The sequence below is a fragment of the Salvia splendens genome, chromosome 19, assembly GCF_004379255.2.
Source record: "Salvia splendens isolate huo1 chromosome 19, SspV2, whole genome shotgun sequence".
In the NCBI taxonomy this organism is placed as follows: Eukaryota; Viridiplantae; Streptophyta; class Magnoliopsida; order Lamiales; family Lamiaceae; genus Salvia; species Salvia splendens.
The window spans coordinates 12,836,725-12,969,642 of NC_056050.1; the positions used below are offsets into that span (position 1 = coordinate 12,836,725).

General features: G+C 38.5%; 3 protein-coding genes and 3 long non-coding RNA genes across 8 annotated transcripts; 5 read left to right on the plus strand and 1 right to left on the minus strand.

Moving 5' to 3' along the window:
* Positions 1-10,062: 10,062 nt before the first annotated feature.
* LOC121779335 lies at positions 10,063-12,203 on the minus strand. The gene is made up of 3 exons (XR_006045785.1): positions 11,926-12,203; positions 10,668-10,732; positions 10,063-10,127 (listed from the first exon to the last, which is right to left on the minus strand). It is a non-coding gene; the product is annotated as an uncharacterized LOC121779335 (long non-coding RNA).
* Positions 12,204-38,737: 26,534 nt separating this feature from the next.
* On the plus strand, positions 38,738-42,842 carry LOC121778184 (derlin-1-like). 2 transcript variants are annotated; one of them, XM_042175484.1, is made up of 7 exons: positions 38,738-38,853; positions 38,984-39,119; positions 40,991-41,064; positions 41,166-41,259; positions 41,895-42,023; positions 42,102-42,265; positions 42,540-42,842. In XM_042175484.1, exons 1-7 carry the CDS (start codon positions 38,837-38,839, stop codon positions 42,664-42,666), a joined length of 741 nt encoding a protein of 246 aa, XP_042031418.1. In that variant the 5' UTR covers positions 38,738-38,836; the 3' UTR covers positions 42,667-42,842. The 2 variants fall into 2 exon arrangements, with proteins under 2 accessions (XP_042031418.1, XP_042031419.1); XM_042175485.1 differs by lacking the exon at positions 42,540-42,842 and having other exon boundaries at positions 42,136-42,265.
* An 812-nt stretch (positions 42,843-43,654) lies between these two features.
* LOC121778185 (protein BUD31 homolog 2-like) lies at positions 43,655-50,992 on the plus strand. Of its 2 annotated transcripts, none has more exons than XM_042175486.1 (5): positions 43,655-43,844; positions 46,328-46,441; positions 47,189-47,292; positions 47,361-47,548; positions 50,728-50,992. In XM_042175486.1, exons 1-5 carry the CDS (start codon positions 43,813-43,815, stop codon positions 50,770-50,772), a joined length of 483 nt encoding a protein of 160 aa, XP_042031420.1. In that variant the 5' UTR covers positions 43,655-43,812; the 3' UTR covers positions 50,773-50,992. The 2 variants fall into 2 exon arrangements, with proteins under 2 accessions (XP_042031420.1, XP_042031421.1); XM_042175487.1 differs by lacking the exon at positions 50,728-50,992 and adding an exon at positions 47,742-47,923 and having other exon boundaries at positions 43,671-43,844.
* Positions 50,993-67,087: 16,095 nt separating this feature from the next.
* Positions 67,088-71,476, plus strand: LOC121779589. The gene is made up of 2 exons (XR_006045855.1): positions 67,088-67,318; positions 71,218-71,476. It is a non-coding gene; the product is annotated as an uncharacterized LOC121779589 (long non-coding RNA).
* Positions 71,477-72,049: 573 nt separating this feature from the next.
* Positions 72,050-73,552, plus strand: LOC121779551. Its single transcript, XR_006045845.1, has 2 exons — positions 72,050-72,100; positions 73,271-73,552. It is a non-coding gene; the product is annotated as an uncharacterized LOC121779551 (long non-coding RNA).
* A 4,966-nt stretch (positions 73,553-78,518) lies between these two features.
* Positions 78,519-79,039, plus strand: LOC121779029. The gene is made up of 2 exons (XM_042176382.1): positions 78,519-78,641; positions 78,749-79,039. Exons 1-2 carry the CDS (start codon positions 78,519-78,521, stop codon positions 79,037-79,039), a joined length of 414 nt encoding a protein of 137 aa, XP_042032316.1.
* The last annotated feature ends 53,879 nt before the right edge of the window (positions 79,040-132,918 follow it).

The following is a 132,918-nucleotide window of genomic DNA, read 5'->3' on the forward strand; positions in this document are numbered from 1 at the left end:
GTTGGATCCTTGCTTTCTTTACCGCTTTTGAGACGATGTAGTTGGATCTCGAGTTTCATCGGAGGAATTGACGACTCCGCCTTTGGATCTCGACCTATTTCTGGTTTTATGAAACTTTGGTGTTTATTTTCATGTTGATGATGCTATTTATTCATGTTTCTTGGATGCTTTTCGCAATTGGTGGCTTAGATGTTTAGATCCATGATGTTTACATGATTTCCATTAGTTTAGAGGTTGAGATCTAGTTATTCACATGCTCGATTTCTGAGATCTGTTAGTTTAGGTGATGCATGCAAGGTTAATTTGTGTTTATTCCGCTTTCTGCTTGATCTAGGAGAGTAGATCTAGCAGTTCTAGATTGAATTTCGTGTTCACATTTCGTTTTTGATGTTGGATTGTGGTGGATCTGAATCTGTGTTGGTGGATCTGAAGTTCTCTGTTTCTATTCTGCATGATTATGGCTGTTTACTGTTCGATCTTGCATCTGCTAGACCCAGAAGCGTAGATCTGTTAGTTTAGGCTTTAATTTCATGTTTAAATTTAGATCTGAGATTGCTCTGTTTTCATGGTGTTTAATGCTCTATTTTGTTTTATATTTCCCGTTGGATTCATGAAGAAGATGAAGTTTGTTGGTAGTTAGAATCAAATCTGCTTTAGTTTGTTAGTTGCAGCTTTCTTGTCAGTAGCTATTTAGGGAAATCTGCTCAGTTTCTTTTCTTACGCTCTGCTGTCTGGCTGTTTTAGGAAACTTATTTGCTTGACCCAGGAAATTTGGTGAATGATCTAAAGTTAATTTTCAGTTTCAAATCATGATTGCAATTACATTTGAAGCACCTTCAGTTCTCTGGATCCAGTAGATAGAATAGATTAGGTTTAAATTCCCAGGTCTAGTAGTTAAAACTCAACCCTTAATGAATGCGTGGCAGCAGCCGACCCCATTTTCGATTGTGTCATAGAAACAATCTCGAGTAGGTCCGTAGTCTCTGTGGTTCGACCCCGCTCTTGCCGTTTATACTTCATAATATTTGTTGCATTAGTGGGAAAATTATAAATCTTGTTGAAAGGGGGAACACGTGCATACGACACATGTGCAAAAATCCTCTCTTCAAATGGCGCCGTTGTCGGGGACTATGACGTTATCTACTTGATTTTATTTCTATGACACTGTAAATAGCTTTCGGCTTTCTTTAATTCTATGTTTTTGATCGTTTTCTTTTGTCCAGGCATGACTTCTTATCCAAGGTGTTTTCCAATGTTGAAAAAAAATCAAGGCTGAAATGGAGAAGGAAAGCTCTCTGATTACATGTGGCTGAAAGAATGTCTATGGGGCCAGGGAGTTTTGTTGTTCTTTCAATTTTATGATTAATGGTTTCATATATGATCCTTGGATACTTTAGAAGATCATTTTGTAAATACTTTTAGTCGACTTTTATTTCTTGTAAATAGTTTTCTAAGAAAAATCCAAAAACATTAAAACAAAATTTAAAAAAAAATTATTAAAAAAATTTAGAAAATAGCAAAAAGATTTTTAGTTTTTTTTTAAATCCCTTTTTCTAATTAAGTTTGTTTAAAGAAAAAAAAATTCAAAAAAAAATTATGGTTAGTTCGGAGTCACGCGAAATGGAAGAAACTCCACTACGCATGCACCTTTTTATTGCCTAGCGGGTCGGTTTGCTAAGTACTCTTCGGAAATCTGCTGGGTCAGGTAGATAGGAAGGAATTTGAAAATTTTTGGACTGAACCAGTATACTCCCAAGAATACTTTAGCAAAAGTTGTACATAGTGTGAATATGTTTTTTCTGAAATTTCTTATTAAAATCAAAACAAAGAAAAAAATTTAATTCCAAAAATATTTTCGTAATTCTAAGTAAATTTGGGAAAGAAGTTTATAAATGAAAAAAAAATCATTTGGATCTTACATCCACTTGACCAGTTTGCTTAAGAATTTTAAGTTTTAGTTTCGTAGGTCAGGAAGAGAGTACAAGGGACCTCCAACGAATTCCAAGGATGAAGCTCCCAATTCAGGAAATAAGGAAGACGACTACCTGACCCAGCAGAATGGCCAGTCAGAAACAGGGGAAACAGAGGATTCTGCCCAGCAGGGGGTGGCCAAATCTGCTCTACAAACTCCAAAACTGTCGATGTTGATGTACCAACAAGAGAGCAAGGAATCCCCAAAGAAGATGCAACCCCCATGACCAACAAGAGGACCAAGAAGGCAAGCACCACCAGCACCCCCAGGAAGGCTGACTCCAAAAGGAGCCAGAAGCAAAATTGAACCACCCCAAATGACCAAGTAATTTTTATTTTTCAGTTTTTTTAAGATGTCTGCTATGCATGTTGTGTTTCTGTTATCGTGCATGCTTCGTTGTGTCTGTATATATGTATGTTTTGTGTCCCTTCTCCCACTTAGCCCAATTCTTGGTCTAAGTGTGAGAAGTTTTTGTTAATATAGCATGTGTTTGTTATTTGTGTTTTCTATGTATATCTTCTCCCACTTAGCCCATTGCTTGGCCTAAGTGTGAGAAGCTTGTTGTGTATATACGTTCTGTTAGTTGATGTTTGTGTCTTCTCCCACTTAGCCCAATTCTTGGTCTAAGTGTGAGAAATTTGTGTTTTCTTTGTGTCTGTGATCTTTGTTTTTTGTCGCCACTAACTACCCTGTTTTCCAGCTAATTGGGATTGCTTGGGGACAAACATGAATGAAGTGGGGGGGGGGAGAGCAGTTAGTGCAGTTAGTGTCAAGCATGTAAATAATCTGTTAGGTCCAAGAGTCTGTAGTTTTTTTTAGGTTCTGTGTTTGTGTATGCATAACTGGTATAATAAATAGCAAAAGCCCCTTAGGGAGAGTAATTGAAGAGAGAATACTTGCCAATTTGTGAATCCTTTTCTCTTAATAAATCAAAGTCTGTTGGATGAAGTAAGAACGATAGAAAAGCCTTAATTTAAACTAACTGTGAAGCCCCACTATAAGAGTGAGTTATAAGCCTAAACACTTTGAGCTAACATGTAAAAAGGGGGGCTGCCACTGAATGCTTAGGGAAAAGAGTCTGAAGGAGAAAAAAGAGGGTTTCTGGAGGTATAAGCTGGACGAAGTCCAGAAAAGGAGGTATAAGCAGGACGAAGTCCAGGAAAATGAGGTATAAGCTGGACGAAGTCCAGAGGAAAAATAAAATAAAATTCGGAGGTATAAGCTGGACGAAGTCTAGGGGAAAAATAAAATAAAATTCGGAGGTATAAGCTGGACGAAGTCCAGGGGATATGAAAAAAATATTAAAAAAAAAGAGGGGAAGAGAAGGAAAAGAAATCCAAGGGCAGGAAGCAATAGTAACCTGACCCAGGAATAAAGAAAAGGGAACTTAGGTAGAAAAAACTCTCATAACCCGAAGCATCAGTGGTATGGTAAAATAAAGAGTGAATGATCCTAACATCCGTGGTGAGGAATGAGTGATCGAGCAAATTCAACAGATGGTAAGAATTAAGGCTATCCTGACGAACTGACAACTTGACTAGATAAAAGAAGGGAGGGGGAAGAATGTGAGGCTGTAAATACTTGGATTGACCTTAAACTTGTGGGGATGACTGCTAGGAAAAATACCAGTTTATGCGTTAATGTGTTTTTCTTTGTCTTGTCGTTTTCTGTATGTGTGTTCGTGTTGCGTCTAGGTCTAGAGTTTTTTTGTTTCCCGTTTTAGAGTCGGTCAGTTGATAACCATGCATTGAAACTTGCCTTATTTCTTTTTCTTGTCTTTCATGCTTGAGGACAAGCATGGTTTAAGTGTGAGCAGTTTGATAAGGCTCGTTTCATGCATTGGTTTTTGGTGATATTACATGCTTTTTTGGGGAGATAATGCACAAATTTGAGATTAAGTGTGCAGATATTTGCTGGGTCAAGTAGATGCTGCAAATTGACCGAGCAGATGCAAAATGAGCAGAAAATGAGTAAAAAGTGTCAAAATTCCGCTAGGTCAAGGAGAATTATCAGGAGTGCAGGTGTGTGAAAAATCTGCCAGACCCAGGAACGCACACAAATTACCCGGGGCGGGGAAAATGGAGCAAAAAAAAATGAAGAAAGGAGCAGATTTAAAAGAACCTATTTTAAGGGTACAAACGTCAAATCATGAAGAGCATACCCTAGAGATTCGAGCTTGAAGCCTCCCTATATAAAGGGACCAACATGAATGAACAAGGGAGCGCTTAACGCTATGGTAGTTAGGTAGGAAGTTCTCGGGAGCGCTTAACGCTATGGTAGTTAGGTAGGAAGTTCTCAGGAGCGCTTAACGCTATGGTAGTTAGGTAGGAAGTTCTCGGTAGCGTTTAACGCTACCATTCTCGTAGTTTAGGTAGGAAACTCTCATAGGCGCTTAACGCCACCATTTTCTTAGCTTAGTTTAGTTTAGTTGCTGATTTCTTAGCTTAGTTCAATGGTTTCGACGATGGAATTGACGACTCCGGCGTTGGATCCTTGCTTTCTTTACCGCTTTTGAGACGATGTAGTTGGATCTCGAGTTTCATCGGAGGAATTGACGACTCCACCTTTGGATCTCGACCTATTTCTGGTTTTATGAAACTTTGGTGTTTATTTTCATGTTGATGATGCTATTTACTCATGTTTCTTGGATGTTTTTCGCAATTGGTGGCTTAGATGTTTAGATCCATGATGTTTACATGATTTCCAGCAGTTTAGAGGTTGAGATCTAGTTATTCACGTGCTCGATTTCTGAGATCTAGTTATTCACGTGCTCGATTTCTGAGATCTGTTAGTTTAGGTGATGCATGCAAGGTTAATTTGTGTTTATTCCATTTTCTGCTTGACCCAGGAGAGTAGATCTGGCAGTTTTAGCTTGAATTTCGTGCTTACGTTTCGTTTTCGATGTTGGATTGTTGTGGATCGGAATATGTGTTGGTGGATCTGAAGTTCTCTGTTTCTATTCTGCATGATTATGGCTATTTACTGTTCGATCTCGCATCTGCTAGACCCAGTAGCATAGATCTGTTAGTTTAGGCTTTAATTTCATGTTTAAAATTTAGATCTGAGATTGCTCTGTTTTCATGGTGTTTAATGCTCTGTTTTGTTTTATATTTCCCGTTGGATTCATGAAGAAGATGAAGTTTGTTGGTAGTTAGAATCAGATCTGCTTTAGTTTGTTAGGTGCAGCTTTATTGTCAGTAGTTATTTAGGGAAATCTGCTCTGTTTCTTTTCTTACGCTCTGTTGTCTGGCTGTTTTAGGAAACTTATTTGCTTGACCCAGGAAATTTGGTGAATGATCTAAAGTTAATTTTCAGTTTCAAATCATGATTGCAATTAGTGGAAAAATTATAAATCTTGGTGAATGATCTATTTCCCGTTGGATTGCAATTAGTTCCCAGGTCTAGTAGTTAAAACTCAGCCCTTAATGAATGCGTGGCAGCAGCCGACCCCTTTTTCGATTGTGTCGTAGAAACAATCTCGAGTAGGTCCCTAATCTCTGTGGTTCGACCCCGCTCTTGCCGCTTATACTTCGTAATATTTATTGCATTAGTGGGAAAATTATAAATCTTGTTGAAAGGGGGAACACGTGCATACGACACACGTGCAAAAATCCTCTCTTCACCGGGCCACTTTGCAAAGGATTGCCGCAGCAAGAAGAAGAGGTCGGCTGCCCACGTCGTTGAGAAGGAGTTCAGGGACTGGGATGAAAACGACCTCATAACTGTGGTCACTGAAGAAGTTAACCTTGTTGACAACAAGGGTGGCTGGTACATCGACACCGGTGCTACTGCTCATGTCTGCTCAGATAGGAGAAAGTTTGCCTCCTACACTGCTGTTGAAGGGAGGAAGATCAACATGGGGAATCAAGCATCGTCCGAAGTCCTCGGCGTTGGCAACGTGATTCTCATGATGACGTCTGGCGTCACTATCACTTTGAAGGATGTGCTGCATGTCCCGGACATCCGCAAGAACCTAGTGTCATGATCAATACTAGTTAATAAGGGGTTTAAACTTGTATTTAAGTCTGATAGGTTTGCATTGTACAAGTTTGAAAAATCCCTCGGAAAAGGTTATGTAACCGATGGGCTTTTCAAGCTTAGTGTAGCAACTCGCAGTGTTGCAAAGCCGTTGGCTAATAATAATAAAGCATCTATTTCCTCTTACTTGACTGAGTGTTCAGATTTGTGGCATTGTAGATTGGGACATGTAAATTCAAAAACCATTAAAAGATTAGTGAATTTAGATTTACTAAAGGCTAATGAAGTAGATACCCAAGATAAATGTGTAACTTGTCTTGAAGCAAAAATGACTATGTTGTCGTTTCACTCGGTTGAACGAAGCACAAAACCCCTTGAATTAATTCACACGAACGTATGTGATTTAAAGATGGTGCAAACTAGAGGTGGTAGAAAGTACTTTATCACTTTCATAGATGATTGCACAAAATATTGCTACATTTATCTTTTAAGAAGTAAGGATGAAGCAATAGAAGCGTTCAAAAATTATAAGAACGAAGTTGAGAATCAACTTGGTTGTAAAATCAAAATAACCAAAGGGTTAAACCGTGATCAAATGAATAAGTTGCTAGAGGGAATGGGTTTGAAACCAACAAATTAAAGAATTTTCATAGTGGTAACCCAACCATGATGACTGGAGATCCTAAGAACTTGGTTCAATGGGAAAACTAAGCTATGAGAGTTCATGAGAAACACTCAACTATATTTATTCCCTAAAGAGCAATAGAGTGTTGGAGAACTTGCCTAGCGGTAAAGGATAAGTCTATGACTTTTAATGGTTCTTAAGGATCTCAAAGAGATGGAGTTCTCAAAGAGACCAAGTATGGCAAGGTACTTGACTAAGAATTACCTATGTAAGTGCGAAGTGTGGTCGCTTCATAAAACGCACTTATGAATCCAAAGTGGTGTCCAAGACCGCAATGGACACAAAACGTGAGAACGGATGAGGTTGAGGTGTTTAAGCGTTAACACCATTGTCTCGGTGCACGCCGTGGGGGATTAGTTCAAAGCATCGCGCTACTAAGCCACATGTGTATCCGATGGTGTCGACTATGGAGGGTTCAAAGCCAAGAACTACCTATCCTTATGCTTATATACCTCTCGAGGGTTGAGCTTGTGTCTGCATGCATATGTATTTGGCTATATCCACTCATGTGGGGGATTGTAGAAATCATGGAATAAATATGTCCGGTCAATGGATTTTGACCAAATAATAAATGTGATGAGACATCTAATTTTGTGAAATTAAATGATATAGCGTCGATCTACATTTTACGTAGATAAATGTAGTATATTCACTTTCCCAACACCGATTTCCGGTGAGTGAGAAATAGTAAATTAAAGTTGGACATAATTAGCTTTTAATTAAAGCTTGGAGTTGGAGCTTAGGGAATAATTAACTAGTATTAATTATCCCACATTAGAGAAGTGACACATCTTTTAATGTGTTAAATTAAGTGACTTTATGTTACTTAATAATTATAGTGGATCAAGATGGGTGAAAGAGCCCACACGCGTGCGCCGCCGCCGCCGCCACCCGCCCGCCTGAGCCCGAGCCCGAGCCCGTGCTCGCGCTCGCGGGCCGCGAGCCTCGGGCCCGGTCCCGGTCCCGATCCCGATCTTGGCAATTGGTCTTTGGGTGGTCCTTGGGCTTAGGTCTGGACCCGTAGTAATCTTTTTAGACCACCACTGAGTCAGCAATCCAAGTGGCTTGACACGTCGTCAAGCGTGGCACAGTCAAAACCTACAAGGCTGCCACGTGAGAAATCCACACGCGAAAGGCACACTCCTGCCACACGTTTGTAACCGCCGACGGTTACGAATCTGCCATGATGAGTCTTCATGGCTTGGTTGACCCTGCATGGTGGCTTGGCCAATAAATAGGCTAGTCATTCCACTGCACTAGACACAATATTCACAAGCATTTGCATCGTAAGCTCTCTCCCTCTCTCTGCATTGTTTTTCTTGTCGAAAGCTCTGCCCTCTCCTCCATCCAGATCGCCGGAGCTCTGTTGATTGCGGTGCTGCTTCACCGGAGACGTAGTCATTTTATCTTTGGGGACGAAACGCCAATTCGAAGAGCACTACCGGGGCATATCTCGTCTTGCAGAAAGAGGACTCCCCGAATCGGCTAACAAATTTCACGGTTTATTTGTTTCGATTTTTAGTTGTAAATTCAGTTCAGTTTTCATTTGTATTCCTTCTTTTTGGGTTATATTACGCCTAGTTGTATCTCTTATAATCCCAGAAACCAACAATTTGGTGGGCCCGGATTTTAATAAATGTAAAGAATAGTGGGTTGAAAAAGTTAGGGAAATATGAAGTATATTTTTTTATATTGGATTGAGGTGACGTTTAACCAATCTGTATTGCTAGGTTACATTGTAGAAATTTGTGAGATCAAATTTTACAAGAATACATATTTATTAAATATTTTCTCTGTTTCAATAAATATAAAATATTTAGTTTTCGGTATGAGATTTTATATAGTGCTATTTGGTGAGTTAAGAGAGAGTAAGATAAAATAAAAGAAAAAAGTAAAGATGGTGTTATTTACATTTTAGGAAAAGTTTTTTTAATGGGACAATCCAAAAAGAAAAACATTTCATTTTTAATAAGACGGATAGAGTTTATTAAATCAATTTAAGATATACCACAACATAGGGATATGATCTGTTTAAATTGATAATTGACAACTATGTCAACACGAAAATATTTGTATATGAATTAAATGTAGTTAACTTACGTATGTCTTCCATTGACATATAAATATACATAGTACCAAAGTTTAATTGTGGACTATTAAACTATGCATTATTGCAGTGGTTCTCGCATTCCACTAACTCGCATCACTCACATTTTATTATAAAACAAATATAAAAAAGTAGGACTTATATTCAACAATCTTTTTCACTTATATTCAACAATCTTTTTCCACCTACATTTTTTACATATTTCTTTAAACCCGTGTCGAGTTAACTTGTGACATTTATTCACGGACGGAAGAAGTATTATAAACATTGAAATACGATAACTTTAACAAATATCGAATTCAATAGAAATTTTAGTTGCATAAAATTCCCCCATTTATTCACCAATGTATCTAAAAATGTATATTGCCATAATTTGGTATCCGGAACCGTCTAATCTCAATCTATCGTGGTTTCCATGTGTGGCAACGCTGAAAGACCATATAAGCAGGGGCGGACGTAGAAATAAATATCGATAGGGGCTGAAATTTCTAAATTTTATGTTGATGTATATTTTTAAGTAATTTAAATAATTTGTAGGGGCTTTTACATTAGATTTTACACTAAATTTAACTGAATTTAAAAAAAATCAATAGAAAAAAGTAGAAAAAATATTCCATTGAGGGCTTAAGCCCCTCCCCCTTCTCTTTGGGTCTGCCATGCATATAAGTGATCATGCTAAGAAGTTGCAATGAATTTTCATTCTTCATCGATCGATAATGAATTTCTTATTCAAAAATTGTTTTGATGTGGTTCTTGCATTTTTTATTTGGTGCAGTCAACACCTCAGGCAGTGGTGAAACCAGAATTTTAAAGTTGGGGGCTCAACTTATTCTTCTTGGTTGTGAGATATTTTTTTCTTTCGTCATCGTCAAAAACTGAGTAACCTAAGTGGGGACTTCGAGAAAGATAGATATTACGTGCGAAATAACTTTAAAATTGAAGTTACTAATAATATTTATAAGATACATTTATGGATCTCTTAGAATTCTATGGAGCAAAAACTAAGGATAAAACTAAATAAAAGGAACTAGTTCACAACCTGCTGCCTGGTGCACTTGTGGTACTTGTAGATGCAATAGTGCCACGCTGTCACGACCGCATTTTCTAAGGATAGAAAACACGGTTGATCGCGACTAGGGGAGGATTTAAAGAAGCGGGAAAGAAAGGGGAAAAGCAACACAACTCGACCATAGCTCCAAACAAATGGGAAAAGCTCGAAATAAAATCAGAGTTTTGAACAAAATAGACTTGAGTCTTTTAAGATGCACAACGGAAGCAAATGAACGCGGTTCCATGTATGAAGACATGAACCTCCGAGAGTCAAAATCTGACTGAATTAAATGTCTTGTCTCAATAGCACTTCCTGCACCACTTCGCTGCTCAACCTGCACATTTAGAAATATATGCAGGGCTAAGTACAAAAGTACTCAGTGAACACATTGCCGAAAATTACACATATACATTTGAAAATATTGTCAAGCCATCATCACAGTAACACTCGGGGGTGTTATTGAAAAGGCCCCCGAGCTTACTAAAAATACTCACATTGGACTGCAGTCCCTTTTTCTTGTACTTAGACATATCTGATCACATTGTGCCGTCGAGATGGTGTTCTCGCACGGTCACCTTCTCTGCCCATCATGTCAGAGGTATTCTTGTGCCGGGAAGGTGGCCACCTTCCACGGTCACCTGCTCTGCCCAACATGTCAGAGGTAGCTTGTGTACACTAGTCCGAGCGGGGACACCACCCTCACTGGGACCCGAATTCGACTTATATATCATCATTCATAATTCACTTGGCCGTAGCCAACAGATAGGCATCATACACAAAATATTTATGGCAAGACAACATCTTTTAAGCATCACGAACATGTGTTCGTGATTTCATAAAATACGATTTGTATTTTTAGTATAAGAAAGCTCACCTCAAGATCTTAATTCGAAATTATTTTCTTTCCCATGATGTCACATCTCGCTTGCAAGGAATCACCTTTAGCGTTTAAATAACACATAAATCAACACCACAAAACAAGCCAATAAATAAAATGCATGCATCCTAAGGCATCGATTATTCTATCGATACGATTATGAATTCTTTTTTCTCGTTTCTCGGTTTTCGCATATTTTTTATTATTCGGCGGCCGCCCAAGGCGTCGCTTGAGACGCCGGTCGGCCGCTTACGCCCATAATTCCTCCGTTGGCTCCTCGTATTTTCCTCCACGATATCGAAATAAAATCCTCAAAATAATTTAAAAGTGCATAATTAAATTATCGCAACCATTTCCCCTCGAACTATATTTATTTCGGACTTAGGATAAAATTATTTATCCTTCGAAATATTCCGGGATTAATTAAATAATTTTGTCACGATTAATTATCGGCCCAAAGATTTATTTAAAAGCCCAAGACTTAATTATTTCCCCACCTTATTATATCTCCAATTTAATTAAGAAGCCCCAACAAAATAAAAAGAGCCCAAACAAAACATTTAATTAATGAGGCCCAAATCAATTAAATGGTGCCCAAACCAAATAAATCATCCTATTTGCTTTATAAGGCCCGATTTTTTTTTTACAAACAAAGGCCCAATTCAAAAAAAAAAGTAAGTGAGCCCAAATTATACTCCACCCTTCCACCACACGTATCATCTACTCTCTCTCTCACCTAATCCCTATTCACTTTCTCCCTCAATTGCACACCAAATTTCCCCAAAATAGAACTTCTGTCGCCTCACCCAACTTCACACCTCACGACGTCGACCAGCCATACCTCTGGCGCCACCATCGCATCGCAATCGGCATGTTTTCCTCCACGTCGTCCCTCTCTTCACCGCGCTGCCGCCGCTGCCACGAATCCGCCGTCGCGGATCCGCCGCCGTCCGGGTCGCCGCGGCTGCCCTCGTGGCCTCGCCGTCGCCGGTGGTCTCGAGGCAGCCCCTCGGCCTTAAAGCTAAGTTCTTTTACTCCCTTTCATTATTTAGTATTTTGTTGAGAATTTGGGCAGTAGCTATGTAGAGTTGGAGGGCTTGAAAATTACTACTGTGTTACTGGAATGTGTTCATTATATTGGGAATTTCAACTCCTACTTGTTCTAAGAGTTGCTACAGCCATGATTCTATCTTCAAAAAAATATATGCATATGCTTGTACGTAAATTTAAAGGAAAAGAAGGGTTTGGGATTCACCTTTTTGATGTGGAATAAAGGGTTGTTCGATTGTAGTGTTTGACTCTACGATTGTGTGAAATTCTCCTTCCTCGACTCCTCTATCCTCTATCCACGTTGGGTGTGTAGAGAGAATTTAGATGGTGATGGGGTGAGTGAAAGAAGGTGATATGCCTAAATGATTAGGCATACTTAAGGATTAAGGATGGCAAGTGGCGTGGGCAGCAAGTTGCTAACATTCCTATCTCTAATTAAATGTAGCATTAAATGCGCTGTTGAAAAAAATGATCCACTGGATCTGCTCTCTCTCCTTTTTTTTATATTTTATTTGTTTATTAAAGTAATTGTTATATTATTTGTTCACTTCTTCATTTAATTTGGTGTAGGTATAATCGATTCAAGTTTGTGGCTGTCCGCGTTGAAGTTTCCGATTTTTCTTAGAACGCAGGATGTATAGATTAACTTTTGTTTGACTTTTGTTGGATGTATCGGACATTAAAATTTAGATTTTGAGATCTTATTTATTATTTATTTAAATTTTATTATATTCATATAGGTGTAATATATTTATGTATCATATTCACTTGCCTAACGCCAAAACAAACAACGACAATCTATCGTAGCTCTGATTAATCGCATAAAAGTCACTTATATAGGTAATCAAGCTAATAATATTGTTTCTAATAATATAGATTTAGAGGGTCGTTACACACGCGATGGCACACACATCAGGAAGATGAATGCACAATCAAATTCTTAATCGGTTTGAATTCATCTTATTCTCAGATTAGATCTACTATTCTATCAACAATGCCTTTACCTTCTTTGTCTAAGGCTTTTTCTTTCATTATTCAAGAAGAGAGACAACGAACTATTGATGGTAATATGATGAATTCATCTCCAGTTTCCTCCAGTGAACAACCTTTTAGTGTTAATGCAGCATCCTCTTTTGGCCGTGGAAGATTACTATGTTCTCAGTGTGGCCGCACTAATCACACCGTTGATAGATGCTTCTCTCTACATGGTTTTCCTCAAGATTTTGGGAAGGGAAGAGGCAAGCCAGGTTACAAAAATTTCTCCAACTCTAAAGTGGTGAACTATGTTGAAGAATCTGCAAATGAGAACTGTGACAAAGTAGCCACCAGTTCACTGCCTCTACCACCTAATTCTCCATCTTCTGATCAACTCCAGCAGCTAATTTCTCTATTGCAACCTCAGTTTGCTGCCACATCTACATCAAATTCATCACACTCTCCATCTTCTCCTCACATTTCTGCCACTCAATCAAGTCCTTCCTTCACTCCAACTGTCACGAACGCACTTGCTAAGGATAGCATAGTCGGGGAACCGTGACTAGGGGCGGGGTATAAGAAGTGGGAAAAGAATTTAGGGAAAATAAAATTAAACATTGGTTGCGAGACATGACTAATCAAGTGTTGATACATAGAAGAAAAGATACTCGATCTTTAAAACTCGAGTAATTATTTGTAAAATTTCAAAATATCAGAGTTTTGAACAAAATAGACTTGAGTCTTTTAATATGCACACGGAAGTAAATGAACGCGGTTCCATGTATGAAGGCATGAACCTCCGAGAGTCAAATCTAACTGAATTAAATGTCTTGTCTCAATAGCACTTCCCCCACCACTTCGCTGCTCAACCTGCACATTTAGAAATACATGCAAGGCTGAATACAAAAGTACTCAGTGAACACATTGCCGAAAAATATAAATATACATTTGAAAATATTATCAAGCCATCATCACAGTAACACTCAGGGGGTTATTGAAAAGGCCTGAGCTTACTAAAAATATTCACATTGGGTTGTAGCCCCCTTTTCCTGTACTTTAGCCATATCTGATCACATTGTGTCGTCGAGATGGTGTTCTCACATGGTCACCTTCTCTTCCCATCATGTTAGAGGTATCCTTATGCCGGGAAGGTGGCCACCTTCCACAGTCACCTCTCTGCCGTTCACGGTCAGAGGTATCCCGTGTACACTAGTCCGAGCGGGGACACCACCCTCACTGGGACCCGAATTCGACTTATATATCATCATTCATAATTCACTTGGCCTTAGCCAAACAGATAGACATCATACAAAAACATTTATGTCAAGAAAACATCTTTAAAAATCACGAACAATGTGTTCGTGTTTTCATAAAATATAATTTGTATTTTAAGTATAGGAAAGCTCATCTTGATCGTTTAGTTCCTTTGACTTGAAATTCTCGCTCCAACTTTAACATGCAAAGATACCCTTTTGGAACATAAAAAAAGTATAATATAATATACTAATTAGACTTCAAGAAACTCTTAAACTTTAATAGGAATGTAATATGAATGTATGCCTCCTAATTAAGCCCTTTTCATTTTCACTGTTCTTTAAGAAATTCCTAAAAACTCATATATTATTTGATGTTCCTTCTTCTATAATTAATTTGGAGCGTGCTAGATTACAGGAATTTGATTTCTTCCCAAAAGATATTATTTTCTAAACTGGTCTAGGACTCCTTAATATTTTCGGCCCAAAAGATAAGTGAATTTCGAAATCTGGCCTTCGTTCAATTATTTACTGCAGCCCCAATTATTAGAAGAGTTGGGCTCAAATTATATACTCCACTCCTTAGTCCAAACAAACTAAAATGCTAGCCCAAACCATTAAATTCTTTAGCCCAAGTAAAAAAAATGCTAGCCCAACAATTAAGTCCAAAAATCCACACCACTTCATCTCCCTCACATTCACACCCAAATCCTAATTTGATGTGAGAGAAGCTCCTCCCACTCTCTACCTGCGCCGCCGATTCAGTCCAGAGCCACCGTCCACCGCCGCCTCCGGCGGTGTCTCTTTCTCCCCTCCTCCGCCTGTCCCTTCTCCTATCCCCCTCTTCCTCTTCTCCCTCTCGCTCCTCTCTCCCTTGTCTCCAGCTCCCGCCGCCGCCCTCTCTTTCTCTCCCGATCTGCCGCAGCCGCGGATCCGCCTCCGTCGCCTCCTTCCTCTTCCCCTCCTTTTTTCTCTCCCACGGCTCCCTCTTTCTCTCCCGGATCTGCCGCCGCCGCCGTCGTCGCCACTGTGCATGCACAGGCAGCGGCTTTGGCCTCCTCCACGCCTCGTGCTGCCGGAGCAGTTTCCCGGCGCCACTCCAGCCCCGGCCGCCTCCTCCTCGCCGAACTCCCGGAAGGTAAATATTTAAATTTCTTCCTCTTCTTTTTTTTCTTCTATAAAGATTTAATCTTTCATTTATGTGTTTTATGTTTTAACTTTGTAGAATTGTCAAGATTTTATTGAAGACAAAGGGGTGTGGGGCTGCCCTCGTCGTCTCCGGGCGGCCGAGCTCGCTCTCGGAATCCGGCAGATTCGTACTCATGAGATAAGTTTTTCAATCGACTAGTCTTTAAAGTGTATGCTTTCCTCCATTTTACTTCATGAATTTGGTGACTTGGGGCATTTGTCTTACTGTTATGGATGGCTTGGTGGTGGGAGACGATGTTAAACTTGTTGTGTATTGGTTAATGTTACTTGGACAGATTCTACTTTCAAATTATATATGCATATGCTTGAATATGAAAGAAAAGGGAGGCTTGGTGCTTACCTTTTGACATGGGCACGGAATGTTGTTGGATTGGGGACTTGATCCTATAATTATCTGCAACTCTCCTTCCTCTATTCTATGTGGAATTTTTGGAAAGTTTGATTGTGATGTGGGTGGGCGAAAATGATTGTTTATATCTATACATATGCATAAAGAATGGCAAGTGAAAGTGACGGTGTAGCAAGTTGCCTGACGTATTCCTATCTCAAATTATATTCTCCTTCGTCAGGGAGGGATATGATTTACCTACTCTAATTAAATGCAGCATTTAATGTTGTGTTTGATAAAAAAAATCGATCCTCTGAATCTGCCCTCTCTATCCTTTTTTTTTATATTTTATTTGTTTATTAAAGTAATTATTTGAGTATTTGTTCACTTGTTCATTTAATTTGGTGTAGATATGATCGGTTCAAGTTCGTGGTTGTCCGCGTTGAAGTACCCGATTCTTCTTAGAACGCAGGATGTATAGATTAAATTTTTGTTGGACTTTTGTTGGATGTATCGGACATTAAAATTTTGATTTTGGGATCTTATTTATTTATTTATTTAAATTTATTATATTCATATAGGTGTAATATATTTACCTGTTCTATTCACTTGCCTAACGTCAAAACAAACAACAATGACAATCTATCGTAGCTCAGATTTAATCGCATAAAAGTCACTTATATAGATAATCAGGCTAATAATTTTGTTTCTAATAATATCGTCTTAGCGGGTCGTTACACCAACTCTGTCAACTCCTTTCACTGGTGCTACTCTTTTTTCACCTTTTGTTATTGTTTCTTCTTTACCATCATCTCTGTGGCGGGTTGATATTGGTGCCACACACCATGTTTGTTGTGATATTACTTTTTTTTCTCACTCATCTCCAGTATATGATGCTTTTGTGAACCTACCAACTGGTGCTAGAGCAGGTATTACTCACATGGGAACCATACATTTAACACCTACAATAACTCTACAATCCGTGCTTTGTGTTCCCTCTTTTCTTTCAATCTTATCTCTATCAGTTCTCTCACATCATCTATACCTTGTTTTGTATCTTTTACTCATGATTCCATCCTCATTCAGGGAGCTTCTCCGGGGACTGTGATTGGGAGGGGTAGCAGACTTGGTAATCTATATTCCCTTGATATATCCACTGCCATTCCCTCCAGTTCCTCAGATTCCAGCTCTTGTGTAAACTTTGTTGTTGCTATTGATCTCTGGCACAAGAGACTTGGCCATTTGTCTTTCAATAAACTCAAATCCATGAATGATGTTATTTCTTTTTCCAAAACAACTCATTCCATTTGTGAGGTTTGTCCCTTAGCTAAACAACATCATCTTTCTTTTCATGGATCTGATTCTGTAGTATCTGATATTTTTAATCTAATACACTGTGACATTTGGGGTCCCTTTTCCCCTTGTACCACACAAGGTTATGCCTATTTTTTGACAATTGTTGATGATAAATACAGGTTTGTGTGGACTTTTCTCATACAGCATAAATCTGATGTCAGAACCATATTAACTCAGTTTTTTCATACTATCTCCACCCAATTTTCTAAAAAGATCAAGACCATAAGATCTGATAATGGCCCTGAGTTCAATCTACCCTCTTTATACACATCTTTTGGTACCTTGACTCAACATTCTTGTGTTGAAACTGACGCGAAATGCTAGAGTGGAGAGAAAGCACCAGCATTTGCTCAATGTAGCCAGGAGCCTCTTGTTCCAATCTCATTTACCCATTACTTTCTGGGGACATAGTATACTTGCTGCTTCATACATCATAAACAGGATTCCATCTTCTATCCTGCCAAATAATATTACTCCTTTCCATATCCTATTCAACAAACTGCCTGTGTTTTGCTTCTACTCTTCATAGAGATAGAAATAAATTTTCCCCAAGGGCTTCCAGATGTGTTTTCCTGGGATATCCCTCTGGATACAATGTTTATAGAGTCCTAAATCTTGACTCTATGCAAGAGATCATAACCAGAAATATTGTCTTCCATAAAGATTCTTTTCCCTTCTCTCACTTAAATCCCTCTTCTTTCCCTTCTACCTCACTAAATAATCCAATCATACATGTACATCCTCCTGCCTCACTAAATAATTCAGCTGCATCAGATAACACTTCTGCCTCACTAAATAATTCATCCACTCCTGATCCTTCTGCCTCACTAAATGACTCTGCCTCAGCATCACCAAATCCTTCTGCCTCACAAAATATCTCCACTCCAGACACTTCTCCCATTACTCAAGGCAATCAGATTACAAGAACTGGCAGACTTACCAATCTTCCTCCACACTTGACTAATTATGTCTGCAACTTTGTATCATCATCCACTCCTTATCCCATATCTTCCTTCTTTTCTCTATCTAAATTATCTCCTCAACATCTCAAATACATAGTCCTCATGACTGTTGTGTTTGAACCTAAATCATACTCCCAAGCATCCACTTCCCCTGATTGGCAGCAAGCTATGCAAGAGGAATTATCTGCACTGGAGAAGACAAATACTTGGAGAATTATGCCTCTACCTCTAGGAAAAATTCCCATTGACTGCAAATGGGTGTATAAAGTGAAATTTAAGGCTGATGCATCAGTAGAAAGATTCAAGGCCCGTCTGGTTGCAAAAGGTTTCACACAGCTTGAGAGTGTTGATTTCCTTGATACATTTTCTCCAGTTGCTAAATTAACAATGTAAAATTCCTGCTAGCCATTGTTGCTGCTAAAGGCTTGGTCTCTTTCTCATTTAGACATCAATAATGCCTTCCTTTATGGTGATTTGGAAGAAGAAATCTACATGAATCTACCTCCTGGGCTTATTGTTGAGGGGGCAGTTCCAATGGCCAAAAACTTGTGTGTAAGTTGAATAAATCTCTATACGGCTTGAAGCAAGCCTCTAGACAATGATACCTCAAACTCTCTGAACTTTTGGCCAAATTTGGACTTCAACAATCAGCATCAGGCCACTCTTTCTTCTTCAAGAAGGATCAATCAACATTCTTTGGTGTTGTTATGTATGTTGATGACATGATGATTGCTACTAACAGACCAGACATGATAGAAGACTTCAAGATCTTTCTTTCTCAGTTTTTCAAATTCAAAGACTTGGGAGTTCCAAAATATTTTCTTGGACTCGAGATAGCAAGAAGCAAATGAGGAATCTTAATATCTTAGAGAAAATATGGCATGGACTTGATCAAGATGCAGGTTTATTAGGATGCAAGCCATCCTCAGTACCTATGGATCCAGTAAATCATCTCAAGCAAGACACTGGACATCCTATGAAAGATCCATCTAAATACAGAAGACAAATAGGAAGATTGCTCTATCTGTGTATAACCAGGCCTGACATAACGTTTGCAGTCCACAAACTTAGTCAATATGTTTCAAAGCCATGCGATGAACATTGGGAGGCTACTGAAAAGATACTCAAATACTTGAAAGGAACTCCAGGACATGGTCTATTCTACTCGAGTGACAGTAATTCTACATTTAGCATTTTTTTCAGATGCAGACTGGGCTGCATGCCCTGATACAAGGAGATCTATGACAGGCTATTGCCTTTTTCTTGGCTCCTCCTTGGTCTCTTGGAAAACTAAGAAACAGCACACTGTCTCAAGATCATCAGCAGAGGCCGAGTATAGGGCTATGGCACATGCCACTTGTGAAGTAGTATGGGCAAGAGCTTTGTTGGAAGACTTTGGCATTAAATTTGAGAAAGCAGTTCCTTTGTTCTGTGCCAATCAAGCGGCTGTCCATATTAGTTCTAACCCAGTGTTTCATGAGCGCACGAAACATATTGAGATTGATTGTCATACTGTGAGAGAGAGATATTTGGAAGGGATAATCAAGCCCATGCCTATACGAAATGATCAGCAATTAGCTGACATTTTCACTAAGCCTTTAGGAGCTTTAGCTTTTGGAAACATTCTCAGCAAGATGAACTTTCATAGCTTATATTGTCCATCTTGAGAGGGGGTGTTGAAGCTGTGGATTTTGGTTGAGAAGCTGAGAAATGAAGAAGACTGTTGGAAGAGAGCTGTTGGTGACCGTTAGAGTTAGTTACATAGCTGGAAAGTTAGTTAGGAAGTTAGCTTTCAATTGAGATATTTTTCTTAGCAAATTAGAAGCGTAGCTCATAAAGCACAAATAGAATGGAGCAAACACTTTGTAAGCTTCAAGTTTTTCAGATTGAATCAATAAAATTTCTCTCAGTTTTTCCTCTGTTTTTCAGTTTTTCCTCTGTTTTTCTTCCTCCGTTTTTCTTCCTCTTTCAGTTTGTTTGATATCTTCAAAGTGAGTATTCTTTGTGTGATGTTTCGAATCATCATTACAACAGGGTGTTGTGTTGTCTACATCAAATTCAAAATGTAAGAAGCAAATGACATGAAATAATTTTTGAATAAGAAATTCATTACCGATGGAAGAATGAGAATCCATTGCAATTTCTTAGCAACTCTGTTGTAATGTTTTATTATTGGTATGGTTACTATCTAAAGCAACAATTTAATTCTAAAGGACATGGATGGACCTTTTTTTGAAGGTTGTAGGAACTTGGCGTCAAGGATACATACCCCTTTGTTTGATAACAGGATGTTATTTTTTCGTGGAAGGATGGATACATAAAGAAGAATTTAGCCGATTAAAAAGAAACGGTAGTGTGGATGCACAAGATAGACCGGCATACTTGTACAGACCGGCCCTCTACTCGAATCCGGACACACCGAGAGCCCTTTCCCGTCCGGCAGCGACCCTCCAGTCTAATCCGGAATCTCCTTGTTTGTTTACTAATATTGCTAATGTGTGTAATGTATTACCCGTGCCCCCGGAACCTCCTACTTTGTTTACTAATATTTGCCGTTCTGTGAATATCCATTTTTGGTGACGTTTATCTTATTTGTATTGCTAACTTACACACAAATTTGTGGGATCAAATTTTACAAGAAAACATACTTATTGAATATGAGTCTATTCAAATGAGATTTATCTTGCATAAGATTTCAAATTAAGATATACCACATCATATGTGTATATATAAATATTGTATGTAGAAAATGTCAAACTAAATTACATCATCAATATATTTATACAAATAAATACTATTCATACACCACAATCTACTATTAATATATTTTGGTCCTTATACTATCATTATTTATTGACTAAAACTTATAAGTGGACTTGAAATCGTAATCTTTGGTCCGGTCATTAATAGATCTAATGTTCGGTCAACACACGCACACGGCACATACATAACTATTTTTATTGTTTTACTAGATGAAAATAAATAGATGTCAACGGAATATTCATTATAAGTACATGAATTCTAATTATGTACTCCATGTTACTAATGTGTAATTGTGGACTACTACTAAACTATGTATAATTGTTAACACTATATTTCAATTATAAAATATAAAGAGAATAATTAAAAAACCTGGTTGATTAAATAATAAAATATGGTTTACGAACATCAACATACACAGTTTTTGTCAATATATGATGATACTAAACTATATTGCATACTAATGAAACAAAATAGTATGAGACTTTGCCATCTGTAAAAATAATCTAGTTTGATTTAAAGCATAGGCCTAATGTAATCAATAATAATGGCAAATGTACGTGGAAATCACTACTAGTATTAGTATTACACCTTCGTAAGTCGAATATCCTTTACGAGAAAAAGGAAATCATTAAACGTAATTAAATATATTGGGGAGACATAATTCTCTTGGTACAGTGGTCCTCAAAATTAAGTATTGCAAAGCGGCAATTAGGGCTAGCATAAATATATTTGGGAGACAAATAATTCTCTTGGTACAGTGGTCCCCAAAATTAAGGATAGCAAAGCGGCAATTGGGGTTGGCAATTTTCGCCCATGTGCAACCACTTGGCCTGACTTTTAGAAAATGTAAAGAAAAGTGAATGAAAATTTGCGTTCAACATTTATAAGTTAGTTCTATAATAAAATGTGAGTGTAATGACTTTGCCATTTTTGTTCGTTTCCCATTAAATTTTCACTTTCATTTTTATAATACACTACAAAAAAATCTCTAATTACTAGCGAAAAATTTGTTGCTAATTATCATAATTTCGCTGGTAAAATTGGTTAGCAACAGAGTAACAACAGATCCACACCACTGCTAAATTGTTTGCCGCTAAATTTCAGCAACGACAGAATTGTCCTACTAATATTTTAGTAACGAATTAGTAACATAACGAGTCCGTTGATAATTGTTGGCATAAAAAATCGACCATAAACTTTATCAACAAACTTAGTTCGTTACTAACTATTAGCAGCGGATTAGCAACGCACTTAATCCGCCCCTAAATTATTGGCATTAAAAAGGGATCATAAACTTTAACAGCATACCTAGTCTGATACTAATTGTTAATAGCGGATTAGCAATGCACCAAATCCGCTCCTAAATCGTTGGCATAAAAAGGGATCGGAAATTTTATCAATAAACTTAGTCCGTTACAAATTGTTAGCAACGGATTAGCAGCACACTTGTTCCGTCCTAAAATTAGGAACGAATTAGTAACAAGTTCCAGTTCGCCCCCAATGTAATATTTTTTTAAAAAAATCACCGAATTGTATTTCGCTACTAAGTTCAAGTTACACATTATTGTTTCAATTAATTGTTTGTTTAACCAGTTGCAACAGACTGCTTACAACAAACCAACAAATTAACAAATAAATAACATCAATTTGTAGACAAAAATAATATAGTAATTGATAAACTAATAATGTATTTTTCTAAAAAAAACATGAATTCTGGTACGGTTATGAGTTTAAATTATAATAGTCTATAAATAAAAAACTGATGTCAATCTTCTAATTCTGTAGAATCATCACGACCAGACTAAGCAGTAGAGTGGCTCGAGCGCTGGGACTCCTGGGGCATGTACTGGTGGTAGCTATCTTTTATAGTCTTCACTTCTTGTATTGTGCCATGAACGATTCATACACATAGTCATTAATTTGAACACCTTTTTTTCGCCGCCTATTTATCAAAATATAACAAGACTAACATTACTACAAATAATAAATCTACTATAAGAATTTTTTATATATCACACTTACCAACTTCTGAGCTTTTACCGCGACAGATGATGAGCCGCCATAATTGTATCTAGTGTAGGGTTCATCAGGCTCGGTATATCTGGCCTTCCTCGCGATATTGGATTTTGCAGTAAGCTCAGGTTTCTTCCAATAGTCAATCAATCCATCCCACATCTCTTCCAGCACGTAATTTGACCTTCCTCGCTTCTTATAATTCATCTTCTTTAAGTAGGTAATGAATGAAGAGAATTGAATTCCGGCTCTATAATTCATCTTCCTCGCACATCATGCTCCTAAGAATCTAGCCAAAAACATGTTTTATGTAGAAAATCAGAAATCGGTTTTTACTTTTTGTGTTCAAAATTTTAAAATTTTATGTTGGAAGGACTTGAACTCATGACTTCCACACTAATTAACAAGAGCTTAACCACTCCACCACAAGCCCCGCAAGAAAAAATAAGAACATCAAATATTCTTATACATAGAATATTAATATTTTTATTTAAACAAACTAATAATTCATTCATTTTATATTTTTTATGTAATTATTTATTATGATACATATAATTATCATTCTTTTGAATTTTATCCATACTTTACTAGTTACTTATATATTATTACTATCGTTATATTATAAGGTTCAATTTTTTTGATATATTTATTTATTAAAGTTTATTATTTATTAAATATGTATTTTTATAGTACTCCTATATATTTAATTTATGTAGCCTAACTATTGATATTAAAGTATATTTTTGTTTAAACTAACTAATAATTTGTATTCGTTATAATATTATTCAACCACTTCATTTTTTGAATTAATATAAACTTTATTTATTTTTATATGTAAAATATTAAATTTTTATCCACACTAACTAACAATTTATATATTTTGTTATATTCACTAAATTTTAATGGTTTGTATATATATATACTACTTATTTATAAGATTGAATGTTTTTGTGATACATTATTGATCATATTTTATCATTTATTAAATTGGACATTATATTTTGTATTATATATTGAATTACATATATTTGTAACAGTAAAACGGTTCGACCGGTGATTAAACATGTCCGATCGGTTGAACCATGAACCAGTAGCTTCATCGGTTTGCTTACGAGTACAGTTTTTAAAATATTGTTTTTATATGATTAATACAAGACTTACTCGGAATTCCTCAAAGTAAGCATCTTTGGTCTCCTTAGGAGTAAGAGCCCAGTTAAATCCAACTGGGAATGCGCTTAAATGTCATTTGATATCTCTTAACATAGAAGAGTGAATAACTAATTTTCTATAATATTTGAATATTATTAATTAAGTATAAAATCAAACTTCATTAATAGTCAATAACTAGTAGAACAAACTCAGTATATTAGAAATGAGTCACTCACCCCTTAAAAGGTCTCATAAGGGGAGGTTATCCACACTTATATAGGTGAGTTAGGATCGTTACCAAGTCGATGTGGGACAAGAATTATGAATTTTAACACGCCCCCTCACGTGTGGGCCGGAATGACACATCGGATTTCCATCACGTGGGTAGGCAAGAGAAGAGATAAAGAGATATAATCTATCATCGACTTGGACACGCTCAGATACCATGTGAAAAATGGAGAAGAGGATGATGGATAAATCTCCATTGATGGAGAATGAAGGAAAAAAGCAGATGAAATGCGACGAAGAAGAAAGAGAACAAAGGAGAGTATTTTTCATTAATGGACTACATTCTCTTAAATCTTGTCCCACATCGACTTATTAGAAATGAGTAACTCGCCCCTTAAAATGCCTCATAAGGGGGAGGGTTATCCACACTTATATAGGTGAGCTAGGATCGTTACCAAGTCGATGTGGGACAAGAATTATGAATTTTAACACAGTATGTGTATCCCTTTGAAATTGCTTTCTTCCATTAGGAAGTATGTGCCGATCATCACCAATGAGATTGACATCCGCAAATGCTGCATTCATATCTTGTTCAAATAATAAAATATTAATGAAAAGTTTTACATTAAAAATGTACTTAATAAGCATGATATGAAGCATCCATTAATAATTAATATATAAAAAAATAAATAAGGAAACAACTAGTAAAAACAAAAATAGAAAAATGATAGTAATTAACTAACAGTACCAAGTAATATGATGAATTAAGAGCAATTAATATATTCAATAAATATATTGAAGAACTAACTTGGGAGAATTATTGATGCCCGACAATTTAAACAAAGTACTATTAGAATTTATTGATCACAAACACATAGGTATGAAATTCATATAAAGCAATCAAAATTCACAAAAACATTTGTATATATAATGCTATAGTAAAATCAGAAGCAACATTGGAGAGAGAACCGTGAGAGGAAGGTTCAGGATGGCGGAAACCGGGAGGGAGGCGACGGTAGCAACGGCAGCTGAGAGGAAATGGCGGCGGCAGGATTGATTAGAATTTATGTATAATGAAGATGTTGGTTTAAAATACTCTACAAAGATACACTAACCGGGCGTAATACAACCTAATGAAAAATAGAGAAATTAAACAGAAATAAACTAAATTGAAAATACAATTATAAAAAACTATAAACCGTAGATGTAATTTGTAAGCAGAGTTGAGGAGTCATCTTTCCACAAGACGAGATATGCCCCGATAGTGCTCTTAGATTGACGTGTCGTCCCCAAAGATAAAAAGGCTTCGTCTTGTTCGTTGCAGCACCGCAAACAGAATAAGCTCCGGCGAAGTGGATGATGCGAGGGCAAAGCTTTAGGGTTTAGGGCAGAGCTTCGACGGAAGACAATACAGAAAGAGGGAGAGAGCTATGCAAATGATATGCAATATGGTTGTCTTTGGAATGCAAGGGATGCATGCCTATTTATAGGTCATGTCCACTCATTGGGCATTGATGGAGTCAACGGCCATTATGTGTGCCATGATGGCTTGACTGTAACCGCCGGGGGTTACAAGCCGTTACGGGAGCTGGAGAGATATGATGCTTCTGGACATGCTATACGACGGGATTCATCGTGGACCTTTTGGCACACGATGCTTTGGGGTCCATCGGGGACCTTTTGTCACCCGATATGCGTCGGGGTCCACCTTGGACCGTTTGGGACCCACTATGCGTCGGGGTCCGTCATGGACCTTTTGGCACATGGAACCCGACAGACGAGACGTGGGGCAAGAGTCACAAGACACGATGCACGGAGCGCGGCTCGCGGCTCGTGACGAGGCAGCATGCACGCGTGGGCTATATTGTCCATCTTAGTCCACTATAATTATTACACGTAATACTTCAACTTATTAAATATATGTTTAATAAGGTTCTCTCCACCAATGTGGGATAATTAACTCTTTTAATTAATCCCTTGGTTTTATCTCATAGCTCCTTTATAGCTCACAATTGTGACAAACTTTAATTCATAATTTCTCACTCACCGGGAATCGGTTTAGAGAAAATTAATATACCATGGTCATCTACTCCGGAAGTAGATCGTCGCTATTGTATTTAATTTTACAAAATTAAATGTCTCGTTACATTTATTATTGGTCAAAGTCCATTGACCAAACACGATTCCAATAATCCCCCACATGAGTGAAAATTGCCGAATGCATATGTATGCAGACACAAGCTCAACCCTCGAGAGGTATGTAAGCATAAGGATAGGTAGTTTTTGGCTTTGAACCATCCATAGTCAACACCATCAGATACACAGGCGGACTAGTAGCGCGATGCTTGGAACTATTCCTCCACGGCATGCACGGAGACAATAATGTTAACACTTAAACACCTCAACCTCATCCGTTCTCACGTTTTCTGTCCATTGCGGCCTTGGACACTGCTTTGGATTCATAAGTGTGTTATATGAACCGGCCACACTTCACACTTATATAGGTGATTCCTAGTCGTGTATCTTGCCATACTTGATCTCCTTTGAGAACTCAATCTTCTCGGGATCCTTTAGGAATCATTAAAAGTCATAGACTTAACCTCACCACTAGGCAAGTTTTTCAACACTCTATTGCTCTCTAGGGAATAGATGTAGATGAGTGTTTCACACGAACTCGCATAGCTTAGTTTTCCCATTGAACCAAGTTCTTGGGATCTCCAGTCATCATGGTTGGGTTAACACTATGATAATTCTTTAGTTTGTGGGTTTCAAACTCATTCCCTCTAGCAGTTTATTCATTTGATCACGGTTTAACCATTTGGTTAGCGGATCCGCTAGATTATCTATTGACTTCTCATAGTCAAATCTAATCACTTCTGTTGTGATCAAATGTCTCACGGTATTATGTTGTCGATGAATCTGTCGAGACTTAACATTGTACAAGCCATTGTTTGCCCATCCTATAGCAGCTTGGCTATCACAGTGAATCAACACTGGAGGCACTAGCTTGTACCAACATGGAATATCTTCAAAGAAGTTCTTAAGCCACTCGGCTTCTTCACCAGCTTTATCTAAAGCTATGAATCATGATTCAATGGTTGAAGGGGCTATACATGTCAGTTTCATGAATTTTCACGAGACAGCACCACCTTCAATAGTAAAGACATTTCTACTTGTTTAAAGTGAGTCTTTTTTATCAGATATTCAATTCGTATCACAGTACCCTTCAAGTACCGGGGGTATCTCAAAAATTGTAGCCCATGATTTTGAGTATACTTCAAGCACCTCAAAACTTTTACAAGAGCTTTCCAATACTCCTTGCTTGGATTGCTTGTGTAACGATTCAACTTGTTCACGATGCAAGCAGGTCTAGACTAGTGCAATTAGTCAAATACATAATGCACCCAACGACCCGTGCATAATCTTCTTGTGCAGCGGGCTCGCCCTTGTTCTTGCTCAAGTGAACATTGAGCTCTACAGGCGTCTTAGCCGACACGCCATCATAGGCGTTGAATCTCTTTAGTACCTTCTCAGCATAATGAGATTGTTTCAAGATGATTCATTCGAATTTTCTTGGATTTACATTCCAAAAATCACATCGGCTAGACCCATGTCCTTCAAGTCAAAGTTTCTCTTTAACATGGTTTTCGTATCATTAATCACATGAGTGTAACTGCCCATGATTAACATACCATCAAGGTAGAGACACACTATAATGTATCCATTATTAGTGTTCTTAATGTAAACACATTTGTTGCATTCGTTGATTTTAAACCCATTTGATAACATCACATAATCAAATTTCAAGTGTCATTGCAGCGACGCTTGTTTCAATCCATAGAGGGACTTAACCAGTTTGCATACCTTTCTCTCTTGTCTAGGTACTACAATACCTTCAGGTTGTTCCAAATAGATTTATCTTCAAGGTCACCATTTATAAACGGAGTTTGAACATCCATTTGATGAATCTCAAGATTGTGCACAACAGCAATCGCGAGTAACATTCGACTTGATGCATTCCTTATTACAGGTGAAAAGGTATCAAAGCAATTGTACCCTTCCTTTAGCTTAAAGCCTTTGACTACCAGTCGGCTTTATATTTATCAACTGTTCTATCGACCTTAAACTTCCTTTCAAGGACCCATTTGCATCCTAAATGTTTAGCACTTTAAGGTAGATAAACCAACACCCAAGTGTGGTTTAACAAAATTGAATCAATTTCGCTTTGAACAGTTTCTCTCCAATGCAACCCGTCTAGGCCAGCAAAGGCTACTTTTATCAATTGGATCGGGCCTTGTTCGCTTGCGCGATTCTGGCTCTTCATCCATTGATTTAGAACTAGTGTTTCATCCTCAATTCTCGTCTCAGAATTGTATGCAATATTTTTCTTGTCTTTTCGAGGAAATATATTTTCAAGAAATATAACATTCCCTAACTCGATTGTTGTTTCTACGGTCATAGTCGGTATTTCAGACTTGTAGACAACAAATCGATATGCACCACTATTAAGTGCATACCTAATAAAGATGCAATCAGCCGTTTTAGGACCGATTGTAACTTCTTTTGGCCGGAGGAACCATCACATTTCAAATAACCCCCACACTTTGAGGTATTTGTAGGGATGACTTTCTTCCCTTGCACAACTCATAAGGAGTGACATCCTTACTTTTGAGTGACATTTTATTTAGGATGTAGTTAGCTGTCAAAACAGCTTCCCCCACATGTTTTGGGGGCATCCTTGAACCGATCAGCAACACATTTATCTTCTCTTTCAGAGTTCTGTAATGCCAATAGATTATGGTGAATATGGAGCAGTCGTTTGATGAATTATAACACTTGCGTTGCATAATTTCTCAAACGGGGCTACGTATTCGCCTTCTCTATCACTTCGAATCATTTTGATTTTCAATCCAAGTTGATTCTCGACTTCGTTCTTATAATTTTTGAACGCTTCAATTGCTTCGTCTTTACTTCTTAAAAGATAGACATAGCAATATCTTGTGCAATCATCTATGAAGGTGATAAAGTACTTTTTACCACTTCTAGTTTAAATGAATTTTAAATCACATACAATCGTGAATTAATTCAAGGGATTTCGTGTTCCGTTCAACAGAGTGAAATGGTAACTTAGTCATTTTTGCCTCAAGAAAAGTCTCACATTTGTTTTAGGTATTGACTTCATTTGTCTTTAGTAAATCCAAGTTTACTAACCGTTTTATTGCATTAGGACTCACATATCATAATCTATAATGCCACAAAGTTGAACACTCAGTCAAATATAAGGAAGTAGTAGCATTTTTATTATTAGCCAATGACTTTTCAACACGGCGAATAGCCGATTCACATAGTTTAAAAAGACCATAATATTTTCCGACGGGTTTTCCAAACTTATACATAGAACTTATCAGACTCAAATACAAGTTTAAAACCCTTATTTACAAGTATTGATCCAAAAACTAGGTTCTTGTGTATGTCCGGGACATGTAGCACTTCCTTTAGAGTGATTGTCACGTCAGACGTCATTTTGAGGGTCATATCTTCAAAGTCGACACATTTAGACGAGGCATGGTTCCCCATGTTGAGCTTCCTCCCCTCAACATTCTTGTAAGTTTAGAACTTACATCTATCGGCACACACGTGGGTAGTAACGCCCGTGTCGATATACCAACCACATTTGTTCTCGACGTGGTTAACTTCCTTAGTTACCATGACAACTATGTTGCTTTTGACATGTTTGATGAAGTTGGCTCCACCAAGCATCTTGGTTGGTGGCTTCATTCTTAGTCATCTGTCTCCCGACATTTGGACGGGTGCCCAATGTCTCCCGCATCTCCTAAGAGTCGGACGGGTGCAAATTTCTCCCGACATCTCCCGTGGGATGGGCGGGTGCAAAATGTCTCCCGATATTTTTCAAGACACTGACGGGTGTCAAACGTCTCCTGATATTCTCTAAGGGACCGACGTGTGCTAAATGTCTCCCAACATTCGCTAAGGCACAAACCGGAACCAAATGTCTCACCATGTCTCCCGACGAACGGGAGACCGACATGTGCCAAATGTCTCTCGACATTTGTTAAGGCACGAAAGGGAGTCAAATGTCTCCCGACGAACGGGAGACTAACGTGTGCAAAATTTGCTCCTGGCATTTCTCATGGCACAGATGTGTGTCATACGTCTCCCGGCATTTCCTAACAACATAAGGGTGTCTAACGTCTCCCGACATTTCTAAGGAACTAGCGTGTGCCAAATGTCTCCCGACATATTCTAAGGTACAGACGGGAGCCAGATGTCTCCCGACGAACGGGAGACGTCCCTTGGGACAAATGGGACACACCCAAGGACCCTGACCATGGGTACGACGGGAGACGTCCCGTAGAACTTCCTGATCATTGACCCTCACGAGGTCTTTCCCCCACATTGGAGTAAGTTGTGCTGATTCCAAGTGTATCAACTCTCGTGTTGGACTCGACGGTCCCAACACTCAATCCATTAGAGGATTCCATTGAGCCACCAGACGTGGAACCACTAGTTCTCGTGTTGGCCCCTAAGGCCCCAACACACGTGTTGACCGCGAAGGCCTCAACACTTGATCCATTGGAGGATCTCACGGAACCACTAATAGTGGAACCATCTATTTGCGTGTTAGCCCCGAAGGCCACAACGCTTGTGTTGATCCCTAAGGACTCAACACACGATCCAGTTAAGGATTTCATAGAACCACTTAATGTGGAACCATCGGTGCCACCTAAGGTGGATGCACCAGCGACCCAAATGGGTTAGTAAACGCCCATGGCGCTTTGGTAATCAAGGGTAATGATGTGGACTCAACGGGAGTCGCAGTCACGGCGGGAACCCGATGGGGAATATTGGACGCAGCGGGGACCCGACGGGGGGTTTGTGAACACGATGGGAGCCCAGCGGGGGAAAATTGGGCACGTCAGTGTTGGAGTCGGGGAAAGCGGCGACGGGGAACACATCGACGGGATCCATCTCCATGCTAAGGTATTAGTTTCGAAAGCTTTAGATTTAGTTTAAAGTCCATCTTCTTCTTCAACGGCAAGTATATCTCGTCTTGCGATTGTTGGTATAAAATACTGTGATACAAAGATACACTAATCGGGCGTAATACAACCCAATGAAAAATGGAGAAAATAAACAGAAATAAACTGAATTGAAAATACAATTATCAAAAACTATAAATCGTAGATGTAATTTGTAAGCCGAGTCGATGAGTCATCTTTCCGCAAGACGAGATACGCCCCGATAGTGCTCTCAGATTGGCGTGTCGTCCCCAAAGATAAAATGGCTTCGTCTTGTTCGTTGCAGCACCGCAAACAGAACAAGCTCCGGCGAACTGGATGATGGCGAGGGCAGAGCTTCGATGGAAGACTATGCAGAAAGAGGGAGAGAGCTATGCAAATGATATGCAATATGGTTGTCTTTGGAATGCAAGGGATGCATGCCTATTTATAGGCCATGTCCACTCATTGGGCATTGATGGAGTCAACGGCCATTATGTGTGTCATGTTGGCTTGACTGTAACCGCCGGGGGTTACAAGCCGTTACGGGAGCTGGAGAGACATGATGCATCTGGACACGCTACACGATGTGATTCATCATGGACCTTTTCGCACACGATGCGTCGGGGTCCAAAGGGGATCTTTTGTCACCCGCTATTCGTCGGGGTCCATCGTGGATCGTTTGGGACTCGCTATGCGTCGGGTCCGTCATGGACCTTTTTGCACATGGCACCCGATAGATGGGGCGCGGGGCACGAGTCGCAAGACACGATGCACGGAGCGCGGCTCGCGGCTCGTGACGAGGCAGTATGCACGCGTGGGCTCTATTGTCCATCTTAGTCCACTATAATTATTACACGTAATAATTCATCTTATTAAATATATATTTAATAAGGTTCTCTCCACCAATGTAGGATAATTAACTCATTTAATTAATCCTTTGGTTTTATCTCATAGCTCCTTTATAGCTCACAATTGTTACAGAGTTTAATTCATAATTTCTCACTCACCGGGAATCGGTTTAGAGCAAATGAATATATCACGGTCATCTACTTCGGAAGTAGATCGTCGCTATTGCATTTTATTTTATAAAATTAAATGTCTCGTCACATTTATTATTTGTCAAAGTCCATTGACCAAACACGATTCCAACAGAAGAATTGTGTGCTATTTGACTTAACCTATTGTGGGATGTAGACCTTATTAAATAAGATTTTAGTTTTAATGTCTAAGGGTCCAAGTGATGGGGCATTGCAGCGGAAGCACAAATAAATCAGAGAATTAGATCTATTTAGCAGATTATTCAGACAAATTCTACTCGTGCAATTATCACATGTATCATGCTCATAACTTGAATTAAACATGTTTTTGATTAATTGAAACCTAAAACATGCTTTTCTGCGGTTTAGAAGTTAAACCTTCTTGATTCTCCAAAGAATCGAAGATGTCTAGCAACTTCTCCACGTGATGATCTTCAATACTCAACCATGAATCTTCTACCTGGTTCCCGAACTGTATTCCGAAATCAGTGTGGGTTGATCTTATCAGAACACTAGGACTTAAATAAAGAAGACAGAACTCCCACTTAGTGTAAGAAGAGGAAAAATAGCCCACTCCTTAGGGGGGAGGGGGCAAAAAGTTTGTGTAAAAATAATATTGTATTCTGTCTCTCCTTTATTCTCATATTTATATTAAGTTCATATTTGGGCCCAGTCAGGGAACTATGGAGGTTTGGATATGACCCCACCCAATTAGCTATACTAATTAAATTGAACCCACAATTTAATATAGCTTATATTGAAATATTATTATGAGCCACTATAGTAATAATATTGCACTGTCCATCCAAATCCGAAATTACAAGTAATCCGGATTTCCATTTTTTTAAACGTTTATTTCCCGCACTTTAGATATAAATGTCCATTAATTAATTATTTTCTGCTATGTATGTAGTTAATTAACTTCTTATTAAATCCAAGAGTGGACTTAGCAAGAAACACTTATTTATTATTCATAGAATAATTAAATTCCAACTAGCTAGGTTACTAATAATAAAACCTTGTTTCGAGCTCCTCTTGAGGACATTATCAAACGAGACTCACCTTGCACGCGTCCCAACATAATAGCAATCCTAGCACCGCTAGACATTAATCACCACTACCCAAGATATCATGATTATTGGGTTGCGAAAACCCGCACCATTTGATAAGTCAAAGTAGTGTATAACCAATACTGTATGCTCAATGCTATCATATGTTGTTTAAGAAATAGTTACTTCTCAAGACCTCGTCTTTCAGTAGATAGCATAAAGACATGTCTTGCAGTTAGTGTTGGAACATATATACTAAAAAGCATTTTTCGAGTTTATTATAAATTTGATAAATTGCTTGTATATTGTAAACTCTCCTTATTTAATGAGAATAATAAATGTTTTCTTCATGCTATGTATTTTACTTTAATGGGTATTGACCGTCTTTAATTATATTTTTAATTATATAATTAAAACGCCGGAAAGTAAAATCAGTCTAAGTCTTCTACATTGAAGGCTGGGTCGTGGAACAGGTCATCACAGTAGGTGACTCAGCCGAAACCTTGTAGAAGTAAAACTTTTTCACAACTTAGATAGGTTTTGGCTACCAATTGAAAGGTTGCAGTGTCCATCCGAAAGTCGTCTTTACCTTGAGAATGACTACTGACACTGGTGTGGTATAGCATTGAAAGAATCTAAAGTATAGACACGTCTTTATTGCTATCTAATGAAAGACGATGTCTTGGAGATTTAATATTTCTTAATCTTTGTAATAATATAGGACACACGTTATTTAATCATACGCTGCTTTGACTTATCAATAGGTGTGGGTTTTTCGCAACCCAATATTCCTGATATCTTGGGTAGTAGTAATTAATAACTAGTATGGTGTCATTTTTATTATTACATTGAATCGTGTGCTTTCGCGGTTTGACTATATCCCCAAGAGGTGTTCGAGAGAAGTTCTATTATTCGGAAACCCGACCGGTTTGGATTTAATCCAAGAATAATTAGAAAAGCAATGTATATTATTTAATATACATATCGTACTAGACAAACTCTTGGAAATTAAAATATATTAATTAATTTAAAGTCCATAGCAGACTATAAATTAATTAATGGATATAGAATGTCTTAAACACGGGAAATAATATATTAAAGAGGTTAACCCGGATTGCTTGTAATCACGGATTGGATGGGCAGTCAGTATTTCTTCTACAGTGGCACAAGAAATATTCATTTGGCCTTATATTAAATTATGGGTTATAATTTAATTAGTAAAGAAGGTCCAATAGGGGAGGCCCAATCCAAGCCACATAGATCCCTAACCTAGGCCATCACAAACTCTATAAATGAGGATGAAGGAGGTGTGACAAATATACAATATACACGACATAAGAAGTGAAACCCTAGCCTCCACACTTGGAAGTTTCGGCCCTCTTTCTCTAATAGAAGAATTGGAAATTCCTCTTTGTGTGTTCTTGGCGTTCTTGTCCTCCCCTTCAAGATCCTTATTATTTATAAGAGATTCCTCCCACAAGGAATTTAGATCTAGAGTTGGGTCATAGGTTAGAAGATCGTTGGTCTTGCAATCACAATCAAACTTCAAGATCTACACGTGGAGAAGTAGCAAGCCACTTCGATTCTTTGGATAATCATAATTGTAAGTATTCAACATCATAATTTAATTCTAAATTATGCGATTAATTGCCCAATAATATGTCTCTACATGTTCAAGCATGAAATTGAATCGATCCACATAATCTCCTAAATAGATTCTTTTGTGGATTTATTTAATTTGCAATTTCTGTTGTGCAAACCCCAACAGTTAGATCCGTTCAGTGTTATATCACACCAATGTCATCTTATTTCAGTAAGGCTTAGAAATATGCGGACTGACATTGCAACCTTTCACGATAGGTAGTCAAGGCCTATCTAGGTTGTGAACATCTGCTTTTTCTTTGTTCAGAACTGACCGTGTTACCTTAAAGTGGACGTCGCCCACAACCGGTCTACTAAAACAAAGACTTTGACTTGTTACGTTTCTTATAACATTTAAATATGTAACACAGGTGTGTGATCAAATACTAACTAAGTTACAGTAATAACTAATAACTAATATCAGTTTTGTATGTGAAAAATATCAACACAAAGAAATAAATTTATCAATCTTCTTGTGTTGATACTTAAATTTACATGTTGTATTAATGTAATTATGTCTTTGTGTTCATAATTTTAATATACAGAATTGAAAGTTATTAGTTATTACTGTAAATTAGTTAGCACACTAACGCAACAATCATTAAATATAAAACATAACATCATTATGACAAAAATAGTATATTTTATTTCTTAAAAAATAAAACAAGAGTCATTACAATATTCAATCACCATTACAATATTCAATCACCGAAAGGTTCTGGTATACAAAACTCTAACACCAAACAACCAAACTATATATTGGGCTTGTTTCGTAAGTTTCAATCAATTGCCCTATTGACAAAATTAATTATGTCATTATGTTATATTTATTTTTATTTACTCGATGGCTTTATGATATAGTTTGAAGGGTTGTTATATATTTAATGATTTAAATATTACAGTATATCCTAAACAATAATTAATGTAATTTAATTTATATTTATGTAGATAATTAAACTGTAGTAAGACTTTTACAATTAGCAAAATAATTACTGTATACATTGGTCACTATGAATTAAGATAATATATGTACAAAATTCTCTTACTAGGTTTATTCAAGAAACTTCAATAATAAGAAAGAATGAGAAAATATAACTCATAAGTAAATAATGGAGCAATAGATTTCGTAATATAAATTCATTAGCGACAGTAGCAATGTCTTGGGACTAAATTTATGAGTGAATAAATAATGGAGCAATAGATTTCGTAATATAAATTCATTAGCGACAGTAGCAATGTCTTGGGACTAAATTTGTGTTTCACTCATATTCAATTGTTTATGAGTTTATCAAACTTTTTAGAAATAGCAAAATAGTACTCCCTTCGTCCCTATGTAGTATAGACATTTCTTTTCGGTACGAGATTTAAGAAAAAATGTTTTAAATGAGTTAAGTAAAAGGAAAATAAAGTAAAAAGGGGGAAATGTAGAGAGATGAAGAGAAAGTAAAGTACGTTTTTACCAAAAAATGAAATGATTCAGCTACAGTGGGACAACCCAAAAAAGAATACGACTCAGCTATAGAGGGACGGAGGCAATAGTAGTATATTTTTTTAGGACGGAGAGAGTATAATATTTTTGCTAAAAATGAAAATTAATCATTTGCAATGGGACAAAACTTAAAATGGAAATCAATCACTTGTATAAAGGGAGTATGATCGAAAATATTTTCTTATTATTAATATTTTGTAATTTATATTAAAATTAACGCACATAATAGTAATTAAGGTCAGAGTTATTATTAATAAATATTTTGCAACTATTTGTAGAAATAATTATCAACATCCGGCTCCAAATTTGATATTGGATTTATGAGTATTTATTTATTTCTTCATTAAAGAGAAAAATATCACAAACGAAGTTTCTCCGCTGCTGATTTCTCACAGTCCATTCTCCGCTAGTACTTTAGGCAACCAAAATTTACTACAATTCCGTTGGTAATATATTAACATCGACATTTGTCTATTGATAATTACTTGCGGACCATTTTCAGTTGCTAATTCGTTGGTATTTTATTGCCAGCGGCATTTGTCCGTTGATAATTACTCACGGACCATTTTTCGTTACTAATTTGTTGGTAATTAATTTATTACTAGCGGCGTTTTTTTCGTTGTTAATTGGTCGCAGACCATTCGTCGTTGCTAATTTATTGGTAATTTAATACCAACGACATTTGTTCTTTGCTACTCACCAATGAACATTAGTCCGCTATAGTTCTGTTGGTAATTTATTACTGACGACATTTCTCTGTAGCTACTTACTAGTGAATATCAATCCACCACAATATTGTTGGTAATATTTTTACCAACGACATTTGTTTGTTGCAACTTACCAATGACCGTCAATTCGTTTCTATATACACTGCTAATTATGGCGTGTGATTGAGGCATCAAAATCCATCATAAATTTGCTACTAATTCCTCTTGTAAAATTACTAGTGGACATTCCGCCATCAATCCGCTAGTAATAGCAACATACTATATCTGCTACTAATTTTCGCTGGTAAACCATGAGTTTTTTGTAGTGAAAGGGTAAGTAGGTTTCACAATCTGCTAACTCATTTCACTTATATATTATTATAAAATAAATATGTAAAGATGAGACTCATATTTTACTAATTTTTTTAACTCACTTTCTTTAATGTTCTCTGTCCCACTTTAAATGGAGCATATCTAATTTGACACGAGATTTTATATAGGAGTATTGTTTTAGGAGTATTGTTATTTAGAGGATGACATATCAAAAACAAAAATATGTACATTAGAATGAGACAGAGAATATTTTCAAAATCCTTTGTTAAGTGGACACTTAGCTGTGGATAAAAAGAACTTAAAAATGTGGAGCAAGAAATGATTTCAGAGAAGGAAAAACTAATTTTAGTGGATGGACGGCAAAACCAATTTTAGTGAGTGATAAGTCAAACGGGTTAGGCCCACGAGACTTGGAACAGTTCCAACTGGCTGACCAATTCCAAGCAGAAAAATGCATTAGAGCATCTCCAATGGCGGCGAGCGGACAGGCTAGCCGATTCCCGGCGCTGGCCGGTCCGCTCGCCGGACCATTGGAACCGGCGAGCGCCATTTCGGCGAAAAAATTGGCGTTCCGACGCCGATTTTCAGGCGCTGACCACCATTGCAGGCTCCCGATCGGCGAGCGATCGGCCAGCTCAATTTTATTTATTTATTTTTTAATTTTTCGAAACACTATATATACGCGATTTGCACGTCATTTTCATTCGCACCACTTGTTTTAACGAGTTTTCTCTCCATCTTAATTTCTGTACAAGAGCAACAACGTGAAATGAGTAACGCGGGTGGTAGTGGTGGTGATGCTGAGGAGTACAAACGGCAAATGAACGAAGAGTTGGAGGCCTATACGTCCCGCGAGATAAACCGGTTGATACAAAGGGCTTTGCAGCCGGCGGTACCTCAACCTCCACCCGTTGTCCACCGACGAGCAGTGATTGATCGGGCGTAGCTGCACATCAGCGGCTATATGAAGACTACTTTGCGGAGGAGCCGCAGTTTGGATGCTCATCAGGGGTACCTCACGTAGCTGCACATCAGGGGCACCGCACGATGAAGTCGGCCGCCTCAAGGCACATGCCGACATGCGCCAAGTGGATGCTCATATTCGACTCCAAAAGGATTTAATTGAAGAGTTGTGGGCGCGGAGGACTGTACGTCGTTAGATTTTTTTAATTAATGTAATTTTTTTTAATTAATGTACTTTTTTAATTTAAATATTATTATTGAATTTTCACGTATCTGTGTCGTAAATTTAATTCCGTATTTTGTGTGATTGTTAATTATTTGTTTTTTTATAATTTTGTTTATTGTGGCTAGCCTATTGCTTGTCCAGTTGCTTGTCCTGATGATGTGGTATGAGGACTGAAGATGTGGCAGGAGCAGTTTGTATGGCTGGCCTATTACCATTGGAGATGCTCTTAATTATGAGAGGAACAAAATTCCAATGCATTATTAATTACTAGCAATTGACTTGGTGGATGAGGATGACTTGACTCCAAGTCTTCTATTCGGAATTCACACGACAAGACCCAACTCATATCATAATTTATTTAAGAGACACAAGCAACACAAGAAGGTAACCATCTCTCTCTCTCATCAGAAGCCATGTCTACGCCGATGGAGTAAGTTATATGTACAATCTTTCCAGCTTGGCATCAGTTCTTGTTAATCTACACATATGATAGTGAAGTAATTAATAATTGTAGCATCGAATACAGTTTTGTAATTAGGTGCGTTCATTTTGATTGGTAGATATTACAGGAGTATACCTCCAGTGACGAAGACATATGCAGTCGTATGTTTGTTGACAACTGCTGCTTACCACTTGGACCTTTACGATCCACGGAGCATTGCTCTCTTTTATTCCGATATTTTTAAAAAATTTCAGGTACTCTTTCCCTTCCACTATAAGTGTCTCGTCTCTCCACTGACGTATACACATTGAAACAACCCAAACATTTGTGGATTAATACTATATGTAGTCCAACTTTCACAAAATTTGTCTATAACCCGGTGGTAAGTTGCCTCTCTCTCCAAGCTAGAGACCTGAGTTTGATACTTACTGAGCACATTTCCAACTCTTACCTTTTAATTAGACTCTCTCTTCTCCAAATTAACTTTGTATTAATCTATATCATATCTAATTCAATTTTATTTTTTTCTCAATTCATATTTAAGTCTTATTAATTATTTTGTTTTTAACAAATACGTTTATTAGTTTAACCACTAACTTCGTGCCGAAATTTTTTGCCTCAACTATGAGGGAACGGAGGGAGTATTAATTTTATACTCCCTCCATCCCACAATAAGTATCATGTTTTGTCATTTCGGTTCGTCCACAATAAGAATCATATTTCACTTTTACCATAAATGAGAAGTAGGTCTCACATTCCATCAACTTATTCTACTCACATTTTATTATAAAACTAATATATATATATATATATATATATATATATATATATATAAAAGTGAGATTCATATTCCACTAACTTATTTAATTCACTTTTTTTTACATTCCTTAAAATATTTTTCATAACTAAATAGGACTCCAATTGCATGACGGAGGAAGTAAAAGATTGTGAGTGTAAAAGGTTAATATAATTGTCCGATCCATGCTCTAATAAATCTTAATTGGAGATGGATGCACTCGATACATGCAAATTTTTTTCCTTTGTATGAATAAGATCATGAACAACTTATAAGCTCCATCCCTCACCCAACAAAAAATCATCGATCTTTGTCATATATTTTTTCATGATCTTATAAAATAATACTCCTTCCATCCTCTATTATGTTTCTCAGTTTTTCATTTTGGTTCGTCCTATCAATTGTCTCACTTCACTTGTAATACTTTTAGTAATGAACCTCACATTCCACTAACTTTTTTTTACTCGCATTATATTATAAAACTATTATAAAAAAGTAGACTCATACACCACTAACTTTTTTAACTCACTACCATTTATATTTCTTAAAACTCGTGTTGAGTCAAAGTGGGACACATATTAGGGGACATATGGTGTATTTTCTCAGTCCCTTAAAACTAAAAACCATTCCTATTTTACTTCGTTCCTTGAAATTATACATTTTCTATTTAAGAATATTATTTTCTTTTTAATACGGTGGAACTCGTACTCTACTATTAATACTTCAATCACTATTATCTATGTCACTATACTAATTGTGCAATAATTATGGCTCTTTAAAAATTTGCATTGTTAATGGATAGAGGAAGTATATCATTTATAATAATGATTATTCAGCTTTTATTCACAATTCTCTTTTTTCAATCAAGAGAGAGAAATATTTGTTTTAAATAAGCTCTCACCCTTTCTTATAAACGTAGTAACTCATGTAATATTTGTTTTACAATTTATTAAGTCATAAATTATTTTATACTCCCTCCGTCCACGAATAAGAGTACCGTTTTTCTATTTTAGTTCATCCATGAATATAAATCTCGGTTCTTTATTACTACAAATGTTAAAGAGGCCTCACATTTCACCCACAATCATTTAAAACTAGTAATGTATACAAGTGAGACTCATATTCCACTAATTTTGTTCCACCCACTTTTTTTAATATTTCTTAAAACTCATAGTGGAATGAATTAGGACTTCTATTCACGGACGAAGGAAGTAAAATGTTTGAACTTATAAAAAAACATCTAAAGTAAAATTAGCCAGTTACATTTACTTGAAGGATATATCTATATATATGTCCTTATAATATACTTTGTGTTTCATTTTGAGGCAGGTTTGGAGATTCATCACACCTTTCTTCTTTCTAGGACCATTTTCTCTACCATTTGCGTTACGTCTCTTAACTATGTAATGATAAAACTATCCAAACTTATCCAATTTCTTTTATAATAAAAGCTTTTGGCAATTATTATTAGAATTAAACAAATTTGGATAATTAAATATTGCAGATTAGTTTACGGAGTTCAGTTAGAGAGGGGACCTTATGACAAGAGGACAGCAGATTTAGCATGGATGTATATTTTTGGAGCAATGACTCTCCTGGTAATTCTAATTTATTATTGTTAATAAGTTACTACAGAAATAAACTTGTTGGGCGTAATACTATTACTATCCCAAGAAAAATAGAAACAAAAGGAATTGCATGGACATAATAGAGGAATTACATTAAAATTTAAAATAAAATCGTAACGTGTTCTAAAATGGAGTGATTAATCTATTTATAAGTGTAGTCCACTGCAATGGGGTTCTACATCAGTCAAACAAAAGTTAAATCTTCCACTACGATTGTCGAGAAATAGAAACGTTACAAGCGTCTTGTCTTTCACGGACATGTGTTAGACGTGTATCTAGCCATGCTGCATCTGGACACGGCCCATCACGTGTGCCCATAATTATTACAGCTAATAGTTTAGTCTCTTAAATACAAGATTTATGGAGGTTCTTTCTTCAATTCGTTATTGCTCACCGGGAATCAGGTTAGATGAATCAGAACATACCACAATCATCTGCTTGGAACATAGCATAAATCGATTAATTTAAGGAAATTAGAACTTTTGTCAGTCGTGCGATCAGTCAATCAGCGTTGACCGGGCTAGATTCCAACCACTATCGATACTCCAAAAATATATTTGTAGATTTACATTAGATACTTCTTGTTGGTTTTATGTAAAATATAGGTGATCGCAGCAATTCCATATTTGTGGCATCCATTCACGGGGCCATGCGTAGTTTACGTGCTGGTTTACAACTGGGCTCGAGAATTCCCAAATGCTCGTGTCAATGTCCACGGTCTCTTTGAGTTAAAGGTATGTTGAATGATCAAGTATTTAATTGAATTTACATCATATAATTAGATGCGCTTTGTTGGTTGTAACTTGTAACAGGGGTTTTATATGCCTTGGTATATGTTGGTAGTAGATTTGCTAGTTGGAAATCGTATTAAACAAGGCTTGATCGGCATTGGCGCTGGCCATCTTTATTACTTCTTGTCAGTGCTCTATCCTATTTCTTCAGGCAGGAGGACTCTCATCAAGACTCCTCTATGGGTGTATCCTTCTAATTATTATTTTTACTTTCACCATATCTTTTTAATTAAGCTACTCCTCCCTCCCTACCTTCCACAATAGTAGAGTCATTTCATTTTGGAAATATAAGCTACTCCTCCCTCCCGACCTTCCACAAGACTTCTCTCTTGCTTTACTATCTCTCCATTTTAACTATTTATTATTATCATTTTTCTAAAATGACTGCAGAAAAAGAAAATGACTCTACTAATATGGAGTATTGGATATGAGTTTGAGTTTATCCTTGATTTCTAGTAGTCATAAATTGATTGATTTTTGGGGCGAGGGATACCAAATGAACTCACCATTAAGAAACTCGCATCAAGCCGATTCGGATGGTGGTGTCGCATTTCGTGGTAGAAGCTACCGCCTAGGCGGCCGCTAATCTAGACTATATAATTATAAACACAACATGCTGTCACTCCTTTTCATATTTCTACACTACACAAGCATTCCAAGTTGTGTATATGCTATGCCCAAGACTAGATTACCCTTATTATGGTTGCTATATTGATCTATAGAATTGATATTTGAGCTCATTGTGAGGAAACTCTGACCTTACAACTTGCTAGCGAGCAATTCTAAACGGGATAATGTTAAAATCTCTTAAATCTTGATCAATATCTATTTGGCAATAATCATGCTCATCTATTTCAAGTCTAATCTTGGTGTATTTTTTTAGTCAACTATGTATGCATCACATAATCAAAATGAAAATATTACTTCCTTTGTTCGACTATAAGCGATTCATATTCCTTTTTGAGACGTCCCACTTAAAATGAGTTATTCCTTATTAGTAAAAAAAAACACATTTCACTCTTTCTTACTTTATTGACTCACCTATTTACTTTAGTCTCTCTCTTCTCAACTCTTTAAATACCATTTTCTTAAATCTCATACTCAAAAGAAATGTCTCGCTTATGTGAGATGGAGGGAGTACATAAAATCTATCTTTAATGGAGTTGAGGAAAATTTCTTCCAAAAAATTACTCTATCCGTTCCAAGGTAAACGGCACACTTTCCTTTTTAGTTTATCTCACAAAAGATGTCATATTTTGATTTTGGAAAAAGTTCTCTTTCACATTAACATATAAAAGACTAAAGTCCAAATTCAGTTCCCTACATTTGTCCTAAAAAACTTTTTGGTCTTGTACATGAAGTTTGTAACCTTTTGGTATCAAACAATATGTTTTGCTCCAAACTTAACTTTTTCCATTAAAACTTACGGTCAAACATGTTTGACCAAATTAATTAAGTTAATTAGGTTAAAATTAAGTCATTAATTTGGTCAAACACGTTTGACCTTTAGTTTGAACAGAAAAAAGTTAAGTTTGGTCCAAAACATATTGTTTGAGATCAAAAGGTCACAAACTTCATGTATATGACCAAAAAGTTTTTTAGGACAAGTATAAGGGACTAAAAATAGAATTTAGTCTATATAAAAATATTTTTTCTCTTTTCACTTAATATATACTACAAAACACCTTCTTAAATCTCGTGCCATAAATCCGAGTGTGGTATCTATCTTGGAATGGAGCTTGGAATGGAGGAAGTAGAAAGAAGGTAAGTGAACAAAATCCTTATATATAATTATACCATTAGGTGAGGAAATTTTTTTTTCAAGGATAGTATGAGTGTAGACACAATAGTTAATTGATAACTATAATTAAATAATAGCCATTAGATATTCAAATCAAAAGCCTAGATCATCAGATTCGGAATGTCAATATGATAAACAAAAAAAGTCAATAAGGGTATTAAGGTCAATTTACAACAAATGAGTTATAACTAACTTTTGAAAAATATCTCACGACTTTAAAACGCATATAACTTTCTCGATTTAAATTATATTTTCGCACAACATATATCAAATTAAAGATAATTTCATAAGGATTCTAACGAAATCTCACTTACATATGTTCCGATGTCAAAATTTGGAAATTTTTTTGAAAATTTTCAATTTTTTCGTACAACAACAAATGTCAATATAGTATATAAAATATGTAAATATAATACATGTAGAATGTCAATATAAGCAATGTGTTAACATTCTCAAAGTATTGTGTTGACATTCTCAAAGCATTAAGTTGATATTTTCGAAACACCATATTGACATTTTCATCCAAAACCTAATTTGATAGTTTTTTTTTTATCTTTTTCGATTTAATTAATAAAAATAAAAATTACACGTGGAAAATTTTAGACCACAAGATTTCTAAAATCATATGGTCTTAAATTAGTTATAGTTATCAATTAAATGATGAGTTAGCAATTGATCACTCCCCTTGTGAATTATTTATAGAGTTCATTCTATACAATAAAAGCGATAAAAATGGTCTCTAAATAATATAGGATGCATATTTGCGATTTTTTGTGAAATTAATTGCACCTGATATATCCTGATAAAATTTTAATTTATTTGAGGTATTTTCCACCTTTTCTTTCCAATTTTTCCATTTTTATCCTTGAGAGCACTATTGAAATTTTTTTGGCAAGAAGATGCATAATTTCCATCTTTTGCAGATGCAGTTATTTTATTGGAAGAGCTACTGTCAGAATTTTACTTTAGCAAAAATTTGACTAACGCCATTATGTTTTAAATGATGTCATATTTTTACATAAGTTTAGAAGAGACATTTTAATTATTTTTCTCTCAAGTTTTTTTCTCTTTGTTCTCGTGTTGAGGAATATCGATAGTTTCGACAAATTCTTTATGCGGAGGAGAAAGTGGATGTAGGTGGTTATGATTTCAGTATTGCAGCAATTGGTGCTGTGAAAGGGATATGTTAAAAATCATGGTAAATTCTAGAAGGAAATCATACGACATATTGTATTTTGTGGTGGGGGTGTAGGAAGCGACCTCTCTTCATCATGTTTTGAATTCATTACACTCCTCTTCATCATGTTTTGAATTCATTACACTCTCAATTTGTTGTGTATACCCACTTAACCTGCCCAAGGTTTACCGAACCGGCGGTTAAAACCAAAACTGTAATCGCCGGTTACGGTTCCGAACCGAAATCGTGAGAATTTACCCAAACTGAAACCGTCGATTTTTGAACCGTGAATCGGTTCAGGTTAAAAAATTTTCAAACCGAAACCGTGTAAGAACCGCCGGTTCCGAGCGGTTCCAAACCGGAATCGCGAAAAACCGCCGAAAAACCGTGAAACTAAGCCGGAACGCAAAAAATCGGTGGTTCGGAACCGTGAAAAACCGCCGGTTAAGAACCAAAACCGAAACCGGCGGTTCCTGAACCGTGGGCACCTCTAATACCCACAAAAGAATGAAGATCCAAATTTTAGGAAATGTGTAAGATTAAAATTATAAAATAAAATAAGAGAGGGAGATGAATTTTACGTCAATAAAGAAGTTTGAAAAGTTAAAACATTCAATTACCAAATACTCCCCTCGTCCCAAAGAAGGTGATCTCTTCCTTGAGCGACACGAGATTTTATGCAAGTTTATTTTGTGTGTTTGATGAAAAGAATAAAGTATTAGAAATGAAATAAAATAGAGATAAAATGATTTCTATTTTAGTAATAGGTCATCTTGACATAACAAATTTTAAAAAAAGTGGATCATTTTCGATGGAACAGAGGAAATACTTTCTTTACCTCTGGAATCATTAATTAGACGTGTTGTATAAAATAAGATATGCAAAAAACAAAAAAAAATGTAATCGCATTAAATGAGCTACCGACGAACAAAAGGAAAATGCCATAGTGCCCTTGAGGCTAAAAATGACAAAAATTATAAAGATGAAAAATTACCTCAAATAACTTAAAAATTTTTGTCCAAATATTTCACGAAGAACCTTTAATATGCATCCTGCATCATTCAAATTCTATTTTCATAGTTCATTCAAAATAAAAATTACACACTCAATTTATATATAATGTATACGTACATTCGGTTCTTGCTAATAGAGATAAATAAATTTGAAAATTAAAATTTATTACGTGAAATATTTTAATAAAATTTAAATTTAAAATTTATCGAATTCTTTTCAATTTTAAATATGAAGATCCAATGTCCAACCTTGTAGGTTCCATCCCTATCTCAGAATATCTAGTTGCCGCCTCACCGTGCTTGTCCAGTTAGCCTTCCCGCTGAAACCTCTCACGTCTCAACCTCGCCGCGATTTGCCGTGCCTTCATCGGTAGCTAAATCTTCATTTTATTTTTATTTTAATTCTCAATTTTTCAGCCAGGAATTTAGATTAGTATTAAATGTTGTGAGAAATTCTGGTTCTGAGAATTGTGTTTGTATATTTAACTAGCTCTGCCACTTAACTTTGATGAAACAACCACGCCACTACTTTCATTTCCATTCTGACTTTGTTGTGATAGATTATCAAGACAGTGAGAAATATAATCTAGATATGAATTCCTGAGAAGTTGTAGCCTCAATTTTAGTCTTTGCATTTCACTCTTTGTTGTCTCGGATTGAGCTCTTGAAAAATATTCCAGAATTCTGATATACCGATTTTTCAGTTTAATAATTACTCCCTCCGTCCCTCTGTGGTAGGAGTATTTCTTTTCGGCACGAGATTTAGGAAAAGTTGTGGTAAGTGAGTTAAGTAAATGGATACTATAAAGTAGGAAAGAAAAAAGATAGAGAGGTAAAGAGTGAATACAATATGAAAGAGTAGAGTAAGAAAGACGAAAGGTAGCTGCTTTTTGCCAAAAAAGAATACGACTCAGCTACATAGGGACGGAGGGAGTATAATCTTATGCTTACCGAAATAAAGAAATGGCTGTTGTATTGTTTGCTTGATTAGTTGCCACAAAGTTAATATCCATGTGAGTAAATGGGATTATGAGACTGACTGAAAAGTTGTTGTTGTTGGGTAAATTGGCAATATAGTTCTGCATTTTCTAGATTCTTAGAATAATTCTTGCTGCAGGATAGGAACCATGCCAAAGTTGAAGACGACCCGAGTAAAGATACCAGAGGGGTGGGAGATGATTGAACCTACTCTAAGTGAACTACAAGCAAAGATGAGAGAAGGTTCTTTGATTCTTACTAACAATATTCTATTTTTGTTTTCTCTTAATCATGTTATATGTTTGTGGCAGCTGAGAATGACCCAAATGATGGTAAAAGGAAATGTGAGGCCTTGTGGCCTATTTTCAAAATTGCCCATCAGAAGAGTAGATACATATTTGATCTCTATCACAGGAGGAAGGAAATCTCCAAGGAATTATACGACTTCTGCTTGGATCAGGGATATGCAGATCGTAACTCAATTGCGAAATGGAAAAAGGTATGCCCTTTGTCACAGGAAGTAACATACAATACAGTATAGCTAATTGAAGATCTTGAACATTTTCAGCATTTATGTATATATGTCTTTGTTGTTATTGTCTATTGCTGGACCAAATAAAATGTTAAAAACCAAGATGGCTATTATTCCAATTACCTACGATTGATTCACATGAAAATTGTTTTGATGGCAGCCTGGTTATGAGAGGCTTTGTTGCCTGAGGTGCATGTAGCCTCGTGACCATAACTTTCAAACGACTTGTGTCTGCCGAGTTCCAAAGCATTTGCGTGAGGAGAAGGTTATTGAATGTGTGCATTGTGGTTGTAATGGCTGTGCTAGTGGGGATTAAGGACTAGGGTTCAGAAATGTTATGCCTGAAAATAACATTTCTGAACCCTAGTCCATAGTTTAAGTTGGAAACATGTGACTTTCTCTGATTTCATTTGATATTATAGTGATGAAATAAAATTAGTTATACTATGTGATTAGTGTCAACTATGTCTGCTCATCTTATCTATTAAAATTTTAAAAATCAAAATCACATTTTGTAACGCCCCACTTTCGGAACCCTAATTTGCGAAACATAAAATTTTTGCATTTAATGCTTTTAATGCCGTGAAGTATGTGAATTAAATGATGAGTGAATTAATTGCATGTTTTCTGCGTGACCTAATTGCGTTTTGGAATTTAGATTTGATTTGATTAGTCAAACCCGTTGAGCATATGACGTGGCTGTTGAATAGTCAAAGATGTGGAACATATGACGTGGCCATTGAAAGGTCAAAATGTTGAGAATATGTGGTGGAAGTGAAAATGGTTGAAATTGTGACGTGGCTGTGTGAATAATCTATGCGGGGTGAAATATATTGTGACGAATTATTTCTTAAGGGATGAGTGAGATTAAATAGGAGCTTCAGTATTCATTTGACATTTTCGACCCCTGTTATTATTGGAGAAGAAATCATATTTTTCCTTGGATTTAATTAATTGCTTGGGATATTTATCCAAATTAAATCCAAAACCCGATTATTCCTTATTTTTTTCCATGAGAATTCGACCCCTATGCTTGTTCCAATGGAGATTTCAAAAATCTCCTATTTATGGGAGAAGGAAATTATTTTATTATATTATTTGATCCCTTATTTATTCCCTTCCATGAATAAATACAAATATCCTAGCAATCTTACCATATCTAAGGAGATCTTGCCATATCCTATTTAAATTATGATTTGAATTTAATTCCTTGTGAGAGAGGAATAAAAATCGCCTACTTCCCTATTTTAATGGTGAAAATTATTATTTTATTCTGCTCCGTATTATTTTATTCTACTCCGTGAAATACCAAATTAAATCATAGGCTAATTAAATAACCTTGATTTTGAATTCCTCCTTATTCTTCTCCCATAATTCACGCAATTCTCCCTCTCTCTAACTCCACATTATTCATTTAATTAATTATAGAGAATCAAATCTTGGAAATTATCTCTATAAATAAGGGACGAAAACCCTAACCCTAGCCACTAACTACACGCCACTCTCCACTCTCCCACTCTCTCTCAATTTTTCTTCTATCTTTTCTCCAAGAATTCTTCATCTTTTTTAGAAGAATTTAAGTTGAAGCCTCAAGAATTGTTGAAGAATCAAGATTTTACTTTGTTTCTACCGATCGTTTCGATCAAGAAAGGTATAATTGAATTTCTTTTCCTCATCCTCTCCATTGAAACCTTGATTTTGATTCCTTCATGCATATAATGAGTGTAGAGATCGTAGATCTAAGATTTAATCGGGTGGGATTGATGGTTGCATGAGAAAAAGATATGTATATGCGTTCATGGTTGTTTATGAATGAACTTATGGATGATTTGTGGTGAATGCTATGTGAATATATGAGAACATGATGGTGAGATCTTTTTGAAGCATGCTTATGTGTTTGGATGAATATTTGATAAACCCTAATTCGAAATTTGGAAGCATGATAACTGTGGTGTTCGGACAGTAGATTCTGACGTGTTTTTGACTGACCAAACGATCTTATTTTGGTGCGAAATTTTAACTGAGTAAACTTCAAGGTGTCTTCTGTGTTGTGTGTAAATTTCAGCCCTTTTGAACGAAAGATGAACTTTTAATGAATTTTTGAAGTTGACTGCGGAGTTCTGCCAGAATTTGTATTCTCGTCCAATGAGTTTCATTTTTTATTTGACCGACCTAAAGATGTGATTTTGATGTGAAATTTTACTTGGATGATCTTTGATGTGTCTACTGTATTTTGGTAAAATTTCAGCCCTAACAGAGGTCGGATGAATTTTTAATGATTTTTTCAAAATGACTGCGCTATTCTGCCAGTTTCTATCATACAAAAATAATCTATGTTGTTAAGTTTTGAATGATATACATGATGCATATGTGTTAAGGAACCCATTCTATGATGAAGTGATGTGTTGTTCATTGATGTAAGCTATGGTGTGTTTCCTTGTGTTGATGAACGTTTGGGATGGGTTCGTTGATGTAAGCTATGGTGTGTTTCCTTGTGTTGATGAACGTTTGGGATGGGTAAATTAAAGAGACGATGGAAGGAACGTTAGGGCATGCATGACAATTTTTGTGATGAAAGGCTGATTGTATTGTGGTGTTGACAAGGGTTGTCGTGCGTACGTGAGCACAAGGAACAAGGGTTGCTTTGAGTTGTGTATTGTGTTATCTAAACAAGCGAGATGGACTTTCTTTTAAATAAGGACGATGTCCTAAATGTTTTATCGATGGGAATGAAATTGTGTTTATCATGCCTTGTTTGATTTTAACATGCCTATCTGATATGGCTTTATGCCATTATTATTTAAATCGAATTCGGGTCCTCGTAGGGCCGCAAACCCTACTTGGACTAGTGTACACCTATGGTAGATCGTGTGCTAGCGTACGGGCTGGCCGGTCTAGTGACTTGGTCTGTGGCCACATTCCAAGTCATGTATTGACAGATATGGTAAACGTCTATGGGAAAATGACTGATCAGTCGACTTTTGAACGATGAAATATTTTGGTACCTCGGGGCCTTTCTAAAAATAAAAACCCCGATGGATACTTGAAAAAGGCATGATAAATAATATTTTGATAAACTGTTTTCGGCATGAGTCCACTGAGTATTTTATAGTACTCAGCCCTGCATATGTCTTCCCTGTGTGCAGGTTGAGCGGCGACGAGAGTATGGTGGTGTTGCGCAAGTTAATTGAAGAATGAATTGTTTATCTTTGATCTGTGAGTGTCGTTGTGTCTTCATACATAACTTCACTCTTCTCTTGGATGCTTCCGGTGAAACCTGTTTTACTTATTGTTTGATCTTGACACTATTATGAGTTCCGTTTAGAATCTAAAGACATGTTATGTTTTGGAGTACGCTGAACCCTTGTTATCTTGAATATCAATGATGATAATTATTTTCTCTTTGGTCTATCTGTCAAAGCGTCACCCTGACCTTCTCTCTTTGATTTTTGTTCATTAATTACCTTGGTCAAACCCCTTTTATAAAACACTTGTCTTTTTCCTTATTGCATTTAAGTCATGTTAGGTCACGATCGCCACATTTATTATACCCTAGAAGGGCGGTCGTGACACATTTGTCTCATTCCTTCTATTAACAGGCTGATCTCTCTCCCAACTCTGACCCTTTGCTCTCTCTCACGTTGCACGCTTGCGTGCGTAAAAACTCTATGTTGTCTCCTTTTTTGAATTATTGTGATTGCTTCCGTGTGCTCTTTCGATATTCCTCATATTCGTGCTGGGTGGATGAGGTGGAACTTGTTCTTTGCCCATTATCTAACAAGTCAATCTCATAATCCTAGGATCAAGGCCAAGATGAAAGATAACCATCTTCCTCTCTGCCATATTTCTGATGCTTACTCATGTCTTATGGTGTTCTCTGCTTGCATCACTATGTTTCTTCTTCTTCCTCTTCTTTACAAAAGAACTAGAAGGTTCTTCTAGCCCTGGCATAATCTCTACTGGCTCTCCCAAATCCATCTCCCAGTAGGGCTGGGAATTCGGTCTTGGTTAACCGATGACCGAACCGAAAACAACAGTTTTTGGTTAATCGATAACCGACAATTTCGGTTATTGGTTCGGGTTCGGTTTCGGTTCCATATGCAAGGCGACGATCGGTTATCGGTTAGGGCATCAGCAGTGGGGCGCCCTAAGGCGCGCTGAAGGTGGTTACTCTGTAAGCAGTGATAGTAAGTAAGTCAAGTGTGCACAGAGAAAACTAAAGCAAGTGCTCGGTCAAGACACCACGCTCCTTAAATCCACCGGATCACCAGGTCCAGGAACTCAAGAGAACAACAGTGTTTTTGTCGTTGGACACACTCGATTCCCCTTCAAAAATAAATCCCTCAACCCGAATACTATAAATTAGTATAGAGAAGCGGGGTCGATCCCACGAAGATGGATTCGTGAAGTAGTGCTTAGAGACTCTGGAAACAAGCGGCTGCTGCCACGCAAAAGGATTGAGAATTTTAACTACCTCTAGACCTAGACACGAAATGTAAATGATAGACCTAGGTCACGGAAAGGAAAATAGAATCAGACTTCAATAATGAGAGACACATTTTACTTCCTAGATTGAGTAAACGCCTAACTAATTCAGACTAGACAGACAGAATAAAACGGCGGGGACCATGACTCCAAATATAGTAAGTACGGCCAAAGCTGCAAATAACAAACTTATGCTCCAACTAACAACGACATGAAATTTCCTAACCGATTCAAGCACGCAAATGGAGAAAGAGGAGCATATATCTGGATTCGAACAGAATATAAAGATTTGGATGCTGGAAACTTACCATGAACCGGAAATACATCAGATCTGCGTAAACTAGGCAAAATGAAATGAAAACACGTAAACTAGGCATGAAATTTAATTAATCTTGCTCAGATTAACGTCGGATGCTTAATCCACTCCGGATCCAAGCGATCCGAACCCAACAACAGACAAAATCGACTCTATAACTCTGGTTTTCACAGATCTGTCCCGATCAACTCCGAATTCAAACAATCACAAACATCTCCACAACACCAGCGAACTCAACTCTCCGATTCATCAACAAACAGACTCCGATCACCCAGATCCAACCACAACCTGCATAAATTCAGAACACAATTGCGAAACGCATCCAAAACAAGTAAACTAACTCAAATTCCAGAAGATCATAGCAGCAAAACCAGAAATCAACATCATCGACATAACTGAAAATAAAACTCGCATAAAATACGGAATAAATGGTAAAAACAACCAGAGGTCCGAGCTTCGAACAGCGAAGCTCGGTGAAATCAGCAAAGTACGAAAGCGGAAATTAAATTGTTTCTTCGCCCCACAGAAGGACGGTGTTACAACCCAATCGAAAACGTGAAAAAGCTAGATGTGTACCCAAAGTGCGTCACCCTGAATCTCCCCACGAAAAGAACCCAAGTGTGTGAAAAGTGAACTAAGCTACAGGCTGTTAGCGAGGCCTCCAACCGAGAAGATCCCTCCAGCGTGCATGCTTCTCCCTTTTATAGATGCGGACATAACCTTCTAGAGTGTTCGTAGAAATCTCTATTCTACCCTTCAACTCCGAGGTTTCCTCCGTCAAGCAATTTTTCGCACATTGTTCACTTATCCGCCAGTTTCCTCGGGCGTGTGATTACCGCCTTCCCTTCCTGGACCTGGCGGATTCCTTCTACACACCTGGCTTAAAACAAGTGTTAGACCCTGTAAATTCACGAATTTTTCCCCTAGACCTATGCATGAAATTAGCCTTATCAAACTGCTCACACTTAAACCATGCTTGTCCTCAAGTATGAAAGACAAGAAAAAAGAAATAAGGCGAATTTCAATGCACGGTTCCCAAGAACGACTCTATAAACAAGACACTAACACAAAAACAGACTCCTAGACAACTACAGATTCAGAAAAGAAAAAATAACACACAAAGAACACAAAACACAACAAATAAGCATGCACTAGTTTCAACTTTTAGGCAACGGTCCCCACAAGCTTAAGTTCTCTCTGATTGTCTACGGTCTTCAAATCCTTCCTCTTCCTTCGTCGACCTAAACGGTCCGTCAGTTTGTCAAGAAGCCTATGGATTTCCTAGCGGTTAGGTTCGCTCGATCGCTCATTCCTCATCAGGGATGTTAGGACCAAAACGCTCCAACGTTAAAGTTACACCACTGATGCGTTGGGTTACGAGAGTTTCTCCTTTCTATCATCTTTTTTTTTCTAGGTCAGGTAATTTTTATTCTTTTTCCCCCCTTTTTTTTTCTCTGGACTTCGTCCAGCTTATACCTCCCCTTTTTTTCAATTTTCTCCTCCCCTGGACTTCGTCCAGCTTATAACTCCTTTTCCTGGACTTCGTCCAGCTTATACCTCATTTTCCTGGACTTCGTCCAGCTTATACCTCCAGAAACCCTTTTTTTTTCCGTCAGACTCTTCTCCCTAAGCATCAAGTGGCTGCCCATTTTTTACATGTTAGCTCAAAGTGTTTAGGCTTATAACTCACTTTTATAGTAGGGCTGCACAGCTAGGTTATCTAAAGCATCCTCTATCGTCCTCACTTCATCCAAACCGCTTTTGGTTTATTAAGGAAAAGGGCATCAAAGTTGACGTGTATCCTTTCTTCAATTGCTCTTACTAAGGGAATTTTTGCCTTATTGTATCCACTAGCTCATGCAACACGCAAAAATAAAATAAAAAAAACTGAAGACTCTAAGACTCTTATTTACATACTGCACCTATTCCCTCCCCCTCCCACTTCACTCAAGCTTGTCCCCAAGCTATCCTAGTGAAGGGGGGAAACAGGGAAGTATGAACAACACAAAACAGACCACAAAACGAACAAACAACATGCTAAAAACAAAACAAACTTCTCACACTTAGACCGTACACCGGGCTAAGTGGGAGAAAGTTCAACAACTAAAACTAAACATGCAAAAACGGCACAACCCCTTCTCACACTTAGACCAAAGAATGGGCTAAGTGTGGGAAATTGCAACACATAAGTACAGAAATATGAAAAGTAAAAGTTACTTGGGTTGGGGGGAATTAATTCGGGGTCTGGCCCCCTTGGGAGCCAGACTTGGGCGGCACGGCCTGTTGGATCACTTTAGCCTTCTTTCTTGCCGGCGATTCCGGCTTCTCTGTCCTCTCTTCAGTCTGTCTGGGTACGGTCTTCTTTAAAGTCACGGGTCTAGCAGAAGACAGGATGGTCAGAGGCTTGGTGGCTTGTGGCGGCTTCTGGATAGATAAACTTCCTGGACTTGGCGCCGTGGTTCCGCCACTGGATCCAGGAAGTGACTTTGGTGCGTCCGAAAATTTCTCGCGCAACCACTTAATCATTGTCATTATTAATGCGACACCTTCCGTCTTCCTCTCAGTACATATGGATGATGTCTCAACCAGATCAGAAATGCGCCCCTTGAGGGCCACCATTTCCTCCCTAACCTTCCTGACTTCCGTTTTCATTTCGTCGATCTTCGTTCTTACTCCGACAACTTCTTTTCGGACTCCCTCAGCCCCAACACTGTCCTTCCCTTTACCCCGTAGGGCCACGATCTCTTCCCTCACCTTTTGAATTTCGGATCTCATCCATTCCACTTCCTTCCTCATCACTTCCACTTCCACGACTGACTCTCTGGCTGCATCCACATCAGCAATTTCTGTCACCCCCGCCACCTCTTGCTCCTGTTTGATTTGGGCTTCTGACTTACCAACTTCATAAAAACAGACATCCCTCCCGTGCGTGATTAGCAGCCCCTTGTTGAAGAAGTAATCCATGTTGAAAACCTCTGGGGGTAGACACATCTTCACTTCTCGGCATGACTTGTGGATCTTCATGATCACATTTCGCTGTAGATAAGCCCCGAGAAGATGGCATGTGTATAGATGCCGGGAAGGGTTGGCAGTTACTTGGTGGCAGGCTTGGGCTAACTAGTAGCCTAAGTGGACACGTACACCCGTGTCCATGCACCAGGTAAAGTATAAGTCGGGAGTCGTCAATGTGTTGTTAGCTGTGCCCATCAGATTATAGCTAATGAAGGTTTGGGCAAACCTCGGGATCCTGTTCTCGATATGGTGGGCCTTCGAAAAACTAGTTTTAAATTGACCCACCCTCGGGTGGGTCAAGAACTCCCATGCGCTCTGCGCTTTGAAACCTGGCGTGAACTTTGGTGGGCCGACCATTCTCTCGTTCCATAATCCTTCGTCATCTTCTGTACGCGTCAGTAGACCCATCCGTAAGGTCCACTCACGGATGCTCATCACATGTTCTTCAGTGAAGAGCCGGAAGTTAATGGAATCGGCATCCAAGTCGGTGGTAGATTTAAACCGAAAAGTCGAGAAAAATTCCCGGGCCAAGTCTATCGGAACCTCAAGGGTGCTATGCTTTAGCAACCAGTCAAAGCCGATTGCCTCTATATATCCCCGAAATTCATCGTTGCTCGAGATCTCCTTTAGTTCCGCCGAGTCATACATCTTCCCGGACTTAGCAACCTTTCCTAAACCACTCTTCTCCGTGTATATTGTTGTGCGTTTTGGGTCCGCGAACTTCCTCATCTCGTTCAGCAGCTCTTTAGTAATCCAGATTTCTTTCGGCTCAAAGTTGAGCTCCACCTCTTGTTCTTCTTCGGAGTCACTGGACCCATCAGGGCTTCCGGACTCAGCAGCGTACGGTACCTTAGCAGGTGGAGGGAGAGAGGGTTCAACGGACTTCCCTTTTGCTTTCTTGGTCGAGGAAGGAGCAATCTGTTTTCCTTTCCTCTTCCTCTCGACCGCATGTCGGCACTCCTCCTTGTCGCTCTCCCCATCAGTAGGTCTAGGAGAGTTTACCTGGCCAGGAGTTGCAGGCTCTAGATCTAGTGACCCTGCTTCTGTCCGCGGGACGTGTTCCTCTATTTCATCACGTAAACCTCGACGAGCTTGCCTCCTTGCTTCCCGTGCGTTAACTGGTGAATCGGTCACAACGGGGACATTAGTCAGATCTACCATCAAAGTCATCCCGTCGCCGCCAGGTTCTTGTTCAGCATCAACAACGAGGGCTTCTCCCTTGTCAGACATAAAAGGGGTCGCCCCCTTGAGATAAACAGGGGACTCTACCACAACCAACTCTTGTTCAACGTGGGCTTCAATACCCACGGACTTCTCAGGGGTTTCCCCCTCTTTGACATCTTCCTCAACAGTTAGGGCTTCGGCGCCCTCAACCACTTCTGGGGTTTCCCCCGCTAATTTTCTATCAGAATTTAGGGCTTCGTCGCCCTCTGGAACATCACTACCAACAACTGGGGTTTCCCCCCCTCCAAACTTTTCCAAAACAGGGGATTCCCCCTCTATAGTACAACTATCAGCAACAATAGAAAGATCCACACCCACAGATTCTGTTAGGGTTTCTTTCTCCACAAAATCCACGGCGGCAAACACAAGGTTCACCCCCTCAGGAACTCCAACTACTTCATCATTTAAAACAGGGGATTCCCTCTCAACGACAGAATCTAACCTGGGTTCACTTACAGCCAATAATCCCAGCCCTGCCGCCAGATCTGCTTCTTCTTCGTGCTTTTCTGCGGCGGCTGTCTCTGGGACGGCAGTGTCAGGTTCTGCAACGGCTTCCGGTTGGGATGTTGAAACCCCTGATGTTTCCGGTGGTGGTGGTACGACAGATGTTGAAACGGCCGGTACAGATTTCCCCATCACAGCCGCGAACATAGCAAATGCCTCCATCGCCTTTTCTGGCCCCCCAAATTTTTGTAGGAGGTCAGCCATGAATGCCACCGTATTAGAATCGGCGGGTCCTGAAATACTTCCGGCACCCTATTTGTAGTCCATGAAGAATGCTGCAAAATTTTCACAGAAACTCGGACGGAATTTTCTCGATTAGGGTTAGAGAAAAAAACCTAAAGAGAAATTTTGGGGATTTCCGAATGTAGAGAGAGAGTGAGTAATGAAAAATAAAAAGCAGCACACGGTTATTAGCTGATGGGTATGGACGAGGATGGTTTTACAGGCATGACGCTAGCGACCGTACATCTCCTTATAAAGGTGCCCCATTAGTTTTTTGAAATCTGAACCAGTGCCAATTCCCTCCAATGTTTTGCTCCTCAACTCCCTGCCCCAGTAGATACTCTCTGCAGAACTACACATAAAAAAAGAATCAAACTAAAAAAATGAAACGCCAGACCCCCTAGGTCTAGGATATGACAATATCAAAAACATTCCCAAGGAGTCTGGTATTTCGAAAATATTTTCGGAAGATTATTTTTTTTCTGATTTGTTTGGGTTTTCTTGATTTAAGGAAAACAATTAAATATTTACAAATTGTGTTCAAGTGTTCTCACGATTCCTAGGTCAGGTCATGGTAAAACTTCTTGGATACTGGACCTAGGAAATCCTTAAGAACACTCACTTCCTAGACCGATTAGGCGATATCAGGGAGTGCGCGTAGTGGCATTTCGTCCACTACACACAGCTCCGAGTTATCCCTAAATACCTTCATACGATGACCGTTGACAAGAAAAGGAGTTGAGTTTGACGGACTTCCCTGGATCTCTACTGCTCCATTTGCACGAAGACTCACAATAGTGTATGGTCCAGTCCATTTGGACTTCAGCTTACCAGGCATTAACTTGAGCCGGGATTGGAACAGGAGAACTTTCTGCCCAACTTGCAGTTCCTTGGTCCGGAGATTCTTATCATGCCAAAGCTTGGTCTTTTTTTTGTACCACATCGCTGATTCGTAAGACTCAAGCCTCAATTCTTCCAACTCCTGGAGCTACAGTTTCCTCTCTCCTCACAGGCTTGAGGATTCATATTAATCTCCTTGACTGCCCAGTACGCCCTATGCTCAATTCCCACCGGCAAGTGACACATCTTGCCGAATACTAACCTGTAAGGAGACATTCCAATGGGCGTTTTATATGCTGTTCTGTATGCCCATAGTGCGTCATCAAGTCTCTTACACCAGTCCTTCCTTGACGGATTAACCGTCTTTTCCAGAATCGCTTTGATTTCCCTGTTTGATATTTCAGCTTGCCCATTTGATTGAGGATGATATGGTGTGGAAAGGCGATGGTGAACCCCGTACTTTCTCATTAGAGCTTCAATAGTCCGGTTAAGGAAATGCGTCCCATTATCAGATATTATAGCTCTGGGCACTCCGTACCTATTAAAGATGTTAGCTCTAAGAAATTTCGCTACCTCTTTAGCATCACACGATGTGGTCGCCTTGGCCTCTATCCACTTTGAAACATAATCAACTGCCACAAGTATGTATGCGTTCCCGTATGAAGACGGAAATGGACCCACGAAATCCATTCCCCAGACATCGAAGATCTCACACACAATCACTGGAACTTGTGGCATTTCGTCCCTCCTAGAGATTCCCCCTGTCTGTTGACACCTCTCACAGTTCTGACAAAACTCGAAAGCATCATTATGCAATGTAGGCCAGTAAAAACCATTATCTAACACCTTCCTTGCAATCTTCCTAGGTCCAAAGTGACCTCCACAAGCTAGGGCATGGCAATGGTTCAGCACATCCTTTTGTTCCCATTCTGGTATGCATCTTCTAATCACTTGGTCAGCTCCCATTTTCCACAAATACGGGTCGTCCCAGAAATAATACTTGGCCTCGCTTTTGAGCTTCATCCTATGGGCCCGGGAAATTTCCTGCGAACTGGGCACCTCTCCAGTGACCAAGTAGTTTGCCAAGTCTGCGAACCATGGCTCATCGTTTAGACGACATTTTCCTCTCTCAGAATCTCCTGGATCTGTTAACGCCATGATCTTTTCCCAATTGACGGGTCTAGGAAGTTCTCCTAAATAGTACAGATGTTCCTCGGGGAATGCATCTGGAATTGCTTCCTCTGTCTCCCCTTGAAAAATACAACTCAAGTGGTCAGCCACCTTGTTCTCAGTTCCTTTCTTATCCTTGACCTCCCAATCAAATTCTTGTAAAGTAACACCCAACGGATTAATCTTGGTTTGGACTCCTTCTTCGCCAGCAGGTACTTAATAGCCGCATGGTCTGTGAAAACGATCACCTTCGACCCCAGCAAGTACGGACGAAACTTCTCGAATGAGTACACAACAGCCAGCATCTCCTTTTCAGTGGTGTCATAATTCTTCTGAGCTTGATTTAGTGTCTTGGATGCATAAAAAATCACGTAGCTTTTCCCATCAACTCTTTGACCTAGCACCGCTCCCACGGCGTAGTCGCTTGCGTCGCACATGATCTCAAAGGGTAGATTCCAGTCGGGCGCTCTAATAATGGGAGCAGAAACTAACCTATCCTTCAACAACTGAAAAGCTTTTTTGCACTCCTCATCGAAAACAAACTCCACATCGTTATGCAATAAGTGAGTGAGTGGTTGAGCAATTCTCGCAAAATCCTTTATAAACCTCCTATAAAATCCTGCATGCCCTAGGAATCCTCTCACCTCTTTCTGATTCGTCGAGTAAGGCAGTTTTGAGATAACATCGATTTTTACTTGATCTACCTGTATGCCTCTTTCCGATACCACATGCCCTAGGACAATTCCCTCGGGGACCATAAAGTGGCATTTCTCAAAATTCAAAACCAAGTGCTTCTCCTGACACCTCCTCAGCACTACATCCAAACTTGCCAAACACGAGTCAAATGAATTCCCGTACACAGTGAAGTCATCCATAAAAATCTCGATGCAATCCTCCAGGAGATCCGAGAAGATACTCATCATACACCGCTGAAAGGTGCCTGGCGCATTGCACAGACCAAACGGCATCCGTCTATAAGCATACGTTCCAAAGGGACACGTGAAAGTTGTCTTCTCCTGGTCCTCGGGATCCACATAGATTTGAAAATACCCACTCTATCCATCCAGGAAGCAGAAATATTGCTTGCCCGCCAACCTCTCCAACATCTGGTCAATGAAAGGTAACGGGAAGTGATCCTTCTTAGTAGCCTCGTTCAGCTTCCGGTAGTCAATACACATCCTCCACCCAGTAACAAGTCGAGTGGGGACCAACTCATTTTTATCATTCTTAACCACCTGTATTCCTGACTTCTTTTGTACCATATGTACTGGACTAACCCATTCACTGTCTGGTATGGAATATATGATTCCTAGGGATAGCAGCTTCAATACTTCCTTCAGCACTTCTTCCCTCATGTTCGGATTCAACTTGCGTTGCGGGTCCCTGCAGGCTTTTGCTCCTTCTTCTAGACGAATGTGATGCATGCACATATCTGGACTGATTCCAACCAAGTCAGAGAGTGTCCACCCAATAGCCTTCTTGTGTCTCCGGATCACATTCAGCAATTTCTCTTCTTGTCCCTCGGTCAAGTTGCTGTTAATAATTACCGGGAAATTTTCATTCTCCTCCAGATACGCATACTTGAGCCCAGGTGGAAGCGTTTTCAATTCTTTCTCGGGGACATCTTTTTCCTGGGGCAAGGGATTTTTCTCTGTCGACTCTGTTGCGATTCCCTTCTTAGACTCAGTAGAACTGTCCATGCTTGCCACATAAGGTGCCTTCCTTGATCTAGCTAGCTTCGGGTTCGCACAGAATTCCAGAATCGCTTCAGCTAGCTCATCATCTGATAACTCACTCGTGTTCATTGCTTGACACCAACTAGCTACTTCTCTATCAATGGGATGACTCATCTCGGAATTCTCGATCTGTTCCCGCATTAATTCTGTCTCAAGGTATTCCTGGACCAAGGGGTTAATAACATCTATAGCATGCAAATTTTCGACGTCAAGAGGTTTTTTCATTGTCTCATTTATGCTGAATGTATATTTCTCCCCATTAAAATCAAGGCAGATGGTACCATAAAAAACATCAATGATAGTCTTGGCGGTACGCAGGAAGGGTCTCCCTAAAAGTACTCCGCCACACTCTGCAGATTCATTATCACTCATTCTAATCGCATGGAAATCAGCTGGGTACAAGAAGTCATGTACCTTTACTATTACATTCTCAAGCACTTCTTCAGACAAATGCATGACCTGTCTGCCAATTGGATCACAACTTTCGTATCCACCATGCCTACCCCTACTAACTTCTTGTATATAGCCAGTGGTAACACATTTATGGATGCACCTAAATCGCACATAGCATGCTCGATTTTTACATCACCAATAGAGATGGGTAAGGTAAACATACCTGGATCATTGCATTTCGAAGGCATCCTCCGCTTTTGAATCACTGCAGAGACGTTCTCGCCTATCAAAATTTTCCCACTGGGTCTAGCCTTCCCAGCTATAAATTCCTTGATGAACTTGCTAAACACAGGCAATTTCAAGGCCAGTAAAAATGGTAGATTAATCTCCAATTTCACGAAAATATCCATGAAGTCCACCGGTTCTTCCTTCTTCTTCTTGGCTTCCCCCCGGCTTGGGAAAGGCTTCAGTCGCTTCCCTGCTCCTGTAGAGCTTTCAGCTAAGAATTCTCCAGTTTCCTCCCTTACTGCCTCGTTCTCCAACTACGACTCTGGATCGAGGAAAAAAGGCTCAGCTGACCTTGGCAAGGATTTCTCCAAATCCCCTGTCTTAAGGTCATCCTTGACCCAGGAAGTTCCTCCCTCCAAGTTCCTAGGCCTAGGAATTGTATCCTCGTCCTTACCTTCCTTGGGGCTTGTCGCTTCTTTCGTTCTTACCTCTGGCCCATCATATCCTTTCCCGGATCTCAAGGTAATCTGACTTATATTCGCTCTATCCGGTGGCCTTACGGAGGCAGGAATCTTCCCTTCATTTCCCCTCATATCACTTAAAGAAGTGGCTATCTGGGATAACTGCTAGGCTAGCATATCCATTGCTGCCTTTTGCTCCTGTTGAGCATCTTGAAGCTTGTGCACTACGTCATTGTTCGATTGCATGTTGTTTTGCATATGCTGCTGAGAACTGACGAGATCGTGCACCATATCATCGATACTCTTTGGTGATTTCGATGGCTGACTGGGCCCTGGCCCTATGCTCAGAGTCGGTCCACTCACTTGACCCTGACGAGCGTTTCCTTGACCTCCTGAAGAGTTGTTGTATTGATTTCCTTGACCCTGGTAATTGTTCTGAAAATTCCTTTGGTGCGGTGGTACATAAGAGTTCCCTTGACTGTTCTGATTTCTGTTTCCCCAGCTCGAGTGGTCTCCTTGGTTCCGATTGATCCAGCTGCCCTGCCCCTCTTGATTCCTTCCTGACCAATTACCTTGTCTTTCGGGCTGAGGTGCAAATTGCTGACTTTGTTGTGGTGCCGGCTGATTCTGCTCATTGTTAGTCCATCTGAAATTTGGATGGTTTCTCCAGGGCGCATCTCTCTGTCTCCCTGGATTCCAGCTCCCATCGGGATTCCAACTTCCCATTGCATTGACCTGGGCCTGATAATCTCCTTCCTGGGTCCCGTAATATTGCTGAATTTGATTATCTCCTGGACCAAGAGATTTCTCCTCCCCTTGTGAAGCCAGTGGAATCGTCTTTTCAATCGCATTCAAAAGAGCTTTCTCGAGCCTATCAATTCTTGCTTCTACTTTGTCATCTTCTTGCTCTCTTACAGCATGCACCGATCCTCTCCTCACTGCATTCCTAGGGTTATCGTATGCTTTTTTAGCGTCGATCAACTTCCCTAGGATTTCTCTTGCCTCACTTCCTTTTTTCTTGTGAAATTCCCTCCACTCGAGAAATTCATTAAGTCCTTTGACTCAGGAGTTGCCCCTTCGTAAAACAGAGAGTAGGTCTCTGCCTCTATCATTCTGTGGTTCCGGCATGCATCCAACAACCCCTTGAATCTCGACCAATACTGACTCAGCGATTCATCGTAATCCTGCTAACACTCTAGTATTTCTTTTTTCAGTGCATTCGTCTTGTTGGATGGAAAGAAATAATCTAAGAATTCCAACTTGAAGTCCCTCCATGTGCGGATAGAATCTGGGGGCAACCTCAATAACCACGTATTAGCTTCCCCCTTCAAGGTAAATGGAATTGCACGTAGGCGATAATCTTCCTCTGTTGCATCATTCGGCCTCTTATGAAACCACACAACTTACTGAATTCATTTAGGAACTCATACGGACACTCATTCCTACGCCCAGAGAACGTTGGCAAGATGCCGAGTACGTTTGTCTTGATCTCAATAGTCCTCTGGCGTGGATTCATCACTATTGCTTGAGCTGGTTCTCCATCTAAATGGGCAGTGAGTGAACCGATCTCTGGATCTGGATCTACTACTTGCGCCATGACTACTTCCTCTGCTTCCCCTGTTTCTGACTCTGTTTCTGATTCAGGTGGTGACTCTAGATCTTCGCGTCCTGACGACGTCCAAGATTCGTCGCTAGTAAATTCACTCGGAAACGGATCTCCCGTGGTGAACCCTGATCTGGTGGTCACAGTAGAAACTGTATCCTTAACCCGCCAGTTAAACTGGTCATGCTTCCACCCAGATGAGTTGCTCCAGTAGGTAGATCTTGAGCCTCTGCTCATAAACAACAAATAAAAGAGAGAGAAAATAAATCAAAACTATTTACACCACAGGCTCTGAACACTAACACATAGCACGCCATCCATCCCCGGCAACAGCGCCATTTGAAGGTGGTTACTCTGTAAGCAGTGATAGTAAGTAAGTCAAGTGTGCATAGAGAAAACTAAAGCAAGTGCTCGGTCAAGATACCACGCTCCTTAAATCCACCGGATCACCAGGTCCAGGAACTCAAGAGAACAACAGTGTTTTGTCGTTGGACAGACTTGACTCCCCTTCAAAAATAAATCCCTCAACCCGAATACTATAAATTAGTATAGAGAAGCGGGGTCGATCCCACGAAGATGGATTCGTGAAGTAGTGCTTAGAAACTCTGGAAACAAGCGGCTGCTGCCACGCAAAAGGGTTGAGAATTTTAACTACCTCTAGACCTAGGCACGAAATGTAAATGCTAGACCTAGGACACGGAAAGGAAATAGAATCAGACTTCAATACTGAGAGACACATTTTACTTCCTAGATTGAGTAAACGCCTAACTAATTAAGACTAGACAGAGAGAATAAAACGGCGGGGACCATGACTCCAAATATAGTAAGTACGGCCAAAGCTGCAAATAACAAACTTATGCTCCAACTAACAACGACATGAAATTTCCTAACCGATTCAAGCACGCAAATGGAGAAAGAAGAGCATATATCTGGATTCGAACAGAATATAAAGATTTGGATGCTGGAAACTTACCATGAACCGGAAATACATCAGATATGCGTAAACTAGGCAAAATGAAATGAAAACACGTAAACTAGGCATGAAATTTAATCAATCTTGCTCAAATTCACGTCGGATGCTTAATCCACTCCGGATCTAAGCGATCCGAACCCAACAACAGACAAAATCGACTCTATAACTCCGGTTTTCACAGATCTGTCCCGATCAACTCCGAATTCAAACAATCACAAACATCTCCACAACACCAGCGCACTCAACTCTCTGATTCATCAACAAACAAACTCCGATCACCCAGATCCAACCACAACCTGCATAAATTCAGAAAACAATTGCGAAACGCATCCAAAACAAGTAAACTAACTCAAATTCCAGAAGATCATAGCAGCAAAACCAGAAATCAACATCATCGACATAACTGAAAATAAAACTCGCATAAAATACGGAATAAATGGTAAAAACAACCAGAGGTCCGAGCTTCGAACAGCGAAGCTCGGTGAAATCAGCAAAGTACGAAAGTGGAAATTAAATTGTTTCTTCGCCCCACAGAAGGACGGTGTTACAACTCAATCGAAAACGTGAAAAAGCTAGATGTGAACCCAAAGTGCGTCACCCTGAATCTCCCCACGAAAAGAACTCAAGTGTGTGAAAAGTGAACTAAGCTACAGGCTGTTAGCGAGGCCTCCAACCGAGAAGATCCCTCCAGCGTGCATGCTTTTTCCTTTTATAGATGCGGACATAACCTTCTAGAGTCTTCGTAGAAATCTCTATTCTACCCTTCAACTCCGAGGTTTCCTCCGTCAAGCAATTTTTCGCACATTGTTCACTTATCCGCCAGTTTCCTCGAGCGTGTGATTACCGCCTTCCCTTCCTGGACTTGGCGGATTCCTTCTACACACCTGGCTTAAAACAAGTGTTAGACCCTGTAAATTCACGAATTTTTCCCTCCGTCGGTACAATTCTTGAGGGCCTTGTGCGTCTGCAATAACGTCCTCGCCATCGACGCTGTTGCCAACGACTCAAACGTGGTGGCCGTCTGGGTCGGGAGCGTTTCCGGGAATGGAGATGGGTTTGCAGCGGTCGAGGATGAGGTCGCGGCCGCCTTCCCCTTGGCATTCGCAGCCTTGACGCCGGGAGAACACCGGTGTGCCGGAACTCCCTTCATCCGCGTACGTCCGGTTGAGGTCAACCAGGTGATTGCCGCTGCCGCTGCTCGTGTAATCACCAGCTTCGGTGGTCTTCGTCATTTTCGGCGCACCAGTGTGCAGAATTCCACCTTGGAACTTCTGCTTGTCCCTCAAGAGCGCCCAGATGGCCTCGTGCTTGAAGTCGCCGTACATCGACCGGTACGACAACAATGCTTTAGCGCGCACGTCGCTCAAACTCTCGCCGCTCCCCTGTGCCCGCGTGGACTTCTCGAACTCCGCCGCGTACAAGTTCACATGCTTCTTCACTTGATCCCAGTACTTGCGGAGTTGCTCACGTTTGCGCTTGTACGCGGTCGGCGGCTTGGCTTCATTGTAGAGGCCGGCGATGCGCTCCCAGTACGCGCCCTGCCTCTGGTTGTTCGCGAAAATTGAGTCTTCCGATATATCTACCCAACATCGGGCCAAAATGAGGGTTTCGTCGTCGGTGTAGTTCGTACGGCCGGGGGCGTACTCATCGCAATTTTCGGGAGGCGGCAACTTCTGCGCCCGGTGCCGGTTCCGCTTCTTTTTGGCTGGGGCGTAAGCGGTCGCGGCGGGTTTGGGATCGGAAGACGGCTCCATGTCAGACAACCCGTACGATTCCGTACTGAAATCGGGATCGTACTGGGTGTCGGCGTCGAACGAACGATATTCGCCGGGTTCTGTACCCGGCCAACGCGCCTCTCCGCTAAACATAGGACTATTGGGACTTGAATCCATTTCGTAGTAATTATGTAAATGTAATAATAAGTTTCGAAAGTGAAATCATGAAATGAAATTACAAATGAACTCTATTTATAAAAAAACGAAACCACGTGCTATCGTCCGCGTCGATCGTCCGCGTAGCCCGCAGTGGGCCGGACGATGGCCTATCGTCCGCGGCCATCGTCCGCGTATGCCGCAATGGGGCGGACGATGGCGCGGACGATGGGCATCGTCCGCCCTATACTCCGCGCCCTTAGTATAGGGCGCGACGATCGTTCGCGGCCTATGTCACGCACCCGCAATGGGGCGGACGATGGCGGGCGCGGACGATGCGCGCCATCGGGAGTGCCATCGTCCGCCCCATTGTGTATGGCCTTAGAACCGATTAGAACCGCCCATATTCGATAATCCTAATTAATCTTTTTCTTTTATTTATTAAATTCAAAACTTGAGAGTAAGAGAGCCATAATTTCCTTTCCTATTCTCTCACGCAGACTCGCAACCTCTTCACACCACGCAGCCCTAAGCGCTTCCCTTCCCACTGGCCGCTACTCCGTCACAGACCCGCGCCTCCGGATAGAAGGGAGAAGCAGAGCCGCCAGCTCGCCTGCGTTGCTTTCACCTTCGGCTTTCGCAATCTCCGCGCCTCCAGCCCGCCTACGTTGCTGTCCTCCTCCATTCCCTATAGCTCAGGTGAGATTCAATTTGTAGTTAGGGCTGTTTGTGGGGTCGCTTCTTGTGGAAGGGTTGCAAGAGGCTGATTAATTGGGATAGTTTTTAATTTTTTTTAATGTATATATATAAGTATAGCTTTTTTTTTTACGTATTTGCTTTGCTTGACGTTTAATTATATCATCATTATTACCTTTATGGATTGTTTGTTTGGTTGATTATTTATAATTGATAATAGGTTTAAGTTTGTTGATAACTGTATTAGGAAATGAGCACTAACTTTGACATTGTGCTGCAATTTAATTATGTTACTACTACTATTATTGACCTATTTAAAAAAAAATAATACTATGAATTTTGAAATTTTGATGAGATGGGCTATCTCAAATAAATGTTTGCTCCATTAGTAGACTGCAAGTCGCCCAATTTCTTATTAGTAATGGTTGATCATAAACTAGTTTAGTGTAGTTTAATTACTAAGTAAGGTTAGATAACTAAATAACTCTTACAGGCATGCTAGTTTATTCAATGCATCTGTAGCTGATAATGTGTAATAACAATTATCTTTGTGCAAACTTGTAGTTGAAGATGCTAAATTCAGAGTCTGTCACCCATGACATAGGGAGCTATCATCTAAACCTCGATATGCTTGAAATATCGAAATTGAAGAACAAGGGCTCGGGGGAGAGGGAGAGAGAGAGGGAATGGGGCCGAAGGCATAAAAAAAGCGTAAACGTGTAGTGAGTGGAAAGAATTTGATAGAGTGATTGAAGATTCAATTCAAAAAGAAAAGTGTAAAAGGTGCAAGCGTTGATAGCAGTTGATCCGAAGAACAATGACACATCCATGATGTGGAAGCATTATGCTTCTTGTTTGAAGACACATGAAACTAGAAAGAATCAAACACTGTTTAGCCAAGATGAATTGCGGCAAGACACTTAAGAAAGTGGCACATACACTTTATGCAAGATGATTATTCTTGATGAACAACCATTTTGATGCGTGGAACGAGAGAGATTATGTTTTTCTGAAGTGCAATGATACCAAATTTTAAGATCACAAGTAGATATACGATAAGATTATATTGTGTGAAGATGTTGCTACAGGAGAGGGAATAATTGAAAGTGGTTTTCTCAAGAATAGACATGGGGAGAGTATCAATTACGACTGACTGTTGGATTAGAGTCAATAACACAAGTTTTATTTGTGTTAACGCTTTTCACCGACCGGAGATGGAGGTTGCACAATAAAATAATTAGCCGCTTTTAAATTTTCTAGTCATAGGGGGGTGATATTGCTAAGGCGTTGATAAAGACTCTTACGAACTGGGGCAAACAAAGGTTTTTTTGTTGTACCTTGGCCAACGCTAGAAACAATGATGTAGTAATCAAGGACATGGAGTCTATCTTCAATGTGAGAAACATGCTTGTTGCCAATGGACAATATTTTCATCAGATGTGTGTTGCACACATAATTAACTTGGTTGTGGAAGACGCCATGAAATAAATAGGCATTGATGTGGTATGAGTTAGTGAAGCCGTGAAATGGATAAAAGGTTCATCAGCTAGGTCTAAGTCCTTCAAGGATAAAGGAGTAACAAGGATGCGTGTATTTTTTATATCCTTGTTATTCCTATATCCTTGAAGGACTTAGACCTAGTTGATGAATCTTTAATCCATTTCACGGCTTCTCTAACTTGTACCACATCGATGCCTATTTATTTCATGCCGTCTTCCACAACCAAGTTAATTATGTGTGCAACACACCTCTAATGAAAATATTGCCAATTGACAACAAGCATGTTTCTTGCATTGAAGATGGACTTCATGTCCTTGATTGCTGCATCATTGTTTCAAGCGTTGTCCAAGGTACAACAAAAAATTAGTTCATAAGAGCCTTTATCAACACCTTACCAATATCATCCTCCTTATAGCTAGGAATGTCATAGAAGTTGATTATTTTCTTTTGTAGCTTCCATTCTTTGTCGATGAAATGTGCTGCAATACAAATAAAGTTTGTGTTATTGACTTCAGTCCAACAGTCGGTGGTAATTGATTCTCTCCTCATGCCTATTCTGGAGAAAACCACTATCAATTGTTCCCTCTCCTCTAGAAACATCTTCACATAATCAGATCTTATAGTATATCTGCTCGGGATCTTAAAATTTTGTATCATTTCACTGCAGAAAAAACGGAATCATTCTCGTTCCACGCATCTGAATGGTTGTTCAAGAATAATCATCTAGCATATTGAGTATCTGCCCCTTTCTTGGATGTCTAGTCGTGATTCATCTTGGTTAAGCAGTGTTTGATTCTTTCACGCTTCATAAGCTTCATGTGTCTTCAAACATGAAGCATAATGCTTCCACATTGCAGATGTGCCATTGTTATTCGGATCAACTGCTATCAATACTTTATTCCTTTTATACTTTCCTTATTGAATTGAATCTTCAATCACTTTTCAAATTCTTTCCACACATCCGATCTCACTACATGTTTACGCCTTTTTGATGCCTTCGGCGCCATTCCCTCTCTTTCCCCGAGCCCTTGTTCTTCAATTTTGATATCTTCAAGCATATCGAGATTTGGATTATGGTTCCCTACGTCATGCGTGAGAGACTATGGATTTGGCATGTTCAACTATAAGTCTGCACAAAGATAATTGTTACTACACATTATCAGCTATAGATGCAGTGAATAAACTGGCATGTCTATAAGAGTTATCGAGTTATCTAGCCTTACTGGGTAATTAAACTACACTATACTAGTTCATAATCAATTATCACTGATCAGAAATTGGGCGACTTGCAGTCTACAGATGGAGCAAACATTTATTTGAGAGGACCCATCTCATGAGAATTTCAAAAATTCATACTCCCTCCATACCAGCTAAGATAACACATTTGTTAGCCGACACAAAATTTTAGGAGTTGTTGGTTAACGTGTTTAGTTGGAGAGAAATAGAAGGTGTAAGTATTAAATACAGAAAGAAAGAGTTAGAATATTTAATTGAAAAGAGAAAATAATAGTGGAGTGTATTAATTGGAGGAAAAAAGTTATCAAAAATAAAAATATGTCATCTTAATTGAGACAATGTATAAAGGAAAGTGTATCATCTTAATTGGGACGCAATTTTTTCCAAAATAGGTAAATAATAGTAGGTTGTAACATAATTAAATTGCAGCACCATGTCAAAGTTAGTGGTCATTTCCTCGTACAGTAATCAATAAACTAAAACCTATTATCACTTATAAATAATCAACCAAACAAACAATCCAGACCACCAGATTCTCTATCATAAGCTGCTGATTAGATTGGAGTAAATGTATTTCCACAATGAGACAATAATTCGGTAACTGTAATACAACTCCAACAAAATAACAGCTGACCAGTTAATTCGTGACGAAGAGAGTGTTTCTGCGTTCTATGTCATTCCTTCCCTCATAGTTGAGTCATTTTTTCATTTTGAAAAGTTCGCTCATAGTTTAGTCATTTCCTTATATAGTAGTAGTAATTTTTTTTCTTTCTTACTTTACTCTCTCTTACTTTATTCTCTCTACTTTATTCACTAACTACTTTACTCTCTCTATTTTTATCTCTCTCTTACTTTTTTATGTATTTATTTAACACACTCAACATTTTTTTCTTGAACTCCGTGCCAAAATGTTTTGCCTCAACTATAAGAGAACGGATGGAGTAGTATATTTCTACATTAATAGAGTCGGTATTCCTTTTTGATACATTCCAATATAATAGAGTTATTTATATACTCCCTCCGTCCACCATTAGGAGTCTCATTTCTTGTCGGCATGAGTTTTAAGATATATTAATAAAAGTGGATGGAAAAAAGTTAGTGGAATAAGAGTCTCACTTGTATATATTGGTTTTAAATGAAATGTGAGTGGAATGTGTTACTGGTAGGTGAGACCCTATTACCATTTATGGTAAAAGTGAACTGACACTTCTGTTCGCGGACAAATAAAATGGAAAAACGGGACTCCTATTCGCGGACGGAGGGAGAGCTCGGCGGAAAGCTCAACAAAGAGAGGAGGAGCGCCGATGTTTCAATTCTTAGTTAGGAAAGTGTAATACCCATTTTTATTTCTATCATTTTAAGTTAAGATTTTTGTTTTGAGAACGAGCGAGTGATACACCTTGAATAAAATAACGTGTTTGTCTCGATTGGTTGTGAATGGAAATAGTGAATGCTTGAGTTATTGTTGATTAATTGTGTGGTGTAAGTTGTCGACGAGATTGACGTGAGAGTCGTCGATGGGAAAATTTAGGCGTTCGTTTACAATGTGCTTGGAATAACACCAAAGTACTAATATAATAAAACACCACAATTTAATCAATGTATTAAAATTATATATATATGGGTCTATCATTTATCTCTATTGTTATAGCCTTTATTTCTTTTTAGTTGACCAATTTTTGAGAAGTTAAAATAATAAATAATTATTCTACTCCTCCTGCAGTCAAATTTTAGTCAAATAAATTTCTCCCAATCCCACTTCTATTCGGTTTTCTCCATATCTCCTTCTCTCCTTAAAAATCTCCAACCAAATACTCTCTATTAACTCCATTTATACATCTCCTCCCACAATCTCAACAAACCGTCGTTCCTGCAGCTTTTCTTCCCTTCATTGAAGGTAATTTCTTCTTCTCCCATTGAGTTCAAAAATCTGCATATTATTAGATTCCATAATCAAAATTTTTGAAATCAGAGTGTGGAGGAGAAACCCAGAGAGTTGTGATAATTTTGAATACCTTCTCTTCTGCAAGTTCTGCTTCTTCCGTGAAGGTATATCCACTATTTTTTTCTGAATCCTCTGCATTCCATCCCATGTCTTAGTTTCACATATTTACAGTAGCTCACACGATTAAAACTCCTGAAAAAATTATTGGTTCATTGTTCTTGTTAAAGACTTGACCTTTAATGCTATTAGAAATTGCCCTTTTGGTTTTATCTCTTCAACCTTAATTATGGAAGATACTTTTGGCCACTAATATTTGATATTTGAATAATTAAAGAATTTAATAAAAGGTTTAGGATGGGGAAAAGGGGAGGGAACTTACCTGTTGTGCGAGCGGTGCTGCTCGGCGACGAAGAAGCGGTGACGGCTACAAATAGCAGCAGCTATGGACGGCGGCTGCGGGTACAGCAACGAGCGAGAAGGAGAGAATCTGTTTTAGGGGTTTTTTTGTGTCTACTTGGATATAGAGACAAGAACTTGAGCTTGGTATTGAGGGAATGGTTGTGGTGAATTTGGGGAAGAATGGAGGTGGGAAAGAGAGGTGAGATAGAGAGAGATGGGAGTTTTAATAAAATTGAATGAAGAAGGAGGCTGAGAGACGTGTGGTGGCAGAGAGTATTCTGGGCTGCCATTGCTTTTTCTTTAGTTTAAGTGTTGGTATATTTTTTTTATACTCTTATTGGGTCATTCTTGCCTTGGACTAAGTGGGTATTGATTGAGAAAAAGGAATTAGTTTGGGTAGGGAGTATATATATACGTTGCTGCTGACTTTGTTTGTTTTTCTAATTTTGATTGTTAAGCACTACTAATTATATTATTTTATAGGGTCAATTAGTTTTAGTATATAATAGTTTTAAAGTGGGAAATTGATATGCCATATATGTTTAATCGAATTCGGGTCCCAGTAGGGCTGCAAACCCTGCTCGGACTAGTGTACACCCCGTAGATCGTGTGTTATCTCTTTGGAGTTGGCCGGTCTAGTGACTTGGTTCGTGGCCACGTTCCTTATCATGTATGTTCAGATATGGTGATGGTGAATGTGGATGGAAAATGGTCGGCCGACCGAACTTGTGAAATATATATTTTGGTGTACTTGGGTTTCTTTTAATTAAAACCCCCAAGGTCACTTGATTATGGCTTGACAAACTATGTTTTGGCATGTGTCCACTGAGTGCATCAAGTACTCAGCCCTGCATATTGTTTTTCTTAATGTGCAGATTGAGCGGCGATGGACGTGGAGGATGTTGAGCAGAGTTCATGGATTGTTTTGTCATGATTAATAATTATTGGATTTGTCGGGTCTTCATACTCGGCATTTTCCGTGTCTTGAACGCTTTCGCTAAGAGTCCTTTTCGTTAGAATTGTTTATTCGTGCAGAGTCTAACTCGTTTGAAAATTGTTTACTATCCACTCTTTATTTCCTTAGATTTGGTATTATTGTTAGGAAAAAATATTATGACGTTTTCAAGGTTAATTCAGTTATTAAGGTTTTGGTAAAATGTGTATGTTTTCCCCCTTTCTTCCCCGCTTCTTTAATCCTCCCCTAGTCACGATCAACCGTGTTTTCTATCCTTAGAAAATGCGGGCGTGACAGAGTGGTATCAGAGCAATTTTTCTTTCCGCTCTGGACCCAAGTGTGTTCTTTCTTTCTTGATCTAGATTAGTATCCCTAGATCAAAATAATTTAAAAAAAAATTAATTTAAAAGTGTCAAGGGCTCAACATCCGACCATCGCGCTCAACCTGAAAAGAGGTAACCAAATTATTTTGTAAGAGATTTTGAGGTAAATATTTTGGGAATGGAAATGATTAGTTGTACATGGTGGAATTAGATTGGCGGAAATTTTTATGTTGTGGAAACATGAGAAAATTTTGTTTTGGAAATAGTTGAACTTTAAGTTAAAGCATGCTAGTTCTTTTTTTGTTCGATTGAGATTTTGAGGAACATGATGTTGTTATGTGTTGAGACGTCTAGTGATAATTGTTTGTGTATGCTCGATTATGTGGCCTTTACGTGATGATTTGAGTCATGACTCGTAGATACTGAAGTATGATATTATGAATTCCTTGTGTGATTGCGGACTGTTTTGGATGAACGTTAGACTTTACATCATCGATTTTAATTGTATGTAGCAACTCAATTATTGCTTCTCCGAGCAAATTAAATGAACGTGGAACAGCGAACCACATTAAATCTCTAATACCGAAAGGATAAAAGAAAAATAATAAGTATAACGTTCGGAAAGTGTGAATGGAAGTTTGAGTGATGATAGTTAGTGTTACATGCGCATACGTAGCTTGATTTTGTATACGTATTCTATAATCGTTATATATGAAAGGTTGCGTGAGATGTCTTGATACGTGAATGTAGTGATTAATAATTGGAGCGACCATATTGATCTATGCGTTTTGAATTAGAATGCCACCGAGACGTGGACGTAGACCTAGGCGTGGACGTGGAGAGGAGGACCCTGTGGACCCTCAGAATGTAGATGGAGAGCAACCACCACCACCACCACCACCACCGCCACCGCCACCACCACCACCACCACCACCCCCGCATCAACCCAAACAATATATTGACACCTTTTTAAGGCAAAAACCCCCACAGTTTGATGGACTGGGAGAGCTGTCTAAGGCAGAGACCTGGATACGCACCCTCGAGCGCATATTTGATTTTATGGAGTGCAGCGACAAGGAACGCCTTGCTTGTGTGACTTTTCAATTAACGGGGCCCGCATATTTTTGGTGGGATACCAAGCTAAGGACCATGAACCCTGAACGCCGTGAAGCGCTTACTTGGGAGATATTCAAGGAAGAGGTGTACAATAAGTACGTTCCCATGAGCTATAGACGAGCAAATGTAGTTGAATTCCATACTTTGAAGCAAGGGAATATGACAGTGACGGAGTACGACCGCGCATTGTGTGAAATGACTCGATATGCTCCCGAGTTGGTGGATACATATGAGAAAATGGCAGAAAAGTTTCGTGCTGGTCTCAAGCATGAAATAAGAGTAGAAGTGGCAAGTCGCAGAGGACTTTCATATTCTGAGATTTTGGCTTGTGCATTAGATGTGGAAGAAGCGTTGCCTAAGGAGATGACAGTAGCAAATACTACACCAGTGCCACTTCAACAACATAATTTCAAAGATAAGAGGAAATGGGATGGAGATCGAACTCCATATGATAACAAGAGGCAGCAACCCATCAGAAACCCACCGTAGTACGGAGGTAGGCAGAGTGCTCCCTATCAGAGGGGTGACTTCCGGCCTAGAGCCCCCCAGTGTGCTAAGTGCTTTAAGAACCATTTTGGGGAGTGCAGAGAAAAGAGCAATAAATGCTACACCTGTGGTGGAAATGGTCACTTCTCTAGGGAATGCCCAAGTAAGATTATGGAGATGGGAGCAAGACAGAACAATCAAGGGTTTCATCCGCAAGCGCGGGCACTACAAGCCGAACCGAGGGGATACTTACCCCACCACAGCAGCAACAGCAGCAACGTCGTCAAGGACTTCCCACTCAGGCAAGGGCATATGCTTTAAAAGGGAAACAGCCGACGAACCAGCAAGGGAATCAAGAGCAAGGAAACTTGGCAGGTATGGGTACGCTCCTCGACATTCCTATTGTTGTTTTGTTTGATATAGGTGCATCACATTCTTTTATATCAGCATCATGTGTGAATACTTTAGAACTGCCTATCAATAGAACTGAACAGAGAATGAGTGTGACTTCACCCGTAGGAGAAACTATAGATATATCACAAATTTGCTCGAATGTAGAATTTACTATGGGAGAACTTAAGCTAGTTGCACATGAATTACAAGTTATGTCGATGGGGAGTGTAGACATAATTTTGGGAATGGATTGGTTGGCCGAGAATCATGTTACCATTCGCTGTAAAGAGATAGAGATCTCTTTTCAAACCCCGGGAAAGGAGCTGACTATATTTTATGGGATTTCTATGAATCGACGCAAGTCCATAATTTCTGCACTTCAAGCGACGACTATGATGAGGAAGGGATGCCCAGCGTATCTCGTCTATCTAAATGGAGAGGAGAAGAAAGAAAGAAGCATAGAGGATGTGGCAGTAGTGAAAGAATTTCTAGATGTTTTTCCTAACTCCTTGCCAGGACCACCACCCGATAGACAGTTGGAGTTTACAATTGATTTGGAGCCAGGATCAGCACCGATATCTAAGGCACCATACCGTATGGCGCCTAAGGAATTGGAAGAACTTAAGATACAACTACAAGAGTTGTTAGACTTGGGTTTCATTAGACCCAGTGTGTCGCCGTGGGGAGCACCGGTGTTGTTCGTGAAGAAGAAGGATGGAACATTGAGGATGTGCATAGATTATCGAGAGTTGAACAAGTTGACACTCAAGAACAAATATCTACTGCCGAGGATAGATGATTTGTTTGATCAACTCCGTGGAGCCGGAGTATTCTCGAAAATGGATTTGAGATCGGGATACCATCAACTGAGAGTCCGACGAGAAGATGTACCCTAGATGGCTTTCCGAACTAGATATGGCCATTATGAGTTTATAGTGATGCCTTTCGGATTGACAAATGCCCCGGCTGTATTTATGGCCTTATGAATCGTGTGTTCCATCCATACTTGGACAAGTTTGTCTTAGTCTTCATAGACGATGTCCTTATCTACTCAAAGAACGAGGAGGAACATGAAAAATATTTGAGGACTACCTTGGAGACGTTAAGGGCCGAGAAACTCTACGCCAAGTTCAGTAAGTGTGAGTTTTGGCTCAAAGAAGTGAATTTCCTAGGGCACATAGTAAGCGCAGATGGAATTCGAGTAGACCCCGCAAAGGTGGAAGCTGTACAGAAATGGAAATCACCAACCACACCTAATGAAATTCGGAGTTTTCTAGGACTGGCGGGATATTATCGGAGATTCATCGAGGGATTTTCTAAGATAGCGAGGCCAATGACGCAACAACTAAAGAAGGGGATCAAAGTGAATTGGACGACGGAGTGTGAGGCCAGTTTTCAGTTACTAAAAGAGAAGTTGACCACCGCACCAATTCTCGATGTGCCAGAGCTAGACACTAATTACGTGGTGTATACCGATGCATCAAAAGTTGGACTCGGATGTGTACTTATGCAGAATGGGAAAGTGATTGCGTACGCATCAAGGCAGTTGCGGCCACATGAGTTGAACTATCCGACGCATGACTTGGAGTTGGCAGCAGTTGTACATGCTTTGGAGATTTGGAGACACCATCTTTATGGAGTTCGATGTAGATATATACGGACCATAAAAGCCTCAAGTACTTCTTTGAACAAAAGGATTTGAACATGCGCCAGCGTAGATGGCTTGAGTTGGTGAAGGATTATGATTGCAGTATAAACTATAACCCAGGAAAGGCGAATGTAGTGGCTGATGCCCTAAGTAGAAAGTCTCAACCTCAATTGGCCACTTTTCTCACGAACGAAGAGAACTTGATACGAGAGTTCAGTAAAATGTGATTGGAGGTAGTGAGAGCACCCGAGACAGTGGAAGGAAGGATCGTCACCTTGGTAATGGAACCCGACCTAAGGGCTAGAATAGTGGAAGCTCAAAGACGCGATACTTTACTTGATAAAATTCATTCGGAAGTGAGGACAGGGGAACAAGAATATTTTCACGAGGAGGCGGATAATACCCTCACATTCAAGGGCAGGTTGTGCATGCCTAGAGACAAAGGGCTTAGGAATGAAATCATGAGGGAAGCACACGAAACACCGTATACTGCTCACCCGGGGAGTACCAAGATGTATCGAGATATGAAGAGACTGTTTTGGTGGAATGGCATGAAAAAGCATGTAGCGGCATTTGTGCAGAGGTGTCTAGCATGTCAGCAAGTGAAAGCTCTACATCAACGACCCTATGGGAGACTACAACCACTTGAGATACCGGAGTGGAAATGGGAGCACATTGCATTGGACTTCGTGACCGGATTACCAAGATCCCAATGAGGAAACACTGTTATTTGGTTGATTATTGATCGTCTCACAAAATCTGCTCACTTTGTGCCGATTCGTGATACCTATGGAGCCAATAAGTTGTCTAAGATGTATGTGAAAGAGATCATACGCTTACATGGAGTACCGGTGACTATTACATGTGATTGTGATACGAAGTTTACCTCTAGATTTTGGATGAGCCTACAACGAGAGTTAGACACTAAGTTGAATTTCAGCACTGCATTCCACCCGCAGACTGATGGGCAATCAAAGAGGACGATACAGACTTTGGAGGATATGTTGAGAGCCGTGGTGCTAGATCGAGGAGTAGGTTGGGAGGAAGTGTTGCCACTAATAGAGTTCGCTTACAACAATAGTTATCAGGCGACTATTAACATGGCCCCGTATGAGGCATTGTATGGGAAGAAGTGTAGATCACCACTTTACTGGGATGAAGTGGGTGAGAGAATAGTTCTTGGACCAGACTCAGTGGAAGAAATGATTGAGATTGTTCGACAAATTCGTGAGAGGATCAAGGAAGATCAGGATCGACAGAAATCATATGCTGATGTTCGAAGAACCGATCTCCAATTTGAGGCTAGAGATAAAGTTTTTCTGAAGGTAGCTCCATCAAAAGGAATAACTCGGTTTGGTGTGAAAGACAAGTTGAGACCACGATTTATTGGGCCTTATGAGATTCTTGACAGAGTGGGTACCGTAGCGTATAGATTGGGCTACCACCAAGCTTTGGGAAAGTACACAACGTTTTCCATGTGTCACAATTGAGAAAGTATGTGTTCGACCCTAACCACATAATTCATCAAGAGGAGATGATGATTTTGAATCCGAATTTGAGTTACAAAGAAAAGCCCGAAGCCATTCTGGGTCGGAAGGTGCAAGAGTTGAGAAATAAGTCTATTGCTTCGGTGAAGGTTCGGTGGAGAAATCATGGCGTTGAGGAAGCTACGTGGGAATTGGAAGACAAGATGAGGGAGAAGTACCCAGAATTGTTTGAATGATCTAAGCAAATTTCGGGATGAAATTTTTGTGAAGATGGGTAGATTGTAATACCCGTTTTTATTTCTATCATTTTAAGTTAAGATTTTTGTTTTGAGAACGAGCGAGTGATACACCTTGAATAAAATAACGTGTTTGTCTCGATTGGTTGTGAATGAAAATAGTGAATGCTTGAGTTATTGTTGATTAATTATGTGGTGTAAGTTGTCGACGAGACTGACGTAAGAGTCGTCGATGGGAAAATTTGGGCGTTCGTTTACAATGTGCTTCTAATAACACCAAAGTACTAAAATAATAAAACACCACAATTAAATCAATGTACTAAAATTATATATATTTGGGCCTATCATTTATCTCTATTGTTCTAGCCTTTATTTCTTTTTAGTTGACCAATTTTTGAGAAGCTAAAATAATAAATAATTATTCTACTCCTCCTGCAGTGAAATTTTAGTCAAATAAATTTCTCCCAATCCCACTTCTATTCGGTTTCCTCCATATCTCCTTCTCTCCTTAAAAATCTACAACCAAATACTCTCTATTAACTCCATTTCTACATCTCCTCCCACAATCTCAACAAACCATCGTTCCTGCAGCTTTTCTTCCCTTCATTTAAGTTAATTTCTTCTTCTCCCATTGAGTTCAAAAATCTGCATATTATTCGATTCCATAATCAAAATTTTTGAAATCAGAGTGTGGAGGAGAAACCTAGAGAGTTGTGATAATTTTCAATACCTTCTCTTCTGCAAGTTCTGCTTCTTCCGTGAAGGTATATCCACTATTTTTTTTTCTGAATCCTCTGCATTCCATCCCATGTCTTAGTTTCACATATTTACAGTAGCTCACACGATTAAAACTCCTGAAAAAATTATTGGTTGATTGTTCTTGTTAAAGACTTGACCTTTAATGCTATTAGAAGTTGCGCTTTTGGTTTTATCTCTTCAACCTTAATTATGGAAGATACTTCTGGCCACTAATATTTGATATTTGAATAATTAAAGAATTTAATAAAAGGTTTAGAATGGGGAAAAGGGGAGGGAACTTACCTGTTGTGCGAGCGGTGCTGCTCGGCGACGAAGAAGCGGTGACGGCTGCGAATTGCAGCGGCTATGGACGGCGGCTACGGGTACAGCAGCAAGCGAGAAGGAGAGAATCTTTTTTAGGGGTTTTTTTTGTGTCTACTTGGAAATAGAGACGAGAACTTGAGCTTGGTATTGAGGGAATGGTTGTGGTGAATTTGGGGAAGAATGGCGGTGGGAGAGAGAGGTGAGATAGAGAGAGAGATGGGAGTTTTAATAAAATTAAATGAAGAAGGAGGCTGAGAGACGTGTGGTGGCAGAGAGTATTCTGGGCTGCTATTGCTTTTTCTTTAGTTTAAGTGTTGGTATATTTTTTTTATACTCTTATTGGGCCATTCTTGCCTTGGACTAAGTGGGTTTTTGTAACATCCCAGAATTTTGTGACTTTTATTTAATATGTTGATTTGGAAATTTAAGCTATGAAATTGATTGTTTTTATGTGATTAAGTGGATTATGTGAAATAATTCTCGTGTGTTATATGGAATGAAGTATTTTTTACTTTTATATTTTTACAGTGTTGGGAATAAATTAGATTGGATCATGCATTTTTTTTCTAGCCAATTCATTGGAATTTTCGGCCCTCCTAATTTTTGAAATGAGTATTTCATTTCTTGGATTTAATTAATGATCTTGGGATATTTATCCAAATTAAGTCCAAACCCAATTATCCCTAACACTAGCCTATTCTCTTGGAGTTTTCTAAAATCCCCTATTTTTTTAAATTAGGAGGATGAATTATTTCTTTGATTTAATTGGTTCTTTGTTGACTCCCTTCTTTTAATTAAATCCAATTAAATTTTGTCACATTTTATTTCTTCACCCAAATTAAATGAAGATTTAAAATAACTCCTTGGCTAATTAAGCCATATTTTCGGCCTCCTCATTATTTTTGTAGAGGAGAATTTATTTGTTTCCTTTTGTGAAACCCTTTTTGTTCAAATTAATACCTATGTCTAATTAATTGGGGATGTGAATATTTCCTTTTAATTCTCACTTATATCACACGCCACTATGCTCTTTTTTTTTCCTTGTGCATTCCTCTTTAATTTTCGGCCCCCACCTTATTTTTCCTACTTGGATATTTAATTTATTTTGTTCCCTTGTTTATGGAATGTTCATTGTTTTATTTCCTAAATTGTGGATCTATTTCTCTCCAAGTAAATACCAAATAATTCCTTGTTAATTCCCAGACATAATTTTCAAAAATTATGCCTTCTCTATAATTGTGGGATTTTAATTATTGGCCCCTATTTTATTCCCCCACAATTAATTAAATTTTGGATTTAACCTAGAACTATAAAATCACCTAAACTAAACCGTAGCCCCCATTTTTCTTCCTACCCTAGCCGTACACCCTCTCTCTCCCTCTCTCTCACACGCCTCTCCTCTCCCTCTCCATATTCTCTCCAAAAATCCACCATTCATCCTTGTTCTTGCATCCGTTGGAGTTGATTTTCAAGAGTATCCGACGAATCCATCAATTCTTGTTTCTACCGATTCGTTTTTATCTAGAAAGGTATATTTGATTCATTCTCCCTCTTTCTTTTCATTTAATTGTGTTAGGCTTTAATCTGATGTTTACCTTAGTTCTCTAAAATGGTTTCTCGTGAACTAAACCAAATGTTTTCTTTTGGAAGTTAATTATTTTTTTTTATTTTATTTTCTCCGCTGCTTATTTTGAAAAACCTTTTTGTCTTAAGTCGTTGCTAATTAATAATAAATTTATAACATTAAGTTCTTTAAACTAAAAATTTGTTGTCAAAGCTTTTAATGAACGAAAAATATTATTCCTTTAAGCTAATTAAGCTTTCATAAACTGTTATCCTTGTAAGTTGTCGTTTTTATCGTCCCCTGGTCACGATCGCCGCGTTGTGGTACCCCTAGTATGGGCGATCGTGACAGTTTTGATTGAGAAAAAGGAATTAGTTTGGGTAGGGAGTATATATACGTTGCTGCTGACTTTGTTTGTTTTTCTAATTTTGATTGTTAAGCACTACTAATTATATTATTTTATAAGGTCAATTAGTTTTAGTATATAATAGTTTTAAAGTGGGAAATTGATATTAAATGTATACATAATACGTGTGTTGCGAAAGGGGTATGTACCCGGAGGTGATTGGGAGTATATTTCTTAAATTCTCTTATTTATGTTTTATCTTTTTGTGTGATAGGAAGTAAACGTGTACTGTTTGGGAGTATATTAAGTTACACAGTTTCTTTTTCATTTTTCATTTTCGTTTAATTGGGTTGGTATAGTTTATTAACAAATTGGATTCACTGTATTGGAATTTTACATACCGCCTAATTTCGGTGATGACCGAGAGTTTTCTATGTTGGGAACTGGGGTGGTTAATTGATAAATATGTTTTATTATATGTGAACGAAGGATAAATTGAGCACACACTTAGGATGCATGCATTGTTAAATTGATTTATTTTGCAAAGTCTGATTTTTGCATATTATGTTATTTCAAAAAGGATGAACTTGTGCACGTTGTTTGCGGTGGGAACAGAAAGTAATTGAGGAGTAAGCGTTTGAGGTGGGCTTTCTTTTTAAATAAGGACTATGTCCTAAATACTTTTTATGTGAAAGGAGGTAGAAAGTGTTTGTCTTGCCATGTTTTGTTTTTGAATGAACCTACCTGAAGTGGTTATGCCATGTATGTTTAATCGAATTCGGGTCCCAGTAGGGCAGCAAACCCTGCTCGGACTAGTGTACACCCCGTAGATTGTGTGTTATCTCTTTGGAGTTGGCTGGTCTAGTGACTTGGTTCGTGGCCACGTTCCTTGTCATGTATGTTCAGATATGGTGATGGTGAATGTGGATGGAAAATGGTCGGTCGACCGAACTTGTGAAATATATGTTTTGGTGTACTTGGGTTTCTTTTAATTAAAACCCCCAAGGTCACTTGATTATGGCTTGACAAACTATGTTTTGGCATGTGTCCGCTGAGTGCATCAAGTACTCAGCCCTGCATATTATTTTTCTTAATGTGCAGATTGAGCGGCGATGGACGTGGAGGATGTTGAGCAGAGTTCATGGATTGTTTTGTCATGATTAATAATTGTTGGCCTTAAGAAAAATCCAAGAAAAGGTATTTAAAAAGGGATTTTCCAAGAATCCATATTTTATTTAATAAGTGCCCAAGTGATTTTTTTAGAGATTATAGAATTTCTCTGGATTTAGATGAAGTGAATAAATAAATCCCACAACTTAGTGAAGCCCGAGAAAAGACTAGAGATCCTATGAGACAAGACTAAAGATATAGGTACTATGCCATATGGTGCATGCATTTTTTCTAAGGAGAAATAGTTCATGTACTAATTAGTGTGCTACACTATTTATTTTCAAAGGGAATCTTTACTCGGGGGCAGAGCGAGGCCAACACGAGTAATTAAATTGAGGAATAAGCATATCATGTGAGCTTTCTTTTAATATCCAGTACATTAGTGTGGATATAAATCAAATACTTGTGAAATTATGAAATATCATTTTTTCTCAAAATAGAGCTATGATTCTTTTCACGTTGTTGTCATGCTATAAATGTTTGTTTTGATTACTTTAACTTAGTCTTTTAATATCCTGTTGAACACAACAAGTTCATGAGTTTAAGAGTGTCGTAAGACTCAGTCTTAGATTAACTTGAACATAATCTCTTTAACTACAATGTAGCATTGGTTAATTTGGATAATCATCTTTGAAAAGGTGATAGATTCCATATTACAATATAAGATAGACAACATGTTTTACAATACTTGCAATACTACCTACAGCCCGTGTCAGTCAGTGGGAGTAAGTATCTTTGCAAGTTTAAATGTGGATCCCAAATGGCTAGACAATGACAATGGGTTATGCCCAAAGAGAATTATCTTCTCGCTATCTTTGTGCCAGGATTTATTCGATCCTATTGTCTATTAGAACTTACATAAATTAGAATGTATGTATTATGACTGTCAAGATAGCCTTCTATAAGTAGAAGTCTTGAGGAAATCATCTACTAGAACATCCTAATGGATATGTAATTAAGGGCAAGAAACGCATGATTGAAGCTTATAAAGACCTTCGTGGTCTTAGGCAAGCATCTAAATAAGAGTATATGTATTTTATCAAAATTGTCAAATATTTAGAATTTGACTTGTGTCGTTAACAGTGCTGTAAGCACAAGGAAGTTGAAAGTGAATTATATATGATATTATTGGTACTCTACGATGATGAAATCTACAAAAGTTGCAAACAACTAAGATTGACATCTGGCGTAGGAAACTGGTTGTCTACCTAGTTTAAGATAAAAGATTTAAGAGAAACTAATTACATTCTGAGTTTCCGCGACGACAGCTGGCTGTGGCGGCTGGATGGAGACCGACGGCGACGGTGGAAACTGGTGCATGATCGAAAGGGAGAGTAGGCGTGAGACAGTTTAAAGGGAGAGAAGGAGAGTCTCTGATTTAGGAAGAAGATTTGAGTTTCTATTTTGGGATTTTAATTTGGATGAAAAATTGAGGGAGAGAGAGACGTGAGCTATAGAGAGAGAAAGATGTTTTGAGATGAGATAAAAAAAAATTGAGAGAGACGTTAGGGAGTATATACGTGTAGTGATGTGGGAGTATCATGTATTTGTTGTTTTGACCTTTTGAACTTAATCGTATAGCTAGTTAATTAGTACTACTAATAATGTTTGGTCCATGGGTTGGTATAGTTTATTAAGTAATTAGACTTATTTGTTTGGAAATTTACATACTGCCTTTTTTTCAGTGACGATTGGAGAGATTAACTATCTCGGGAACTTTGGTGTTTAATTGATGAATCTGTTTTATTACATGAGAACGAAGAATAATTTGAGCACTCACATAGGAAGCATACATTCTTTTAATTAGATGTTTTCTCGATTTTTAATGAGCTTATTACTTTTATTTTAAAAGGATTTTCTTTCGCAAGCGAGTTAAGGACGGAGTGAGAATTTTCAAGTTAAGAAATTTAAGCGAACGAGGTGGACTTTCTATCCTACTTTTAAATTTACGCAATATCTTTCAAGTATGAGTTATGAGCTTAAATTCCAAATATATTGTGCCATGCCGTATTTTGTTTTTGAGGATATGCCTATCTGATCGGCCTAGTGGAGAGTAAGTCCCTACTAGAAGTTATGAGTTTAATCGAATTTGGGTTTGTCTAGGGAGTGAGTCTCTATTCAAGCTAGTGTACACAGAGGGGATCGTGCACTATCTTTCGAGTTGGTTGGTCCAGTAATCGAGAATGTGGACACGTTCTCATTTCACATATGAGGTTCAGATATGGTATGAGGAGAGAGGAAAATGGGCTGCAGACATAGAAAATGTTTTGGTTACATGGTCTTTTATAAAACCCCGAGTTCACTTTTAAATGATTACACAATATTTTATGAAAATTATTTTGGCATGTGTCCACTGAGTGCATCAAGTACTCAGCCCTGCATTTCTTTTTAAAAATGCGCAGGTTGAGCGTGACTGATGCTGTGGTTGTTGAGCAAGACCGTTGAAGAAATTTAAGTGTTTAAAATGTGTCATGTCTTCACACGTGGCATATTCCTTCTCTCAAATACTTCCGCTGAGAAGTTGTCCTTCTTTTGAGTTCTTGTATCGCTGAGATGATATTCATTTGAGTTGTTGATTGTTGAGATACTCTGATTTTATTCGAGCTATTCCCATTTGTTTCGAGCTATGGTCGAGTTGTGTTGTTTTCCCCTTTCTTCCCTGCTTCTTTAATCCTCCTGTAACATCCCAAACTTTTGTGACTCTTTTAATACGTTATTGGAATTTTGGAATTTATGAAACGTTTGATTTTATGTGATTAAGTGCTTTGCGTGAAATAAATTGTCGTGGTAATTGTGGAATGATGAGCTCGAGTTTTTATCGTTTTCCAATGTGAGGAAAAGATTAATAGGATCATGCATTAATCCTTTTTCGAGTCAATTAATTGATACTTCCGGTCATTCCGAAATTATTGAAATAGTACTTCTCTTTGTGGATTTAATTAATTGTTTTGGGACTTTATTCCAAATTAAATCCAAACCAATGGACCCTAAATTACACTACATGAAATTCGAACTCCATCCCTTTTTCCTTGGGAGTTTCGAAAATCTCCAATAGGAGATTGGATTATTTTTCATTTGATTTAATTGGTGCTTTATGAACTCTCTTCTTTTGAAGTTAATCCAATTAAATCATGTTATATTTTATTTCTTCAACCAAAGTAAACAGAGAGTTGGGATATTTCCCTTGGCTATTTAGCCTAGCAATTTTCGGCCCTCTCCAATAAAATTGGGAGAATATTTTATTTGTTTCCTAATTTGGGGAATCCCTCTTTATTCAAATAAATTCCTATGTCAATTTAATTGAGGATGTGAATATTTTTCTACTACTTCCCTTCCATGTCCCACGCCCCATACTATTATTTTCCTTGTGGGAATTTAATTGATTGTTACCTATTTTATGGGAGCCTTTTTTTTCCATAAAAGAAATTACCAAATTTAAATCCTATTCTATTTAATTGGGGATTTAAATAATTTCCTTGTGCAAAGTCCTTGAAATTTTCGGCCCCCACCATAATTTTCCTACTTGGAGATTTAATTTAATTGTTTCCTTGTATTCATTATTTTTATTTCCCAAATTGTGGATTTATTTCTCTCCAAGTAAATATCAAATAATCCCTTATTAATTTGCAGCCATAATTTTTGAAAATTAGGCTCTTTATAATTGTGGGATTTTTATTCATTGGCCTATATTTTAATTCCCCACAATTTATTTATTTAATTCATTCATGGACTTAAACCTAGCAAATAAATACAAATTAAACAAACCCTAGCCCCCATCCTCCTCAAATTTTCGCCACTTTCATTCTCTCCCTCTCCCACACGTTTTTTTTCATCTCCTCCACTCTCCCATCTCCAAAAATCTTCCATTCAAGTTTGTTCTTGCAGCCATTGAAAGTACCTTCGAGAGTTTCCAACGGATCGCTTCGTTCTTCTCTTCTACCGATTGGTTTTTGTAAAGGAAGGTATAATTGCACACTTTTCTTCTCCTTCTCTAGTGAACCACGTTTTGAGTCCTACATGCATATAGAGAGTGTAGGTTTGATAGATCGCAAGTTCTAATGGGAGGGAAATTGTGTGTTCGTAAGAACTTGTGTGGTTTTTAGGTTGTTGATTGAAATCATGTGAGTTGGATCGAATTATTGGGTGAATAATATGAGTTTGTATGCAAATATGTGTATGAGGAACGTGTAAGCATGATTATGTGTTTTCGAGCATGAAAAATCGGTGGTTGTGTTGTGGAAGTTTAAAACCTTATTTTCGAACTGGAACCAGAAATCTGTGATGCACGACCAGTGACTTATGATCTGTATTCGACCCATCAAAAGAACGAATTTTGCTACGAAATATTTACTGAGTAAACTTCAAGGTGTTTTCTGTGTCTCGTGTGAATTTCAGCCCGTTTTATCGAAAAATGAATTTTTAATAAATTTTTGAAGTCGACTGCACAAATCTGCCAGAAACGTGAGTTCTCGCCATGAATGTTTCGTTTTCTGTTTGACTGACCAAATGACCTCCGATTGATGCGATTCTTACACTATATGAAAAGTTGAAGTGTCTTCTGTATTGTGTTAAATTTGCAGCCTTTTTGGGCATAGTATTAATTTATGGTGAATTTTTCAAATGAACTGCGCAATACTGTCAGAAATTGTATGTTCCGACCAGAGAGTTCAATATGTGATATGACTGACTGAATGACGTGATTTCGATATGAAAATTTTGATGAATGAACTTGAATGTGTCCTCTGTATCGTGACCAAATTTTAGCATGTTTTGAGGTCGGGTGAATTTATAGTAATTTTTACAAAACGGTCGCGCAGTTCTGCCAGTTTTCTGTCTTGTTAAAATAACACTTATTTTTCAGGTTTAAAAATATTGTATGATGCATGTATGTCCAAGAAATGTGCTTAAATGTTGAAATCACTTGTGATAGGTTGAAATGTGTTACGTGTGTTTTACACCTTTGAGATGTATGTTTTTTTTTTTTTTTTTAAATTAACTTCATATATTTATATCATATATATGAAGGAGGAAATTACAAATCAACTCCTATAACAAGGAGGAAAGACAAATTACGCCACCCAGGGTTCGAACTCGAGACCTCCAGGATGGACGCGGTATCCAGCACCCTTTACCGCTAGGCCAAGGGGCTTGGATTCCTTTGAGATGTATGTTGGGTGTGGGAAATTGAGGAAAACGATGAGAGAGAAACGATAGGACATGCATAGTAATGTGTGTTGTGTGAGGCTGACTTGTGTTATCGTTAACAAGGGTGTTGTGTATTCGTGAACTCGAGGATCGAGAGTTGCTAAGTTGGGTTGTGATTTTGCTAAGAGAACGAGGTGGGCTTTCTTTTCAAACCTCTTTACTTTTCCGAAAAATATTATGTGGAGATATAAGGGTGGTTTAACTGTTATGTCATGCCATGGACTGTTTTGTTATGAGATTGTGTGCCTGATGCCTAGTTCGTATGAGTTTACTCCGTTAGGCTATATGGCTGTTTTGGGTCCGAGTAGGGCCGTAAACCCTATCGGACTGTGTACACTGGTGGGATCGTGAGCCGTCCTTGCAAGTCGGCCGGTCTCGTGGGCGAATAGTGTGGCCACACTTTCGTCGCACTGTGGTTGTGATTGTTGGATTGATGCGAAAAGTGGGGAGATTATTTGACTGGCCAGTCTATGAAACATTTTTGGTGTTCTCGTGATAATTTCTTTACTGCGTATAAAACTCGAGATCACTGGTATGGATGACATAACTTGATAAATGTTTTCGGCATGAGCCCATTGAGTACAACAAGTACTGAGCCCTGCAATTTCTTTTAAAAATTTTGCAGGTTGAGCGGGATGTTGCGGTGGATGTTAAGCTGGCTAAAGACCCTAGGATACGTTGTGTCGTCATACATAGGCGTGATCCTTGACTCTCTTGAAACCTTATTTATCCGCTGCTATGTTTTAATTTATGTCTTAAGACCTTAAGCTTTTCGTTTTGGTGTTGGAACATGTATGGTGGTGTTAGGATTTAAACGTGCATCTACGTTGTCTTTTGAAAATGGTATTCTCTGAGATTTAAGCTAAGTGCTTGTTCTACTTTAGTTTTTAGTTATTATATTTCTTAAGTCTAATTTTTCCCATTGTCTTTTTAAAAGTATTTTATCTTATGTCTTTTCAAAAAAAAAAATATGACCTTAAAATCTTTAAACTAAGTTGTTTTCCTTTCTTCAAATTAATTAAGTTGTTCTTTTTAATTTGTAATCCATGCATGTCGGTCACGATCGCCGCGTTTGTGGTACCCCTTGTATGGGCGGTCGTGACAGAGTGGTATCAGAGCTTTGTTCTTTCGCTCTGGTCCGAGAGTCTTCTTTCACTTTAAGTCTAAGTTAGTGAACTCTTATTTGACTAGAAGTGTCACGAAGGCTCAACATCCAAGCATCACGCTCAACCGATGAAAGTGAGGTATGCTTAAATTGTTGAAAGTATGCAAGATGGATGCATGGAATGGTTGATGATATGATGAGGGTGTTTGGCAAGTGTATGCATGTGGATGAACGTTATGCATGAAGATGAATTGTAATGACATGATTATGTGGAATATGAGCATGATTTCCATGTTGTGATAGTATGATTTTGTTGAGTATGATGATGATTGTCAAGATGATCTAAACACGTGTTGTATGTAAGAATGGGATATTGTTCTGGTATGCTTATGTGAAACATGAGCATGAGTGACATAATGTCGTAAATATGTGTTATGTGTGAAAGTTCTACGATGTAATCATGCGAACATAGGAAGATGGAGTGTTTTACATCAAAAATGGAAATTGATGAGTTGTTTTGAGAATGTTGAAATTTATGAGAAAAGATGAGTAACTAAAAATGTTGTTTCAAACATATATGCGAAGTGCATGAGTGTTTTGTCTGGAATACAAATGCGTTATGAGTTTTGAAAGATTTGCATGGTGTTTGACATGTAGATAAAAATGGGAAAATGATTTTGAGGTTGATTGTTTTGCAATATTAATGACTAGTTGTTCTAGTGGAGTATGATTGAGGAAAAATATTTATGTTGTGGAAAGTTGTTGGAATTTTTGAAAAAAAAATATCTTTGAACTTTAAATGAAAACATGTTAGTTCTTTCTTTCAGGAAAATTAATTGATCAATGGAAAATATTGTGAGTATGAATTGTCCAAAAGAAAAAAAATTGAGTTTCGACAAAAAAAAAAGTAAAAAAAAAAAAAAGAAATAACTTTTTAGTTTGGAAAATTGAGCTATGGAAGTGTGATGTTATGTATGTTATGAGGTGCGAAGTATGATACGTTATTCTATGGAGTGTTTTATACGAATGATGAAAGTTGATGCGAAAGTACGTTTTAGTTGAGTCAAAACTTTTATTTTAAAAGTGAGATGTGGAATTTTTTTTGGAAAGTGTGAAAGTGTAAAGAAATTTTGTTTCAAAAGTTTAGAATATAGTTGTAAAGTTCGAAAGTGTTTTGCTATGAGATGTGAAAATGTGGTGTGTTTATCTTGAGGTATGAATTACGTAAATTATGGTAGATGATGATCTATGAGATGATGAATTGTGTTGTGAACTTAGAGGACCTAAAATATAAGCCTAGTTGACAGCGTGAATCGTAGTTCTAAGTTGAAAACTTAACAATTGCTTTTCCGAGCAATGAAACGTACGAGAATATGAGAGTTTAGGCAAACGCTTAAGTCAAGGTGCGAGACAAGAAGAACCGATGCTGAGAGATATTTTCATGCAACGACGAGCGATCATACTCGCGATTTAAATTAGTATAGTTTAATCCTGCGTAAGTGGAAGCACGATGGAGGTGATCTTCATACCCTGCTAAGGAGCACGAGGATGATAACCATGTCCTACGAGGATAGTCATTGTGACAGGCAAAGAATTTTATGAAGATATGGATTTCAACTATCGTTATTAGTGGCAATGACACGAAGAATCTCAGCGTGAAATCCACAGTGCTTAGAGCAATGTTACCAGTTTCGGCTTGCGAAAGATGAACAAGGAGGTGCGACTTTAATAGCTGGAACAAACTATTCTAATCAACAGTTCTTATTTGGATTATAAGAAGTTATCTTTTAGGACCTTTCAAATAGCCGTGAGCCATTGTCTATTTAACAGCTTGTTTCATTCACACCTTGCAAGTGATGCGTATTGTTTCTTTTCCTCTATTGAGTCATAACTCACTTTCAGTTCTTGGAAAGTGGTGTTGCCTTCATAACTTTGGACACTTGGATTGATTGTAGTCTTCTTTGGCCTATTATTTATATGGACCATACTTTGACTCTGTGAGCCTTTGCTATTGAGCTTCATTCCTAAGGCTGCTTGCAGTTACGTCCTTCAATATAATCACGTTTCACAGACATGTTTTCTATGGGATATTCTTCTTCGAACTTTTGTTCTGGCTTTTATTTTGTCACCGTGTCTGTGTCAAGTTCTTTCTTACAGAGTGAAATTCTTTTTGGTTCAGTTCATGTATCCTTCCATAATAGAACCTTTCTTTCTACAAAATGAAGTTAAGGCCTACATTTTGTTCCTTGCCTTAACAAACTTAATCCACTTGATTTTGTTTTCAATCGCCCCTTTGACTTTGAGTGCCTTTCACAAACTTATGAACCCATTGAGGTGATTCTGTCAGTCCATATTATGATTTTCCTTGAACCATAATCAGTACCGCTTTGTGACAACTGCCTACATTTCTCAATCCTCATGCAACTGATCATTTCTTTTCCTCAACCCTTTAAGTCATTATCCATTGATGTGTGGACCTTTCAAATTTGGTCAAACAACTGAATTATCTTTTGGTGGCCTATTATGAGAGTTGACATTAATTTGATTTCATCCCATATTCATGACCTATCTTATGTTCTTTCAAGCTCCGAGGGGGTGATCATAACTAATTGTTACAATCCAAAATCGGTTCATATCCAAGTTAAGACTATTTGACTAAAGTTTGTGTTAGGAGAGTTAGGAGTAGTAGCTCGACTTTTACACGTCATGCCTTCGGAGAACGTTGACATAATTTTGGGAATGGATTTGCTTACCGAGAACCACGCAACGATTCACTGTAAAGAGAGACAGATTTCTTTTCAAGCCCCGGGCAAAGAGCCGGCTATCTTGTATGGGATCTCCATGAACCGACGAACCTCCATAATCTCCGCATTGCAAGCAACTACGATGATAAGAAAAGGGCGTCCGGCGTATCTGGTATACTTGAGTGGGGAAGAAAAGAAGGATTTGAGAGTGGAAGACGTGGCAGTGGTGCGAGATTTTCCCGATGTGTTTCCAGAAGCTTTGCCAGGACCGCCACCCGACAGACAAGTGGAATTTACTATTGAGTTGGAACCAGGGTCTGCGCCAGTATCAAAGGCGCCATATCGAATGGCCCCTATGGAGTTGGCCGAGTTGAAGGTACAGTTACAAGAACTGTTAGACTTGGGTTTCATTCGACCCAGTGTGTCTCCATGGGGAGCGCCAGTTTTGTTCGTTAAGAAGAAGGATGGAACGATGAGGATGTGCATCGACTATCGTGAGCTTAACAAGATGACCTTGAAGAATAAGTACCCACTGCCAAGAATTGACGACTTGTTTGACCAACTTTGAGGAGCGGGCGTATTCTCGAAAATGGATTTGAGATCAGGGTATCATCAACTAAAGGTCCGACAAGAGGATGTGCCTAAGACTGCTTGTCGCACTCGTTATGACCATTATGAATTCGTCGTGATGCCATTTGGGCTGGCCAACGCCCCAGCCGTTTTCATGGACTTGATGAACCGAGTTTTCCACGAGTATCTTGACAAGTTTGTGTTAGTCTTCATTGACGACGTGTTGGTATACTCGAGGAACGAGGAGGAGCATGGACAACACCTACGAACAGTGTTGGAAACGTTGCGAAGGGAGAAACTTTATGCCAAGTTTAGTAAGTGTGAGTTTTGGTTGACTCGAGTGAACTTTCTTGGTCATATTGTGACGGCAAATGGGATTCAAGTAGACCCAGCAAAGGTCGAGGCCGTACAGAATTGGAAATCGCCGAAAACGCCAAGTGAAATCCGCAGTTTCTTGGGATTGGCGGGATATTATCGACGATTCATCGAGGGATTCTCTAAGATTGCGAGACCGATGACGCAACTGCTAAAGAAAGGAATTAAGGTGGTTTGGACGCCAGAGTGCGAGGCGAGTTTCCAACTATTGAAGGAGAAACTGACTACAGCACCAGTCCTAGCGGTACCAGAACCCGACAAGGACTTCGCCGTCTATACGGACGCGTCGAAAGTAGGACTAGGATGTGTGTTAATGCAAGATGGGAAGGTGATAGCATATGCTTCCCGACAGTTGAGACCGAATGAGTTGAATTTTCCGACGCATGATTTGGAGTTAGCAGCAGTGGTGCATGCACTGAAAATTTGGAGACATCATCTCTATGGAGTGAGATGCGAAATCTACACCGATCACAAGAGTCTCAAGTACTTCTTCGAGCAGAAGGAGCTAAACATGCGACAACGACGTTGGTTAGGGGTCGTGAAAGACTATGACTGCGGTATTAATTACCATCCGGGCAAGGCGAACGTGGTCGCCGATGCTTTGAGTATGAAGAACCAACCTCAACTGGCTTATTTCCTAATTCAAGAGGAAGCGTTGATTCACGAGTTCGACAAGATGAGTTTGGAGATAGTGAAAGCGCCCGAGACAGTGGGTGCAAGATTGGCGACGCTAGTGATTGAGCCAGATTTGAAGACCAAGCTCATAGAAGCCCAGTGACGTGATGGAAAGTTGGAGGAGTTACGTGCAAAGGTGAGAGCCGAAAAGCTTGATCATTACCGCGAGGAGGCGGATAATGCTTTGACGTACGATGGACGTTTGTGTGTGCCGAGCGATGAGGTGCTAAAAGAGGAGATTTTGAGTGAAGCGCACGACACGCCTTACACCGCACACCCCGGAAGCACGAAGATGTATCGGGTTTTGAAGCAACGGTTTTGGTGGAATGGAATGAAAGGGGACGTAGCGTCGTATGTGGAACGATGTCTGGCATGCCAACAAGTGAACACCAACGGCCATATGGGAAGTTACAACCGCTTGAAATTCCCGAATGGAAGTGGGAGCCTCTAGCTATGGATTTCGTGACGGGTTTGCCAAAGTCACAGAAGGGCAACACTGCGATTTGGGTAATCATTGATCGACTTACTAAAAGCGCGCACTTCTTACCGATGAAGATTAGTTATGGCGCGGACAAAATAGCAAAGCTCTACGTGAACGAGATTGTGCGTTTGCACGGAGTGCCAAAGACCATTGTATCCGACCGCGATACGAAGTTCACATCAAAGTTTTGGATGAGTATGCAACGCGAATTGGGCACACAACTGAACTTCAGCACTGCATATCACCCGCAATCGGATGGGCAGTCAGAGAGGACGATTCAGACACTTGAAGATATGTTGCGAGCAGTTGTCTTAGATCGAGGGAAAAGTTGGGAAATAGTTCTACCATTGGTTGAATTCGCCTACAACAATAGCTATCAAGCGACGATCGATATGGCTCCGTATGAAGCCTTGTACGGCAGGAAGTGTCAATCCGCACTTTATTGGGATGAAGTCGGCGAGAGGAAGATGTTAGGGCCCGATGCTATAAAGGAGATGACTGAAATTGTGCATCAAATCCGCGCAAGGATCAAGGAAGCTCAAGATAGACAGAAGTCGTATGCGGACGTGCGTCGAACGGAAATCAAATTCGACGTTGGTGACAAAGTGTTCTTGAAAGTGTCCCCGACGAGAGGAGTTGTGAGATTTGGAGTGAAGGGCAAGCTGAAACCGCGTTTTGTGGGACCGTACGAGATCATCAACAAAGTAGGTCCTGTAGCGTATCGTTTGGCGTTACCTCCCAGCTTTGGGAACGTGCACAACGTGTTCCACGTGTTACAGTTGCGCAAGTACGTGTTTGACCCCAAACATGTGATTCACCAAGAGGAAGTGATCCTAACCCCCGACATGAGCTACGAGGAAAGGCCCGAAGCAATCCTAGATCGGAAGGTACAAGAGCTACGAAACAAGTTGATAGCGTCCGTAAAGGTGTTGTGGAAGCACCATGGTCCCGAGGAAGCTACGTGGGAATTAGAAGATAAGATGAAAGAAAAGTTTCCCGAGCTGTTTGTGTGAGACGTTTAAATTTCGGGACGAAATTTCTGTTTAGAGGGGAAGGATGTAACATCCCAAACTTTTGTCTCTTTTAATACGTTATTGGAATTTTGGAATTTATGAAACGTTTGATTTTATGTGATTAAGTGCTTTGCGTGAAATAAATTGTCGTGGTAATTGTGGAATGATGAGCTCGAGTTTTTATCGTTTTCCAATGTGAGGAAAAGATTAATAGGATCATGCATTAATCCTTTTTCGAGTCAATTAATTGATACTTCCGGTCATTCCTAAATTATTGAAATAGTACTTCTCTTTGTGGATTTAATTAATTGTTTTGGGACTTTATTCCAAATTAAATCCAAACCAATGGACCCTAAATTACACTACATGAAATTCGAACTCCATCCCTTTTTCCTTGGGAGTTTCGAAAATCTCCAATAGGAGATTGGATTATTTTTCATTTGATTTAATTGGTGCTTTATGGACTCTCTTCTTTTGAAGTTAATCAAATTAAATCATGTTATATTTTATTTCTTCAACCAAAGTAAACAGAGAGTTGGGATATTTCCCTTGGCTATTTAGCCTAGCAATTTTCGGCCCTCTCCAATAAAATTGGGAGAATATTTTATTTGTTTCCTAATTTGGGGAATCTCTCTTTATTCAAATAAATTCCCATGTCAATTTAATTGGGGATGTGAATATTTTTCTACTACTTCCCTTCCATGTCACACGCCCCATACTATTATTTTCCTTGTGGAAATTTAATTGATTGTTACCTATTTTATGGGAGCCTTTTTTTTTCCATAAAAGAAATTACCAAATTTAAATCCTATTCTATTTAATTGGGGATTTAAATAATTTCCTTGTGCAAAGTAACTTGTGTGGTTTTTACGTTGTTGATTGAAATCATGTGAGTTGGATCGAATTATTGGGTGAATAATATGAGTTTGTATACAAATATGTGTATGAGGAACGTGTAAGCATGATTATGTGTTTTCGAGCATGAAAAATCGGTGGTTGTGTTGTGGAAGTTTAAAACCTTATTTTCGAACTGGAACCAGAAATCTGTGATGCACGACCAGTGACTTATGATCTGTATTCGACCCATCAAAAGAACGAATTTTGCTACGAAATATTTACTGAGTAAACTTCAAGGTGTTTTCTGTGTCTCGTGTGAATTTCAGCCCGTTTTATCGAAAAATGAATTTTTAATAAATTTTTGAAGTCGACTGCGCAAATCTGCCAGAAACGTGAGTTCTCGCCATGAATGTTTCGTTTTCTGTTTGACTGACCAAATGACCTCCGATTGATGCGATTCTTACACTATATGAAAAGTTGAAGTGTCTTCTGTATTGTGTTAAATTTGCAGCCTTTTTGGGCATAGTATGAATTTATGGTGAATTTTTCAAATGAACTGCGCAATACTGTCAGAAATTGTATGTTCCGACCAGAGAGTTCAATATGTGATATGACTGACTGAATGACGTGATTTCGATATGAAAATTTTGATGGATGAACTTGAATGTGTCCTCTGTATCGTGACCAAATTTTAGCATGTTTTGAGGTCTGGTGAATTTATAGTAATTTTTACAAAACGGTCGCGCAGTTCTGCCAGTTTTCTGTCTTGTTAAAATAACACTTATTTTTCAGGTTTAAAAATATTATATGATGCATGTATGTCCAAGAAATGTGCTTAAATGTTGAAATCACTTGTGATAGGTTGAAATGTGTTACGTGTGTTTTACACCTTTGAGATGTATGTTGGGTGTGGGAAATTGAGGAAAACGATGAGAGATAAATGATAGGACATGCATAGTAATGTGTGTTGTGTGAGGCTGACTTGTGTTGTCGTTGACAAGGGTGTTGTGTATTCGTGAACTCGAGGATCGAGAGTTGCTAAGTTGGGTTGTGATTTTGCTAAGAGAACGAGGTGGGCTTTCTTTTCAAACCTCTTTACTTTTCCGAAAAATATTATGTGGAGATATAAGGGTGGTTTAACTGTTATGTCATGCCATGGACTGTTTTGTTATGAGATTGTGTGCCTGATGCCTAGTTCGTATGAGTTTACTCCGTTAGGCTATATGGCTGTTTTGTGAAACGAATTCGGGTCCGAGTAGGGCCGTAAACCCTATCGGGCTGTGTACACTGGTGGGATCGTGAGCCGTCCTTGCAAGTCGGCCGGTCTCGTGGGCGAATAGTGTGGCCACACTTTCGTCGCACTGTGGTTGTGATTGTTGGATTGATGCGAAAAGTGGGGAGATTATTTGACTGGCCAGTCTATGAAACATTTTTGGTGTTCTCGTGATAATTTCTTTACTGCGTATAAAACTCGAGATCACTGGTATGGATGACATAACTTGATAAATGTTTTCGGCATGAGCCCATTGAGTACAACAAGTACTCAGCCCTGCAATTTCTTTTAAATTTTTGCAGGTTGAGCGGGATGTTGCGGTGGGTGTTGAGCTGGCTACAGACCCTAGGATACGTTGTGTCGTCATACATAGGCGTGATCCTTGACTCTCTTGAAACCTTATTTATCCGCTGCTATGTTTTAATTTATGTCTTAAGACCTTAAGCTTTTCGTTTTGGTGTTGGAACATGTATGGTGGTGTTAGGATTTAAACGTGCATCTACGTTGTCTTTTGAAAATGGTATTCTCTGAGATTTAAGTTAAGTGCTTGTTCTACTTTAGTTTTTAGTTATTATATTTCTTAAGTCTAATTTTTCCCATTGTCTTTTTAAAAGTATTTTATCTTATGTATTTTCAAAAAAAAATATGACCTTAAAATCTTTAAACTAAGTTGTTTTCCTTTCTTCAAATTAATTAAGTTGTTCTTTTTAATTTGTAATCCATGCATGTCGGTCACGATCGCCGCGTTTGTGGTACCCCTTGTATGGGCGGTCGTGACACCTCCCCTAGTCGCGATCAACCATTTTTTCTATCCTTAGAAAATGCGGGCGTGACAACCTAGTTTAAGATAAAAGATTTAAGAGAAACTAATTACATTATGAGCATCTAAGTCCTTTTAAGATTGTTAGAAAGAATGTTGAGGTTCTCTTAGGAATCCTATATTTATACATTGCTTGGAATATTTTAGCATTAGAAATTCCATGAAAAGGTTTATACATTTCAAGATGGAATTGTCTTGTCTCCAGTCAAGTGTCGTTTGAGGCTTAGTGAGATCTAGAATTATGAGACTAGTTTTGTAGATAGATGTCTCATGTGTGCTATGATGTGTACTAAGTTTGGTATTAGTTGTGCTTATGCATAACAAGTGTATATCATATTAACCATGTCAAATGACTTTGATTGAGGTAATGAATATACCATAGTGCTTGAGAAAGACTAATCGCTACATTCTAGTTTACCAGTCATTCATGTAATGTCCTTTAGGTTACACTGACTTAGTTTTATAACTAATCAGTGATCGAGTGAGTCATCCTCTGAATATGTGTTTACCTTATGAGTATCTTCCTAATAGCTTTAATCGTAAGTTTGAGTATGCCTATGAGTATTACATTTGGTTATGATTACTCTAGTCAAGGCTAACTCAAGGGACACCCAAGCTAATAAAGCTAAGCAATCACATAGAGAGATGATATTAATTAATGATCAATTACGCAGCAAGACATAATGGTGAAAATATAAGATCAGAGTACAACCAAGCAGATTTTTCACAGAAAATGCCTTTGTGGCAACATGTTTCAAACATGATGTGAAATGAATGGTGGTTCGATATATCTAGCACGAAGACCTGCTTTGTGTATAAGTAGGAGAGTTTTTGGCAGTGGGTATACTCGAAAGCATGTTTTGAGTATAAGTGGGAGATTGTTAGGTTTGGTATACTGAAAAGTATGTTTCGAGCACGAATAGAATCTTGCTTGTATACGAAAAACTCTACAATCCACTTACCGATTCAGTATTATTCGAGCAGTTTGCGCAAATAGAATCATTATATTATTACATTGTATTTGCTTGTACATTTATAAGATGTTTTATAAACATTTAAATGTATAAAAAGCAAACAAAGTCTTAGTCTTTTGCTTAGTAAACTAGTTGTGGGCGTCGTCCACTTTAAGGTAACACAGTCGGTTCTATGCAATGCTTTGCAAAAAAGAATGAAGAATTTCACAACCCAGATAGGCATAGACTACCTATTGTGAAAGGTTGCAATGTCAGTCCGATTATTTTTAAGCCTTTCTGACATAAGATGACGTTGGTGTGGTATATCACTGAATGGATCTAACAGCAAGACATGTCTTTATGCTATCTACTGAAAGACTAGGTCTTGATAAATAACTATTTCTTAATCTACATACGTTAGCATTGAGCATACGGTATTGGTTATGCACTACTTTGACTTATCAAATGGTGCAGGTATTTCGCAACCCAATAATCCTGATATATTGGGTAGTGGTGATTAATATCTAGCGATGCTAGGATTGCTATTATGTTGAATCGTACGCGAGGTAAGTCTCGTTTGATAATGTCCTCAAGAGGAGCTAGAACAAGGTTTTATTAGTCGGAAACTGACTAGTTGGAATTTAATTATTCCATGAATAATAAATAAGTGTTTCTTGCTAAGTTCACTATTGGAATTAATAAGATGTTAATTAATTAAGTCCATAGCAGATATTAATTAATTAATGGACATTTATATCTTAAGTGCGAGAAATAAACAATAAAGAAAATGAAAACCCGGATTACTTGTAATTTCGGATTTGGATGGGCAGTGCAATATTACTTCTGTAGTGGTTGCTCGTAATATTCTAATATAAGCTTATATTAAATTGTAGGTTCAGTTTAATTAGTAAAAAGCTAATTGGGCGAGTCCATATCCAAAACCTTCCATAAATCCCTGACTGGGCCCAATATGAACTTAATATAAATAGGAGAATAAATGAGACAGAAAACACAATTATTTTTCTTCTGAAATTTTCGTCCCTTCTCCTTTTGAAGGAAGACGAAATTTTCTGATTTTTCTCCTAAGTGAGTTTTTCAGCTCTCCTCCATGAGAAAGTTCAGTCTTCTTTATTCGAGTCCTAGTATTTTGATAAGATCAGTCCACCCTCTTATTGAGATACAGTTCGGGAACCAGTCAGAAGATCTGTGGTCTAGTATTGAAGATCATCACGTGGAGAAGGCGCGAGCAATCGACGATTCTTTAGAGAATCAAAATCGGTAACTCTAAACCGTAGAATTCATGTTTTAGGATTTTCTTTCTTTGATCATGAATTATTTGCGTTCTAGCATGCAATTATCTGTGTGACATGTCAATTGATTAATCGCATTATCGGTCAAATAGATCCTTATTTGATTTATTTGTTTTGTATAAGTCTTCCGCTGTGCAAGGGGCACCAAACCCCATCAATTGAAAGGTTAATAGCATCTTAAGAAATCAGTGCATAAGGTTGCTGGCTAAAGAGGTTTTTATTTTTTTTTTCTCATTTTGATACGTTTACAAACAAAGCTCAAGAATGTTAAAGATTCTCAATTAATGCACGCCAATAAATACATGACTTTCAGATTATGAATAATAAACATGCAATGCAGGATAGAAAAAGCCCTAGTCACGAGTTCCCCGTCTTTACTATCTTTAGTAAGGGCGGTCGTGACAGCTCTTCTTTCTTTTAAAGCGTGTTTTATGTGAAAACATGATTTATTTTGAATGAGTTGTCATGCCATGTTTTGTTTATGATTACCTATCTGTTGACTATGCCAAACCAGTTTAATCGAACTCGGGTCCTAGTAGGGCCGCAAACCCTACTCGGACTAGTGTACACATAGGGACCATGTGCTAACGCCAGGTTGGCCGGTCCAGTGACCGTTGGAATGTGGCCAGATTCCCGTTTCACACAGATCCGATATGGAAGTTTAAATGACTGTAGTCTATTATCAGAAAGAAATAACAGTTTTAGTGATCGGGACTTGTTTTCAGTAAAACCCCGCGTTCACTCAGCTTGGCTAACAACTAAAAGAGAAAATGTTTTCGGCATTAGCCCACTGAGTGCATCAAGTACTCAGCCCTACATATTGTTTTCCTTAATGTGCTGGTTGATCGATGTCAAAGCCGAGGAGGTGTTGGGACAGAAGACTAAATAAGTAGGAAGATAGCTGGTGTAGTATGTCTTCATACATATTACATCTGTCTTGGTACTCTTTCGTTGCGCAAATTTAGAACTTGTTCTAGAAAAGACAATTGTCCCATAACTACTTTGATTCAGTATGATTTGTACCCTCAACACATTTCAGACAAAGTTTCCTTTAAATTAAGCCTCTTATGATGAGTTGAGACAGTTTCAGTAAGATTTAGTCGCGATATAGCTACACTTTCTTTGACTAGGGAGATGTGGTCGTGACAGAGTGGTATCAGAGCATTTTTTTTCTTTCGCTCTAACCCAAGAATCTTCCTTCTAAGCCTCAACCTAGAACAATAGTACTAGGCTAGGAAGTGAACAGAATGATCAGTACAAGATCCCAACACCTCAGCTCGACACGATCAACTGCAGCAGAAACAGGGGTCGACGCCCGCTCCTCCAGAAAAGAGTTTTAAAGAAAGAAAATATTTTCCATTTGAGAAGGAAAATGAAATTTTTGAGATTTTCAGGAAAAGAAAAGAATTTTCACAGCCCTATATGGGAACGAAAATGTTTATTCGAAATATTTGCGTGGTGCAACGTGATAGCTGATACTTTGCATAAGATATGCTTAATGTATCTGTGATTTTTATCAAAGAGCTTGACATAAATGTATAGCTGTCATGTGGTATGCGAACCTAGAGTGCTTTAGAAAAGTACCATAGGTGAGACATATGTGACCAAGTACTAACAGAACGAGAATTTGTTACCGCCTTCAAGGGCGACGAGACTAACTGAACCCATCAGTTAGGGAGAACCCCTAATTCCAAGGAATTATGAGAAAGTAACAACGAAATAGGGAGTACCATCGTACGACCTATAGACAACAATGAAAGGAAGTCTATTTCCTTTGAGCACATAGATAGTATATATATATATATATATATATATATATATATATATATATATATAGAGTCTCATTATTCACAAATCCACTCTTAAAGACCGAACCACCGAACCATACAAAATTAGGGTTTTTAGATCTAGTTTTTATGGATGAGAGACACAAATTTATCAATTATTTTCGCCTTCATCACGAGCCTATTTTAATTCCTCCAAAGGTAAATAAGTCATACTAACATGTTACGAAGATTTATCTTCATTCCAGTAGGTTTTTACTTCATTCCAGTAGGGTTATTATTTCATTCCAGTACGTAAATGCAGTTTCGCCGTCGCGTGCCGTTCTTTCTCTCTACAATATCTATCACCACCGCCACAACACTGATATGGTGTAATAAACACATGGAATGATGTAATAAATTATTGGAATGAAGTATGTGTAGAAGTATTTGAAGTCCTACTGGAATGAGGTAAAAACCTTATCCAATGAAGTAATAACGTTTCAGAATGAAGTAATAAACGCAATTGAATAAATTGCATTTTTTAATGTAAATAAAGTAAAAACTCAGGTCAATGAATTCAAATGAAACATATGTTGAATCATTTCAAAACCTACTGGAAGAAAGTAAAAATATGTTGTAGTTTCAAGGTATTACGTACAGAATGAAGTAATAAACCTATACAATGAAGTAAAATTGGCTTGTAATGAAGACCGAAAAATTTACACAGCAGCACATCTCATCAAAAAAACTAGATCTAATGGCCCAGATTTGGTCTCTAGTTCGGTCTTTAAAATTGGTTCGACATTGATCACAACTATATATATATATATATATATATATAGGGAGATGATCAAAATAAGTATGTGTTTAAATCCAGAAATGCAGACCAAATTTTGGCCCTAGGATTAGATGATCTAATGGTCAATAATTAACCAAAAACACGGAAGGTCATAATTAAGCAATTTTAGGTCATATTATAATATTTGGGTTTAATGTCATGCTAAGATCGTTTTAGGTCATGCTTTGTTAGCATGACCTAAAAATTACCTAATTATGACCTAAAAGTGACCTAATTATGATATTGTTCTGCGTTTCTGTATTTAAATCTAGTTTTGCATAGATCAAAACCCTATATATATATATATATATATATATATATATATATAGAGAGTCGTGATCATATGATAACCCCTAAATATCGTAATAACCCCTATAACCAAATCTGGACCACACATATTTCTAATCATGTGGTTGAGATTCAAACTTAGATTTACTTCATAAAAAATAGCGCGGGGGGTAAAACTGTCATTTCCCTCATTTAATTTCTGAATTTCGCCAAATATCACGTAAAATGATAAAATGATAGGTTTATTGCATAGAATGATAGTTTTGCCGGATAGAATGATACTTTTGACTGACTGATAAAATGATAGAATGATAGGTTTATTGCATAGAATGATAGTTTTGCCGGATAGAATGATACTCTGAGTTGATAAAATGATACTCTGAGTTGATAAAATGATACTTTTGACCGACTGATAAAGTGATAAAATGATAAAATGATAGGTTTATAGCATAGAATGGTAGTTTTGCCGGATAGAATGATACTCGGAGTTGATAAAATGATACTTTTGACTGACTGATAAAATGATAAAATGATAGGTTTATTGCATAGAATGATAGTTTTGCCGAATAGAATGATACTCTGAGTTGATAAAATGATACTTTTAGCTTATAAATGTTAGGTTTACTGCATAAAATGATAGTTTTGCCGGATAGAATGATACTTTCAGCCGATAGAATGATAGTTTTGCCGGGTAGAATGATACTTTCATTCGATAGAATGATAGGTATTTTTGGTGTATAAAATGACATTTTTGTTTAATAAAATGATACTTTTACCTGATAAAATGATAATCTAAGCGGATAAAATGACAGTAACCTTATAAAAATGATAGTTTAGCTGAAGAAATTGCATATAAGCTGATAAAATGATACTTTAACGTGACAAAATGACATAAAACTGATAAAATGATAGTTTTGCCGGATAGAATGATACTTTCAGCCGATAGAATGATACTTTCAGCCGATAGAATGATACTTTCAGCCGATAGAATGATAGGAATTTTTGCTGTATAAAATGACATTTTTGTTTAATAAAATGATACTTTTACCTGATAAAATGATAATCTAAGCGGATAAAATGACAGTAACCTTATAAAAATGATAGTTTAGCTAAAGAAATTGCATATAAGCTGATAAAATGATACTTTAACGTGACAAAATGACATAAAACTGATAAAATGATAGTTTTGCCGGATAGAATGATACTTTCAGCCGATAGAATAATAGTTTTGCCAGGTAGAATGATACTTTCAGCCGATAGAATGATAGGTATTTTTGGTGTATAAAATGACATTTTTGTTTAATAAAATAATACTTTTACCTGATAAAATGATAATCTAAGCGGATAAAATGACAGTAACCTTATAAAAATGATAGTTTAGCTAAAGAAATTGCATAAAAGCTGATAAAATGATACTTTAACGTGACAAAATGACATAAAACTGATAAAATGATAGTTTTGCCGGATGGAATGATACTTTCAGCCGATAGAATAATAGTTTTGCCAGGTTGAATGATACTTTCAGCCGATAGAATGATAGGTATTTTTGGTGTATAAAATGACATTTTTGTTTAATAAAATAATACTTTTACCTGATAAAATGATAATCTAAGCGGATAAAATGACAGTAACCTTATAAAAATGATACTCTGAGTTGATAAAATGATACGTTTACTGCTTTGTAGGTTTGTATATTATGTATTGTGCCGATTATATTAGGTTTATTGCATAGAATGATAGTTTTGCGGGATAGAATGATACTCTGAGTTGATAAAATGATACTTTTGACTTACTGATAAAATGATAAAATGATAGGTTTATTGCATAGAATGAAAGTTTTGCCAGAGAGAATGATACTCTGAGTTGATAAAATGATACTTTTGACTGACTGATAAAATGATAAAATGATATGTGTTAGGTTTATTGCATAGAATGATAGTTTTTCCGGATAGAATGATGCTTTGAGTTGATAAAATGATACTTTTTGACTGACTGATAAAATGATATATGTTAGGTTTATTGCATAGAATGATAGTTTTGCCGGATAGAATGATATTCTGAGTTGATAAAATGATAATTTTGATTGACTGATAAAATGATAAAATGAGCGAAATTCAGAAATTAAAAGAGCAAAATTTGGATACGTAAATTTTATCATGAGCGATATGACATATTTGCCCCCGTGCTTTTTTTTATGAAGTAAATCTAAGTTTGAATATCAACCGCGTGATTTTAAAAATGTGTGGTCCAGATTTGGTTATAGGGTTATTACGGAAATTGGGGTTATCATTATAATGCACCCCTATATATATGTATATATACATATATATACTCTACGATGAACAAAGAAGTTCCCAATGTCTTTATAAAGACCAAGTCATAACGAAAATATTGTGCCTTCAATCCTGTACGGGAGATGCATCCCTACATGAAAAGAGATCGTACCCGTGATCTAGTAAAGTGATCTAATCTGGCATAGCAGGCCCAAGTGGCTACGTGACCCAGAAACGATACTTAAAGCATGCTGTGAAGCATGATGGAGAATGCAATGTCTTACAAGAATCAGTGTTCTAAGTTATCGAGAACAATATGAAAGTATGACCTCCAGCTGCAGTTATCAGTTTAGCAGCACGAAAAACCTCAGCATGGAATGTATGGTTTCCTAGAACACAGTTATCATGTCCGAGCTCCACATGAACCAGCAAAAAAGTGTCACATAACTAGAACCGATGATTATAATCAATAGTACTTACTTGGATTCCCAATGAGATTCCTTCTACGAGTCCTTTCAAAGGACAGTACCCCGTCTATTCAGACTTTAGTTTGACTCGCAAGTAACATGTCAGTATTCCTTTTTCTATGCGAGATTTGACTCACTTCCGGTTTATGGACTGCAGTCCTTTGACTCATCGTTCATAAAGAGTAAAGTTTTGACTGTGTAAGCTCCGGTCATAAACCTTAAATTCTAAAGTTGTTTATATCTATGACCTTCAGAATAAGCTTATTCTTCAAACATTCTTTGAACCTCCTGGACAATGATGTCCTCTCGTCTATTTAAGACTTGTGATTGACTCACAATTTTTGCAAAAAATACGCCACTTTCATTGTTCACGAGAGCGGTGATTCAGTTTCAGTTCCCAAATTTGGGAAACTCCTATGTTTCAAGCATCGTTATTTGTTGTTTTCTCTTTTGAGCCACAATATAGGGGATTTATATCCCAATTTCGTGGACCCATGCAATGAAATTTTATTCTTTTAATGCTACGTTTGTGATCTCCAGAATGATCATGACACTTAAACAATTTTCCTCAGGGAATTTCATGTGGTGCTGGAACTTTGTTTGCCTCCCTATTTTGAAACCCTACAGAGGTAAAATTATTCTACCTTAGTTCCAGTACATGTATTATTCCTAGTCTCGAAATTTTTCTGCAGTTTGAAGTTAAGGCAAGCATATTGCACTTTTCCCTAACGAGCTTGGCCTAGCTGATTTTTCTGAATAGTTCATTTCAGTGTATTGCCTTAATGAACCTATGGAATCATTGATGTGATTTTGTTATTCCATATCAAGATGCCTTTAAAGAATGATCAATGTTCCTTCATTGCAATCGCCTACGTTTCTAAATTTTCGCGGTTGATCATCTTAGGCGTTGACATGTTTGAACCGCTATCCTCGATGCTCAGATCCTTTCAGTTTAATTGGACAAATGTACTGTCCTACTTGGCAGCTCACTATGGAAATTTACAGTTAATTCATTTCCATCCAGTTTTCATGACCTATCTCATGATTATTTCTAGCTCCCACCAGGGGTGAGCCTCAGCTTCTATGAGTTTATCTGAAACCAGTTGAGCTACGTAGTTCTTTGAATGAGCTCAGTACATGCCTTCAAGGTCGATTATCGACGAAAATTCATATGAGTTGAACAAGAGATGTTATTCTTGTCCAGTTGGGTATTCAAGAGCCCTTTAAATTTTCAGTCATACTTCTTCCGTGTGATATCAATTCCTATCCAAGTTAAGACTATTAGATTAATCTTCGAGTTCTTGACAAAAAACTAGCAGGAAAGACACAATCTTAATCCCTTTTAGATACGCATGATAAATACGTCTCCATTGAGACACGTGCAGAAAATGATGCACCAGCCAGAAGCATCTCATAACCGACAACACAAAGCGTTAAATACTTCACGTTTACGTACCGCTTATAACAAGCTGGTAGAAGATCGAATATTACGTATTGTAGAGAAGTAACTAGCCTTGAGAAGAGAAACATCAAGGAATATACAAGGTTTAAATGACGTTCGATGACGTAAAAGACCTATATATATGTATATAACTATTTGAACGATCGAAATACTTATTCCGAGTAGGATAAGTAAGCCACAAGAACAAAGACTAAGTCACGGTTATGTAAGGAAAGCCATGGAGAAAATGCGAGTACATACGTAGCTTATGTTTGACGAAACAAATCCCATCAGCAAGAGGGATTCGTCTGAGAGGTGGCTAGGAAAAGCTAAAGCTGGAGAGACATTCGGGAAGAGGAACGCGTGATAGCACCGCTACCTTCACCATCCCTACTATGAAGGGAAAAATCAAAATTTTTCCTTAAAGAGTTATCGCAAGAGAACGGGTTTAGAGCCCTATAATATAGAGCAAGGGCAAACGTTAGCAATAAAATGCGAAGAAGTATTCTACGATATGCCACACCCCAATTAAGCGGCTCATAAAGGATCTGTCGATAGAGTTTTATGTTAATCTAGGCACGAGTTCTAGATCACTTTGGAAAGTCATGCTAAATTATTTCACCACAAATCGCTCAGTCGAACCAAAAGGGCATGGAGATAGTAGTGTTGGGAGAAAGAAGCCAACACCTCCACATGCACTAATCCAGTATTCAAGGATTAATGCAAGTAGAACAAAGTTTGTGCTAAATCGTGACAAAGAATCGCGGTAAACACAAAAGCATCTTGAAAGCGATGAAAGTAGACTACCCCAGCTAAACGAGAGGTTACGAGGTCAATATGAAAGCTCAATGACTACGATTACGATCGATGCAAGCATTAGAGAACTCAATATCAGACGATGAAACCCAAGATTTGAAATGGCTTCATCAGTCAGACGAAACAAATTACTAAATGAATGACTTGAATCAGTCATATTATATCATTCACCATATAGGATGGCGCTTAAGGAATAAGAAGAACTTAAGATCTAGATACAAGAACTACTAGACCTGCGTTATTAGACTCAGTGTGCGACCATGTGGTACACCATAATTCTTCGTGAAGAAGGATAGAACGTTGAGAGTTGAACAAGTTAACACTCAAGAACAAGTACCCTCTACCAAGAGTCGACGGCCTCTTCGACCAGCTTCGAGGAGCCGGTGTATTCTTGAAGATGGACTTGAGATTGGGTTATCATCAGCTGAGAGTTCGACAAGACGATATACCTAAGACTGCATTTCGCACCAGATATGACCATTACGAGTTCATTGTAATGCCTTTTGGGCTTACAAATGCCCCAGCTGTGTCATGGACCTAATGAACCGCGTGTTCCACCCATACTTGGACAAGTTCGTCCGAGTCTTTATAGATGACGCACTCATCTACTCAAAGAATGAGAAGGAACACGTGAAACATTTGAGGTGAACTTCCTTGGACACATAGTGACAACATGAGGAATCCGAGTAGACTCTGCTAAAGTTGAAGCCGTGCAACGTTAGCAGTCACCAACGACGCCCAATGAAATTCGGAGTTTCCTAGGACTAGCAGGATACTACCGAAGATTCATTGAAGGACTTTCTAAAATAGCGAGGCCAATGACTCAACAGCTCAACAAAGGAGTTAAAGTCAGTTGGACCCCAGAATGCGAAGCAAGCTTCCAGTTGCTAAAGGAAATGTTGACCACAGTGCCAGTTTTAGCCGTGCCGGAAGCGGGAATCGACTATGTGGTGTATACAGATGCATCGAAGGTCAGAATCGGGTGTGTGCTAATGCAGAAGGGCAAGGTGATTGCATATGGATCACGCCAGCTAAGGCCGCACGAGTTGAACTACCCGACGCACGACTTAGAATTAGCAGCAGTGGTGCACGCCTTGAAAATCTGGAGACATCATCTCTATGGAGTTCGATGTGAGATTTCACAGATCATAAGAGTCTCAAATACTTCTTTGACCAGAAGGATCTGAATATGAGACAACGCAGATGGCTAGAATTAGTCAAGGATTACGACTGCAGTATAATTTATAACCCAGGCAAGGCCAACGTGGTAGCAGATGCCTTGAGCAGAAAGACTGCACCTCAAGTGGCTAATTTCCTCACATAAGAGGAAGAGCTTCTCCGAGTATTCGCTAAGATGTGACTGGAGATAGTCAGAGCCTCAGAGACGGTATACATCAGAATTTCTACCTTGGTCATAGAACCAGACTTAAGAGCCAGAATCATCGACGCCTAGAGACGCGATGAGGCGTTAGAAAAGATCCGCCTCAAAGTGAGGACCGGAAAAGGGGACAGTTACCGCGAAGAGGCGGATAACGCCCTCACCTTTGAAGAAAGACTGTGCGTACCTAATGATGAGGCACTTAGGAACGAGATCATGAGTGAAGCTCATGAGACGCCCTACACTGCCCATCCTGGAAGTACGAAGATGTATCAGGACTTGAAGAGGCAATTTTGGTGGGATGGCATGAAGAGAAGCATAGCCTCGTTTGTAGAAAGATGCCTGGCTTGCCAGCAAGTGAAGGCCCTACATCAACGACCCTATGGGAAGTTGCAGCCCCTCGAGATTCCGGAATGGAAATGAGAGCATATAGCCATGGATTTTGTGACAGGATTGGCAAAATCTCAGCGAGGAAATACTGCCATCTGGGTGATTATAGATCGCCTCACCAAAAGTGCTCACTTCATACCAATTCGTATCACCTACAAATCAGATAAATTGTCACAGATTTATGTGAAGGGGTTGGTAGCGGAAGCGTGCGTTCTAACGGATCACATAATACGGATTTATTTAGCAGATTATTCAGACAAAATCTATTCGCGTAATTATCACATGTATCATGCTCATAACTTGAATTTCAAACATGCTTTAGCACAAAAAATCCCTAAAACATGCTTGCTACGGAGTTAGCCAATTTACCTCGTTGATTCTCCAAAGAATCGTCGATTGCTCGCGCCTTCTCCACGATGATCTTCAATACTAGACCACGGATCTTCTGACTGGTGTCCCGAACTGTATTCCGACATCAGGGTGGGCTGATCTTATCGAAATACTAGGACTCGAATAAAGAAGACAGAACTTTCTCACGGAGGAGGAGCTGAAGAACTCACGGAGGAGAAAAGAAGTAGAAAAAATCGTTCCTCTTCTAATTAGAGAGAGGGACGAAAATTCTCACACTAAAAAATTGTTTTTCTGTCTCTTTTATTCTCCTATTTATAATAGTTCATATTGGGCCCAGTCAGGGATCTATGGAAGGTTTTGGATATGGGCTCTCCCAATTAGCTTTTTACTAATTAAATTGAACCCACAATTTAATACAAGCTTATATTGGAATATTACGAGCAGCCACTACAGACGTAATATTGAACTCCCCATCCAAATCTGAAATTATAAGTATTCCGGGTTTCCATTTTGTTTATTATTCATTTCCCGCGCTTAAGATATAAATGCCCATTAATTATTTAAAGTCTGCTATGAACTTAATTAATTAACATCTTATTAACTCCAAGAGTAGACTTAGCAAGAAACACTTATTTATTATTCATAGAGTAATAAAACTCCAACGGACCAGTTTCCGAATAATAAAACCTTGTTCAAGCTCCTCTTGAGGACATTATCAAACGAGACTCACCTCGTGCGCGATTCAACATAATAGCAATCCTAGCACCGCTAGATAATGATCACCACTACCCAATATACCTGGATCGTTGGGTGACGAAAAACCCGCACCTTTGGTAAGTCAAAGTAGTAGATACTCAATATCGTATGCTCAATGCTAACGTACATTGATTAAGAACTAAATATTTATCAAGACCCCGTCTTTCAGTAGATAGCATAAAGACATGTCTTGCTGTCAGATCCATTCAGTGCTATACCAGACCAACGTCATCTTATTTCAATAAGGCTTGGAAATAATCGGACTGACATTGCAACCTTTCACGATAGGTAGCCAAAGCCTATCTAGGTTGTGAAATTCTTCTTTTTCTTTTGCAAAGCATTGCATAGAACCGACTGTAGTTACCTTAAAGTGGACGACGCCCACAACCAGTCTACTGAGCAAAAGACTTAGGCTTTGTTTACTTCTTCTGCATTTAAATGTTTATAAAATATCTTATAAACACAAAAGTAAACACAATGTAATAATATACTAATTCTATTCGTGCAAACTGCTCGAATAATACTGAATCGGGTTAAAAGTGGATTGTAGAGTTTTTCCGTATACAAGCAAGATTACTATTCGTGCGAATTTGCTCGAAACATGATTTTCAGTATACTAAACCCTAACAATCTCCCACTTATACTCAAAACATGCTTTCGAGTATACCCACTGCCAAAAACTCTCCCACTTATACACAAAGCAGGTATTGGAGCTAGATATATCGAACTACCATTCATTTCACATCATGTTTGAAACATGTTGCCACAAAGGCATTTTCTGTGAAAAATCTGTTTGATTGTTCTCCAATAATATCTTTTACGTCAGTATGTCTTTGCTGCGTTCTTGATCTTTAATTAATTTCATCTCTCTATGTGATTGCTTAGCTTATGATCTCGTGTTCCTCTTGAGTTAGCCTGTGCTAGCGTAAAAATACTCATAGGCATACTCAAACTTACGATCAAAGCTACTAGGAGTATACTCCTAATGTAAATACATAAACTGAGGATGACTTACTCGATCACTGATTAGTCATAAGACTTAGTTAGTGTAACCCTAAGGACATTACATGAATGACTGGTAAACTAGAATATAGCGATTAGTCTTTCTCAAGTACTATGGTATATTCATTACCTCAATCAAAGTCCTTTGCCATGGTTAATATGATATATACTTGCTATGCTAAAGCACAACTAATATCAAATTTAGTACACATCATAGCATACATGAGACATCTATCTGCAGAACTAGTCTCATAATTCTTGTTCTCACTAAGCGTCAAACGACACTTGTCTAGGACAAGACAATTCCATCTTGAAAGGTAACAAGCTTTTCATGGAATTTCCAATGCTAAAATGTTCCAAGCTATGTATAGATATAGGAATCCTAAGAGAATCTCAACATTCTTTCTAGCAATCTTAAAGACTTAGATGCTTAGAATGTAATTAGTTTCTCTTAAATCCTTTTATCTTAAACTGAGTAGACAACCAGTTTCCTACGCTAGATGCCAATCTTAGTTGTTTGCAACTTTTATAGATTTCATCATCGTAGAGTACCAATAATACCATATTTAATGCACTTTCAACTTCCTTGTGCATATTACACATTTAAAGAGCACATGTCAAATTCCAAACATTTGACAATCTCGACAAAACACTTATCTCTGATTTAGATGCTTGCCTAAGACCACAAAGGTCTTCATAAGCTTCCAATCATGTGTTTCTTGCCCTCTATTACATACCTATTAGGATGTTCCATGTAGATGATTTCTTCAAGACTTCTATTAATAGAAAGCTGTCTTGACAATCATGATACATACATTCTAATTATGTGAGTGCTGATAGACAATAGGATCGAACAAATCTTGGCACAAAAACAACGAGAAGATGATATTTCTCTTTGGGCATAGCCTATTGTCATTGTCTAGCCATTTAAGATCCACATTTACACTTGCAAATGTACTAGCTCCCACTGACTGACACAACCTGTAGGTAGTATTGCAAGTCTTGTAAAACATGTTGTCTATTTAAGATTGTAGTTTGGAATCTATCACCTTTCCTAGGATGAATATCCAAATGAACCAATTCTACATTGTAGTTAAAGGGAATATGTTCAAGTTAATCTAAGACCGAGTCTTGCGACACTCTTAGACCCATGAACCTGTTATGTTCCTAGGAACGCTCCCACTACGACATGGTTCTAACAATCTTAGGTGTTGAAGTTGATTTTATTAGTGCATAAGCTTTTAATGGTATTTGTCTTTGGTGGCGTGGTAAATACGATATCTCTCTCTGTACTGAGAGTTATCACGCTGTTAGGCTTTTAGTTTATTTTTTGATCTTCATACAAGAATTCTATCTTTGAAGATTACAGAACTAATAATCTTACATCATTTGGGACAACCTTAAAACATACCTCAGTACACAACTCCAATTACTTGGATACCTTTCCAACATGCGTTGGAACAACATTACACCTTGAGATGTGCTAGACTAGAGTCGCTCTAGTCCACAACTCGTGTTTTGTAGAAAGTACTGATGATGGTAGTTTATTTTAGGTGTATCTCGTTGTATCTAACGTTTATCCCATTAATGATAAGATTTTCATGAGTACAACTCATCACTTGATCAAACTTATCTTAGAAAGACTTTGATTCCTTCTTACATAACTATCCCATTCTTTGAAAGAATGCTTGGATTCGTTAATGGAGATTAGACTCCCACTTCTGATCATAACTCTTTGCTCGTCTCCTAATTGGTGTAAACCATTGAGACTTGCTAGTCTTTCTACGTTGCACTTCTATAAGTATTATGAATCAAATGATTCTAACTCATAGTGCATCGAAAAGACATTCTCGACTTTCAAGCTATTTAACAAGTTGTTAAAATCTTGATAGTCTAGATCAGTTTGAGCAATAACTAAGTATTTTCTTGGCCTTAAGACTAAGAGCCTAAATACTTTATCATTCATTGTTTAAGAAGTTGATATGTTGTTTAATACTCAATCTTGTTGCATCTATATAGTTTTAATACTATGATGTCTTAATCATCAACCATAAAACAATAATTGAGCATTAATAGCTCCCACTGCAACAAAACCTAACTGGATCAAAATCTCTTACCTAAAAGTTGCATTGTCATGTAAGTAATTGTCCTTCTTTAAAAGAGGTCAATCCAACTTGCAAAGCATCTTCACTCGCTTTAAAAATTTTGATGACAATTCAGGCTCTCCTATTTCCATATCTAGTCTTTTGTTCGTATGAACTAGGACTTAGGAAAAATGCAGCCTATATGAATTCGTCATCTATCATGTTACTTTCCTCTAACAGTAATATAACGACTAATATTCTGAAGGTTTTCTACTTTTCGGTTAAACCTTCTTTTAGTCATTTCTTATTACTCCAGGCGATGACTTGAGTCAGAAACTATTTGAGTGATCAAACGATTCCTCAAAATATTATGTCCCATTAGGATATTCCAATCGAATCATCTTGACATATTCTACTGATATCCATCTTTCATCGTCAATAACCAAGACTTGTCATGCTACTTAAAAGAAAATAGCTTGACCGTATTCCTTAAAGAACTCGTCAAGTATATGCAAAAAGCATTCTCGAACAATCTTCGTGGAATTATGCCGAGGAAATGGAGGACATGAATCATTGAGTATAAACTCCCAGTTTTAGCGATGAGAATCTTATCCATTTACATTTCCAGTCTACATAATTTTGGCATTCGAGTTTATACCTTTAAGATCGCAGACAAAATATAAATGACATAATGAAGATTTGGCAAATAAACTTATTATCACATACTCATGCTCAATACATAATCGCAAATAACTACAAAACAATTATGTATCTTGCAACTGTAAAATTAAAATTTTGTACCCTCCAGAGGAAGTCAATACGCATTAAAATCTTACAATTTTACTGGTCACAACACCGACGAATAGTCCAGAGACCACAGAGTGGCATGGCCGCCTAATGTTGCCTAAGCACGACCACCGAATTTAGCATTACAGAGTCTCATTTCTACAACACACTCCCATAACAATGCTCATGTGCTGCTAACAAGATCAAGCTATCTCATAAATTCTGTGTGAACTTCTGAATCTCGCAGTTTCTTAGGATTATTGTCCCCACAGAGCAGGTGGCGATAATATTGGAAACCACATTCTAGTTCATACTATTTATCTTCGAGAAATCCGCCCTCATGAACTCGCTATTTCTTAGGATTATTGTCCCCACATAGCAGGTCGCGATAATATTAGAAAAAAGCTTCGTAAATTGCAGACCAATTGATGGAGACCATATACAACGCACTTGTTGTAATTATCGCTTAGATATTTTATATGGTTTTTGCATAATTATCACATAAGCAGATAAGGCAGATAATCCACTTAAAATAGATAAACACCAAATAAACAGATAATTCCATTTAATGCATGGCATTTAAACACGTTGGATAATTAACGACAATTATTTAATCTAGTCAAGGGAGAATCAATTAAATAATTATGTTTTATCTTGGATAATTATTATCCTTAATCATTTAGGATTTATCAAGATAGTGTTAACTATCTAAATCCATTTAGGATCATTCTAGATTTTATTTCGATAAAATCAAATCCTTCAATTCAAGATAACGTTGATCTAGGATTATCATTATTTAAATCGTTCTAGGATATTGCTAGACAGAAACGATTCCATCATAATCCATACGATAAATAAAATCCAACCAACCAAGATTTATACAAATCATAATTCTATTTAGAATAGATATCTAGAATATATCATACATTACTTAGGATTTCTAAGATAAATAAGTTTATCTAAATCCAATTAAATAAGGATTTTCTTATATATATTATCTTTATCCTAATCTATCTAGGATATAAATCCAATAGATAAGGATAATATGGATTAATGTTTATTTTAATTTATCTAGGATTTGTCTTTAATAGAATTAAATCTATTAAAATCCATTAGATAAAATAAATTAATATATATATTTATCATAATTCATCTAGGATTTATCTTGGAGTAAATCCATATAAATCCATAGAATAAGATAACATTATATTATAATTATTCAAATCTATCTAAGATTTATCTAGGAATAAATCCACATACATCTGTAAGATAAGAATAAAATATTATATTATTACTATCCAAATCCATCTAGAATTTATCTATGAATAAATTCATATAAATTCATAGGATAAGAATAAAATAATATTATCATTATCTAAATCCAACTGGGATTTGTCTCAGAATAAATCCATATAAATCCATAGGATATAGATAAAATTAGATTATTATTTTCCAAATATAACTATGATTTATCTATGAATAAAATCCATATAAATCCATTTAATAAGGAAAGAATCTAATTAATCCATGATTTGATACAAAATCAAATGTTATATAATACATAAAATCCACAAAAGATATATTCCAATCTTATTTCCATATTTATCTTGAATCTAGATGAATATTAGGAAATTATTAAATTATTCTCATCATATTATCTAGGAATAAAATAATATTATTTATTTCCATAGATATAGATAATAACAAAAATATTCCTAAAATCTAGGCAAATCTTCCATAAAGATTTTATTTCCCTTAAATAATAATATTTTAATGATATCTTTTAATAAAATAATTAAATAATCATTAAAATAATCCTTCATCGTTATCTCATCGCAGGAGGTTCTCACGAACGATGAACGATGAAAATCCGACGAGTTCGTCGTTGGATCACGACGCACATGGCATCGCAGTCTTCTGCGTGTAGGGGCGCGCCTGCATTCGGCCGTCTCGACCATCGGGTGCCGACGTATCTAGCCAGGCGTCTCGACGGATGGCGCTGGCTCTCGGCCAGCGCCTCGCTACCCGTCTCGGCTTATCTGGCTCGTCGGGCGACGTGTGCTCTTGGCCAGGAGCTTGCGCGGTGGCGCAGCTCCTCTCGGCCAGCAGCTTGTCGCAGTCTCGGCTCTCCCGAGCCTCGATGCTCCCACTTATGCGGCACACGTCACGCCAGTCGGCGCGCACGTTTCGACCAGTGGCTCGGAGCTTCGTCTCGGTCCTTCCGCCTAGGGTTTGGGCTCTCGACGCCTCGGTGTCTCGGCCAGTTCTCGGTCGAACCGCCGCACCGTGCCAGCCTCCTTGTCGATCTCGACGCGGGTTCGTCTGGGGGGTGCGGTCTCGGCCGGCGGCGCGCACGAGCCCTCACTCGTCTGCGCGTCGCCCCGTGATCGTAGCTCCCCTGCTCCCACTATCTCGATATCCCTACTTCGATCGCGCGTGGTGTGATCTGCCTCGGCGCGAACGGCGACGGATCGCACGTCTCGTACGATCGAAAAATTCAAGTTCCTTGATTCGATAGTTCTTGAGTTCATCATGCATAAAAATTAAACAAAACACCAAGAACATGCTTCGCAATCAATTAACGCATGCATACATGAATTTCGCGAAATTTAAATCCAAATAATCAGAGCCAAAAACTGGCTCTGATACCAATTGAAGGGATTGGTAGCGGAAGAGTGCGTTCTAACGGATCACATAATACAGATCTATTTAGCAGATTATTCAGACAAAATCTATTCGCGTAATTATCACATGTATCATGCTCATAACTTGAATTTCAAACATGCTTTAGCACAAAAAATCCCTAAAACATGCTTGTTACGGAGTTAGCCAATTTACCTCGTTGAATCTCCAAAGAATCGTCGATTGCTCGCGCCTTCTGCACGATGATCTTCAATACTGGACCACAGATCTTCTGACTGGTGTCCCGAACTGTATTCCGACATCAGGGTGGGCTGATTTTATCGAAACACTAGGACTCGAATAAAGAAGACAGAACTTTCTCATAATACAAATCTATTTAGCAGATTATTCAGACAAAATCTATTCGCGTAATTATCACATGTATCATGCTCATAACTTGAATTTCAAACTTGCTTTAGCACAAAAAATCCCTAAAACATGCTTGCTACGGAGTTAGCCAATTTACCTCGTTGAATCTCCAAAGAATCGTCGATTGCTCGCGCCTTCTCCACGATGATCTTCAATACTGGACCACAGATCTTCTGACTGGTGTCCCGAACTGTATTCCGACATCAGGGTGGGCTGATCTTATCGAAACACTAGGACTCGAATAAAGAAGACAGAACTTTCTCACGGAGGAGGAGCTGAAGAACTCACGGAGGAGAAAAGAAGTAGAAAAAATCGTTCCTCTTCTAATTAGAGAGAGGGACGAAAATTCTCACACTAAAAAATTGTTTTTCTGTCTCTTTTATTCTCCTATTTATAATAGTTCATATTGGGTCCAGTCAGGGATCTATGGAAGGTTTTGGATATGGGCTCCCCTAATTAGCTTTTTACTAATTAAATTGAACCCACAATTTAATACAAGCTTATATTGGAATATTACGAGCAGCCACTACAGATGTAATATTGAACTCCCCATCCAAATCTGAAATTATAAGTATTCCGGGTTTCCATTTTGTTTATTATTCATTTCCCGCCCTTAAGATATAAATGCCCATTAATTAATTAAAGTTTGCTATTGACTTAATTAATTAACATCTTATTAACTCCAAGTAGTAGACTTAGCAAGAAACACTTATTTATTATTCATAGAGTAATAAAACTCCAACTGGCCAGTTTCCGAATAATAAAACCTTGTTCAAGCTCCTCTTGAGGACATTATCAAACGAGACTCACCTCGTGCGCGATTCAACATAATAGCAATCCTAGCACCGCTAGATAATGATCACCACTACCCAATATACCTGGATCGTTGGGTGACGAAAAACTCGCACCTTTGGTAAGTCAAAGTAGTAGATACTCAATATCGTATGCTCAATGCTAACGTACATTGATTAAGAACTAAATATTTATCAAGACCCGTCTTTCAGTAGATAGCATAAAGACACGTCTTGCTGTCAGATCCATTCAGTGCTATACCACACCAACGTCATCTTATTTCAATAAGGCTTGGAAATAATCGGACTGACATTGCAACCTTTCACGATAGGTAGCCAAAGCCTATCTAGGTTGTGAAATTCTTCTTTTTCTTTTGCAAAAGACTTAGGCTTTGTTTACTTCTTATGCATTTAAATGTTTATAAAACATCTTATAAACGCAAAAGTAAACACAATGTAATAATATACTGATTCTATTCGTGCAAACTGCTCGAATAATACTGAATCGGGTTAAAAGTGGATTGTAGAGTTTTTCGGTATACAAGCAAGATTCTTATTCATGCGAATTTGCTCGAAACTTGCTTTTTCAGTATACTAAACCCCAACATTATGTGCAAGAAATCGTGCGCCTGCATGGTGTACCAGTGACGATCACTTCGGATCGAGATTCAAAATTTACTTCTAGATTTTGGATAAGCCTATAGCGAGAGTTAGGCACTCGGCTGAATTTCAGCACAACATTCCATCCACAGACGGACGGACAGTCCGAAAGGACGATTCAGATATTAGAGGATATGTTGAGAGCCGTTGTGCTCGACCGTGGAGTAAGCTGGGAGCCAGTACTTCCACTTATAGAGTTCGCCTACAACAACAGTTACCAGACAACCATCAATATGGCCCCATATGTAGCACTCTATGGGAAGAAATGTAGATCACTACTTTACTGGGATGAAGTAGGTGAGAGAAGAATTCTCGGACCAGACTCCGTAGAGGAAATGATAGAAATCATCCGACAGATCCGAGAAAGAATCAAAGAAGCTCAACATAGACAGAAATCTTACGCAGATGCTCACAGAACTGATTTGCAGTTCAAAGCGGGAGACAAAGTTTTCCTGAAAGTATCCCCGTCGAAAGGGATAACTAGATTCGGTGTCAAGGGCAAAAGCCGCGTTTTATCAGACCTTACGAGATCCTAGAAACAGTTGGCCCTGTGGCATACAGATTAGCACTCCCGCCAAGCTTCGGAAATGTACACAATGTGTTTCATGTATCACAGTTGAGGAAATATGTGTTCGATCCCAAATACATAGTACACCAATAAGAAATGGTGTTAGAACCAGATTTAAGCTATGAAGAAAAGTCAGAAGCAATTCTAGATAGAAAAGTAAAAGAATTGAGAAATAAAGCTATTGTAACAGTGAAAGTCGTATGGAAGCACCACGGCCGTGAGGAGGCGACGTGGGAGCTTGAGGACCAGATGAAAGAGAAATACCCAAAGCTTTTTGCCTAACCGAGACAAAATTTCGGGACGAAATTTTTGTTAAGGAGGGTAAAATGTAATAGCCGCGGTCTGAATTCTCAGAATTTAGACTAGATTTTAAATAAAGAGAATGAAAGAGTTTATTCTGGAGTAAACAAAACACGATATTCAGAATTTCCAATTTAGCTCGGGGATTACAAATATTGACGATGAAAATAAAGAAAAAAATAGGGATAAAGAAGTATGCACGCTATTATTCCTTTTTCGACAATAAACGTATTGAATTAGTATAAAAAAGAAAAAGTAGAACATAAGTTCGTCGCAAACTAACTACAATGCAATACACGAAGAGTTTAAGTTACAAGTAGAGAAGTATGAGGTCTTAAAAAAGAGATAAGCAATAGCCCATCTTATCGGGCTATGCCACGCCAAGCCGTGTCCTGATCGGCTGTCGGGCCAAAGGCCACGAGCCGTGTCGCGAAGGGAAGAATTTCTGTTAACTAGCGTGGTGCGTATAGATCCTCCTAATGTATTACTAAGCTAAATAATAGCCACTACACGACTTCGCGGAAACAAAGCTTAAGATGTTTGGAATTTAACCAATGCACGAATAATCCGACAAATGGCCAAATAAATTAAGTCGCTTGATTTAATTTATATTCAAGAATTTAACGGATTGGGAAGAAGAAAGTAAAAATAATCACACACTTAGGAATGCATGCACGCTAAATGAATAATTACTTAAACCTAATTTAAGTACAATATTGTTTATAAAGGGGCGTCATCGCAAGACAAGTAAAAGCAAGTCGAGGAACGCTCGTTTGAGAATTTAAGCAGACGAGGTGGGCTTTTCTTTCAAAACGTGATTTTATGTGAAAACGTGAATATTTTTGAATGAGTTATCATGCCATGTTTTATTCATGATTACCTATCTGTTGGTTATGCCAAGCATGTTAAATCGAACTTGGGTCCCAGTAGGGCCGCAAACCCTACTCGGACTAGTGTACACATATGGGACTGTGTGCTATCTCTTGAGTTGGCAGCTCCAGTGACCGTCGTGGAATGTGGCCACATTCCCGGTTCACATAAGATCAGATATGGTATGTTATGATATGTTATGTGACTGCGCAGTCAAGTTTATGAAAAGAAAAATAATTTAGTGACCAAGGATTTATTTAAAGAAAAACCCCGCGCTCACTCAAGTATGGCTGACAACTAAATGAGAAATGTCTTCGGCAATGAGCCCACTGAGTATACCAAATACTCAACCCTGCATGTTTGTTTTTCTTAATGTGCAGGTTGATCGTGGTCGGTGCGAGGAGGTGTTGGGAAGAGACTTATAAATAAATAGCTAGGTTGTAACGCCGGCCTCTTTCCTTTCTTTTTGGGGTATTTTTTATTTACTTATTATTTTTATTTATCCCTATCTTCCCTAAAATCTCTCCAACCACCAAATCCATCAATATCTATCAGTTTTGCCTATATATATCCCACATTCACACCAGTTTTTACCCACTTTCTTTCAAAACCCTAGAAACAATCACATATCTAATTTTGGAGAGAAGAAAACCGAGAGATGAGGGGAGAAATAGAAGACGTAGAGGAGAGAAATTAGAGAGAACAGCAGTCGGGACACGACGGGCGTGGCTCCAGATGGGATGCCGCCGACCTTCCGACGACAGCTCGAGGTAGAGCTCGATTCACGGACGATGGTAGCAATGGCGGAGGGAATAGTGGGATGGATTAGGTGATACTTAGACTTCGGCGGATGGCGGGGGCGGCGTGGAAGCCGCCGTGAATTCTGGTTGTTCAGAGAGAAAGGAAAGACGGCGGAGATGGAAGAAGAAGACAGAGGTGATGTGAATTGGAGGTCACGGGAGCGTGAGAGCCTGCTGAACGGCGGCTGAGGCTGAGCAAGACGTTGGCAGCGCCAAGCGTGAAGTAGTTGTGACAGAGAAGTGAGAATCGGAGGGGGAAAATGTAGAAATTAAGAATTGGGAGAATTTCTTTATCTTATTATTCACATTGCATTTACATGTTTATGTAGACATAGGAAGAATCTATACAAGGTAATATCCTAAACAAGGTAAAACGTGTATATAATCTTCCTAATTGCTTGTGATTGATTTCCTCCGATTTCTTCCTTGATTCCATCTAATCTCCTCTTTGATTTGTGCAGGAGATCCTCTGCAATATTTCCAACACTCCCCCTCAAGTTAAGCGACGGGATTTCCGAAGCTTAACTTGCTCAAAACTTCTTGAAAGTTCTTGGCAGATACGGCTTTGGTTAAGATGTCAGCTAGTTGGTCTTCCGACTTCACATATGGGATCTCTACTATCTTCTCTTCGAGGTTCTCCTTTATGAAGTGTCGGTCAATTTCGACGTGTTTGGTTCTATCATGTTGCACCGGATTCTCTGAAATACTAATTGCGGCCTTGTTGTCACAGAGTAATTTGCATGTCTTCTGTGATTCGAGATTCAGTTCCTTCATTACCCTCCTAAGCCAAAGGATTTCCGTGAGTCCGCTTTTGATGCCTCGAAATTCCGCTTCTGCACTCGATAGAGCCACTACTTTCTGCTTCTTGCTCCTCCAAGTGACCAAATTACCACCAACAAATGTAAAGTATCCTCCAGTCGATCGTCTATCTACCGGATTTCCTGCCCAATCTGCATCTGTGTATCCATGAATGTCGAGATGTCCATTCTTTCGAAACAATATTCCATGCCCAGCGGTTCCTATTAGGTAGCGCACTACTCTAAGTGTTGCTTCCCAATGTTCGTTCTGTGGGTTATGCATAAACTGACTGAGTACCCCAACTGCATATGCAATATCAGGCCGAGTGTGGGATAGATATATAAGCTTTCCTACTAGCCTCTGGTATCTTCCCCTATCAGTTGATGATGCTCCGCTGATTATTTGAAGGCCATGATTCTGCACCATAGGAGTATCCGCTAGTTTGCATTCGAGCATTCCTAATTCCGTCAAGAGATCAAGGACATACTTTCGTTGACTAATGAAGATTCCTCTTCCAGATCTGAGCACTTCAATCCCAAGGAAATACTTGAGGTCTCCTAGATTCTTCATCTCAAATTCTGCAGCCAAATGTCCCTTGAGATCGTTTATTTCATCTGTATCATCCCCTGTAATTATCATATCATCTACATAAATTATCAGACAGGTGATCTTTTCTCCTCTTCGTTTGATGAACAAGGTGTAATCGGAGTTACTCTGCCGATAGCCGTATTGCTTCATTACCTCCGTGAATCTCCCGAACCAAGCTCTTGGGGACTGCTTCAACCCATATAGAGTTTTCCTCAACTTGCACACCTTGTCTTGTCCAAATTCTTCTGTGAAGCCCGGTGGTGCCTCCATATAGATCGGATCCTTCAATTCTCCATGAAGAAACGCATTGGTGACGTCATATTGATGAAGTGGCCAGTCTTTGTTTGCTGCAATAGACAGTAAGACTCTTACCGTGTTCATTTTTGCAACTGGGGAGAATGTCTCTGAGTAGTCAACTCCTTGAGTTTGCGTATACCCCTTTGCCACCAATCGAGCCTTGTATCTCTCAATACTCCCATCACGTCTCCGTTTGATTGTGAAGACCCATCTGCAGCCAACTGTATGTTTACCATCGGGTAAGGAATCTACCTCCCAAGTGTCGTTCCGTTTCAGCGCTCTCATCTCGACTAGCATTGCTCCCTCCAGTCCTTGATTTTGAAGGCTTCTTCAAAGGTTCTGGGAATCTCCTCTTCGCACAGGGCTGCATGAAATGCCTTCGCCATTTTGGATATGTTGGCGTTGGCGAAGTTGGCCACAGAGTATCTGTTCTTCCTCCCTATCCGCTCCGGGGAGTATCTCTTTGGTGGAATTCCCCTCGTACTTCGTGGGGGAAGCACGTACTGTCCTGTATCCTGATCAATAGTAGTATCTTCTTCCTCTTCTGTATTAAGTGGGTCAGGAACAATATCTGAACTGTCATGATTCGGACTAGAAGTTACCTCGGATTCCGTTACGGTTAGATCAGAGGAGCGCGGCGGAAGCGTTGTAGGGGTCGTCTCTGCTGACGAGATCGGCTCAGGAATGGTGCCAGCTTGCTCTGTTAGATCCGAATCAAAGTTACTTGGCACATACCACCGAAGGGAGTCGTTTTCTTGGGTCTCCCCCTGTCTCACACTCTCCCCCTGAGTCCCAAGGTGGTAGAAGAATTCGGTTTCAAGAAAGTTGCAGTGCATGGTGGTAATAATCCGTTTGGTTTTGGGGTCATAACATCTATAGCCCTTCTGGTTAATCCCGTAACCCATAAAAACACATTTGATCGCACATGGGGAAAATTTATTTCTTTCATGCTTGGGAACGTGGACATAAACAGAACAACCAAAGGTTTTTGGTGGTAATGATAAGGCGGAGGGAATTTTGGTTAAGGTGGAAAGGTGATCTAGAGGTGTTCTCCGGTTTAGTATTTTTGTGGGAAGTCGGTTGAGAAGGTAAACTGAGGTGGCTACGGCTTCAGGCCAAAAAGATGGGGGTACCTTTGAGTCAAACAAGAGGGCACGGGTCATTTCAAGGATGATTCGATTTTTCCGTTCCGCTACCCCGTTTTGTTCTGGTATGTGGGAGGACGAAGTCTGGTGAACTAACCCATTTTCGTCAAAGAACTTATTCATGGAGCTGTTTAAGAATTCCCCCCCATTGTCAGATCTGAGGATTTTAACAAACATTTGAAATTGGGTTTGAATCATTTTATAAAACAGTACAAATTTATACACTTCAGATTTATGTTTCATAAAATAAACCCAAGTAACTCTACTGCAATCTTCAATGAATATCACAAAGTATTTAAAACCAAAAGCAGTTCCTATAGGCGCTGGGCCCCACACATCAGAATGAATTAGGGAAAAAACAGTGTCAACACGAGTATCATTTAGTTTAAACAAGTTTCGGTGGCTCTAGGCCAAAACACATGCTTCACACGAGAAGTTTTTCGGAACAAAAAGTTTAGGAAATAAGGATTTTAAATAACCCAGAGAGGTATGGCCCATCCGATGGTGCCAGAGCCAAGTATCTTGATTAGTGGATCCGTGAGCAAGCATCGCCGCACCATCTCGTCGAGCAATCTCATCCACAAAGTAGAGCCCACGACGCTCAGTGCCACGTCCAATAATCTTCCCTGTCCGGATATCCGGCAACATACAGAAGTTCGGGTGCATGAGTAGAGTACAATTTAAATCCTTAGTCACATGACTAATTGACATCAACTTCTGAGATAATCTAGGCACATAGAGACAATTGGGAATATGAACATTAAGAAAGATTTCTATACTTCCCGCCCCTTCCACTGGTGTTACCCCTCCATTTGCAGTTTTTATATGTGACTTAGGAGTTCTATGAATTTCCAAGAAATCATTTCTGTCGAAAGACATTGTATCGGTCGCCCCACAGTCAAAGATCCATCCGGTGTCATTAACAACATCACAATTTTGGGCCTCAAATGCATATGATAAGTTTTCCAAGGGTGCAAATGAGTTTTGGCAAATGATGGGGTCATTTTCGCAATTATTGATAGGCTGGGGACGATTTCTAGAATAATTATCCTGATGGGGGTAATTTTCATAATTCTTAGGATTCTTGGACTTAATAGCAAGGGTGTGTGTATTAGGGTTAGGAATCGAAATCCCCAACCCTTTACCTCCTTCACCGCCGCCGTCCAATCTGAGAGCGGCTACCATAGCCTCGGCCGTCTTCCCTCCACCGCCGCTGCCTTCGCCTCGCCCGCCACCATCGGTTGGGAGGCCACTGGCATCGGGTCTCTTTTCCTGGAATGCCACCGCCTCTCGATTCCCTTCTGTCTGGCTTCGGCCTCCTCCGCCGTTGGTCCCGATTGAGACCTTAGCCTTCCCGGCTTTCTCTTCCTCCCACCAATCTGGATACCCTACTCATTGGAAACAGGTTTCCTTTGTGTGTTTGTGCATTCCACAATGGGAGCACCATAATTTGGATCTGTCCGGTCTGTTGTTTCCCCGGCGGTTGGCGGCGGAGCGCGGTATCGGTGGTTGTGCTCTGTTTTGTGGTGGCTGTGATGGGCGGTAATCACGCGCTCCGAACCCGAATCCGATCCCCGATGATGTCTCTGAACCGACGGTGATAGAGGTTGAATCGGATGCCGGTGACATGATCTTGAGTCGAGCCGCCTCCCGTTTCACCCATCCATACGCTACGTCGGCTGAGGGGTAGGGATCCTCCTTGACGATCTCGCGTCGGATCCAGTCGTACTTCTCGTTCAACCCGGTGAGAAATTTAAACAGCCGTAATTCGGATTTGATATCTCGATATTGTGCTACTCCTTTGTCGCAGCAATTCACGGTTTTTTGAGGGCATCGATCGATGTCGATCTATGCCCCGTGCAGCCTGCTCCAGTAGGCTTCTAATGTCGAATCTCCTTGCATAATCTTGCTTTCCTTGTCTCGCAAATCATATATTAGGTATGAGTCCGCTGAACTTGCGAACGTGACGGCGAGGGTATCCCACAGTGCCTTCGCCGTTTGATGATGTGCGAAGTCGGCGATGAGGCTGATGTTCCTGTTATGTGGCGGTAGACTCCTCGGCCGCCTATGGACACTTTCATCAATCGTGCCCATAATGGATAGTTTAAGCCATTCAACTTGAAGGCTATGGTAACACTCTTGCTTGACCTGATTTTCTCGGCAATAGGTTCGGTTGTTTCTGGTTTGTCTTCGGCCATTTCGGTCAAGAAAGGTATGATTCTGGGGCTGGTTTGGTTGTTCTCGCCGTTTCAGTCGAGAAAGGTATGATTTTGGGGCTATGATGAAGGTTTTCTGAGCCTAACCTGCTCGGATGCCATGTAGAAATTAAGAATTGGGAGAATTTCTTTATCTTATTATTCACACTGCATTTACATGTTTATGTAGACATAGGAAGAATCTATACAAGGTAATATCCTAAACAAGGTAAAACGTGTATATAATCTTCCTAATTGCTTGTGATTGATTTCCTCCGATTTCTTCCTTGATTCCATCTAATCTCCTCTTTGATTTGTGCAGGAGATCCTCTGCAATCTTTCCAATAGAAAATGTGAAAGATCGGCTCATCGTGGCTGACCGCAGCTGCTGGGACCAAACTCGGTGGCGATGGAAAAGTAGAGGCAGTGGCGGCAAAGAGGCGATGATTTCCGGGCGACCACGGTGGTAAATGGTGGCGGATAAGTAGTGGTGTGAAGTGACAATTGAGAATTGAGAAAGAGATAGAGCTGAAGAAGAGGGAGAAGCCCAACGGAGGGTGAAATGAGAGAAAGAGAGTGAGAAAAAAAGTTGGTTTCTGTGCATTTGGTTTCTCTCCAACTAAGTTTTATTTTAGGGTCGTAAGTTGTGGGCTGATGAGTTAATTGATATTGAGCCAGCGAGAGTAATAACAAGGTTTAAAGGTCGGGCAGTTTGTCCGTTTTGGTTGGACTGAGTTCTGCTTACATTAGAAGGGCCGTTTTATTCATGGTGGGCCAAGATAAATTAACGTGAGTGTTGAGCCGATGGAGATGGGAAGCTTGGGCAGCAGCCTCGAAAATAAATGAAAGAGCATAGAAGCATGGACACAAAGGAAGGGTTGTTCTTTGTGAACTAAGCTGATGGCAAAGTAACAAGTTCAAGTTCAAAAGAGTTTTCTTTCGCAAGCAAGTAAGGCGAAGTGAGAGTTTTCAAGTTAAGAATATTAAGAGAATGAGGTGGGTTTTCTAACTAAGTATTTTGTGGGCTTTCGAACTAAAATTTTACTGTTGGCTTTCTTTTTAAATAAGGGCAATGCCCTAAGTCTTTTTATGTGAAAAATGATGTGAATATTTGTCATCAATGGATCAGATATGGTAGACATATATGGGAAAATGACTGCGCAGTCACGAGTTTTACGATGTAAATGATTTTAGTGTCTTGGGCGATTTCTAAAGTTAAAACCCCAAGGTCACTCAATGGTGGCATGATAAATACTTTTTATAAAATGTTTTCGGCATGAGTCCACTGAGTGCATCAAGTACTCAGCCCTGCATTTCTTTTTAAAAATGTGCAGGTTGAGCGTGACGGGTGCGGTGGGTGTTGAGAAAGACCGTTGAAGAAATTTAAGTGTTTAGAATGTGTCATGTCTTCACACATGGCATATTCCTTCTCTCAAATGCTTCCGCTGAGTAGTTGACCTTCTTTTGAGTTCTCATATCGCTGAAATAATATTCATTTTTGAGTTGTTGATTGTTGAGATACTCTGATTTTATTCGAGTTATTCCCATTTGTTTCGAGCTATGGTCGAGTTGTGTTGTTTTCCCTTTTCTCCCCCGCTTCTTTAATCCTCCCCTAGTCGCGATCAACAGTGTTTTCTATCCTTAAAAAATGTGGGCGTGACATAGGTAGCTGATTTAATATGTCTCCATACATATTACTTCGTCTTGGAACCTTCCGCTGCATGTTTAAGAATCGTTTTAGTGAAGGCTATGCACTTAGTTAATTACTCTGATTTCGATGTGGTTGTATCCTTTTCACTTTAAGACATTGTCCCTTGAATTAAGTACTTTTTATGACGAGTTTGTAACCAATGAGTTTAATTTAATCGCGAAATAGCTACACTCACTATTAGTAGGGAGTTGTGGTCGTGACACACTTATTTATTATTTATAGAGTAATCAAACTCCAACTAGATAGGTTCCGAATAATAAAACCTTGTTTCGAGCTCCTCTTGTGGACGTTATCAAACGAGACGCATTTAAATTCATTTAGTCTTTGGCCATGTATATCAATTTATGCTATGGTTTGAAATTAAAAAAAAAAAGAAATAGTCAACTAAAATGTTATTATTGGATAATACAAATTTTCTAACTTGACTTCTCAAAGAAGTTTTAAATTTTTATGATTTAAATTATTTATATATTTAATGTGGATATGTTTAATATTCCATATATTTTTTTCAAATTAATTTTTATAATTAAGCTATTAAATTTATATATTAATTTATCTTTTATTTGGATTAATGACTTGAATAGCACTTTCAATAAACATCTTTACTTAAACATATTTTCTTTATTTATATATCTTATTCTAATTAATTCATACTCTTTGATCTTTAGTCACACATCTTATTTTTTTCATTAATTTTATTATTTTTACTCCACTTAGATTATAAATTAAAATTGTTTAAATGTTTCATTCACTAGGGAGTAGTAAATTCTTCAATTTGAGTGAGGCAAGATAAGTACATTTCTGTTTTTTTAAATCTACATATTGCTTTCAATTCTTATTTTCTATATATTTATTATATTTTATATTCATTTATTTTAGTTTACTATTATTTTTTTCTTTTAATTTCAGACCATAGCATAACTTGATATACATTGCCAAAGACTAAATGAATTTTTTATATTAGAAAGAATAAATTTCTTACTTCCCGCCACATATACATATAAAAAGTAAATTACTACTATCACTTAAAATAACGATAATATTTTATGCATCTTGTTTGTTTTGAATAATGTGACAATTTACACTACTCTTTATATTAAGAAGTTATACAAACTTTATAAGTTAGATTTAATTTTAAATATATATAATTTCATCTTATTCCTTAGTTCTTATTCAAATCGGAGTATAATTTAAACCTGATACAAAACTATTTGGAAATAGTAGGTTTCTTGGTGATATGCATTATTTATACCTGATCTCTAACAAGAAGCTTTGCTGAATTATAGTATGAATTTGCTACACTTTTTCGAGTTGGGACTTCCTTTTCAGTCAGTCCGCTAGTCCACTATTGTGCGCTCCCGACGGACGAGCAGACAGACTAGCGATTTTTTCTATTTTTTTCAAAACACTATATATACGGCTCGTTACACTTCATTTTTTATTTGCACCACTTGTATTAACGAGTTTCTCTTCTTTAACTCTACATCGCGAAATGGCTGATGCGGGGGTAGTGGTGCGGGTGGTAGTGGTGGGGATGCTGATGACGTACACCGGTGAATTAACGAAGAGTTGCGGGCCTATACGTCCGCGGAGATAAAATCACCTGATACAAGCGGCCTTGCAGCAGCAGCCGGCGGTACCTTGCCCCATCCATCATCGAGCTGTAGTTCTCCGGGACCACGTCGCTGCACACCAACGGTTGTATGACGACTATTTCGTTGAGCAGCCGCGATTTGGGGACAACTTTTTGAGGCGGCGTTTTAGGATCCACCGAGATCTATTTACGCGTATCGTGAACGCTTTAGAGCGTCGGTACAAGTATTTTCGGTTCAGGTTGGATGCGAGTGGCAGACCCAGACACTCGCCTATAAAGAAGTGCACTGCCGCAATCAGGTAGTTGGCCTACAGAGGCGCGGCCAACATGTTCGACGAATACCTCCACATCGGCGAGACGAATGCTGCGAGTGTCTTAAGTATTTTTGTCAATGCGTGATTGAGATATTCAGGGAGAGGTATCTTCGGAAGCCTACCCCCGAAGACTGCCAGGCTTTGATAGACATGCACGGGAATGTGCACAGGTTTCCAGGGATGTTGGGTGATAAGACTCATTTCATGTATGTGTTTTGTGATAAAACTATACCCAATTCTTTAATCTGACGTGCAAATGTGAGCCAGGTGTGTGTGAATTCCATCATATTCTATCACGGCCGCCCTTACTAAGGATAGCAAAGACGGGAAAATCGTCACTAGGGGAGGAACTAAGAAATGGGGAACAATAAGAGAGGACATTTAGCACCAAGCTCGACTAAACTTCAATAGAAAATATTCTAAGGTATTACATGCTTAAGCAGCGGATTAATGTCTCAAGGTACTTAAAGTCATAAAACAATATGGAGTAAAACGAAAGACTTTTAGCAAAAACAATTTCAAACAAGGCAGCGGAAATAAGTTATCTAAAGAGAGTCATAGGATGACGCCCATGTATGCAGACACGACGCATCCATAAATTCTTGAAGCCCGACTCAATATCCGCCGCAACATCACTGCTCAACCTGCACATAAGGAAAACACATGCAGGGCTGAGTACTTAATATACTCAGTGGGCTCATGCCGAAAATATTTTGATAAAAGTTATGTCATCCATACCATAGTGAACTCGAGTTTTACATTTAGAAAAGAAATATCATCGAGTATCACAAAAACAGTTTCATAGCCTGGCCAGGCAAACAATCTCCCCACTTTCTCAACAATCAAACATTCACATCCTCATACCATAGTGCGACGAAAGTGTGGCCACACTTTTCACCCACAAGACCGGCTGACTAGCAAGGACGGCTCACGATATCACCTGTGTACACAGCCTGATAGGGTTTGCGGCCCTACTCAGACCCGAATTCGTTTAACATAGCCCTATAGCCTAACGGAGCAAGCTCAACGAACTAGGCATCAGGCAACAATCTCAATATCAAAACAATCATGGCATGACATAACACTTTAAACCACTCTTATAACACCATAATCATACTTTTGAAAGCATAAAAGAGTTTAGTAAAAGAAAGCCCACCTCGCTTGCTTATACCACATAGTTCACAACTTAAATACAACCCTTGCTCTTTGTACCCACGTACGCACAACAACCCTTGTCAACACCATAACACGATCAGTTTTTCCATCAACATATTTATCATGCATGTCCTATCGTTCCTTTCATCGTTTTCTTATATTGCCCATCCCAAACGTTCACCAACATAAACGAAACGAACACTCTAGCATACATCAACGAGCAACACATAACCACATCATAGGATACGTTCCTTAATCACACATGTATCATGTAATTCGTCCAAAACTTGTCAACAAAGACCATTTCAACAAAACCAGAATCTGGCAGAACAACGCAGTCTTTTTGTAAAAATCATTAAACTTCCTTCTGATCTCATATGAAGCTAAAATTTGGTCACCACACAGTAGACACATAAAGGTTTATCCAGTTAAAATTTAACACCAAAATCATATCTTTTGATCAGTCAAAACAAAAACGAAACCCACTGGACGGAACACAAATTCTGGCAGGACTGCGCACTTCAATTGAAAAATTCGTTAAACATTCATCCTTTAACAATTGAAGTTGAAATTTTGACACAACACAGAAGACACCCAAAACTTCATCCAGTTAAAAATTCGTGTCAAAAAGAGATCGTTTGATTGGTCTAACAGACGTCTGAACCTACTGCCCGTACACAACAGTTTTCATGCTCAACATTCACAAACCCTAATTTGTCTAACATACACTCACACATACATATTCATGCTTCAAAAATGAGATTACAACCATGCTTTCCTTTTCACACATAACATTCACAAACGATTCATCCACACACTTACACACACTCGTACATACGCGCACACACACACATATATTCTTGTGCAACCATCCTTCCCAACCAATTAATTCTTAGATTTACG

Excerpts from the sequence above, each read along its gene's own strand:
- LOC121778185 (XM_042175486.1), top strand. The coding sequence starts at position 43,813 with ATGGAGCTTGGAATGGAGGAAGTAGAAAGAAG. Across the intron at positions 46,442-47,188 it reads GATTTGCCGTGCCTTCATCG|GATAGGAACCATGCCAAAGT; the intron begins GTAGCTAAATCT and ends TTCTTGCTGCAG. Across the intron at positions 47,293-47,360 it reads ACAAGCAAAGATGAGAGAAG|CTGAGAATGACCCAAATGAT; the intron begins GTTCTTTGATTC and ends TGTTTGTGGCAG.
- LOC121779029 (XM_042176382.1), top strand. The coding sequence starts at position 78,519 with ATGATTGAGATTGTTCGACAAATTCGTGAGAGGATCAAGGAAGATCAG. Across the intron at positions 78,642-78,748 it reads GAGATAAAGTTTTTCTGAAG|ATTGGGCTACCACCAAGCTT; the intron begins GTAGCTCCATCA and ends CGTAGCGTATAG.
- LOC121778184 (XM_042175484.1), top strand. Across the intron at positions 41,260-41,894 it reads TTGGAGCAATGACTCTCCTG|GTGATCGCAGCAATTCCATA; the intron begins GTAATTCTAATT and ends TGTAAAATATAG. Across the intron at positions 42,024-42,101 it reads ACGGTCTCTTTGAGTTAAAG|GGGTTTTATATGCCTTGGTA; the intron begins GTATGTTGAATG and ends AACTTGTAACAG.